Source organism: Myxine glutinosa, chromosome 2 (genome assembly GCF_964187855.1).
Source record: "Myxine glutinosa chromosome 2, kmMyxGlut1.1, whole genome shotgun sequence".
NCBI lineage: Eukaryota > Metazoa > Chordata > Myxini > Myxiniformes > Myxinidae > Myxine > Myxine glutinosa.
In genome coordinates this window covers 152,734,046-152,878,224 of record NC_136262.1, presented here as the reverse complement: position 1 = coordinate 152,878,224, position 144,179 = coordinate 152,734,046, and the positions used below count along the sequence as shown (strand labels likewise).

Sequence of the window (144,179 nt, the reverse complement as noted above, 5' to 3'; positions counted from 1 at the left end):
TAGTGAAAACTTTCTTTTCATGCAAAAACCCGCTTTAACAAACACAAGTAAAACTCACACCCAAACACTACCAATCAACCTATGGCTGACCAACTCACGTGAGCAGCAATAACTAATATTCCTCAGAAGAAAGCAACAAAACTTCCAAACAACCTACAGGAATTTTTTAAGTTAGTTCACTCTGGATAAAGCATCGGCAATGACATTGTCCTTGCCCTTTACATGCTCAATTTCCAAGTTGAACTGCAAAGACAAACTCAATCTCATAAACCTCTGATTTTTATTTTTCATTTTTTGAATGAAGGTTAAGGCGTTGTGATCAGTGAAGACTTTTATAGGAAAGGTAGTAGTTCCCAGATACAACTCAGAATGCTGAAGCGCTAGCAGGAGAGCAAGGGTCTCTTTTTCCACAGTGGCATAATTTGCCTGATGTTTGTGAAACTTTTTCGAATAGTAGCACACCGGGTGATCCACGCCATCATCATCTTCCTGTAATCGAACTGCCCCAGCCCCCACATCACTTGCATCAATGGCCAACTTGAAAGGTTCTTGAAAATCCAGTGCTGCTAGGACAGGAGAGCTCATTAATATCGCTTTGACGTGGACAAAGGCAGCCTGGCATTTGTCATCCCAAACAAACTTGGTCTCTTTCCTCAGCAAATTCATTAAAGGGGCTACCATATCATAAAAATTCCTGCAGAACTGCCGGTACCAACCAGCCATACCCAATAATCTCATAAGCTCCTTCTTCCCTTTTGGAACTTGGAAGCGATCAATGGCTTCTAACTTGGCTGTCACCGGTTGCACCTGACCCTGACCTACTACATGGCCGAGGAACACCACCTGGGCTTTTACAAACTCACTCTTAGATAAGTTGATGGTCAACCCTGCCTCGGTCAGTTTCTTGAAAAATGCCTGAATTTGTTTAAGATGATCTTCCATGGTCATGGTGTGGATGATATCATCCAGATAAGCCTCCACCCCCTCAAGGTCTGCAATAAGCTTATTAATCAGCCGTTGAAATGTAGCAGGCCCGTTTTTCAATCCAAAGGGAAGAACCTTGTACTGATACAACCCATTTGGTGTGACTAAAGCAGAGATTTCCTTGGCTCGATCAGCAAGAGGAATCTGCCAATACCCTTTCAGCAAGTCAAATTTAGTTACAAATTTAGCTGGGCCTATTCTATCAATACAGTCATCAATCCTCGGGATGGGATATGAGTCGGTCTTGGTCACTGCATTAACCCGTTTTAAATCCGTACAACAGCGAAAACTGCCATCGGGTTTTGGAACCAACACACATGGTGAGCTCCATTCTCTGCTGCTTGGTTCGATGATGTCATTCTCCAACATATACTGAACCTCCTTCCAAAGATAATCCATCTTCACAGGGTTCATCCGATAGGGGTACAGGAATTTTTCACAGGAGTGGCTTCCCCCACCTCAATATCATGATATACCAAGTCAGTACGACCAGGTACATCTGCGAACAAATGTGCAAACTCAAAAATTAGGCTGGATAGTTGTCCTTGTTGTTCCCTCGTCAAATGACCTAATTTCTCGTCTAAACTACTCAACACTTCCGTGTTCGTCAATCTGGGACAAGCCTGGTCATCAATGTTATCAAACTTCACACCGGCCTCAACCTCTGGATTCTCTTGCACCCCGACTACAGGCACGACAGGTGAGACAAAAACCATTTTTCCCACAGGCTTCCTCTCATAATATTTCTTCAGTCGGTTGACGTGACACAGCTCCCGCTTTTTCCGTCGGTCGGGAGTTGTCACCACGTAATCTGTTTCATTAACCCTCCTTTCGATTGCATAGGGACCAAAATACCTAGCCTGTAGTGGCTGACCTGAAACAGGAAGCAACACTAACACCCGGTCCTCAGGACTGAAATTTCTTATCTGAGATTTCTTGTCATGTCTCACTTTCATTTTATCCTGTGTCACTTTCAAGTTTCCTCTCGCAACTTCACAAGCCTTTGCCAATCTGTGCCTATCCGTTGACACATACTCTCCCACTGTCGACTGCGACTCCTCCTGTAGCCACTGTTCTTTCACCAATTTCAATGGTCCTCGAACGGTGTGTCCAAACACAAGTTCAAAAGGACTGAATCCCAATGACTCCTGAACAGATTCACTCGTAGCAAACAACAATAAGGGTATTCCCTCATCCCAATCCTTGTCACATTCAAAACAGTACGTTCTGATCATATTCTTCATTGTCTGGTGAAACCTTTCCAAGGCCCCTTGGCTCTCGGGATGGTAAGTACTTGATCTTACTTGCTCCACTCCCAACAGGTGTACCACTTGCTGAAAAAGCATTGACATGAAATTGGAACTCTGATCAGACTGGACGACCTTAGGTAAGCCAACCAAAGTGAAAAATGTAATCAAGGCCTTCGCAATAACTGCCGCAGTAATTTTCCTAAGAGGCACTGCTTCTGGGAACCTTGTGGAAGCGCACATGATGGTCAGCAGATACTGATGTCCAGCCTTAGTTTTAGGTCAAGGGCCTACACAGTCAATAATGACACAGCTGAATGGCTCTTCAAAAGCTGGAATTGGTTTTAAATGTGCAGAAGGGACTTTCTGATTAGGTTTTCCCACCAGCTGGCAAGAATGGCAAGATTTACAGAACTCCGCCACATCACGTCACAATCCTGGCCAGAAAAAATGTACCAAAATTCGGTCACATGTCTTGTTCACTCCAAGGTGCCCGGCCAAAGGTGTCTCAATATCTCCTTCCGGTACGGCGGTGGCACCACAATTTGGTAATGAAGTTTCCACTCGTCATTTGCTGGCACCTCCGGTGGTCTCCATTTTCTCATGAGTATTTCCCCTTTCATGAGTAACCAACAGGTACCTTCATAGCCTCTTCCTCTGTAATGGCTTTACCAATCAAACTCCGGAGCTCCGAATCTCTGTGTTGTTCTTCAACAAGTCTCTTTCGGACAAGCACCGTTTGTTCAGCCTCGTTCCCAGATGTCTCCGACGGACACTCCATTTTCTCTTTTGGTCCAGATGGCACCTTTTCCTTAAGTTCCTTGATGTCACTCCCTTTCCTATTACCTCTTCCAGACTTTTCCTCCAATATCTCTATGGAACCCATATCCGCATCACCTTCCGTCTCCTTCTCTTCAGAGCACTTCCTACCCATAGCACGAGTCACTGCACAGGATGGAAAGATACCCGGAATCTCCTGCTCTAACTGTGCTGTGTTATTTTCCATACTGGGCTTTTCAACCAACATCGGATTTTCCAGAAACTCTACCCCTGGCCAAATCATTCCCGATAATAAGATATTCCCTCTATAGGAAGAGTGGCTTGTAACCCCACAGTGACCGGTCTTGACACCAACTCAGACTTTAAATGGATGACATGAAGAGGAGCTTTAACATAGCCACCAACCCCCTGAAAGAGAACACTAACCCCCGTTGCCGTCTTCTCCGACAATGGCAAAATGCCCTCAAGCATCAAAGATTGATGTGCTCCTGTGTCCCTCAATACCCTAACCCTCTTGGACAAGGTCGTTCTGTGATGCCGTAACTTTGGCACGGGAACCTTCACAAGGCACTGTCCTCCAAGGACGATTTCTCGCATTGGCCAACGCATTCGGAGTTGCACTAGTCCGACTCCGCTCCTGATTTTTCCTTTTCAGGGCGTAACATTGGGGCATCAAATGCCCAGGTTTCTTGCAAAAAGTGCAAGTAGGCCCGGAGGAAAAACTCGTGGTCTGCCTCGGGCCCCCCGGAAGATAGGTCTGCCATGGAACTGCAGTCTTCTGATCCCTAAAAGTCACGGTATCAGATTTTTCCCCATAGTCCTCTCCAGGCCGCCTCCATGAAAATTTGTTCTCTGAACGTGATTTACCGTAACTCCCCTGGCTAACTCTAGGCGGGAAGTTAGGTTTGTGGAACCCCATCCGGTGTGTCAAGGCATAGTCATCTGCCACTGTTGCTGCCTCATACAACTCCGGTACCTTTTTTTCATCCAGATGCACTTTAATGTCCATGTGGACACACTGTTTGAATTCCTCCACCAATACAAATTGTCGAAAACGGTTGAAGTCTTTCCCAATATCCTTCGAGTCACACCACCTATCAAACATAGTTTCCTTCATTCTGGCAAACTCCACATGGGTCTCACTCTCCCTCTTCCTGGCATTCCTACATTTTTGTCGGTAAGCTTCAGGGACCAATTCATAGGCCTTGAGAATGGCTTTCTTCACTATCTCATAATCTGCACATTGGTCAATCGGTTAGGCCGAATAGATATCTTGAGCTTTACCCACCAGAACACTTTGTACTAACATAGTCCATGACCCCACAGGCCATTTTAACATTTGAGCCACCTTCTCAAAGTGTAAAAAGAACTTGGCTACCTCCTTTTCATTAAAGGGTGGAACCAGCCTCACATGCCTACCAACATCCCAAGAGTTCTGACTGGTTGTCGAACTAGCCGGCATGGATAATACTTCTCTCCGTTCCCCCAGTAATTCAAGCTCCTTGAGTTTCAGTTCCCTCTGATACTCCATGTCTCGTTCCCTTAACTCCCTTTCGGCTCTCCTTTCCTCTGCTCTTTCCTCTGCTCTTCTCTCCTCGAGTTCGAGTTCCTGTTCTGCTCTTTCCTTTTCGGCTCTCCTTTCCTCTGCTCTTTCCTTTGCTCTTTCCTTTTCTGCTTTCCATTCCAACTCTTTTAACCTTTCCTGGCTCTGCAGTTGCATCTCCATTTTCCAGAGCTCCATATTTCCTTTTTCCTCTGGTAACCAATCCAAGGCTACCTCTTCCCATGCTCCTTGTCCCACTAGAGATTCTACCACCAATGTCTGAATCTCTGCTTTCTTCATACTAACTCGGACCTCCAAGTTACAATATTTGGCCAATATCATGAGTTCCGATATTTTTAACGCCTGGAACTGTGCCTCGTTAGGGACGTCGCAAACTTTTCTACTTGAAACACCATGGTGACTATTAGTTAACACCTGTTAACCTTCACACAAAAAATTCCAAATTTTCAGAAATACAAATTTGGGAATGTTAGAAAATTCCAATTTTGGGAATGTGAGGGAATTCTATCCCGGACGAGCCCCCAATTTCTGTTACGTGCTCCTCCCCAAACCCCGGTCACGGTGTACCTCCGAGCCCCGAAAGGAGTCACGGCAGAAAGATGTGCTATTATGTGTGCCAATGACCAATGGTGAAACCACACCAATCAGTTGTTACAAAACCCACGTATTGTATTAACATCACACAATAATAACAACTTGCGCAAGTACAAGAACCTCAATTGCACAGCAAACACCATATAATTCCTATGATGGTACCACCAGTTTCTTAACTCAATAACTCACGGTACTCCACGTGAGCGAACTGTAACACCCCCAAAGTCACTGTCACGACACCAGGTCAAAGTCAATCCACGCTCTGGGGATCACAAGAAAAAAGGTCGCACTGAGACCTGAACCCAGGACGGCCGACAGTCGACGCTGCAGAAGAGCCGCTGGGTGCGGTGTCGGGCCGACATCGGTCAGGCAAAAGTTCACCCAAAAGGCGACTGGGAATTCACACCTTCGGTTCACCAGACAATGACGCTGACATGAACGAACAGCAGTTCCCAAGCGGAGAACCGTGAATTCCCAAGCGAAATCCACGACACACACGAGCACCAGGCTAACGGCTGGTGCGAGGTGAAATGGCTGGTGCGAGGTGAAATGACGTACCGGCTCTCCCGCGATGATTCACTTTCGGAACCAACAGCAAAACCCATCACGCAGGTTTATCTGCCCCAGCAATAACGACACTGTCACAGGAATCCCTTTCCTGGGGAAACCAATATTCGCTCGTGACCAGCGTCCGCTCGACACCTCAAAGCAGATCGGCCTTTCTTTCCTGATCTCACTTGATCCGCTCCAGCCTCTTCTTCCTCCTCTTCCGGTTTCTCCCGATCCATTTCGTTTTTCTTTTGAAACACTAATTTTACCTTTGAAGACAGTTATCTCCATTTCACACCGAAACTGTAACAATAATAATACATGAAACTAAAAATGCTTCAAGTGGATGACAACCACAAAGATGGAAGTGACGAATCCGTAACAATATATATATATATATACTATTATACGAGTGGGGTCACCCGTGGGAATTCCATGGGCATGGGCGTGTGTGACATTTGGACGTCTTGATTTAGATGCTGCACATTAAATTTTACAAAATGGTTACTGGCAATTCATCAGATCCAGAAATGGTGCAATGAACACAATTTATTTATTTCACATCATATGTGATCCCCTCACTCCTCTCCACCTGACACTCTCCTCTCTCCACCCTCACGCCTCTCCAATCCCTCTCCTCCTCACACTCCCCTCCCATACCTCCTCACACTCCTCTCCAATCCCTCACACTCCTCTCCAGTCCCTCACTCTTCTCCAATCGCTCCTCACTCTCCTCTCCAATCGCTCCTCACTCTCCTCTCCAAACGCTCCTCACTCTCCTCTCCAAACGCTCCTCACTCTCCTCTCCAAACGCTCCTCACTCTCCTCTCCAAACGCTCCTCACTCTCCTCTCCAAACGCTCCTCACTCTCCATCTCCTTGCTCCTCACTCTCCAACCCCTAGCCCCTCGCCCTCCAACCCCTCGCTCCTCGCTCTCCAACCCCTAGCTCCTCGCTCTCCAACCCCTAGATCCTCGCTCTCCAACCCCTCGCTCTCCAATCCCTCACTCCTCACTCTCCAACCCCTCACTCCTCTCCAATTTCTCACTCCTCTCCAACCCCTAGCTCCTCACTCTCCAACCCCTAGCTCATCACTCTCCAACCCCTAGCTCCTCGCTCTCCAACCCCTAGCTCCTCACTCTCCAACCCCTAGCTCCTCGCTCTAAAACCCCGAGCTCCTCGCTGTCCAACCCCTAGCTTCTCGCTGTCCAACCCCGAGCACCTTGCTCTCCAACCCCTCGCTCCTCGCTCTCCAACCCCTAGCTCCTCGCTCTCCAACCCCTCACTCCTCGCTCTCCAACCCCTCGCTCCTCGCTCTCCAACCCCTAGCTCCTCGCTCTCCAACCCCTCGCTCCTCGCTCTCCATCCCCTCGCTCCTCGCTCTCCAACCCCTCGCTCCTCTCCCGTCTCATTCATTTTGGAAATGGAAGTTTCCACACAATGCATGAATTGTCACAATCCTCAAGAGGAAGTGTCTCGTAATCATCAAATGGCAAGTAAATTACATTGTGAAAATTAAAGATTTAAAATAAGCCTATTTAAAGTGTATGCGCACAAAACTAATTTAAAAAACGAAGAAATATCTCTCGGTAATTTCCTGAAGCATATTTTAGTTTGTACTTCCAGATAGTAATGTTGAATGAAATAAGAACGAAGAAATATATGTCGTTTTGTGACGACTGTCATCAAAAGTAAAAGTAATATATCTTAATGGAAAAGAAAAAGCGAATTTTTAATATTTGTCGACATTTTCCCCGACTGTTATTTTAGGCGGTGTATTATCGTGTATAATGGTGGCGCGATTTTAAAAAATATATCTCGGCAATTTCCCGTGTGTGCGTGAATGTTCTCAATTATTTTTGACACCGAGTCTAAAACCATCGATAAAAATTAAAGCAGATGATGAATTCGAGATAAAATCGTGAGGGTGACTCAATGAATGGGCTTTATTTTACAGGCCTTTGAGAAATCATTTCGTTCTATAAACGGAAACTTTCATGGGATTCTCTTCCCGTTTTTTTTCAACCGAGTCTAAAACTATGTTAGCGACTGTTAAAAATGAAATGATATATCGAATTAGAGTTGAAATAAACCTGTGTGAGAGAGAAAGACAGCACGGGCCTAACTAAACAGGCCTCAAAGCTATTTGAGGTAATAAAATGGTGGATATTTGTTTACATGAAGCCTCTCCAAGAATGGGTGGAGCTACTGTCTAAACGGAGTAAGCCACACCCCCGGACAGACAGACAGAATCACCTTCGCCTAATATATATATGTATGTATGTATGTATGTATATATATATATATATATATATATATATATATATATATATATATATATATATATATATATATATATATATATATATCGATATATATACAGTGGTACCTCGGCTTACGAGTGCCCCAACGTACGAGTTTTTCGGGATACGAGCCGTCGCTCGGGCGGTTTGTTGCTTTGGGATACGAGCCGAGATCCGATGTACGAGCTCAAAAAATTTATTTTTTTGAATTTTCCGGTTGTGGCTTCCGGTTCCGGTCACGTGGTTATCTTGCCGTGAAAGCATCTCTGCTTGGATATAAAACACGCAATCGTCGAAATACATTAGCGAGGAATCTCCTTGCTCCAGCCGGTGACGTCATCGGCGGGGATCCCCGCCTCCAGAGTGGCTGGTCACGTGACCGCCAAAGCGTGTCGCGCGTGCGGGTATAATGAGCTACACCTGTGGATCACGTGACCACGGAAGCACGCCTCGCTTGAGAGGCATGGCTTTCGGTTTGCGTTTTGCTTTATAAGGCGCGATAAATGGGCTTTTGAGTGTTAGCGGTTCATGGCGTTGACGGTTCATGACGGTTCATGGCGTTGACGGTCAAAAACCCATTACATCAATTTTACCAGGCACTGTACAGTAAGTACAGTGGACACCAAATGCACGGTGGAAGGCTAGAAGTAGAAGATCGTCCAAGACAAGTGAGAATAAGCCATACTTTGGAGATGACGTCATTCGCTGGTCCGATAACCAAAGATGTGGTATAAAAAACCAGGTGAGCTAACAATGCAGCAATGAAGGAATTCGGCCAAGGCACCGGCACACAACGACCTACCTACATCGAAAGACTCAATGCCAATGGTGACAGAAGCCAAGACGGCCGGCTTAAACACCGCCGAAAGACCACGGTGTACCAACTTACGATGCAGAACATCTTGCACTTAATATGATGACAACAGGTGCCATCCTCTGACGTACCATTACAGGTACAGGTACAGTACACGTGAGCACAGAGCAAAAGTTCACTGAAACCGAGATTAAGAAAAAAGAAAAAACACCTCGTGGTCCGTGCTCGATATCCGAGTTTCAATCTTTTCAAACACATGATGCTCTCGGTCACGGTATCTCCTGCGAGCTGCTTCTCCTTCAACCACACAAACAACAACTTCTCCATATCTTCATGGATAGAGGTCCAGTTTATTTCTTTACATTCTCTTGTATTATGTACAGTATATACGAGGTCGTGCTTGTTTATACATTATTTGTTATTTATAAAGTACATTTTTGTTATTTAAAAGCGCCTAACAAAAAAAATTGGTGTTTTTTTTTTGAGGCTGGAACGGATTAATAGCATTTCAATGCATTTGAATGGGAAAATTTGCTTTGACTTACGAGCGATTTGGCTTACGAGCTCCGTCACGGAACGGATTAAACTCGTAAGCCGAGGTACCACTGTATATATATATATATATATATATATATATATATATCGATATATATATATATATATATATATATATATATATATATATATATATATATATAGCGATATATCGATATATCGATATATATATATATATATATATATATATATATATATATATATATATATATATATATATATATATATATATATATATATATATCGATATATATATCGATATATATATATATATATATATATATATATATATATATATATATATATATATATTATAGTTAACAAATCGGTCATAGAACGAATTAAACTCGTAAGTCAAGGTTTCACTGTATATATATATACAGTGAAACCTTGACTTACGAGTTTAATTCGTTCTGTGACCGAGCTTGTAACTCAATTTGCTCGTTTCTCAAATTAAATTTCCCCATTAAAATGAATTGAAATGCTATTAATCCGTTCCAGCCCGCCAAAAACCACACCAATTTTTTTTTAAATATACAGTATATATAAAAATAGCTCGCGCTTTATATTTCACCTGTATGCAGCATACAAGTTGGCAGGATGGCCTGGACTGGAGGTACGCACACTTGACTCTAAACTGTCCAGCCTGGGTTTGAATCCCGACCCAGCTATAACCTGTCATGGGTGAATCACAGGCAGGGTGATTCATCAATGTGTGTACCGCTAAACTGGGCGCCCCGTTTGCGTCCCATTAGTTGTTGGATGTTAAGGATCTCACCGTGTTTTCCACAAAGAGAAGGCGAGCTATCGCCGGCACTCTGAACAAGTTGTGGCCTGGCATGCTCTTCTCCTCTGCCGTTATATACGTCCTCCTCGGCATCTTTTTCCAGAAGAGCCCTGTCTCGTCACAGTTGAAGATTTGCTGGGGGATGTATCGTTCGGCTTCTATCAGTTCGGCAAAAGTTATAATAAAATCTTCAGCTGCCTTCACATCCGCCTCACCAAGTCGACAACACGCACACCTCACTCATGTTTTTCGACGATTGCGTGTTTTATATCCAAGCACATCATCCTCTTCTTCTTCTCAGTACTGCCCTTGGCATTCAATTTCTTAGAACCCATGGTTAAAACTAAGAAATTTTCCAAAATAACCAAAATGCGAAAACAAAGCAGCAGCTATATACGGCAGAGCTGCTTGCACGGCAAGATAACCACGTGACCGGAACCCACCTGGTGGCGGGTGACGTAAGCTCCAAAATAACCAAAATGCGAAAACAAAGCAGCAGCTATATATGGCAGAGCTGCTTGCACGGCAAGATAACCACGTGACCGGAACCCACCTGGTGGCGGTGACGTAAGCTCCAAAATAACCAAAATGCGAAAACAAAGCAGCAGCGATATACGGCAGAGCTGCTTGCACGGCAAGATAACCACGTGACCGGAACCCACTTGGTGGCAGGTGGCGTAAGCTCGTAACTCAGATCTCGGCTCGCATCTCAAAGCAATAAACCGCCCGAGCGACGGCTCGTATCTCGGAAAACTCGTAAGTTGGTGCACTCGTAAGTCAAGGTTTCACTGTATATATATATGTATATATATATATATATATATATATATATATATATATATATATATATATATGTATGTATGTATGTATGTATGTATGTATATATATATTGTTGCGGATTTGGGGGTCGGCACTCCCCTTATCAAGGGGGGGGGGGTTAATCCCCTTGTCCGTGACTGACCGACCCGAGTCCTTTGAAGTTATAACGCTCCTTCCGGTCGGTATTAGCTAGGGTCATTGGTCAAGGAAGTCCCAAATACCTACTTACTAACCCGACGTAAAGCAGGAATATAACTCCTGCTCGAACCACGGACGTGATGGTAAATGCCGAGCGGTTAGCAATCCGCGGTCCGAGCCGTTAACAAATGACTAAACCCGATTCTGAGCGGTTTCCAAATCATGCCACAGGTACTCAATTGAGAAAAGACGAAATCGATCAGCTAAGAAGAAACCAGAGTATAGGAAGAACAGGTGAATTTATTTACAATCAAGAAGAAGAGGAAACGAAAGGAATATACAGGAGGAAGAAGAAGAAGAAGGACACAGGGCAATCTTATCTATGCAATCTTAACTTAACGACCCCAGGACAAACAGACACACTCACACGGGATGGTAGCTGGTAGGGGAGGAAGGTCCAAGCAGATGTCCAGGCTCCTCGTCCAGTCCCGACTCGTGCAGTGGTGGTGATGGAAGCAGGCCGGCAGCGCGTCGTTGTCGTTGACCGCGAGCGGACCTTACGTATATCGGGGGGACTGGGAGGCTACGGACGTTATACGTATTTCATGCCAACACTCTCTCTCTCCCGATTAATGTTTGTCAAAAAGGGCAGTTCGTATCAGAGGCAGTTCGTATCAAACGCAGTTCGTATCACAGGCAGTTCGTATCAAACGAGCTCCCTCACGCAGTTCCTCAAGTCCCCAAGTTCGTGCAAAAGGAGCCCGCCGAATGAGGTCCGTGGAAAGAAGTCCGTCAAAGGGCTTTGCGCGCGCGCTTATATAATGCGCTCACAGATCAATGCGCGCTTCATCAAACCACGCCTGCCAGTGAGCTCACCTCAGCCCTGGTTGGTTGGCGAGGGCTCACCAACTCCACCCTTGACGGCGAGTTGACAGGGCCTCGCCTCGTTCTTGTGTCCCGCCCCCTTTTTCCTCGGCCTGAGACCCCATGTTCAATGGCGTTTGGAGCGAGCGCTAAGGCGACGAAGGCTCAATGCAGCGAACGCTGCTAATCAAACCACGTGACAATTTGGGGAGAGACAAGCCCCGACTGTAGGGGCGCATAATGGCGTAGCTTGGAGAGAGCAGCTACAAAATGAACGGAAGGGCCTATTCTTATTTAATTGACACAATGCAGATTCTACTATTGGGAACACGGCCTTATCTGACACATAATAAGGAAATAACTAAAGTTCCTATGGTGGCCTTCGTGTTGCATATGGACTAATTAAGGGTGCAACCTTTAACCTTTTAAATGATGGAATATTTACAAGAATTATTTACAAGTGAGGGTTCTAAAAACTGCAACACTGCACCCTCCTTTCCTCCAGGCCCGGCCCGGGCCGAAACAACTTTAACTTAGTGTGACACTTAGGTGTGGTTACCCTCTACTTTTAACCTCACCCTGAGTGCGACAGTTTTAACACTAAATATGTCCCACCTGCTGCATTGCATCCTATCTAACTGACTCATGCCCACAGACTAACCGAATTGCGGAATTATATCGAAACTACACATTTAGCCGGTGGGGAGCATTATTTACAAAAACACTAATTATTTACAAACTGTCACCCAGGACCTGTCTTTTGTGGGAAACAAGAACAAGATGTTTTGAGAAGAGGAAAATCATTGCACTGCACTGCACTGCACTGATACACCATACCATATGCACCAAAAATAATGAATGCACCAAAAGCACCATAAATGAAAAAGGCACAAAAACAAACATTTTTAAAATAATAAATGATGCCTTGTGATGTCTTCTCTGCTGGGCCGCTGCTTCTGGTTGTCTTCTTGCTTGATGTTGTTTATTAAAAGGGCACACACCGCGTCCGCTTTTTATTACTCAGGGCTAGCAGGGCCACCTCCGGAGGTCCACCTGCATGGCATGGAGGCCACTTTGAAAACAGTGGTCCGCAACCAGATACCGCTGGCAACAATGGTTGGTCCCAGCAGAGGTGCCAGGCCACAGTACGCGTGGTCCATAAGGTGGTGCTAGGCCACAGAACGTGTGGTCCATAAGGTGGTGCTAGGCCACAGAACGTGTGGTCCATATGGTGCATCAGTGCAGGCCGGAGGCAGCAAAGGTGCGGGCACACAACTGTGGTCACCTGCACACTCCCCCCCCCCCACCCACGCCCCCCCCCCCCCCCCGCCGGGCTCAAAATAACAATGGTCCGTGAGTGGGGAAGGAAGGACAAGCAGATCAGCGGGCAGGGGCGCAAGGGTACACATCAATACAAAGCAATGCAACATGAAGGGCGCGGGAGAGCGAGCCGAGAAAGCCCGTCCCTATCCGTTCGTCACCCCCCATGTCACCTACTCTACCCTTGCCCCTACCCCGTATTTACACAATTTACAAATTACAAATTCGTCTCTAACGTCTTGTCTTTCCCATCCCCTCTATACCGAATCCGTCATCAATCCCTCCTAAGGAGGAAGAGATGGAATATCGAACAATGTCTCACCCACGTCGAGATGCGTCTTTCATTCCAAATGCTTGCAAAAACATGGTGTGGAGTCTCATCACCTTAGTTGAGTGGATGCGGATGGTGCGAAGAGATTTTCTCCTATCTACCTTCTAAATGACATTAACACTTTATACTACCCGGGGTCTTGCCCTGCCAAACCATTGGCCACTTTACACTATGTGGTTCTAAAAATCAATTCCCATTGACCAAACTGTGGTGCCTCCCAATTTGGGGTCTCACTCCCCCGATTTTCTACCTGTGCCCTCGCACAATTTCTGGGCTGGGTCGTGTGGCTCACCAGCAGGTCCGCTCACCTGCACACCTCTGCCACTGCAGTTGCCACCCGAGCTTACCTGCTCCTCACCCTAACCTGGGGAAGGCCCTCTGGCTCTCTCACCCCGCTACCGCCTTCTCTGGCGTCGGGCTACCCGGGTCCTTCTCTGGATCCTCGGGCCCCATTGAACTCTAGCTGGCTCCCAGAGCCTACCTGCGGCCTCACCTGGCCGACAGACTACCAGTGGCGGAGTGCTCAACCAATCACACACACTAACAGGCCACACGCCCAGCCATTCCATACACTCCTGCACCCATTCAAGCAGTACTCTGCTACTTCCGCACTACAGATGTCAATATCCAACCACAATTTACCTACTGCCTCTACCTACCTTTACACTACCCTCCCCGGGTACTCATGAAGGGGTCCATCCTTCCCCCATCCACTCCTTCGCACCATACACTCCACTCCACTCATTCCACAATACTCACTCCACACCATTCATTCCACACACCTGTACTGCACTTGCACACCAAGCAAGCCAATGCACTCAATGTCATCAATACACACACATCTTTCATAAGCATTGCCTCTCAATTCCTCATGTCATCCAAAACTTAAAGCTCATACACACCGCATCATCTGGCTATCTATTGCCCTTCTAAGATTAGTGCTTCCCTGTCACCCCTTATACTATTGCACATCCCTCGTCGTTATCAACCATCTAACCTGGCTACGTCCCCACTACCTATACAATGTTACTATTTAAATCTTGGTCACCTATAGTCATCTCTAGTTCCCTATACATTATCCTAACCCTCCCGAGCTAGTTTGGTACTGCCAATCCCCATAAATCTATAGCTCCTTTGCCCAAATTAGTGGAGGTGAGGGATGGTAGAGCCACCATCCCTCTACCTCGGGCATCTCCCACTATCACCCCCCAGTCCTCTCACACTACGAGCCTCCTTCGTTGGAGGTACTGGGTCCCACCTCGGCATCTAAAGCCAAGGCGATCCATGAGGGCGCCTGCTCGCCGGTGTAGGGTCTTATCTGATCAGCATGGACGATCCGAGGGAGGGCTCATGGCCCCATCTTGATCTTAACGACCACGTCACAGACTTGCGACAGGACGACCCCCGGGCCTTGCCAGGGAGAGGTGAGTTTGGGGCACCTACCCTTCCACCTCCGGGGATTGAAGAACCAAATCTTCATCCCCGGAGCGTACTGACTCCCCTGGCTCCGGTGGTCGTACTTGTGCCTCATCCTGGCCCCCACCAGCTGGAGCTGGCGGCGGGCGAAGGCATGGACCCTCTCCATGCCTTCCTCTTAAGTGACGTGCATAGCCCTCCCTCGGCGGGATATCCGTGGTGTCTGGCACGGGACCGCAGTGCAAGTCGGCGGGAGCCCCAACTCCCGCCCATACATAAGCAACGCCGGACTGCATGCGGTGGCCCCATGCTGGCTGGTTCGGTAGGCCATTAACAAATACGGGAGATGTTCGTCCCAGTCATCCTGACGGGTGGTGGTGAACAATGCCAGTTGTTGGATCAATGTTCGATTAAACCGATCCACCATCCCATCAGATTGTGGTATTGAGGGCGTTGTTCGTCTTTCTAATTGACAGGAGTCTGCACACATCTTTTAGCAATTGGCTCTCAAAATTTCGACCCTGATCGGTGTGCAGCTCCTGTGGAATCCCATGCCGGCATACAAATCCTTCCACGAAGGCCTGTGCCACCACCCTGGCTTCTTGGTTGGGGAGGGCGTAGGCCTCCGGCCACTTGGTGAAATAGTCCATTACAACGAGGATGTACTTATTACCTTGGCGGGTGTGGGGTAGCCTTCCTAGAATATCCATGGCCACCCGCTCAAGGGGGACCCCCACCTGGTGTAATTGAAGGGGGGCCCTCATCCTCCGTGCTGGTCCATTTTTAGCAGTACAGGCGTCGCATCTCCGACACCAGTCCTGTATGTCGCGCCCTATATTTACCCAATAGAACCTCCGGCGGACCCGAGATGTTGTCTTTGTCCTGCCCAAATGGCCGCCGGAGCGGGTACCATGCACCTGCTGTAATATTGTGTTCTTAAATTTGTCAGGGACTATTACCAACCAGGAAGTTCTCTCAGAGGGAACCTCCATCCATTTGCGATACAAGATGTTGCCTTTCAATTCCAGGGTCTGCCACTGAGCCCAATTTGCCTTTGTTGGCGCCCCGAGGGGGGTGACCTCTTCCCCATTAGGTCTTTGTCCCAATCGAACCCATTCGTACACCGGGTCCAGGACGGGATCCTCCCGCTGGGCCGTGCTCCAAGCCATTGTTCCAAATTCTTCATCTGCGGTTAGTGGCAAAATTGGCCCTCTCACCCGGGTTGCACGGACGACGAGGATAGGGGTGGAATCGCCCAATTGTTCCTTCTCCTCGTGTCTCACACAAAATTTGCAGTTTTCCCCCAAACAAGGACGCCGAGAGAGTGCATCAGCATTCCCATGGGCCCTCCCGGCCCTATGGGTCACACTAAAATCGTACTGCTGCAACTTTTCCAACCACCTTGCAATTTGGCCCTCCGGTTCCTTGAACCGAAGGAGCCATTGCAAAGAGGAATGGTCAGTTCGAACCAAAAATTTCCGCCCGTACAAGTCAGGGTGGAAATGGCTCACAGCAGCCAGCATAGCCAATAACTCTTTGCGAGTGACGCAATAATTTCGCTTGGGCCTACTCGTGGCCCGACTATAATATGCGATCACTCTCTCCACGCCCTCCTGTGTCTGAGACAAAACTGCGCCCAATCCTTCCTGGCTTGCATCCGTGTGCAGGGTAAATGTCCCGTCACTAGTGGGGTAATCTAAAACGGGTGCGGTATCAAACACCCTTTCAATGCTAGGAAGGCCTCTTGGCACTCCCTTGTCCAATTAAATCTCGTCCCCTTCTCCGTAAGCCGGTGAAGGGGCCGGGCCAACTCTGCAAATTTCGCCACAAAACGCCGGTAATAGGAGCAGAGTCCCAAAAATCCCCGCACGTCCTTGATGGTACGTGGTGCGGGCCACTCCTCCACCGCTGTAATTTTGCCTGGGTCTGTTTTTACCCCCTCGCGACCGATAACGTGACCTAGATAGGCCACCTCTCTTGCAAACAAAGTGCACTTACTCGGGCTAAACTTCAACCCTGTCTGTCTGAGGCACCCAAACACCTGGTCCAAATTAGCTATGGCTTGGGGAAATGTTTTAGCATGCACCAGGACGTCATCCCGGTACACCCGGCATGACTGCCATGGCATGCCGCCCAGTACATGCTCCATCAATCGTTCAAAGGTGGCGGGGGAGTTACACAAACCAAACGGCATCACAGTGAACTGATACAGCCCCTTACCTGTGGAAAATGCCGTTTTCTCCTTCCCTGCCCTATCCATCTCCACCTGCCAATACCCACTCTTGAGGTCCAAGGTTGAGAACCAATTTGAGCCCGCAACGGCATCGAGGGTATCGTCAATTCTTGGCAGGGGATATGAGTCCTTGAGTGTCACGTTGTTTAGCTGGCGATAGTCCACACAGAAACGCGTGGTCCCATTCTTCTTTTTGACCAGCACAACAGGTGACATCCAAGGACTTCCCGAGGGCTCGATGACACCTGCATCGAACATTTTTTCTACCTGCTCGTCAGCTTCCTCCCTCTTGCTCCAAGGGAGCCGTCAGGTGGGCTGACGAATAGGCCGGGCCTCACCGGTGTGGATCTGATGTTTCACCAGGCCCGTACGTCCAATATCCTCGGAGGACAAGGAGAAGATATCCAAATGGGATTCAATTAATTTGTGTAACGCCTCCCTCTGGGTACCTCCAACTCTACACTACTACGATTTACCATCTCACAAATGCGATCGGGCCAATTCCTAATACTTTTTGAAGGTTCCCTCTGGGGCCGACTCGGCTGGACGTTCTCGCCCCTCACTGGCACGACTTCGTTAACTGGGGTGCAGCCGGCTGTATTCGTGCCCCTTACGATGGTGCATGGTTCTGTACTAATATTAATTACCCGGACGGCCACCACCGGCCCGTCCGTTTTTACGAGGGTGTGGCCCACGATTAAACCAGGTATGGATTGCGCTGCCACCGGTTCGACTAGGCCGCAGGACTCCTGCCATGTTGGGCGAGCTGACCACCGGGCCGGCACTATGGCCTCGGCCCTCGGAGGGATGGTCACGGCCTCAGGAGCCTCCAGCTCCGCCCTTTCGGCCGTGCTCACCCCTCCAATGGTAGCTCCTCGACTCCCACTTGCAGGGTCCCCGGCACAAATCGATTTTACAACCGCTAGCAGTCAACAAATCCAACCCTATTAGGCATGGGTCGCACACCTCCGCCACCCAAACCTCTATCTCGCTCTTTACTGACCCCAACTTGAGGGTCACAAAACCACGCCCTATGATCGGAGCCGTTACCCCGGTAGCCAGCTGCAAACTATGATTTTCCAGACGCTGGATTTTATCCCAGCCGTCTGCACTCGAATTAAGGATCACAGGGCTGATGATCGTGGCGCCAGCTCCTGTGTCCACGACGGCGTCACATGGCGAGCTGTTGTCGGAGCTTCGGATCCGGAAAAGCCTGGATAAAGTGATCCAGCGCCAGGCTTTCCTGGGAACGCGCTGCCATGTCAGCGTGTGCGATTCCTACTGTGCGGCGAATTCCATGGGCAAGTTCCCCGATGGTCTCCTGGGGCTTGCATTTTCGCTGAGCAAGCTGAGCTTTAACAAGCTCGCTTTGCTGTTCAATGCCGAAACGATTAATTAAGGCTGCGCGGAGGGCTGACAGGGTGAGAGCACCCCGTGGTAAAGCTGTCAGCACCTCCGCCGCCGCGCCGCGCAGTGCCCCCACAAGGTGTACTCCACCTTCGTCTGGATTCCAACCGTTGCCTCCACATACATATTCGAACTGCGCCAGGTACGCCCTCAGATCACTCTTGCTGTCATATGGCGCGAGTAGGACCTTGTGGGTGCCCGAAGGCAGGACCCCGTGCGTCGCTCCTTGCGGGGTTAGCGCGGGGCCGAACCGTTCGGGCCCCCACAGTACACTATTCCCGGGGGGCTCTCGTGCATCCCCCGTCCCTCTGAACACTACCCCTGTCGGTGTCGATGCCTGGGTCGCCCCTCCGCAACCTGCTACCCACTCCATACCCGCACACCCTTGCTCACCAATACCTCTCGCACTCCCCATGGTCGGACATCCTTGCACACACCCTCTTTCCACGCACTCTGCACCAGTCGCACAACTCACCAGCGGCCCCTCACGAACGCCCGGGTCTAGACCAACACCCAAGCTCGCTGAATCTCCCCTCACACCATATACATTGCCGAGCATATCGCCACTCACCTCGGCACCTCTTCTCCTTCGCTTCTCCTCCGCCACCTGCAAACTCTTTATTTGGTCAGTAAGCACATCATCACTCTGTGAGCACAGACCTTGCACCAATTCCATCACCTCCTCCTTTATCGCTTTCTTAGTCTCCCTCCATCTCTTCTTAATTTCACTTACCCCCTCTTCCACTTCCTCTAGCTTCTGCTTCACCTCCTTTATTTCCCGGTGCGCCCCCTCAATTTCTTCCTCTAAGGCCACCTTGGTCGTTTCTATGTGCATCCTGACTTCCCGTTCTTTTGTCTCCATTGCCTCTACCACCCCCTCTAACCTCTTCGTCAGTCCCTCATGTACCATCTGACATTCCCTCTTCGTCGCTATTAATTCTTTCTTTATTTCCTTCTGGGTCGCTTTCAACCCTCCTATCACCGCCGTGTTCTTTTCCACCTTCTCCCCAAGCTCCTTCTGTCCCACTGTCAGCTGCCCTACTCCCTGCGTCAACTCCTCGATACCCCCCTGTAACCTAGCCATGCTGTTCCTCACCTCTCTCTCCATGCGCTCCTCACCCCGCTTCACCTCGTCGCGTACTCCCGCGACCTCTTCGCTCACTCCGCACCTTATATCCTCTCCCATCTCTTTGGTAGATGCCGCCCTCATCTGCTCCAAATCATTCGTTTGGGCATCCAATTTACTTTCCAACCCATTTTTTACCTACTCTATCTGATTCCCCATCTGTTTAATTTCCCGGGTGGATTGCTCCCCTATTTCCCTCAATTTGCCTTCCATATTGTTTTCTAGCCCCTCTAACCCATTCTTCACCCTTTCCATTTGGTTCTCCTGGGTGGCCATTCTATTTTCCAACCCCGTTAACCCATCCTTCATTTCCCCAATTTGATTACCCACGTCCTCCAATTGGCCCCCTAATTTGCCTTCGAGCCCCCCTATTTGGCTTCCCATGTCATTTCTCAATTCCCCGATTTGGCTTCCCATCTCATTTCTCAATTGCCCGATTTGGTTTCCCACTCGTTCCAATTGTTCTCCCACCTTATCCATACTGTCGTTCTTTTTCTGCATTTCCGCCATGAATTGGGCCATGAAGGCTTGCATTTCGCCCACCCCCATTGGTGCAGCGGGTGCGGCCCTCGTCGCCGCCATGTGCGAGGCGCCACCATCTTGTGCGCCTGCAACCCCCGCTACCGCCTACTCATTGCTCTTCTCCTCCCTGGGGTCCTGGATTGCCTCTAACTCCTCATTCTCCCCTACCGGCACCCGATCACCTTGACTATCCATGGCACGATTTTAATTTAGGACATTAAATAAAATTTCGGCCGCTCAAAATTTCGACCAAATTTTTAGATGGTTTTTTTGGGGGGGGGGGGGGGGGGGTTCGGGTCCAAATCCACTCCACGACACCAATTGTTACGGATCTCAGAGACGGCACTCCCCTTAGCAAGGGGGGGGGTTAATCCCCTTGGCCTGTTAAGCTGGCCGTCTCTAGTCCTGGTACTTATAACGCTCTTTTGCGGGTGAAATTGGTCAGGGTTATTGGTCAAGGTGTTCTCCCGAATACCTTTACCAATCCCTCCGCAAAACAGGGAGACAAGTACCGCTCGAACCACGGACAAGATGGTATTTGCCGAGTGGTTTAGCAATCCGCGATTCGAGCCGTTAGCAATTGACTAACCCGATTCCGAGCGTTGGCCAAATCGTGCCACAGGTACTCAATTGGAGACAGGACGAAAGCGATCGGGGGAAAGAAGAAACCAAAGGTAAGAAATAACAGACATTTATTTACTATAAACAAAACCAGAACCAAAGAAGAAACGAAAGTAATATACAGAAGAAGAAGAAGAAGATACACAGGGCAGCCTTAAACAGTCTTATATTATCAACGCCCAAGACAGACAGACAGACAAACAGACTTACATGAAAGGGGAATAGCAGGCAGGAATGACTGGAAGAAGGAGAAGGGTCCAGGTGGGACAGCAGGGCTGGAAGGTTTGGCAGAGGCACAGCAAGGAGGTCCGCTCCAGGTCCATGCTCCGGGCTGGAAGCGAACAGCCAGCGGCAGCTTCATGTATTCGTTCACGCGGTAGGGCTTTCCAAAGCAGCTTGGCAAAGGGCTCCGCGCAGCTTCGTCTCTCTCAGCCAGACCTCACCACGTGCCGTCTCCAACCCAAGTCGACTCTCGTTCATCTCCGTTCATCTCCGTAAAAAGGCTTCGCGCTGGCGCTTATATTACGTGCTTCTAAATCAATGTGCGCTTCATAGAGCCACGCCCGTGATGGTCTTTCGTCAGCCCTGGTTGGCTGGTGGGGGCTCGCTGGCCCTGCCTCTGGTGGTGCGTCGGCGTGCCACGCCCGTGACCTGGCGGCTCCGCCCCCTTCCTCCTCGGCTTGACCGCATGGCTAATGGCGGTTTGGGGCCCACAACCGAATCAAGGCAAGGAGCAGCGAACGCCGCCCGACTGTTACTTTGCGGAGACGATTGGGGGAATTGAAAGGGACCTATCTTATTTGATTAATGCAACGCAGATTCAACTATTGGGAACAGGTCCTTAACTGAAACACATAATAATGAAATAACCACGGAGAGGTCCTATGGTTCGCTGCGTGTTGTACATGGACTAACTCGGGTGCGATCTTTAACAAGCCAATTGATGGGGATATTTACAGGGGAACATTTATAAGGGAAACATTTACTAAAATTTACTACTCGTGAAGGTTCTAAAAACTGTAACAGTGTGTGTGTGTGTGTGTGTGTGTGTGTGTGTGTGTGTGTGTGTGTGTGTGTGTGTGTGTGTGTGTGTGTGTGACTGTGTGTGTGTGTGTGTGTGTGTGTGTGTGTGTGTGTGTGTGTGTGTGTGTGTGTGTGTGTGTGTGTCGTTCTGCTTGATTCATGTTCTCACTCTACCAGCATGACATGCTAACAAATATTAAATTTTGTCCTTTTTTGACACATTTAGATGTCCTTGCCTTGCGTGTACCAGAAGAAGGCAGTGGCTGAAGCTGAGGAGCCACAGACAGAGACACTTGAGCACCACTGGATCGTAGAGGACATGTATACATTTGAAAATGTGGGTTTCACAAAAGCCGCAAATGGAGCTGCAGTTGGTTCGGAAACCATGCTCCGCTACTTGGCTTGTGGAGATTGTGGGACCGGGCCCATTGGCTGGCATTCCCCCTCCATTGTACCACACGAATTTTTCGTGGCCCTGAGTCGAGTCAAGCACGAATGAGGGCTTTAAGATATATTGTGGGTCATTAAATGTGTACACAATGGAGCCAACTAACCCTTATAACAGCCCGAGGATTAATGTTCCAATGTGAGAGCCTGGTGTTTCACTGACCACCGCTAGATTTGTACTCGACGTGGAACTCGGACTTGTATACTTTGCAACTTTAATAACATTTGAGCATTGTCGGTCCATTGAGCGTGGCAAAGCCGTGTGGCCACGATCTCATCACACCATTACCGAGTCATCTTCCGCCATTTGTAAAAGACCTGTACGTGACACCCTCTGCTTAACTCTGCATAATAATTTGATGGCATGCACACAAAGTTGATAAATGTTTTGTTTTTTAATCATATGAAAATAATAAATGTGCACACATTTATATAATTGTCAGACAAATGTCAATGCTCTTCAAAAGAATGCAACTATTTGACACAAGTCACTCAGGGAAAAAAGGAATCCATTTTTGAGAAGAACAAAGATTGGAGGTCTTAGGTCGGGTCGGGAGAAATAGGTTTAAGGGAGGAAATATTGCCAAGGCAGCGTTGGGGACTGTCCAGTATTTTTGTGGTACCAACTAGGCCATCAAAACACTTACACACGCTATTTGTACTGAGTCCACTATGCCCCACTTGAATACGACTGCCATTGGCTAGTTTTCTCGAATTGCGTGGGACGTTGTTACTGCATCGAGAATGAGTTTAAAAATCAAGACCGTTACCTCCTAATGTAAGAAAAGTGCACTGTGACATGTTTAAATTCGTACAACGTTACGCATACCTGCTCGGTCCATCAACAGAGGAGGGTGCAGATTGTGGTATTCAATTTGAAGCGAAGAAATAAACGATCGATTTATTGTCCCCGTCGCACCGCGGAGCGAAAGGGGGACTATGGTTTTCCCCTCCGTCCGTGCGTGCGTGCGTGCGTGCGGGCATGTGTGCGTGCGTAAGTGAAGGACCGAATTCTAATTTTGTGTGTGGGTGCAACCCACGTCAAAATCCAAGATGGCCGCCGCCATGTATGTCTGAACCTTGTGAGCGGAATATCTTGAAAAATAAGCGAAGTACCAACTTCTAATCTGGTGTGTGGGTGTATCTAGGCATAAGGAAGAACGCTATTGAAAATTGGGTCGCCACGTCAAAATCCAAGATGGCCGCCACAATATATATGTCTGAACCTTGTGAGCGAAATATCTTGAAAAATAAACGATCGACTAACTTCTAATCTGGTGTGTGGGTGTATCTACGCATAAGTGAACGCTATTGAAAATTGGGTCGCCACGTCAAAATCCAAGAAGGCCGCCTTGCGTCTTCCACTTTGTCAACACATCACTTCACCGACGGGGGACCTAGGCGTAACGCTTGTTTGTTTGAATCTGGGGAGCCTCCGCCAAGACCCTACGAATATCCACGCAAGCCCTGGTCTTCTCTGCAGCCGAATACTGCACCCCAGCTTGGAGCAGAAGCCCACACGTGAGAAAGGTTGATGTTGCCATGAACAACACCCTCCGCATTGTAGCTGGTTGCTTGAAGCCTGCCCCGGCATTCCACCTGCCAGTCCTAGCGGGACTCGCCCTGGCCGGCCTCCGACGGGAGGCTGCTACCCTCGCCCTGGCAAGGAATGCCCAGAAACACGACTGGCACATCCTGCACAACACCACAACGATAGTGGCGCCTCCAAGCAGACTCAAGTCCCGCCATTCCTACAACAAGGCGGCACAAGAGATGCTCAGTTCTATCCCCGAGGACCTGTCTAGAAGCGCATGGCTTGCGGCATCTTGGAAGCAGGTGTGGGAAACGGCCGGGCCCACCCGCATCCACCGCTACATCTGGGACCCAGGGAGGTGGTGTCATAGGAGAAGACCTACCACGCCTGCAATGGACCTTGCTGAACCGTCTACGTACGGGGGTCGGCCGCTTCAAATCATCGCTGAAGATGTGGGGCCTGGCAGACAGCGCCGCGTGCGAGTGCGGCGAGCCTGAGCAGACTGCCGAACACATAATTACCACCTGCCCCCTATACAGACCACATTCAGAAGCCGGCCTCTTCGACGTAGGACCAGAGACGAGGGCATGGCTGCACGACACTGAGCTGGCCATCTGATGATACACGAAAGAAGAAGAAGTTTGAATCTGCTTCCCTTGCCGGAACGGTCGACTCATCCAAAGGAAACCATTTTTTTTTTTTTGGTTTGTTTAATGTCCTGGAACCAGCTAACGAATCACTGGAAATTCCAAACAAGAATGTCTGATGACGTTTTAAAGCTAGCGAATTCTCTCAAAGGATAAAAGTTTTACGGACGGCGCGACGCTGGGCTTCACAATTTGTCGGTGGTCGTGGCTTCAATGGCAGGAGGATCAGAGGATCCTCGCCGAGCTGGAGACACTTTAAAGCAGTTAATATCAAATCAAACAAAATGCAAATTTTTTTTTAAAAACTCAACAACTTACGGTCTGACACCACTATGCCTGCATTAGCTGCATCACCAAACAATTGCCTGTTCTCATTCACGAGTAACTGTTTCCTGGAAGCTGGACTAGTCTGGAGCAAGTGTCTAAAATTACAGTGCGGAGGACGGGTTCTGATCTGAAATTAGCACGGACGATCAATTTGTTCATTAAAATAATGTTGCCAAAACAACATTTGTAAATCCAGTACCATAACCCCAGCTGCACATGTCGCGGCGACAACAGAGGTGCATCCTCACTATCACGTGGCTGAAACAAGCTGCTTATAAAAGGAAAACAACCTAACAGTACTAGTACCCCACTGCAAAGCCGCAATGAGCCGGCGAAGCCAAAGCCTCTTGCCACTATTTTACCCATCACTATGGCTTACGTAGGTTAGGTAGTAGGTAGGTGTAGTAGGTACCGTACCTTGTTCAAAATTACACCATTTGCATTCTGGGTGAGATTAAAATTTATAAAATTTCCTTCTTGATTAATTCGGTGAATTCCGTCTCAACTTCGGATATTTCTGGCCGTGAAAAATTACCCCCTACGGCCGCGAGATTTCGAAAAAATATTTCTTCGTCAATTTTAGAATATTTGACGCCGTTTTCAGCCTCCGAAACGTGGTACCGGTAAGCTTTTTTGAAATGTTTTTTCAAATGCTCGAATCTCATTTGTTCCGGTGTTTGGTGACGATTTTCGTTGAAAATAACCAGGGCCCATGCGGGCCAGTGGAACTAGGTTGGTCTTAAAGTATTTTAATTACAAATTAGAGGTGCATAAGATTGTGAATCAAAAAAAGATGGGTGAAACAAACTCCTATTGAACTTTTTCTCAATTTTTATGCATAATTCTGCATCCGCAAGATGGCGTCCTCCATGGAGTGATTTGGTTTTTGAAATATTTTTTCAAATGCTCGAATCTCATTGGTTCCTGTGATGGGTGACGATTTTCGTTGAAGATAACCAGGGCCCATGCGGGCCCGGGAACGAGGTTGGTCTTAAAGTATTTTAATTACAAATTAGAGGTGCATAAGATGGTGAATCAAACAAAGACGGGTGAAACTGAAACAAACTCCTATTGAATTTTTTCGCAATTTTTTATGCACACTTCCGCATCCGCAAGATGGCGGCCTCCATCGAGTGATTTGGTGCGTCAAAGCTTGGAATTCTCAAAGGATCCAGCAAAATCTGGCTTTTCAACATAATACGTACGCGTTCATTCACAACACCGGCTTAGCCGGCTACAAACCCAAACGGTATTCAAACAATTTGCTGAAGGTAAGTGTTAGAGATACCCAGACAGCACTACTTTAAGATTGCACGCGGTCACTCAATGGGTGAGGAAGAGTCGTGTTGGAACATCGGCCCGGCTCCACTCCTGGGCTGCTGGGGAAAAACAGTCTGTTAGCTGCTGCACAAACGAACCCGATGAAGAGCGAAGTTACATGCACAGGGCGACGATTTAAAAGTTCACGTGATGGAGGAAAATCGAAAAAGGGTCATGCGGGTTTTTGTCCCCCGTCGCACCGTGGAGCGAAAGGGGGACTATGGTTTTTCCGTCTGTGTGTGCGTCCGTGCGTAAGCGAAGGACCGAATTCTAATTTGGTGTGTGGGTGAAACCCACATCAAAATCCAAGATGGCCACCGCCATGTATGTCTGACGCCATCCATGTATGTCTGAACATTGTGAGCGGAATATCTTGAAAAATAAGCGAAGTACCAACTTCTAATCTGGTGTGTGGGTGTATCTACGCATAAGTGAGAACGCTATGGAAAATTGGGTCGCCACGTCAAAATCCAAGATGGCCACCACCATATATATGTCTGAACCTTGTGAGCGAAATATCTTGAAAAATAAACGAACTACTAACGTCTAATCTGGTGTTTGGGTGTATCTACGCATAAGTGAGAACGCTATGGAAAATTGGGTCGTCACGTCAAAATCCAAGATGGCCGCCTTGCGTCTTCCACTTTGTCAACTCATCATTTCACCGACGGGGGACCTCGGCGTAACGCTTGTCCCTAGTCCTCGTGGATAATCGTCTGCCTCCATTTCCTGTACTACTACAACTAATGATCCTCCACACCCCCCAAAAAATACCAAAAATCATTTTGTTTTGCAAATCATGCTTGAATAAATCTAACGGTCAACCTGGACAGGTGCAATATAGGTAATCTCTACATTGTTGACTTCCTGTGGCAGAGTGGACCGAGAGGTGCAAAAGGTAAATACTCAAAACGAGGCCAGTTTCGAGTCAAAAGGTCACGTAGTCATTTGACTTCTGATATTCAAAACAAACGGTATAATGCTCTCCAAATGTAAAACCAGGAAGTAGAACATCGTCCGGTGAAGGTGAACGATGAGAGGCCATGCCAGAATGGGGAGCAGTTGGGTGGAGTACGAGGGGAAGCACATCCTGCGGTGAAAGCACAAGTCAATGGGCATCTTACACGGCAAGGCCTGTCAACTTCACTTTCATTTAGCAACCGCATTCACCCAATAAATAAATAGATATGGATATACAAACAAACATTCTTCGACAGACGAAATTGGGTGCGAGCATTCACCTCCACAACATTCGTTAAATACAAGGACGCTACTTACCATTAAACTACCCTTCACATTGTAAGTAGTCTTCCTCGTCCAATACCATGTCGAGACTCCAGGGTAGACGAGAGTCACACAGCAATGAGAAACTGCTGCACACGATCATTCGCGCATCCAGGTGTGATGGAACATCCGCACGTCTCATGAAAAGACGGACTACACTTGCAGTGTCACAACGCATTTCAAAATGGCGTGCCTACCCGACGGAGCGGCAGGTCAGGAAAACGATCCTCTTCAACTTTTTGTTGTAAAAAAAAGTAGTTGAAGGACCAGAGGCTACCCTCTTCACCATAGCGGTCAGAAGCCAAGTCAGGATTGTAGCTGGATGGGGTGGGAGCACAGGTGATGCAAGCCAAATCACGACCGACAATCAGTCCAAAGCACAGGGGAAGATGTCATCAGTTCCAAAAAGAACATCCTCCATGAACCTCTAAACTTGGAGGCAGAGGGTTAAAAAAAAATTGCTCTCACCTGTAGATGTCACACTCAGACAGCACAATCTCATCGTCGATAGCCTTCCAAAGCGCAGGTCCGAGCTCGGTGAAGCGGGAGCCAGCAGCAGAGCCAAGGGGACTATTCACTGCATTCTCCACCTGCAGACACGGCCCACAAGCGCCGACACATTACCTTTCACTACTTTGTCCCATCTTACTAGTGATGCCCAAAAATCAAACTGCACACAAACCCAGGACAGCGACGGTTCACGGCTGAACACGTGCGAGCGGGCATGGCTGAAGTCGTGCGAGCGGGCATGGCTGAACTCGTGCGAGCGGGCATGGCTGAACTCGTGTGAGCGGGCATGGCTGAACTCGTGCGAGCGGGCATGGCTGAACTCGTGCGAGCGGGCATGGCTGAACTCGTGCGAGCGGGCATGGCTGAACTCGTGCGAGCGGGCATGGCTGAACTCGTGCGAGCGGGCATGGCTGAACTCGTGTGAGCGGGCATGGCTGAACTCGTGCGAGCGGGCATGGCTGAACTCGTGCGAGCGGGTATGGCTGAACTCGTGCGATAGGGCATGGCTGAACTCGTGCGATAGGGCATGGCTGAACTCGTGCGAGCGGGCATGGCTGAACTCGTGCGAGCGGGCATGGCTGAACTCGTGCGAGCGGGCATGGCTGAACTCGTGCGAGCGGGCATGGCTGAAGTCGTAATGTGGTCGAAAGGCGGAATTCAGAGTCGACATCAGGTAGTACAACGTCTTTCGACTGCAAGTGTCACACAAGGGGCCGTCTCCACCTTCCTCTGCACTCTGACACGCGACAAAAAGTGGGGAATATTTTTGTGTCGAGCGAACAAAAGCTTGAATACGCATCAAAGGAAGCAGGACATTGCATTATGGGAACATTTTAGCTCTGATTGTGCACAATAATTAGGTATAACTCCTTCCTGGGCTCACGGCCAGAGCCTGTGGTGGAGACAAGGCCTGCATGAGGTGAGGTTCTCCTTCCAGACAAAATTGCTTGAACATCTGCTTGTCATCTCCAGCCATCTTGCAAGAGTAGCTTTCAATCCTGTTAACAGAGACAGACCGTTGGCAGCAATAGCATCCCAGCAGCTTCCGAACAATGTCCATTTCTAAAATGCCGCACAGAACGTGAACCCACGAGCAGATCAGTGCACCGTTTCAAACCCTCCTTTATTACCCTTATTATTATCAAACTTAGTACATAGAAAATGAATTATGGCTTACATATGCACGCCATTGTTTTTCGAGATCAAATCCACGATGGCCGACTGGCGGCCATTTTGTTACTTAAGCATGTCTCCAACAATTTCTCGAACATGCATGGTCCAATTTTGTTCAAACTTGGCACAATCACAGCACATGATGACAAACACGTGCACCTCACTTTATTTTGCAATCTGATGAAAGATGGCTGACTGGTAGACTGGCGGCCATTTTGTTACTTAAGCATGTCTCCAACAATTTCTCGGACATGCATTGTCCAATTTTGTTCAAACTTGGCACAATCACAGCACATGATGACAAACACGTGAACCTCACTTTATTTTGCGATCTGATGAAAGATGGCCGACTGGTAGACTGGCGGCCATTTTGTTACTTAAGCATGTCTCCAGCAATTTCTCGGACATGCATTGTCCAATTTTGTTCAAACTTGGCACAATCACAGCACATGATGACAAACACGTGAACCTCACTTTATTTTGCGATCTGATGAAAGATGGCCGACTGGTAGACTGGCGGCCATTTTGTTACTTAAGCATGTCTCCAGCAATTTCTCGGACATGCATGGTCCAATTTTGTTCAAACTTGGCACAATCACAGCACACGATGACAAACACGTGCACCTCACTTTATTTTGCGATCTGATGAAAGATGGCCGACTGGTAGACTGGTGGCCATTTTGTTACTTAAGCATGTCTCCAACAATTTCTCGGACATGCATGGTCCAATTTTGTTCAAACTTGGCACAATCACAGCACATGATGACAAACACGTGCACCTCACTTTATTTTGCGATCTGATGAAAGATGGCCGACTGGTAGACTGGCGGCCACTTTAGTTGTAAAAAGCCTGATATTGAAGAAGTCCTCAACCATTTCTCGGACATGGATTCACCGATCTTGTTCAAATTTGGCACAGATATTGAATGATGGATTACATATGCGCGGTGGGTTAGAAAGGCTCTTCTTCATATTTGATGGGTGAATGGCAGGAAGGACAAAGCCAAATATTGAAGCGGTTTATCCGCTTAAATAAATTTAAGGATTTAGACAAAAGAGAGGAAATTTTAAAACAGTTAACCATAATTGTTCTGTTCCTGAATGCAAATCAGACTCACGGAAATAGAGGAAATACAAGAAATATCCATGGATGAGAGGAGTCAATTTCCTATTGGCTAGTTAATACTATTGGTACAATTAGATTCGTAAACAGGATTATAAATGAAATTGACATATGTGGGAAAATTATGTGCCAGGACCAGGAATCAACCCAAGGACCTCTGGTGAACCGTACCAGTGCTCTGCCATCTGAGCTATCTGAGCGACCCTGACTGAGCATGTCATTTTCCCCACACATATTTCTCACGTATATCAATTTAATTATTTAATTATGTTCATTAATCAAATAATTGCTTCACTACGCCCCCAGTGGTGTTTACAATAGAGGACATGGATTTCTCGCCCCCCCCCCCCCCCCCCATTGAGGAAGACCCTCTCTTGTTCATCTTGCACGTTGGTTTGCCTGATTCCAGGTATGGATGACGGATTATGCAGAGTTGTGGGTTCAAATCGACATGAAGGTGACAATAATAAATAAATAAATATATATATGTACTAATCTTTTGGAAACCATGCTGGAATCACCTTTACCCGGATTGTTGATGAACACCCACCTGGCTCACCAATGACTAATGTAATACCTGCCCAATTCAAACCACTTACTCAGACTGCAATTCCACCTTTTGTGGTCGACGCTAATGTCACCATCACACGGATCATCGTGTTTAATATTGAACACGTTTCTGAAGATTGCCATTGTTAGATAAAGTTGTGATATGGATGGAGAATTAGCACCGGCTACGTTTATATTTACGGTCGTAGTTTTTCGCCTATTTTTATGTTATTCAGTTTCATTATTTTTTGTGTTTAATTTCATAATCGTAAACATCAGGTGAATTCTCGTTCGTAAACGCAAAGCCATGGACAGCTCCGCATCGCACGGTGACGGATGCTTGTCGATTACAGAATCGTCGTCACAACCCAAGTCATCAATGTGGGTCACATGGTTTACTGTTAGTAAAATGACTAGTGAAACGACATCAGGTGTTAACTTCGTTATGATTATTTTGTTAACAATGTCCTTCTCCAAATTTGGAATTGTTACATCATAAGAACCACACAGAATTCCACGCAGCCAGTTAGTTCATGATAAGGCCAAGATCCAGAAGGATAGGAAACGTGACTTGGCGTATGGCATCGGATGTGGAGACCCATCACACACTGAGCCCTCCGCATGGGAGAACGTTGGCAAAGTCTTCAGGCCCGTATGAATCACCATCGTCGTCCGGCTTATGAAAAGGCTCTGCTGTGAATACGCATTTGAACCTGCACGGTCACAGTTTCGACAACAGTCAAGTCGTCTTCTTGGGTAGAGAAGAAAAGTGCTTTGCTCGTGGTGTAAAAGAATCAATTTGAGAAAGAGTTGAATCACCATCTCTCAACAAAAGGGGCGGTTTGCGATGTAACCTGTCACGGACGTGGGACAAGGCTATTACATCTGTCCCACGTCGTCTACAATCATCACGGGACGCTGGATTGGTCAACAGACCACGTGGCAATGACTTGGAAATTTCCGAGGTTCCTCTTCACTTGAACGTCTGCTGTGAACAAGACGAGTGGATTCTTGCTGAAACGTCGGCTCCTCCAACTTGCAAGTCCAGCTTTTTCAATTATAAACTTTTACTGATTTATTTCGACCGGATGAATCACAACAACGTGCAAGCATTTCCATGCTGTTTCTGCAATTTCCATAATTGGAACGTTTCCATCTTGTCCACCCCATGCCCATTTTCCCCACATCCCTAATTTCCTCCAAGTCCCCCTCGATTTTGTCCCCCAACCCTGTTGTTGGTGTTTCCCCTCTCTCCTTCTCCTGTTCCTTTTGCTCCGTTTCGTCCCGATCCATTCTACGTTCGAGCTCCTTCACGAACCTCGTCATTATACACAAAAAAGCATTTGTAACTCGACTCCAAGAAAATAAGTTGATTATATTTTATTATTTTCCAGTTTGTAAAAAGGTTTGGCTTCAGTTTGAAAAATCCCATAGGAAGGTCGCCCTTCCTTTAATTGTCAAATCATTCCTTTCCATTCGATTCAATTCCCTCCCCTCATTCTTTAGCTTCCCCTGCTGGCCCACAGCAGTGGAGTTAGTGATTGGCCTTTTGTATTTTCTGTGTTTCGTTTTCTGTTTGGATGTCTATAATAAGTTATTCATTTATAATCAAGGTGGAGTGACGTGTTCACTTCCATGGTGAAATTAGACTCTAAAGCAAATAAGTTTTGAGGTTAAGAGAACAGGTATCCACCAGACCAGTTTGGCAGGCCAAGCTTGCTGTGCCCTCTGGGTGTTGCAAGAGTTGCTTAATTAACAATAATGTGACGGATCCTGGAACCAACCTCACACAAAATGACCTGCATTCGTCATGGGCGCAAACACCATACGCAGCTTCTCCCACAGCGGGTGGACACATGGAGAAAGTGAGACGGTTACATTCCCCCCCCCCCACGCCTCCCCCCACCCCCCCCCCCACGCCCCCCCCCAGCCCCCCCCCCCCAGCCAGTGAGCATCACCATCGATGCTGCGTGGTCCAACTACCTTGAAATATCCGAAGCCCTGGAGCAGCTTCGTGGCAGCAACACCGAGACACAGGACACACAGTCAGATGCAGCTATTTGGTTGAATGGCATGATCACCTGACCGACATTTTCACTGTATACCTATTCTTTTGGAAGCCCTTTCTAACTGAGATGAATGACACCCACAAAAAATTCTTTTATAAATGCACAATAGTCATTGTTGATAATTGCTTTATCTGTGTGTAAACCACGTGATACTAAATTGATAAATAATCATTCTCAGCACTCTTTTGAAGGCTGATTATGAAAAGAACATCAGTGAGTGAAAATATGGAGCAGGCAATTTAACAGAGAGGATATCCTGGTCGTGGTCGTGGTCGTCGTAGTCGTGGTCATGCTCGTAGTGGTCGTCGGGGTCATGCTCGTAGTGGTCGTTGTGATCGTGGTCATGGTCGTGGTCGTGGTCGTGGTCGTCGTAGTCGTAGTCGTGGTCGTGCTCGCTGTGGTCGTCGTGGTCATGCTCGTAGTGGTCGTTGTGATCGTGGTCATGGTCGTAGTGGTCGTCGAGGGCATGGTCATGGTGGAGGCAGGGGTCAAGTCAATATGTAACAAGAACAAGAAAGAGCAATCAGAGATAGCAAACCTTCACCAGGATGTGTCAGTGGTTTTCAAGGCTTTTGTGTTAAAACAAATATGACGGCCGAACCACGTGACCGATGACGTCATCATTATATTTTTTCTCCACCAATTTATCCCAAGATCATGCTCAAGAAATTTCATCTTGATCGGATGAAGTTTTGTACTTGTCGAATTATGACGTCATAATGGAGGCACCTATGACATCATCATTAACAGATGTTCTTCCAAATGCAGAGTTCTTTACAATGAGTCGTCAATTTTTTTTCTTTTCAGCGCTTTCGGAGATATGGAGGTGCAAAGTTTTTCGGTGTTTCCAAGATGACGGCCGACCCACGTGACCTATGACGTCATAATTATCATTAAAAAATACTACAGGTGGAGTTGCACCTATGGTGTAAATTTCCTGCCAATCGGACCAACGGTTGTAGAGAAAATCATATTTATTCTGTGCGGACAAACAGACAGACAAACAGACAGACAGACAAACAAACTCAAATGCAACGAGAACGCCACTCAGTAGAGCGCATACTCCCGCCGTGAGTCAAGTTGGAATAGTACAATTTCACAACAGTTTGAGGGAGTAGTTCAGTGACAACACAAGACAGACACTGCACAGATATATATATCGATATAATATATCTATCTATAATTCCAGTAATCTCTGTGTGTATGTTTGTATGTTTGTATGTTTGTATGTATGTATGTATGTTTGTCTGTGACCGCTGTTTCTCGACAACTACCGGTCCGATATACTTTAAACTTGCCAGGTATATTGCTGGGGACCCGAGGATGTGCCTTTTCAAGGTTTGAAATTAATCAGACAAGTAGTTACCGAGCTATGGCGATTTAGCCGTTCGCCGTTCGCTTTGGCGTTGCGAATGGACCAAACCATTTCATGTAAATAGAGGGGGGGGGGGGGGGGGTTCTGTGGTCGTTGCGAATGGACCAAACCATTTCATGTAAATAGAGGTGGGGGGATTGTCACCGTACTCGCAAGCCGTTCGCCGTTCGCTTTGGCGTTGCGAATGGACCAAACCATTTCATGAACCAAACCATTTCATGTAAATAGAGGGGGGGGGGATTGTCACCGTACTCGCACCCACGTACCCACGTACCCACGTACGGGCATTGCACCCACGTACGGGCATGCCCTAGTAGAAGATAATGTTAAAAAAAACAAGGCAATTTCACTTACATTTTCGGATTCAGCGTTCAATTCTACATAAGTGAGTGTATGTTGAGGCATGTGTGACTTCAAATAAAATTGTAAGCCAGGAAAACGTGCGTTTCATTCCTTAGGGATACAATTTAGCGGCTACCGCTGGGTATACACAATCGCCTTGCACCTACCGAGGACGCGGAGCGATCACCATGCCGGGCTCGCCCAGGACGCCCGGGCACGCCCGGTCTCGCCTTTCCAGGGCTCGCCCAGGACGCCCGGGCATGCCCGCTCTCGACTTGCCAGGCCTCGTCCAGGACGCCTTGGCATGTCCAGACTCGCCTTTCCAGGGTTCGCCCAGGACGGCCGGGCACGCCCAGCCTCGCCTTTCCAGGGCTCGTCCAGGACGCCCGGGCATGCCCGCTCTCGACTTGCCAGGCCTCGTCCAGGACGCCCGGGCATGTCCAGACTCGCCTTTCCAGGTTTCGCCCAGGATGCCCGGGCACGCCCGGTCTCGCCTTTCCAGGGTTCACCCAGGACGCCCGGGCACGCCCAGCCTCGCCTTTCCAGGGCTCGTCCAGGACACCCGGGCATGCCCGCTCTCGACTTGCCAGGCCTCGTCCAGGACGCCCGGGCATGTCCAGACTCGCCTTTCCAGGGTTCGCCCAGGACGCCCAGGCACGCCCAGCCTCGCCTTTCCAGGGCTCGTCCAGGACGCCCGGGCATGCCCGCTCTCGACTTGCCAGGCCTCGTCCAGGACGCCCGGGCATGTCCAGACTCGCCTTTCCAGGTTTCGCCCAAGACGCCCGGGCACGCCCGGTCTCGCCTTTCCCGGGCAAACGCTCCGGGATAATGTGTATATATATTGCTGCCCGATAAACGGGCTTTTCAGAGTACCCGAGTTGATTTGACACAATAAAGAAACTCGGACGAATTCCAGCTTTTTGTCGCGTCCATTCTTCCGATTTACGTTGGAGCCCAGCTCCTACAACAACATGTAAAACTGGCCCAAACGTGAAAACAAAACTCGCTTATTTTAAGTCGTACGAGCTAATGCGACCACTCATTCTTCTGGGAAGAATCCCGTGCACATGCAGGTCACACTTATAACTCACCTAAGTCTTTATAAGTTCATCAAATACTGACACCGCGATTGACATTCGCTGAGGTAAATGTTGATATCTCTTCTGATGTAAAAAAAAAAAAAACAGTTTTAAAGCATTATACGTATCAAACGATACATTTTCTGAAACGGGGAAACCTAATACACACTTTGGTGGTTTCAAAATGACAGAATATGTCTTCATTAGAAAAAAAAAAAGAACCTTGAAGATGACGCTGCTAACACAATACACCACTCTAATGCATAACCACGAGTTTAAACTACATTTACAACAAATTTGAAAACTATTTTCATAACACAATGTTATATATAGAACACATAGAAGATAATGTTTAAAAAAATGAGCCCTGTCTTCCAATGGTAAAAAAATCCTTCAACAAATTCCTGGATCCGGAATAATATCCTGAGCTTCACCAAAAACTAATCAATTCTTCCTTATCCCAAGGGCAATCATCCCACCAACTTTCATCCAAATCCGTTCAGAACTTTTCCAGATATCCTGTTCACAAACACACGAACACACACGCATGGACACGATCGTATGCATCACTCCCTGCGGGAGTAATAACCTCTCAGGCGAGGGTAACTAGACCGAGGCTGTCTGCTGTCACTAATGAAATATTAAAGGGCAACAATAGTTATCAGAGGTTTGACCATGAGATAAGCAGGTTGTCATGTATGAAGCTGCAAATATTCATCGTTGTATCCCTACACCGTGACCGCATTGTATCCCTACGCCCATGCTCGGATGGCGCTGAGGTGAATCGGGCCTGTATTGGCAGAGTGAATAAACGTGCATGACAATCGATCGTAGTTTGTCGAGATACCTTCCATAGCGACGAGGATAAACATCTGGACCATGACTTCTTTCGGCCATATCGATGAATTCGCCCCTCATGAGGGGGAGTATTCTGAGCGGTTGTCTTTTTACTTCGAGACGAACGGCATCGCGACCGAAGCCCGGATGAAGGCCGTCTTCCTGTCCGTTTGCGGAGGTGAGACGTTCACACTCGTTAAAAACCTGATTTGGCCTCGGACAATCCAGGAGCTCACGTATGCAGAGCTCAAGGCCGCTTTGAAGGAACATTGTAATCCATCTCCTTCAGTCATCCTGTGTCGGTTTAATTTTTACATGTGCAGACAACAGCAAGGTCAGTCGATCGCAGACTTCATTGCACACCTCAAAAAACTGTCACATCTGTGTGAGTTTGGGGACACGATTGATGACATGCTCCGTGATTTGCTGGTGGTTGGCATGTCCGATGACCGCACTCGTAGACGCCTGCTTGCTGAGAGAAGACTGACGTTCCAAAATGCCAGAGACACCGCCATTTCCATGGAGAGTGCTGAACGCAACGCTACAAGCATCGGTGCCACTCGCTCATCTGGTACCAGCCCTGCTGTGAATCGGTTGGATCATGTTCAGCCAAAACGTTGGAACAAAGCTCCTCGTCAGAAGCCAGTGCAGTCTCAAACACACAACAAATGTTTTCAGTGCAACGGAAAGCACCCTCCGGAGACGTGTCGGTTCAAAGATGCAACCTGCCATTTCTGTTCGAAAACTGGCCATATTGCTCCAGCTTGCATCACTCGCAAATCGGGAAAAGGGAAAGCTGCTGACAAGATTCATCAGTTTATCGATTCGGAGGAACCTGAGCTTGACCAGGTGAGCTCTGTTTCTGACAACTCAGAATCGTATGACCTGCTTCATATTGATTCTCACCATAGGCGGGACCCTCTTCTTGCCACTGTTGTCGTCAACAATCGACCATTGCAAATGGAGGTCGACACTGGTGCGGCCATCTCGCTCATCAGCCATGCTGTTTTCACAAACCTGTGGAGTGATGCTGACCGACCCCATCTGAAACCTACTACCTATGGACTCTCCACCTATACAGGTGAGAAGATTGTTCCCTGCGGTACATGTGACGTCACGGTGGGCTACGATAACCGTGACTTTCACCTACCCCTGATCGCCATTCCTGGAAAGGGCCCTTCCTTACTCAGCAGGAGCTGGTTGAGCATAATTCGACTGAAGTGGAAAAGCATTCATCAACTCCGGGCAGTCAACGTTTCTGCTACCGCAGCATACACAATCAAAAATGTGCTGGATACGTACCCGGATGTCTTCAAGGATGAGCTTGGAACCTTGAAAGGACATACGGCTAAACTCAGGGTTGACCGGGATGCCAATACTGTATTTTGCAGAGCTCGCCCAGTCCCTTTTGCCCTGCGTGAGCGGATTGACAAGGAACTGGATCATCTTGAAAATCTCCTTTTCTTCTCAATTTCCCCCCTCTCACTCCCTCTCCTCAAAGCGTCCTCCCCGCTTCTTCCCCCTTCCAACTCTCACCTCCATCTCCCCCAACCTTCTGCCTCGCTCTTCTCCCTCCTCAAATAACACCTCATTGTGCCTCACCCAATCACCATCAAACCTTTTGTCCGCCCCATCCTTCCCTTTCTCCGAGCTATTCTGAAATCTCTGACACACCTTCAACAGCTCTCCCTACCTCTTCCACCTCTTCCACATCTTACCCTACCCCTCCTCCACCCTGTTCTGTATCCGATGCTCCCCCTTCCTCTTCATTAACGGTATGGACCTCAAACATCCGGGCCTTCGTTCAAACTTAACTGATCTCTCCATACAGGTTGCTTCTGTCAAACCAGACGTGATCTGCTTAACAGAAACTTTCCTCCTTCATGATGTCTCTGATTCCTTAGTATCTCTCCCGGGTTACTCCCTCTTCCGGTATGATAGACCTGAGCCTCGTCCTGGAGGTGGGGTTGCTATCTTTATCAAAAACTCTCTTCCTCACTCGCCCTGCACTGCACTCTCTCCACCTCACCCCCAGGAATACCTCTGGCTACGGCTTCCCCTTCGCTCCCACCTCTGGTTCATATGTGTGTTGTACCGTCCACCAAACAGTGATGACTCCATCTACATCTCACTGTCTGATAATATGGACCAACTTCTATCTACTCATCCCAACTCTCTCTTCCTCATATGTGGTGATTTCAACTGTCATCATGCCAGTTGGCTGGGTGTGGGTACCTCTCTCACCAGCCATGGCTCCTCAGCAAAGGACTTCTGCGACTCACTGGGACTGACACAATCTGTCAATTTCCCGACCCGGATCTCAGTCAACGGAGCATCTTCTCTTCTGGACTTGGTTATGACTAACTTCCCTAAAAATGTCTGCTGCTCTTCTTCTGCTCCAATCGGCTCATCTGATCATGTCCTTGTTAAAGTGGATGTCTCTCTGACCATTCTCAGGGAGCCTGCTCAGCGTCGACGAGCCTGGCATTTCACTCAGGCCAACTGGCACGGTCTTCAAGCAGCCATCAATCATCTGGACTGGTCTCCCATCTCTACCACCTCTGACATCAACTCATCCTGGGAATTCTTCCAAAGTAAATTGCTCTCTCTCATGCACAGATTTATCCCATCTCGTCTTCAGTTGTCATACCCTTCCTCAAGTCCATGGTACACGGAATCTTGTGGTGAGGCTGTTGCCCAGAAACAACTTGCCTTCGTCTCCTGGAAATCAAATCCAACGGAAGGAAATCTCATTTCCTTTCACAAAGCCCGAAACAAGTGTGTGTCCACCCTCAGGAGAGCCAGGAAACAATATCTCTCCGTTCTCAAGACCGAACTCTCTTATCTGTCTCCCTCTTCCAAATCCTGGTGGCGTCTGGTCAAATCCGTTTCTGGTGTTTGTTCCCCCTCCATCCCCTCCCTTACCTCAAACGGCTACACAGCTGACTCCGCACGTGAAAAAGCTGAATGCCTCAACTCTGTGTTTGCCTCTAAATCTTGTGTCCCAAACCCATCCCTCTCTGTACCCACCATACCCAGTCGTACCCAGCTGCTCCTGGACTCCGTGTCCTTTCCTCCTGACAAGGTGGAAAAGTTTCTGTCAACCCTCGACTCTGATTCTGCAACTGGACCCGACGGCATCAGCCCACCGGTCCTAAAATCCAGCTCTGCCGCTCTATCTCACCCTCTCTCTGTTCTCTTCACCCTCTCTTTTGCTCAAGGTCAACTGCCATCTGCTTGGAAATCAGCCAACATCACCGCTTTGCACAAAAAAGGTGCAAAAACAGATCCTAGCAACTACAGACCAATCAGCCTTCTCCCAATTATCAGCAAAGTCATGGAATCCATCATTGCTTCGGATATGAAATCTTTCCTCTTCTCCAATGGCTTGATCTCTGATCATCAATTTGGTTTCAGACCAGGTCACTCTACTCTGGACATGCTGCTTCTGCTGTCTCCACAATGGATGGAGGTCCTCAATGCCAAACAGGATATTAGAGCTGTCTCCCTCGACATATTAGACTGGTTCAATTTCCAGCAAATGTGATTGCATGAGGCATTTTTGAGGAAAAGCAAACAAATAGGTTTTTCTTAAAGGGGATTTTGTGCTGAATATGAATATCTTGTTTGTGTTTCCCAAAATTGCCTAATTAGGTCATTAATTAAGGTCAAAGGTCAATAATCCTCCCCGAATATGAATATCCTCCCCGCTTCTTCCCCCTTCCAACTTTCACCTTCATCTTCCTCAACCTTCTGCCTCACTCTTCCCCCTCCTCAAATAACACCTCACAGCGCCTCACCCAAACACCATCAAACCTTTTGTCCGCCCCATTCTTCCCTTTCTCCAAGCTATTCTGTAATCTCTGACACACCTGCAACAGCTCTCCCTACCTCTTCCTCCTCTTCCGCATCCTGCCCTACCGCTCCCCCCCCCCCCCCCCTGTTCTGTATCCGATGCTCCCCCTTCCTCTTCCTTAACAGTATGGACCTCAAACATCCGGGGCCTTCGCTCAAACTTAACTGATCTCTCCATACAGGTTGCTTCTGACAAACCAGACGTGATCTGCTTAACAGAAACCTTCCTCCTTCATGATGTCTCTGATTCCTTGGTATCTCTCCCAGGTTACTCCCTCCTCTGGTATGATAGACCTGAGCCTCGTCCTGGAGGTGGGGTTGCTATCTTTATAAAAAACTCTCTTCCTCACTCGCCCTGCACTGCCCTCTCTCCACCTCACCCCCAGGAATACCTTTGGCTACGGCTTCCCCTTCGCTCCCACCTTTTGTTCATATGCGTGTTGTACCGTCCACCAAACAGTGATGACTCCATCTACATCTCGCTGTCTGATAATATGGACCAACTTCTATCTACCCATCCCAACTCTCTCTTCCTCATATGTGGTGATTTCAACTGTCACCATGCCAGTTGGCTGGGTGTGGGTACCTCTCTCACCAGCCATGGCTCTTCAGCAAAGGACTTCTGTGACTCACTGGGACTGACACAATCTGTCAATTTCCCAACCTGGATCTCAGTCAATGGAGAATCTTCTCTTCTGGACTTGGTTATGACTAACTTCCCTGAAAATGTCTGCTGCTCTTCTTCTGCTCCAATCGGCTCTTCTGATCATGTGCTTGTTAAAGTGGACATCTCTCTGACCATTTTCAGAGAGCCTCCTCAGCGTCGACGAGTCTGGCATTTCACTCAGGCCAAGTGGCACGGTATTCAAGCAGCCATCAATCATCTGGACTGGTCTCCCATCTCTACTGCCTCTGACATCAACTCATCCTGGGAATTCTTCCAAAGTAAATTGCTTTCTCTCATGCACAGATTTATCCCTTCTCGTCTTCAGTTGTCATACCCTTCCTCCCGTCCATGGTACACGGAATCTTGTGGTGAGGCTATTGCCCAGAAACAACTTGCTTTCGTCTCCTGGAAAGCAAATCCAATGGAAGGAAATCTCATTTCCTTTCACAAAGCCCGAAACAAGTGTGTGTCCACCCTCAGGAGAGCCAGGAAACAATATCTCTCCGTCCTCAGGACCGAACTCTCTTGACTGTCTCCCTCTTCCAAATCCTGGTGGCGTCTGGTGAAATCTGTTTCTGGTGTTTGTTCCCCCTCCATCCCCTCCCTCACCTTAAATGGCCACACGGCTGACTCCGCACGTGAAAAAGCTGAATGCCTCAACTCTGTGTTTGCCTCTAAATCTTGTGTCCCAAACCCATCCCTCTCTGTACCCACCGTAGCCAGTCGTACCCAGCTGCTCCTGGACTCTGTGTCCTTTCCTCCTGACAAGGTGGAAAAGTTTCTGTCAACCCTCGACTCTGATTCTGCAACTGGACCTGACGGCATCAGCCCACGGGTCCTAAAATCATGTTCTTCCGCTCTTTCACTCCCCCTCTCTGTTCTCTTCACCCTCTCTTTTGCTCAAGGTCATCTTCCATCTGCTTGGAAATCTGCCAACATCACCGCTTTGCACAAAAAAGGTGCAAAAACAGATCCCAGCAACTACAGACCAATCAGCCTTCTCCCAATTATCAGCAAAGTCATGGAATCCATCATTGCTTCAGATATGAAATCTTTCCTCTTCTCCAATGGCTTTATTTCTGATCATCAATTTGGTTTCAGACCTGGACACTCCACTCTGGACATGCTGCTTCTGCTTTCTCAACAATGGATGGAGGTCCTCAATGCCAAACAGGAAATTAGAGCAGTCTCCCTTGACATATCACGTGCCTTCGATACGGTCTGGCACCCCGCTCTGCTCACCAAACTCTCCTCTTTTGGTATCCATGGAAATCTCCACGCATGGCTGGCGCACTTCCTCTCTAGTCGTCGTCAACATGTGGCCCTGAATGGGTTTCTCTCATCTCCTCTTCCTGTTCAGGCTGGAGTTCCACAAGTTAGTGTTCTGGGCCCTGTGCTTTTTCTGGTCTTCATCAATGATCTCTCTGACTCTCTTGAAAATCCTCTCTATCTCTTTGCTGACGACTCTACTCTCTGTCGCTCCATTCTTCATCCCTCAGATCGGCAGTCTGCAGCCTCCTCACTCTCTGCAGACCTTGACAAAATCACAGACTGGGCAAACAAGTGGAACATGTCTTTCAATCCTGACAAATCTCACACTCTTACGATGCCTCTCCGAAAAGACCGACTGGACAACCCTCCCATCCACTTTCTGAATAATCCTCTCCAAGAAGTTCTGTCACTCAAGCTTTTGGGTCTCACTATCTGCCATGATCTTTCCTGGAAAACCCACATTTCAAATCTGGCCTCCAAAGCCAGTCGCCGACTGGGCATCCTCCGTCGTGCGAAGTCCTTCCTTGGCACACCTGAGCTCCTCACCACATACAAGGCTTTCATCCGCAGCTCAATGGAATACTGCTCTCCCCTCTGGGCTGGTGCTCCTGCCTCACACCTAGCTCGCCTTCACGCTGTTGAAACCAAAGCATTCAGAATCATTGGAATCTCCCACGATGAAGCTAACTCCAAGGGCCTCTCACTCACTCACCGCAGGCAGGTTGGTGGTCTTTCCGTCTTCTACCGACTCCTCTCTGGCCTTGCCCCCCCAGCTCTCTCTGTGCTCTGTCCCGCAAATATTCCTACAGGTCGCACAAGATCTGCCTGCAACCCTCTTTTGGTTAAACTGCCAAAATCAAGACTCTCTGCTCACCTTCACTCCTTCAATTCCTCTTTTCTCCTGCCTCTGGAACAAACTCCCTCACTCTCTTCAATCCCACTCCACCCTCCAAGTCTTTAAAACAGCTGTTCACCACCATATCTTATCTTCCCCCATCCAAAACCTTGATCTTTTCTACCCCCGCTAATTCACCCCAGATCCACCTTGTTTGGAATTCCAAGTTCTTTCCTGGAAGTCCTGGCAGTGTCCATATGTTTTATACCTCTCCCACCTTCCCATGCCCCCCCCCCCCCCCACAAAGCCCTCGCCCTCTCTCAGATCTCTCGATGTCTCCACGTCTCTCGGTCCCTGCTCTCAAATGTTGTGTTCGTGTCCTTCCCCCTCTCTCCCCATCTTGTCTACCGCTCCCGATGTTATATGTTTTATGTGTCGGTTTGTCTTTCTGTGTGATTAATGTTCGCTCTTTCACGAGCCTCGATCTTGTATACAAGGAAAAAAAAAAAATCCGGGGATCATCAAGCAAATCCAGCATGCCGAATGGGCGGCGCCCATCGTTCCGGTCATAAAATCGGACCAGTCCATCCGCATATGTGGAGATTATAAAATGACCGTGAACAAGTGTTCTTCATTGGATAAATATCCAATCCCGAGGATCGAAGACCTCTATGCTCGTCTCACGGGAGGCAAGACTTTTACGAAACTCGATCTCAAATCCGCCTATCTACAGCTCCGCTTGGACGAGAATTCGAAACAGTATCTTACCATCAACACGCATCGTGGGTTGTACAGGTACCACCGACTCAGTTTTGGAGTGAAATCTGCACCTGGAATTTATCAGCGTGTCATGGACAGTTTGTTTGCCGCCGAACGCAACGTCGTTTGTTACCAGGATGATATTCTGGTTACTGGTCATACGGACATGGAACATCTACAAAACCTGGATAGAGTTCTGAAGTAGATTTCGGACTCCGGCCTACGTTTGCGTCGAGACAAGTGCAAGTTTATGGTGCCATCAGTCACGTACCTGGGTCATACGATTGATGCCGAGGGTCTACACCCGACAGATGAGAAAGTCCGAGCTATCAAGGATGCTCCTGCTCCACGAGACGTGACCGAATTGAAGTCATACCTCGGTTTGCTTCAGTTCTATGGTCGTTACATCCCGAATGTGACCGGCGTTTTGGGCCCCCTTTATCGGCTTTTGAGGTAAGGAGTCTCCCGGAGCTGGGGGTCTACTGAACAATCAGCATTCCAGACCTCTATGGATCTGCTCAAATCGTCCAATGTTCTCGTTCATTTTGATCCAGAGAAGGATATTGTGCTGACATGCGATGCCTGTCGGTATGGAGTGGGGAGTGTATTATCACACGTGATGCCTGATGGTACGGAAAGACCTGTTGCATTTTCATCCAGAACGTTGTCCCTGGCAGAGAAGAACTATTCCCAACTTGACAAGGAAGGATTGGGAATCGTTTTCGGCGTCAGCAAATTTTGCCAGTACCTTCTTGGACATCATTTCACGATTCGCACTGATCACAAGCCGCTGATCAGTCTGTTTGGTCCAACTAAGGCGACATCTGACACACTACCGCCCAGGATCATCCGCTGGTCCCTGTTTCTCGCTGCTTATGACTACACCATATGTTATAAGCCCGGTTCGTCTATCACAAATGCAGATGCCATGAGTCGGTAACCCCTTCCAGAATCCGTTGATGATTCGCCTACACCAGGATCCATTATCGCACTGATGGATCATCTGGAAGATTGTGCTCTCGATTCCAGCCAGATCCGCACTCATACTCGACGAGACCCCGTTCTGTCCAGAACTGTCCAGGCTGTACAGCTTGGATGGAATTTGCTACCTGAGGGTGACCCAGCTTTTGCGGCTTTTAAAGCACGTAAAAACGAACTCAGCGTGGAAAATGGTTGCCTACTCTGGGGATGTCGTGTCGTGATCCCGGGAAATCTGCGTTCCAGGGTCATGGATGAAATCCATGACTGTCACCCCGGGATTGTGAAGATGAAGTCACTCGCTAGAAACTTTGTGTGGTGGCCGAATCTTGATGCTGATATCGAACATCATGTTCGACATTGTTACCCCTGCCAGAGCACCCGGAATACACCTGCGAAAGCACCACTGCATCCCTGGGAATGGCCCAGCGAATCGTGGCATCGCCTTCATCTCGATTATGCCGGGCCTATTAACGGCAGCATGATTCTAATAATTACGGACACGCACACAAAATGGATTGATGCCTATGTGACGCGTGGTACTACGTCAGCCATTGTCATCGAAAGATTCAGATGCTGTTTCGCCACTCATGGTCTGCCCAGGATGATCGTGAGTGATAACGGTTCGTGTTTTTCCAGTCCCAAGTTTGCCGAGGTCACACGTCGGAACGGCATCAAACATAAGTTTGTCAGCCCAGATCACCAGGCTTCAAATGGCTTGGCCGAACGATCCGTGGGAATCATCAAACCCGGATTGCGGAAACTTCAGGAGGGAATCCTGGAAAGAAAGCTTTCTCGGCTCCTGTTCAAATACCGCATCACGCCACAATCGACAACCAGTGCAGCTCCGTCTGAGTTATTGATGAAATGACACTTGAGATCGACACTTGACAATCTCAAACCAGACATATCATCAAATGTTTATCAGAGCCAGCTTAATCAAAAGTTGGTGCACGATAAGACGTCCAACAGTCGATGTATCAACATCGTAGATCCAGTGTTTGCCCGAAATTTTGGTGCAGGTGCAACGTGGCTACCGGGGGACATCATCGAGAAGCCAGGTCCACTGTCCTGTGTGATTCGCCTGCAGGACGGCCGCGAAATTCGTCGACATCAGGACCACATAACCTACCATCACTGTGAGTCGATAGAGCCTGCAGCATCGTCACAGTCAGGACAACAGTTCGACCCACCACTGCCGGAGATCGTCGTGGCCGCTCCAGCCGGCTCGGATGCCCCGAAAACCTCTGCGAACGCTATACCCTTCGTGGAGACCAAAGGAATCACCTCGGACTCTGTATCCACTGGTATACCGCGACCCAAAGGGATCACCTCGGACTCTGTATCCACTGGTACACCGCGACCAAAAGGGATCACCTCGGACTCTGTATCCACTGGTACACCGCGACCCAAAGGGATCACCTCGGACTCTGTATCCACTGGTACACCGCCACCCAAAGGGATCACCTCGGACTCTGTATCCACTGGTACACCGCGACCCAAAGGGATCACCTCGGACTCTGTATCCACTGGTACACCGCGACCCAAAGGAATCACCTCGGACTCTGTATCCACTGGTACACCGCCACCCAAAGGGATCACCTCGGACTCTGTATCCACTGGTACACCGCCACCCAAAGGGATCACCTCGGACTCTGTATCCACTGGTACACCGCCACCCAAAGGAATCACCTCGGATTCTGTATCCACTGGTATACCGCCACCCAAAGGGATCACCTCGGACTCTGTATCCACTGGTACACCGCGACCCAAAGGAATCACCTCGGACTCTGTATCCACTGCTACACCGCGACGCTCAATGCGTGAGAGAAAAGCACCCGACCGGTTGAATCTTTGAAGATGTTTTTTTTCACGGTGACACATGTTCTATTTTCACGGTGACACACGTTCTATTTTCACGTTGACACATGTTCTATTTTCACGGTGACACATGTTCTATTTTCATGGTGACACATGTTCTATTTTCACGATGACACATGTTCTATTTTCACATTGACACACGTTCTATTTTCATAGTGACACATGTTCTATTTTCACCATGACACACGTTCTATTTTCACGTTGACACATGTTCTATTTTCACGGTGACACATGTTCTATTTTCACGGTGACACATGTTCTATTTTCACGGTGACACATGTTCTATTTTCACGTATTTTCATGATTCTCATAATCGTTTGCACACATATTTTCACATGTTTTGGAAATGTTGCTTTTGAAATGTCAATTCTTGAAATCTAGCACGTATTGCTCTTGGTAATTTTGGACTTAAAGGGGAGGATGTCATGTATGAAGCTGCAAATATTCACGATCCCACACCCCCTCTCGCACATTTCCATCCCTCCTCCTCGCACGATCCCACACCCCCTCTCGCACATTTCCATCCCTCCCCCTCGCACATCCTCATCCTCTTGCACATCTCCATTCCCCTCCCCCCTCGCACGATCCCACAATCCCCTCTCGCACATTTCCATCCCTCCTCCTCGCACGATCCCACACCTTCTCTCGCACATTTGCACCTCCTTCCCTTCGCACGATCCCACACCACCTCTCGCACAATTCCATTCCCCTCTCATCCCCCCCCCCCCTCGCACGATCCCACACCCCATCTCGCACATTTCCATTCCCCTCCCCCCTTCCTCGCACGATCCCACACATCCTCTCGCACATTTCCACACCTCTCCTCGCACGATCCCACACATCCTCTCGCACATTTCAATCCCTCCACTCGCACGATCCCACACCCCTCTCGCACATTCACACCCCCTCCTCCGTCCTCGCATGACCCCACGCCTCCTCTCGCACATTCCCACCGCCTCCCCCTCGCACGATCCCACACCTCCTTGCACATTTCCATTCCCCTCCTCCTCTTCGCACGATCCCACACCCCCCTCGCACGATCCCACACCCTCCTCGCACATTCCCACACCCCCCGTCGCACATTCCCACACCTCCCCTCGCACGATCCCACAACCCCTCTCGCACATTCCCACACCCTCCTCGCACGATCCCACACCCTCCTCGCACGATCCCACACCCTCCTCGCATGATCCCACACCCTCCTCGCACGATCCCACACCCTCCTCGCACGATCCCACACCCTCCTCGCATTTCAATTATCCTGACGATTCGCCGACTACGTTAATTAGCAACGTTAGTTTTAGTGAGATATATTGAACAACACGTTTGTTACCTCCCGCCACCAAAGGTGGATGGATGGAGGTTTTGTCTTCTACCTGTCTGTTTGTCTGTTTGTCTGACAGTTTGTGAACAAAATATCTCAAAAAGTTGTGATTCGGCCGAAATTTGGTAGAGATGCAGCGTAAGTGACAAGGACGAAATGATTCGATTTTGGTGAAGATCCGGATCCGGATCCGGCTAGTAGAATGTTTTTAGATGATTCTTCACCATTGGGAGATCGGGCCCAAACGATACATCGCAAGATATCACAATAAAAATATGGATGGATTTGGACGAAACTTATTGGACAGGTTGTGTCTGTGATGAGGATGAATCGATTCTATTTTGGTGAAGATCCGGATCCGGCTACTACAATTTTAATAGTGATTCTTCACCATTGTGTGACAGGGCCAAAAACGATAAATAGCAGGATATCACAAAAAGTTGTGGACGGATGATTTTGATTAAATGTGATTCTGTTTTGTGATTTTCTGGTCTACTCTGGGATATAAAACCTAAACTGTTCATCTGGCTGAGGTATGCTCTCCACTGAGGGACGTTCGACTTTCCTGATTGGGGCTTTCTTTCACCATCATTGACACTTTCATTTTGCAATTTATCATTTATTTTCCTTTCAACGTCTGATCTCTGGGAACATAAAACAATTTCATAACATTATTTTTGGCAATAAGTGTGCGGATGACGAAAATTGACACTGAATTGTTGGCAGTAAACATAAACTTCTGGGAGCATGCGAGACAGCACTTTGTTGCCTATACACTGCCCAAACAAAGGGAGGGTTTTCTGTGGAACCCTGTTCTTCGGGTCCCTGCTAGTTTCAACAAAAGTAGAAACGATGATACAATCCACGTGGTTTCGTTTAGTTTGCTGTCCCTGGTAATCAATTATCCTCACGATGTCGCTGGTAAGATGGATCCAACATGGCGGATCGCAAGAATAGTCGGGGGAGGGGTGTTCGGACGGGAAGGTTGAACTTGATGAGGTTAAATGGAAATAACACCTTCTATTAAAGGAATTATCATGTATTAATTCAAGAAAGGATTTTAAAATCGACATTACGATCATCATCCTGATGATCATGTTTAACATCGAAATAGTCTCAACACCCTTCAAGTGCCCCAAGCGACCCTGAACGCAACTTCCCCAAAATAAATATATAACGATTGATTTATTTTAAAAACGTAATAAATAACGATGATGAAGATTTAAAATCTACCAATCGGATCGTGTTTAAGCGCCTCAATATTTAACGGCTAGGAAGGCTGACGTCACAAATGTATCACGTGGTAACCATGGAACAACAACATTAAAATCATCTTGATGCAGATATCTCGTGGTGTGGGACGTGTGTTCGGCATCTTGCGAATTGTTTCATAGATATTCTCTCTGCCCCCCCTCCCCCATACGTTTTTTTATTTCCCACGATGCCTCTTTTCAACAAGAGATCGCAACGAAGGTATCGCACACGGGTTTCACAGCATTAAGTGAATTTTATCTTTTCATATCGAGTTGCAGCAGGGGCATTGTCGTGTCAGTTGTTTAAATGGAGAATGTGTATATGTATATGTATATGTATATGTATATATATCCGGTTCAGCACATTTGCACTCATTTGTCGATTCAAGGGTTCTGTTGTTTTTCAGGGAACTAAATATGAACAAGTCGACTTGTTCGGACGATGACGGCATGAACCATCCTTCGCCGTCAAGTTCCCCGAAGAACACCAATTTATGGAAACGTCTGAAGTAAATAATTTTGTTTTCCTCCTCTCGACTTTTTTAAACTTGTTTTTGACTTCATCTACCACAAGAAATGTCGAAGAAGCTAACATTTGAATGTTTTTCAACCTAGGCAAAAGTTTACCACACAAAAGAAGACCAGGTGTGTTGGTGACATTGCACATGACGTGTAAGTATGAGAAAATATCCCTTTGGAATGCCCTGACATGACCCATGCGCGCAATGGAAATGGTATTCCTTTAAGGAAATTCAAGCTCTCCCTGTCGTATCTCCATCACATTTTGCTCTTGAAATATTTTCTGTGCCATTGTTTGGAAGTTTCAGGGCTGAGGGATTCCACTGAGTTCTTACCTCCACCACCAAAGGTGGATGGAGGTTATGTTTTCACCCCTGTCTGTCTGTCCGTTTGTTTGTGAACAAGATATCTCAAAAGGTTGTGGACAGATTCGGACGAAATTTGGCAGAGATGTAGCGTATGTGACAAGGACAAAATGATGAGATTTTGCTGAAGATCCGGATTCGGATCCGGCTACTAGAATTTTTTTGTTATGTTAAGTTATGGACGGATTTGGAATAAACTTTGTGGACAGTTTGTGTTTGTGACGAGGAAGAATCGATTCAATTTGGGTGAAGATTCGAATCCAGATCGTATAATTTTTGATGTGATTCTTCACCATTGAGTGATGGAGCGAAAACCGATACATCGCACGATATCTCAAAACGTTATGGACGGATTTGGACGAAACCTGATGGACCGGTTGTGTGTGTGACGAGGACGAATCGATTTGATTTTGGTGAAGATCTGAATGTGGATTTGGATTTGACAATTATTTGATTATCAAGTGATTCTTCACCATTGAGAGATCGGGTGAAAAGCGATATAAAACATGATGTTTAAAAAAAGTTATAGACGAGTGATGACGAAACATGGGGGATGAGTTCGTTGGGTGACAAAAAAGGCGATTAGATTTTGGTTCAGGTCCGAATCCAGATCCGGCCCATCGGTGGGATACAAAACGTAACTGGCGGAGGGATGCTCTCTACTGAGTGCAGTTGTAGTTTAACCGGGTTGGCATGTCTCTTGTAAAGAGTTCACAAATTATTGCCGGTACCCTGAACAAATGATGAATTCCTGCCAGTCAACAAAACGATTGGTCAACCGATTCGTGAAAACCTTGTGCTACACCTGTTCCCACTGCCACAACTGTTCCCACAGCCAGACTCCAAAATAAGGGAGAGGTATCTGATGAAGAAGAGAAAGTGTAAGGTGGGGATACGAATGTCTATCGAGAAGTGCAAATGAGAAGCGTCATGAGGTACCTGATCTGAGGAGACGGATGTGACACACGGAATACCACTTAAACCAGACGTATCAAAATATTAATATTCGATTGCAAATATTTCATTAACAACGAAGAACGCAACAACTGCTTTGCGCAATATTATATCAGAATAATACCAGCAATACTGTCAACCAATACAAGGGACTTTGAGGAGGCCATTTCTCCCGTAATGCCTGCTCTCGATGAACACCGTATTAATTAAATTGATCAGTTCATGTACTTATCACTGAGATGGTGTTGAGGTGGTGTTGGAGTTTATGGATATGAGAAGGTGGTGGAGGAGCTGCAGAAATATCACCTGGCGATGAACAAGCATATGTTATGGGTACATCACCTGGTAACTAGTGGCCTCTCTCGGACCTGCTTCCTGACGTTGGATCCTGAAGCCAATGAGTCGTGGATAAATCCGCGACCCGACGGGTTGCGAAACAACCACGGACGCCGTCTAAGGTGATTAAAATCTGGCAGAGTCCCTGCGGCCAACTTTCACTTTACTTTCCCGGTGACGAACTAGTTACATCAGATCGGACTATGCTCTCGGCTCCCACCTTTATCTTTTTATTACATAAGGCCGAGCAAAACCGTAGGCGGGATTCCGGCTAGACTTGCGTGGTGAATCAGTGGGGTACAACCTCCCTTCTATTTATTGTTTGCTACGTCTAACCAATGAAGGAAAGAGACAATCAAGCAGGTTTGGAAACAACAAATCTCGCATGAAACAGGCACGTATTTACAAGAGAATGCAGTGTCACATGACAAACAGTCCTATCCCGAGCATTCAACGAAACCCCTTGTACAACTGGCTTTAAACAAAATACAGATAGGTTCCACGTTCATCCTGGGAAATTAGACAGAAAAGGGGACATAAAGTAAGAGGTCGGGGGCGTGTTGGCGACCCATTCCTCACCCTCATGTAAATAGGCTTGGCGCCGTCGGGCTCAACGAGGTGTCAATGCAGGAAGACGAGTGGTGCAAGCGAGAGGTGTGCTGTCGTGGAGTGTATCGTGGGTGTTTAGCGCTGACAATTATTGGAGGTCTTGTGTCGTTCAATGTTGCTCCACAACAGGTGAGCCCTGAGGTGTATGCGCTGAAAAATGTAAGGTTGTGCGGTGCGTGTGCGAAAGCCATGCAAGATGTCAGTCTTACCGGGATGAGGTCATTGCCTGTTCTGCTCGGCAGTTTGGGGAGCACCGTGTGTGGCGCCTTTTGCGTTACCAGGAAATGAGGAGCGAAAAACAGTTACCAGAATGTGAGGAGCTTTTGCGTTACCCAGACGTGAGGAGGTGGAAAGAATGGTGAGGTGATGTGATTTGAGAAGGTGTGTTTGAGAAGGGGGTTTCAAATCCGGGTGTCGGGAAATAACGGTTTGAGAATGGGTGCTTGAAAATGGCGGTCAGTTCAAGTACAGGTGTCGGTAAATACGAGTTTGGAAATGAGGTTCGAATAAAAAGAGGAAAAATGAAGGTTTGGGAAAAATACTGAAGGAAAATGAAGGTTTGGGAAAGAGGATTTAAGGAAAATGAAGGTTTGGGCATGAGGAAGAGAACAATGGGAAAGGCTCAAACCACAATCACAACGCATCTCCCTTTCCCCTGGTACGAGGACGGTAACCTGAAGAAGCAATCACTTTGGAAATATCTGAACTCCAGGCTCATCTTATGTGTTGGATGTTACTCTGCGAGGTCTTTTCCAAATCTGAAACGCATTGATTGCACATTCTCTCGTCTGTCCGCCCATCTTGCCAAAATTGTGGGGTTTTTTTGTTCTCTTTTATACACCGTTGCCCAAATTGTTTTATTTTACATGATGTTTCTGGAGGGGACATTATTATGTCAGTTGTTGAAATGAAGAATGTATGTGATACAGATTCACACATTTATTACCATTATTCACCATTATTACATACCAGCAGAAGTACCCGGCGTTGCTGGGCGGGGGAGGAGTGGGGGAGGGGAAGGGGAAGGAGGGGGGAAGGAAGGGGAGCAGTCAGAATTGGAAGCTCTTTTACAGAGTATTTATATCTTAAAGGGGAGGGGAGGAGAGGAAGGGAAGGGGTGGAGGAAGAGGATTGGGGGAAGGGGAGGGGGGGAAGGAGGGGGGAAGGGGAGTGGCTCACGTTTCTTAGTTGAGTGTGATGCCGATCAGGAAGAAGAAGAAGCCGTACTAATGAATTACTAATACTAATTACGTACTAATACTCATTCGTACACTTCCGGAATTGTTTGATTTATTTGTATTCAAATGTCTGGTAATTGTTTTGTATTTGTTGATGCGAATGTGTACTTGTATATAACTCTCATTCATTTTAAAAGGCTTCAGCACTATCGAGCGATGTTTTTAAAAAAAAATTATTTTATTTTTGTTAACTCCAAAAAAACGAACTTTATTTTTTCAATTTTTTTTTTTGCCTAAAACACTCCCAGGCACTCACTGATGAAAGTTTGATGAAAATGCGTTCAGCCATCTCTGAATAATACGCGGACACACACACACACACACAGACAACTCACGTTTATATACAGACTTGGCATTTAATATGGAATATTTTTTTTGTGGGGGTGAACATACTTTTCAAGATGACTTAGAACCAAAAGTTCATTGGAATTATGTTGAAATTATTCTAGATTTTGTTAATGTGACCTTTAAAAGAAACAAAAACCACATTTGACATTTCGAAACAAATAAATTGATCCTTGAAAGTGATGTAAACTGATATCGAACTCAATTCACGGACAGTACTGTACTGTGTTAAACTTCTGTACGTTTTCCAGAAGTATCTCTTTATTTTGCACATTAGCCAAAAAAAATTTCAACAAAAACAAAAGCGAAATTATGACTGGGATTACGGACAGTAAAATTACAGTTCAGTACTTCGTGTAACCCCCACGAGCATTCAGGAGAGCACGTACACGTCGAGGCATGCTGTTCACGAGATTTGCCAAGGTTTGGACAGGAATCGCTTGCCATGCAGTGACAATAGTCTGCTGCAATTCACGCACAGAGGTAGGCTGCTGGTCCAAGTTGTCGATTTGACGCGTTAATTCTGCCCACAAGTTCTCTATCGGATTCATATCTGGGGACATGGCAGGCCACTCCATATGCTCTACACCACGGTCAGCAAGAAAGTGTTGGATCATGCGAGCACGATGAGGCCGTGCATTGTCATCTTGGAAGACAAAGTCTCCTCGAAAGGCTGCACGAGCAAATGGAAGCAATGTTTCTTCCAGAATGACCCTGTACTTGAACTGGTTCAGGTTTCCATTCAGAACAACCAGGTCAGTTTTGCCCCCTGCATGAAAAGCAGCCCAAATGGTCACCCCACCACCTCCAGCTTGGACTCTTGGCACTATACAATCTTCGTTGTGGGCTTCATGCACTTGTCTCCGCACTCGGACACGGCCATCTTGACGAAAGACCAGAAATCTAGACTCGTCACTGAAGGTCACGTGAATTCCAGTTTCCTGGCTGCCATTGACGGTGCTCTCTGGCCCACTGCAATCGGTGCTGGCTGTGTTGTCTGGTCAGGTGTGGCTTTCTCAGGGGACGCCTGGCACGATAGCCTGCTTGAACCAGTCGTTGGTTGACTAGCCTTCTGGATACAGGCACATTTGTCAGTTGCTGCCACTCAGCCCGAAGCCGATTAGCTGACTTGGCCACGGCCATTGCAGACTAACCGGTGCAGCTGGCGATCATCTCTTTGTGGTTCTGCGTGGACGTCCTGGCCTCGGTATTGGAGTAGGGACATCCCTCTGAGCATTTCGTTTCAGGATCTTTGACACCTGACCTTGAGTGATGCCATACTGCCGAGCAATAGCACGCTGTTTCATGCCAGAATTTCGTAAAGCCACCACTCCATGACAAACAGCATTGTCAAGTTGACGGACCATCTCCAGAGGAAGCGGCAATAACTTTTGTAGACGTGCAGTAGTTGTTTTCCACTAATACAGAACGCAATAACCCATATATACCCGATTGTGAAGCCAATCGTCAAATGTACCTGTCCTTACATTTTGTCACGCCACCTGTGATATAATCTTGTTATTGACTTCTTGCTGCGAAAGACAATCGGTGACATGGTTCTTTCAGCAAAGACATCACCGAAGGGTAAAATAAACTCACCAGATTGATATACTGAGTTCAGAAAGTAAACTCAAGTTAAGAAAAAATATATATATATTCCATATTAAATGCCAAGTCTGTATATAGATTAGGAGCATTATTACCATTTATTATTATTTATTACCATTATTACATATTTATTTATTTGAATTCATTCATTTATTGATTATTCACCGGTTTAGCACATTTGAACTCGGTTTTGGATGAAGAGATCTGTTCTTTTGCAGGGAACCAAAGATTAACACGTCTTCGTCATCGAAGATGAAGAAAATGAGCTGTTGGAAGCGTCTGAAGTAAATAATTTTGTTTTCCTCCTCTTGACTTTTTAAACTTCTTTTTGACTATATCCACCACAACAAATGTACAAGAAGCTAACATTTCAATCTTTTTCAACCTAGGCAAAAGTTTACAACACATAAAAAGAACAAGTGCGGTGGTGACATTGCACATGACGTGTAAGTATGAGAAAATATCCCTTTGGAATGTCCCGACATGAAACTTGCGCGCAATGGAAATGGTATTCCTTTCAGGAAATTCAAGCTCTCCCTGTCGTATCTCCATCACATTTTGCTCTTGAAATATTTTCTGTACCATTGTTTGGAAGTTTCAGGGCTGAAGGATTCCACTGAGTTGTTTAAACTGAGCTGGCATGTCTCTTGTAAAGAGTTGACAAATTATTGCCAGTACCCTGAACAAATGATAAATTCCTGCCAGTCAACAAAACGATATTTTTTTTTTTTTTTTTTTTTTGTATACTGAATCGAAGCTCGTGAAAGAGCTAACATTTATTTCACAAACAAATCAACCAGACAAACAAGATATATAAAAAGAGGGAGCGGAAGACAAGATGGGGAGAGAAGGGGAAGCACACAAACATTACATTTGAGAGCAGGGAGATGTGTGGGAGGGAAGGGCTTGGGGGGAGGAGGCGTGGGAAGGGGGGTGCGGGGGGTGGGAGAAGCATAAAACACAAGGACACCAAGGACTTCCAGGACAGAAGTTGGTATTTCAAAAAAGTGGATTTGGGGTGAAATTAGCAGGGGTAGAAAAGATCAAGGTTTTGGATGGGGGAAGATAAGAGATGGTGGTGAACAGCTGTTTTAAAGACCTGGAGGGTGGAGTGGGATTGAAGAGAGTGAGGGAGTTTGTTCCAGAGGCGGGAGAAAAGAGGAAAGAAGGAGTGAAGGTGAGCAGAGTGTCTTGATTTTGGCAGTTTAACCATAAGAGGGTTGCAGGCAGATCTTGTGCGACCTGCAGGAATATTTGGGGGACAGAGCCCAGAGAGAGCTGGGGGGGGGGGGGGCAAGGCCAGAGAGGAGTCGGTAGAAGACGGAAAGACCACCAACCTGCCTGCGGTGAGTGAGTGAAAGGCCCTTGGAGTTAGCTTCATCGCGGGAGATTCCAATGATTCTGAACGCTTTGGTTTCAACAGCGTGAAGACGAGTTAGGTGTGAGGCAGGAGCACCAGCCCAGAGGGGAGAGCAGTATTCCATTGAGCTGCGGATGAAAGCCTTGTATGTGGTGAGGAGCTCAGGTGTGCGAAGGAAGGACTTCGCACGACTGAGGATGCCCAGTCGGCGACTGGCTTTGGAGGCCAGATTTGAAATGTGGTTTTCCCAGGAAAGATCATGGCAGATAGTGAGCCCCAAAAGCTTGAGTGACGGAACTTCTTGGAGAGGATTATTCAGAAAGTGGATGGGAGGGTTGTCCAGTCGGTCTTTTCGGAGAGACATCGTAAGAGTGTGAGATTTGTCAGGATTGAAGGACATGTTCCACTTGTTTGCCCAGTCTGTGATTTTGTCCAAGTCGAGGTTGATTGGTCAAGCGATTCGTGAAAATCTTGACCTACACCTGTTCCCACTGCTACAACTGTTCCCACAGCAAGACTCCAAAATAAGGGAGAGGTATCTGACGAAGAAGAGAAAGTTAAAAGTGACATGAATGTCTATCGAGAAGTGCAAATGAGAAGCATCAGGAGATACTTGATCTGAAGAGAGGGATGTGAATTATTATTATTATTATTATTATTATTATTATTATTATTATTATTATTATTATTATTATTATCATTTTGTATACAAGATCGAGGCTCGTGTAAGAGCCAACATTAATCACAAAGAAACATAAATGGACACATAAAACATAAAATAAAAGGAGTGGGAGACAAGATGGGGAGAGAGAGGGAAGCACACAAGTACAACAGTAGAGAACAGGGACATCGGGAGATCTGTGGGAGGGGGGGCAGGGGAAGGGGAGGGGGTGGGAGAGGTATGAAACAAATGTACACTGGTGGTGAACAGCTGTTTTAAAGACCTGGAGGGAGGAATGGGACTGAAGAGAGTGAGGGAGTTTGTTGCAGAGGTGGGAGAAAAGAGGAATGAAAGAGTGAAGGTGAGCAGAGAGTCTTTATTTATGGCAGTTTCACCAGAGAGGGATGCTAACAGATCTTGTGCGACCTGAAGGAATATTTGTGGGGACAGAGCACAGACATCTGGGGGAGCAAGGCCGGAGAGGAGTCTGAAGAAGACAGAAAGACCACCTACTTGCCTGTCGTGAGCGAGTGAAAGGCCCTCGGAGTTGGCTTCATCGTGGGAGATTCTAATGATTCTGAAAGCTTTGGTTTCAACAGTGTGAAGCCGAGCCAGGTGTGAGGCAGGAACACCAGCCCAGAGGGGAGAGCAGTGTTCCATTGATCTACGGATGAAAGCCTTTTATGTGGGGAGGAGCTCAGGTGTGCCAAGGAAGGACTTTGCACGACGGAGGATTCCCTGTTGGCAACTGGCTTTGGAGGCCAGCTTGGAAATGTGGTTTTCCCAGGAAAGATCATGGCAGATAGTGAGACCCAAAAGCTTGAGTGACAGAACTTCTTTGAGAGGATTGTTCAGAAAGTAGATGGGAGGGTTGTCCTGATGGTCTTTTTGGAGAGACATAGTGAGAGTGTGAGATTTGTCAGGATTGAAAGACGTGTTCCACTTGTTTGACCAGTCTGTGATTTTGTCCAGGTCTGCAGAGATTGACGAGGCTGCAGACTTCCGATCTGAGGGATGAGGTATGGAGCGGCAGAGAGTGGAGTCATCAGCAAATAGAAAGAGATAATTTCCCAGAGAGTCGGAGAGGTCATTGATGAAGACCAGAAAACAGCACAGGGACCAGAACACTGCCTTTGGGAACTCCAGCCTGAACAGGAAGAGGAGATGAGAGAATTCCATTCAGGGCCACACGTTGACTGCGACCAGAAAGGAAGTTTGCAAGCCATGCGTGGAGGTTTCAATGGATACCATAGGAGGAGAGTTTGGTAAGCAGAGCGGGGTGCCAGACCGTATCGAAGGCACGTGATATGTCAAGGGAGACAGCTCTAATTTCCTGTTTGGCATTGAGGACCTCCATCCATTGTTGAGACAGCAGAAGCAGCACGTCTAGAGTAGAGTGACCTGGTCTGAATCCAAATTGATGATCAGAGATCAAGCCATTGGAGAAGAGGAAGGATTTGATATCCGAAGCAATGATGGATTCCATGACTATGCTGATAATTGAGTGCAGGCTGATTGGTCTGTAGTTGCAAGGATCTGTTTTCGCACCTTTCTTATGTCTGCCTTACCTTGACCTGGTGGTGGGGTGGCTATCTTTATCAAAAATTATCTTCCTCACTCTCCCTGCACTGCCCTCTTTCGACCCCACCCCCAGGAGTACCTGTGGCTATGGCTTCCTCTCTGCTCCCACCTTTTGTTCATATGTGTTCTGTACCGTCCTCCAAACAGTGATGACTCCATTTACATTTCGCTGTCGGACAACATGGACCAACTTCTATCAACTCATCCAAACTCTCTCTTTCTCATATGTGGCGACGTAAACTGTCATCATGCCAGCTGGCTGGGTGTGGGTTCATCTCTCACCAGCCATGGCACCTCAGCAAAGGACTTCTGCGACTCATTTGGACTGACACAATCTGTCAATTTCCCGACCCGGATCTCAGTCAATGGAGTATCTTCTCTTCTGGACTTGGTTATGACTAACTTCCCTGCAAATGTCTGCTGCTCTTCTTCTGCTCCAATCGGTTCTTCTGATTATGTGCTTGTTAAAGTGGACATCTCTCTGGCCATTCTCAGAGAGCCCCCTCAGCACCGATGAGTCTGGCATTTCACTCAGGCCGACTGGCACGGTCTGCAAGCAGCCATCAATCATCTGGACTGGTCTCCCATCTCTACTGCCTCTGACATCAATTCTTCCTGGGAATTCTTCCAAAGCAAACTGCTCTCTCTCATGCACAGATTTATCACATCTCGTCTTCAGTTGTCTTACCCTTCCTCCCGTCCATGGTACACTGGAAGTTGTGGTGAGGCAGTTGCCCTGAAACAACTTGCCTTTGCCTCTTGGAAGGCAAATCCAACTGAAGGCAATGTCAGTTCCTTCCACGAAGCTCGAAACAAGTGTGTGTCTAACCTCAGGAGTGCCAGGAAGCACTATCTCTCCACTCTCAAGATTGAACTCTCAAACCTGTCTCCTTCCTCCAAATCCTGGTGGCGTCTGGTCAAATCCGTTTCTGGTGTTTGTTCCCAGACCTCAAATGGCTACACAGTTGACTCCGCACGTGACAAAGCCGAATGCCTCTCTCCGTTCCCACCTTTCCCAGTCGAACCCAAATGCTCCTGGACTCTGTGTCCTTCTCTCCTGACAATGTGGAGAAGTTTTTATCAAACCTCGACTCTGATTCTGCAACTGGACCAGACGGCATCAGCCCACGGGTCCTAAAATCCTGCTCTGCCACTCTATCTCACCCTCTCTCTCTGTTCTTTTCACCCTCTCTTTTGCTCAAGGTCATCTGCCAGCATCTTGGAAATCAGCAAACATTACCGCTTTCCACAAAAAGGTGCAAAAACAGATCCTTGCAACTACAGACCGATCAGCCTGCTTCCAATTATCAGCAAAGTCATGGAATCCATCATTACTTCGGATATCAAATCCTTCCTCTTCTGCAATGGCTTGATCTCCGATCATCAATTTGGATTCAGACCAGGTCATTCTACTCTGGACATGTTGCTTCTGCTGTCTCAACAATGGATGGAGGTCCTCAATGCCAAACAGGAAATCAGAGCTGTCTCACTTGACATATCATGTGCCTTCGATACGGTCTGGCGCCCAGCTCTGCTCACCAAACTCTCCTCCTATGGTATCCATGGAAGTCTCCACTCATGGCTTGCTGACTTCCTCTCTGGTCGTAGGCAACGTGTGGCCCTGAATGGATTTCTCTCATCTCCCCTTCCTGTTCTGGCTGGAGTTCCCCAAGGTAGTGTTTTGGCCCCTGTGCTATTTCTGGTCTTCATCAATGATCTCTCCGACTCTCTGGAAAATCCTCTCTATCTCTCTGCTGATGACTCCACTATCTGCCGCTCATTCCTCATCCCTCAGATCGGCAGTCTGCAGCCTCCTCACTGTCTGCAGACCTGGACAAAATCACAGACTGGTCAAAAAGTGGAACATGTCTTTCAATCCTGACAAATCTCACACTCTTACAATGTCTCTCCGAAAGGACCGACTGGAAAACCCTCCCATCTACTTTCTCAACAATCCTGTCCAAGAAGTTCTGTCGCTCAAGCTTTTGGGTCTCACTATCTGCCATGATCTTTCTTGGGAAAACCACATTTCCAAGCTGGCCTCCAAAGCCATTCGCCGACTGGGCATCCTCCGTCGTGCGAAGTCCTTCCTTGGCACACCTGAGCTCCTCACCACATACAAGGCTTTCATCCGCAGCTCAATGGAATACTGTTCTTCCCTCTGGGCTGGTGCTCCTGTCTCACACCTAGCTCGGCTTCATGCTGTTGAGGCCAAAGCTTTCAGAATCATTGGAATCTCCTGCGATGAAGTTAACTCCGAGGGCCTTTCGCTCACTCACCGCAGGCAGGTTGGTGGTCTTTCTGTCTTCTACCGACTCCTCTCCGGCCTTGCTCCCCCAGCTCTCTCTGTGCTCTGTCCCCCCAATATTCCTTCAGGTCGCACAAGATCTGCCTGCAACACTCTTATGGTTAAACTGCCAAAATAGAGGCTCTCTGCTCACCTTCACTCTTTCATTCCCCTTTCCTCCCGCCTCTGGAACAAACTCCCCCACTCCCTTCAATCCCACTCCTCCCTCCAGGTCTTTAAAACAGCTGTTCACCACCATCTCTTATCTTCCCCCATCCAAAACCTTGATCTTTTCTACTCCCGCTAATTCGCCCCAGATTCCTTGCAGTGTTCATATGTTTTATACCTCTCCCACCTCCCCCCAAGTCCTCCCGATGTCCCTGCTCTCAAATGTTTTGTATGTGTCCTTCCCCCTCTCTCCTCACCTTGTCTGCCGCTCCCCTTGTTTTTTGTGTTTTGTGTGTCGGTTTGACTCTTTGTGTGATTAATGTTAGCTCTTTCACGAGCCTCGATCTTGTATACAAAAAAAAAAAAAAAGTGAAGCGGTGATGTTGGCTGATTTCCAAGCTGATGCTGGCAAATGACCTTGAGCAAAAGAGAGGGTGAAGAGAACAGAGAGAGGGTGTGAAAGAGTGGCAGATCAGGATTTTAAGGCCCGCAGGCTGATGCCGTCTCGTCCAGTTGCAGAATCAGAGTCTCGGTTTGACAGAAACTTTTCCACCTTGTCAGGAGAGAACGACTGGGTAAGGTGGGTACAGAGAGAGATGGGTTTGGGACAATATTTTGAGGTAAACACAGAGTTGAGGCATTCAGCTTTTTATTGATACACGTGACACACTGAATACCACTTAAACTAGATGTATCAAAATATTAATCTTCGTTTGCAAATATTTGAACCATAACAAAGGACGCACCAAGTGCTTTGTACAATATTATATTCGAAAGATACCACCAATACTGTCAACCAATACAAGGAACTTTGAGGAAGCCATTTCTCCCATAATGCTTTCTCTCAATTAACGCCACATGAATTGAATTAATCAGTTCATGTACTTATCTTTGAGAAGGTGTTGGGTGTTGAGGTGGTGTGAGTAGTAGGAAAATGTTGGTTTTGGGACAATCACCAAAATAGCTCACTCGCTGCACTCATTTTACCATTTTGGCGCTTATCTCAAAACCAACATTTTCCTACGACAAGCGCCCCCTCTCCTTTCCCCTCCCCACCCTGCCGCTCACCCCTTACACCCAAATTTAATTTTTTCCCGTATCACACTGTCTAAATTTCGAATTGAAAAACTATTTGGCCAAAACCCCATATCCCTCAAATAATTTGTCTATTTCTCCCTTCCCCATCGAAGCCATCAACAAAGGTTAACTTCTCAATGGACCCCCATATTTCCTTTAAACTCACACAGAGAGCCAACAAATGTTTGTTTGTTCTATTTTAGGGAATAACTGAATTTTCTTTTTGAACTCATCACCATCGAGTATATTGACAATTAATATTGTTATGTTTGTGGGGTTAAGGATGAATCTCATCGGAAAGGTAGGAATGTATTAATTAACATGGACCTTGTGACGCGAAGATGCAGAACTTCAATGTACATAAGCAGGGTAAATGTTCAGGTTAAGAGTGTTTACGTGTCACCACACAGACGGTGGTGTTTTATGTTCGTCAGAAAGGGCACAACATTAATAATTCCCAGTATGTATTGCATCCTGCGATTTTTACCTCCGCTGCCAAAGGTGGATGGAGGTTATGTTTTTACCCCTGTCTGTTTGTCTTTCCGTTTATCTGTGAACAAAATATCTCAAAAAGTTGTGGACGGATTCAGACGAAATTTAGCAGAGATGTAGCATACAGTGCAACCAGAAAGTATTCAGACCCCTTCACGTTTTTCACATTTTGTTATGTTGCAGCCTTATGCTGAAATTGTTAAAATTCATTTTTACCCTCATCAATCTACACTCGATACCCCATAATGACAAATAGAAAACAGGATTTTATAAAGTTTTGCAAATTTATTAAAAAGAAAAAACTGAAATATCACATTGACATAAGTATTCATACCCTTTGCTGACACTTGAAATTTAGCTCAGGTGCCTCCCATTTCTCTTGATCATCTTTGAGATGTTTCTACACCTTGATTGGAGTCCACCTGTGGTAAATTTAATTGATTGGACATGATTTGGAAAGGCACACACCTGTCTATATAAGGTCTCACAGCTGACAATGCATATCAGAGCAAAAACCAAGCCATGAGGTCGAAGTAACTGCCTGCAGAGCTCAGAGACAGGATTGTGTCGAGGCACAGATCTGCGGAAGCCTACAAAAAAAAATTCTGCTGCATTGAACGTTCCCAGGAGCACAGCGGCCTCCATAATTCTTAATTGGAAGAAGTTTGGAACAACCAGGACTCTTTCTAGAGCTGGCCGCCCGGCCAAACTGAGCAGTCGGGGGAGAAGGGCCTTGGTAACAGAGGTGATCAAGAACCCGAAGGTCACTCTTGCTGAGCTCCAGAGATCCTGTGTGGAGATGGGAGAAACTTCCAGAAGGACAACCATCACTGCAACACTCCACCGATCTGGGCTTTATGGCAGAGTGGCTAGGCGGAAGCCAAACAGTTCAATCTTGATTTCATCAGACCACAGAATCATGTTTCTCGCAGTCTGAGAGTCCTTTAGGTGCTCTTTTGCAAACTCCAAGTGGGCTTTCATGTGTCTTTCACTGAGGAGAGGCTTCCCTCTGGCCACTCTGCCATTAAGCCCAGATCGGTGGAGTGTTGAAGTGATGGTTGTCCTTCTGGAAGTTTCTCCCATCTCTACACAGGATCTCTGGAGCTCAGCCAGAGTGACCATCGGGTTCTTGGTCACCTCCCTTACCAAGGCCCTTCTCCCCCGATTGCTCAGTTTGGCCGGACGGCCAGCTCTAGAAAGAGTCCTGGTTGTTCCAAACTTCTTCTATTTAAGAATTGTGGAGGCCACTGTGCTCTTGGGAACCTTCAATGCAGCAGAATTTTTTTTTGTAGGTTTCCTCAGATCTGTGCCTCGACACAATCCTGTCTCTGAGCTCTGCAGGCAGTTCCTTCCACCTCATGGCTTGGTTTTTGCTCTGACATGCATTGTCAGCTGTGAGACCTTATATAGACAGGTGTGTGCCTTTCCAAATCATGTCCAATCAATTAAATTTACCACAGGTGGACTCCAATCGAGGTGAAGAAACATCTCAAAGATGATCAAGAGAAATGGGAGGCACCTGAGCTAAATTTCAAGTGTCAAAGCAAAGGGTCTGAATACTTATGTAAATGTGATATTTCAGTTTTTTCTTTTTAATAAATTTGCAAAACTTTCTAAAATCCTGTTATCTCTTTGTCATTATGGGGTATTGAGTGCAGATTGATGAGGGAAAAAATGAATTTAAACGATTTCAGCATAAGGCTGCAACATAACAAAATGTGAAAAAAGTGAAGGGGTCTGAATACTTTCTGAATGTACTGTATGTGACAAGGACGAAATGTTAGATTTTGGTTAAGATCAGGATTCGGATCCGGCTACTCGAATTTTTAAAGTGATTCTTCACCACTGCATTGGGAGATCGGGCCAAAAAGAATATATAGCAGGATATCTCAAAAAGTTATGGATGGATTTGGACGAAACTTGTTGGACAGGTTGTGTGTGCGATCAGGAAGAATCAATTCAATTTTGGTGAAGATCCCGATCCGGCTCGTATTATGTTTAAGTGATTCATCACCATTGAGTGATATGGCCAACCAGGCGGAGGTTTGCTCTCTTCTGAGTGCCGTTGTCGTTCCCTTCGTTTTTATTTCATCAAAAAGGGCCGCCATTACAACAACCATAATAGCCGACAGTATACCGGACATTCCGATCGGCAAGGGAACCCCACCCAGCCAAACATTCCCGATTCCCGAAGGATGGCTGGACTCCACCCACCTCTCTGACTCGAGACGGAGAAACCACGCCCCGAGATTCGTGACTGGTTGAGGAGCCATGGGATGATGTAATGGGATGTCAGGATTGGTCAGGGAGTGACGTCAGCAAGGGGAAAAGGAGGATGCGTATGCGTCCCTTCCTGTTCCTGTCGCTGTCTCTCGAACTGGTGCTGCGGTCGCGTTGGTCGTGGATCGTGGAGGAGGAGGAAGAAGAAGCAGTTTCTAGTTCTCTGATGCTCGCTTTGTGGTCGACGGTCGCTCTCCTCGTGTGCGCTAAAAAGAGAGCATTCGTGGCTTTGTGGAGCCTTTGCCAAGTTGATGGAGCGGGGGAACGTTGGCCGCCTGCTGCACTGCTCGGTGCGCTGCGCCATCGACCAGCGCCATTGTTCGGGCGTTTTGACGTGTGGTCGTCTCAGCGACCGATCCCAACGAAGTACTCGTCGACACCGGAGCTCAGTGCCACGTCGAAGGGTGCATTTTATTTTTATTTTCTTCAATCATCCCGTTGTCTGTTTCGTGTATCTTAATAGTGCAGACATCTCAAATTAGGAATAATAGGTTATTTTTAACCTCAACATTAATTTTGCCTTTTTTTTTATTTTTATTTTTATACAATATGGAGGCTCTTGAAAGAGCTAAAACGTTTATAAACGTTTCCTGTTTATTTTAATAAATTCATTATTGTTGCATTTCACTTTTGTGTCGTATTCGTTTCCTCCTTTGTGGGTCGAGGAATAAAATCCCGTGGAGACCGTCTGACTAGATTAGGCCTTTAACGTTTCCCGCGCGCGCCAACGATAATCCCGCCAAGTTTCGAAATACACCTCGGAGTTAACTGGTCGGCTGGTTTGGTCCGGTCCAAGGCCAAGGTCAAGACTGCTCTGGTCCGGTCCAAGGCCAAGGTCAAGACTGCTCTGGTCCAAGGCCAAGGTCAAGACTGCTCTGGTCCAAGGCCAAGGTCAAGACTGCTCTGGTCCAAGGCCAAGGTCAAGACTGCTCTGGTCCAAGGCCAAGGTCAAGACTGCTCTGGTCCAAGGCTGGCCACGGACGTGACAGTATGTTTGAACTTGGTTCTTGGTTTAAGTATCTTTGTTAGGCAGAGATGAAATGATAAACCTCTCTTGTTGCTCTTGTCTGAGAACCCCCTGAGTTGTACGTTTTCCATTTTTATACCAAGGATGTGATTTTCTCCATTCTGTGGTTTGGTTATTGCTGGTTATACCATTTGTATGCCACTACAAAAGGTGGGGGGAGCCCGTTAACCCCCCCCCCCCCACCCCCATTTCCTTTTTAAACTAATTCATATTTATATCTTAACACTCATACTTATCTTTTAAATATCTTAACTCATGTTTATCTCAACACTTATACTTATCTTAACACTTATACTTATCTTAACACTTATAACCATTAGGGAGGCTGTCAATTCCATTGTCTAAAATAAACCTCTCATCAAAAGCCCCCAATACCTTCTTATTTACCTCCTCTGAAAATAATTGATGTTTATAACTTCTTATTGTATTCATTTTTCTGTACTCTTCTTTCTCAAAGGTTAAACATTTGTAATAATGTTCAAAGTTTATTGTTTCTTTGATTACATTTTTCTTTTCCCCCTTTAACTTTTTATCACTATTTTTGGTTCACGAGTTGTCAAACAGAGTGACCACTATATTCGTCATGGGTGTGTGTCTGTGTGTCTGTCTGTCCGCAGCATAACTACCCGATGATATCATCCGATCTTGATGAAATTTGGGTGGGAGGTCGATATCATGATCTAGTTGTGTCATGCCGAGAGTGGGCGTATTGCGCCATTGTGGGCGGAGCCATGCCCGAAAAAGATGTCTTTTTCGGGGGTAACCGATTTCAAGCTACATCTTCTCAGAGGGAGTTGGTGGAATCTGACAGGGGTTTCGATATTTGGTTAGGCCAATGTCACGTGTCTAGCCCCACGGAGCTCGATTTTTCATTTTCGCCCCAAGGTCAAGGTCACAAGGTCACAAAATTTAGAAAAGTCGATTTTTGATGGTTTTATTACATTCTTCGCTTCCTGATAGGGTGAAATGTCATACATGTTTTTATATTATCACATACATCATGAAATACAAGTTTTCCAACAAATTTCAGAATCTTCGACCTTTGACCTTTGAAGGTCACAAAGGTCAAATTTTCAAAGTTGTCAGAATCGAACCCAATTTTTGGTATTGTGTAGCTAACTAACGTCATAACTGATTATACATTATATTCTATCATTTCAAGGTCAGGAACCTTCGTTTTGACATTTCCAGGCCAAAACCCGACACAATTACGTACAGCTGGCTCTTAAAGGCCTGCGCATGCAGCGCATTGCGGCCCTTTGTAAATAGGCATGTACACCGCAATCCAGGGGCCGACACCTGCCACGTGGGCCCCCGACCCCCCCAGTCCGGGCCTGTTTCGCTTATAGTCCGTCCTTTGTCATTGAATACCGCTCGCTCGTGAACCATCGTCGTCTCCTGACTTGTCAATATTATTATCAATATATTTATAAGCATAAGCCTTTGCTCTCAATCCTACAAATTCACTCATTATCTTTCCACCCAATTCATCTTTAAACTTTCCAATAACCTTTTTATTCTTTGTCGAGAATAGTTTGTTATCTGATTTATAATTGCTTGTATCATAATATCAACATCCTGAGACATATCCTCATAAATATCTTCCGTATTGATTTTCAAAATAAAACTCTGTATCCATAAAAGTAGATTAATATCATCCACATATCTCCTCTTTAAGTTGTTGTAAAAGTAGTGATACATTAACAACTTTGACAAGTCAATAATTGATGTTCCCATATAAATAGGTTTATCCATTTCAATGCTCTCTTTATTCAAATGAAAAGCACAATAAGTTCTCTGAAAACACCTCCAACCTTTGAAAACTTGGTTTATTAATTAATTTAGATGCCTGTTTCCGGTATGTAACAAGTCTTATGTTTTGTCCATTCCTAACATTTTCCATAGTTTTTCCAAATACAGCATTATTGATTAATTTGTAAAAGTCCTTCTCAAAATATGTTTTTGCTTCCGTTCTCCTTTTTGTATTAACATCAATATAGGTCTTTTAACAATGACTTTATTTACATTCTAAAATTCTATTAACTTTCTTTACTCTAAACCCAGCAGATAAATATTGTCTTAAATTCCTTTTTTTATTATTATTTTTTATTCAAGATCGAGGCTCGTGAAAGAGCTAACAATCACACAAAAAGTCAAACTGACACATAAAACATATAATAAGGGGAGCGGCAGACAAGATGGGGAGAGAGGGGGAAGGACACAAACACAACATTTGAGAGCAGGGACATTGAGAGATCTGTGGGAAGGAGAGTGCTGTGGGAGAGGTATTAACCATATGGACACTGCAAGGACTTCTAGGAAAGAAGTTGGAATTTCAAAAAAAGTAGATCTGGGGTGAATTAGCGGGGGCAGAAAAGATCAAGGTTTTGGATGGGGGAAGATAAGAGATGGTGGTGAACAGCTGTTTTGAAGACCTGGAGGGAGGAGTGGGATTGAAGGGAGTGGGGGAGTTTGTTCCAGAGGCAAGAGAAAAGAGGAATGAAAGAGTGAAGGTTAGTAGAGATATCAGGTATGAAGATACTTGGTAGGGTAGCACAGTGTAGTGGTGGTGTTTTCTGTCTGAATGTAGAAAACACAAAGAACCGATGCAGCTGATTTTCTCCTGCCTGACGGCATTTTTATTCTGCTATTGTTTCTTATTTGTGACATTTATTTAACGACAGCTTTACAAAATCTGTTTTCTGCAGGAATGCGGAGCATAAAGTGTCGAATGGTTCTGTTGATGAAGAGCTGCTTCCTGGTGAGTTTTGAGAATTTATCTTTTCACAAAATATACACTTATTTACAAGTCCAAGAAGAGAGACCTGAAAATGTTTTGTTGTTGTTTTCTTTATTTTCCAATTTGCCGGTGGTGGCTGCTTGTTCCTCACGACAGTGACGCAAACAACTTCCTCTCATCACAGCAATCTTTCCCGTGAATGCTCCAAACTTTTTGTTTTGATTCTCCAGTCATGCCATGGCAGTGTTTTAGCAGCTTCACTCGGTCACAGGTGTAACTATCGTTCAGAGGGACCCAATGTGTAATATTTGGCCACGCTGAGAATCACCTCAACCAATACAAAACAATACTGATTGGAAATGTTGATGGAAGAGGAGGAAGGCAAGGATTAAAATGGACAGACAAGATGATGGAATAGATGAGGAAGTTAAAGATCGAGCTGCTGGATAGACATTTGAATGGTGTTCCTGAAGAAGCAACCTCTGAATCGTAGACGGTACCAGATGATGGTGAGAGTGCAAATCAATTTCAATGAAAATGTAAAACGACGTGATCATTGAGGTGGAGGAAACGCTGAAAGGAAGCAAGTGATTGGTTTGGGTTGGGAAGGGTTAATGCGGTTCATATAGATCATGGTCATGAGGATGGATGACGTGAGATGGTGCTTAAACTGGGTATCCCGTGTGCCGGCATGAGGTGGTGAGCGTTAAAGATCACATGGTGACCTTCACCAAGAGTAGTGGAGCTATCACTGGCACTCTGGACAAATTCCAAATTCCTGCCTTTATCCACGACGATGATGTCAGGCCTAGCCAAACAGTTGCTCAAGGACTTGGGCCAATTCTGCATGTTCTGAGCCCTTGATCTCTTACTAGGGGATATGGTATGTGAACACCTGGCTGGCAAAGAAGAAGACGAAGACTAATTTATGAAATTGATGTCTTATTTCCACAATGCACACACACCTGAACTTCGTGATATTCTGTCCATTGATCTTTTTCTGTCACAATATCTGTTTCATGTCCATTTTGCTTCTTCTTTCCAGGATCTTCTCTCCGTCACGGTGAAGACGATGAGAGCACTTCCAGTGATGGTCGTTATTGCAGACCTGATTTTGAAGAGTACGAGCTGCCGGAGGTGGTGGTAAGCAAGACATTAGATTTACTTTTTGTGCCTCCGTTATCGAAGTCGCGGGAGGCATTATGGTTTCAGGTTGTCCGTCCGTCCGTCCGTGATAGGCTTTCATTACTGCGATAACTTGAGAACTGCTGAAGGGATCTTAGTCAAACTTGGTGCAGGTATGTATAATGATGTAAAGATTAACTGATTAGATTTTGGGGTCACGGGGTGAAAGGTCAGAGGTCATGTTTGGTAAAAATCCTGTTACCGCAATAACTTGTGAACCAGTGATGTCATTCTGCCCAAAGTTTATGCAACAATGTATTATGATGCAAAGATGAAATTATTTGATTTTGGCGTCAAGAGGTCAAAGGTTAAAGTCTGGGATAGGTCTATAACTTGAGAATGACTGAAGCTATCTAATTCAAACTTGGCACAGGTATGTATAATGATGTAAAGATTAACTGTTTAATTTCAGGATCAAGACGTCAAAGGTCACAGGTCATGTTAAGTAAAAATTATGTTGCTGCGCCAACTCGTGAACCAGTAACGGGATTTTGAACAAACACTGGTATTCGTGTTTATGATACAAACATGAACTGATTGGCTTGTGGCATCAACAGATCAAAGTTCAGAGGTCATGTCAGGTAAAAATATGATAACTTGAGAACAGCTGATGGGATTTAAATCAAACTTGGTACAGGTATTACAATGATGTAAACGTGAACTGATTACATTTTTGGATGAAGAGGTCAGAGGTCACATTAAGGAAAACATCTGTTGCTGTTCTAACTTGTGAACCGTCGATGGGATTTTGCCCAAACTTGGTATAAGTATATATTATGATGCAAAGATGAACTGATTATTATTATTATTATTTTGTTTTTGTATCCAAGATCAAGGCTCGTGTAAGAGCTAACATCAATCACAAAAAAACAAACAAAAAAACCGGACACAAAACATACAATAAAGGGAGCGGGAGACACGATGAGGAGGGAGAGGGAAGCGCACAAGCACAACAGCAGAGAACAGGGACATCGGGAGATTTGTGGGAGGGAGGCATGGGAAGGGGTCGGGGGTGGGGTGGGGGGGTATAAAAGATCAAGGTTTTGGACGGGCGAAGATAAGAGATGGTGGTGAACAGCTGTTTTAAAGACCTGGAGGGAGGAGTGGGATTGAAGAGAGTGGGGGAGTTTGTTCCAGAAGTGGGAGTAAAGAGGAATGAAAGAGAAGGTGAGCAGAGAGTCTTGATTTTGGCAATTTAACCATAAGACGGTTGCTGGCAGATCTTGTGCGACCTGTAGGAATATTTGGAGGACAGAGCACAGAGAGAGCTGGCGTATTCATTTGAGCTGTATTCCATTTGAGTATTCTATTGAGCTGCGGATGAAAGCCTTGCATGTGATGAGGAGCTCAGGTGTGCCAAGGAAAGACTTTGCATGACGGAGGATGCCCAGTCGGCGACTGGCTTTGGAGGCCAGCTTGGAAATGTGGTTTTCCCAGGAAAGATCATGGCAGATAGTGAGACCAGATGGCAGAAGTGAGGTTGTCCAGTTGGTCTTTTCGGAGAGACATTGTAAGAGTGAGAGATTTGTCAGGATTGAAAGACATGTTCCACCTGTTTAACCAGTCTGTGATTTTGTCCATGTGTCCAGAGAGTGAGGAGGCTGCAGACTGCCGATCTGATGGATGAGGAATAGAGTGGCAGAGAGTGGAGTCATCAGCAAAGAGATAGAGAGGATTTTCTAAAATCTTCTAAAACCATCATAAAAATAAAAACATCATAAAACCATCATAAAAACTTCCCCATCCAAAACCTTGATCTTTTCTACCCCCGCTAATTCACCCCAGATGCACTTTTATTGAAATTCCAACTTCTTTCCTGGAAGTCCTTGCAGTGTTGATGTGTTTTATACCTCTCCCACCTCTCCCCAAGCCCTCCCCCTCCCACATTTCTCTCGATGTCCTTGCTCTCAAATGTTGTGTTTGTGTCCTTCCCCCTTTCTCCCCATCTTGTGGTCCGCTCCCCTTATTTTGTGTGTTGTGTTGGTTGCCTTTTTGTGTGATTAATGTTAGCTCTTTCACTCGATATTGTATTGCAAAAAAAAAATAAAAGTTGGAGATATTCGTGTTAAAATGGTAACGTGACTTTCTGAATGTTATCTGAATGGGTAATATGACTGACGTGCATCCACGTGTGTCTGGTATCAATGGATTAGCGTTCACATTTGTGCCCATAGCTTAAATATATGTTGTGCTCCTTGAGAATCTACTATAAAGTCGATGAAAGGTAACTGTCGACATTCTTTGAGCATTTCAACACCATTCACAATTTTGTTGAAAGCTCATGGTTGATTAACATTATTGTGAAAGGCCTGTTACACGTTGACTGCTCAAAATATGGCCATCACTCCTTCTGTCATCGCCATCAGCACCTGCTCATCTGGTATCTTTTCTCTTGTTAATCCTGCTCAAATCGGAGCTGTATACTTTCATCTATTCCTTTGTGGTTTTTTTTCACTTGTATATTGATTTGCTTCCTTGTCTTTGTCCAATGCCGTTACCTTCTCCATTCCTTCAAAATGGTGACTCATCACCATCTCAATTGATCCACCCTCCCCTCCCCTGTACATCTCTTTAATGACCTACAAACTCTGTGTAAAAGGACTATACTTTAAAAAAAAAATCTTTCCAGATGAATAAGAGTTACCAGTGGTTTTTATAACTGGTTATTTGTCTTTTAATGCATCTCAGATACAGCTTTGCGAATGCTACCACAATTAAACAAGTGCTTCTGTCTGTGAGGGACAGCAACATTGCCCCGTACAGTCTAAAACTGAGTTGATGTCCTCAGGCTGCACAGTTACAGATTGGAGCCATGTTGGCAATAACAACAGGAAAGCACATAAAGGCAAAACGCTGGTGGCATTGTGGAAACTAGGGCATGCCCGTACTATATATATATCTAAAATTATATCCCCCCCCTCTATTTACATGAAATGGTTTGGTCCAAAGCGAACGGCTTGCGAGTACGGTGACAATCCCCCCCCTCTATTTACATGAAATGGTTTGGTCCATTCGCAAAGCCAAAGCGAACGGCAGTTACGAATCGCAGTTACGATGAATCGCAAAGTAGTTTTAATTAGTTTTAAAACATAGTTTAACGCCAACATAGTTTGCCAACGTGAAATAAATGAATACGCTCTCAAATGTGCCGTCCGAGGCAGAGTGTGTTCGCCACGTTCGGCACACGCGATATCTCGCTGCTCTCTGATTGGTCGAATCGTTTTTTGGACATAGCTCGGTAAGTAATTGTCCGATTAATATGAAACCTTGAAAAGGCACATCCTCGGGTCCCCAGCAATATACCTGGCAAGTTTCAAGTATATCGGACCGGTAGTTGTCGAGAAACAGCGGTCGCATACACACACACACACACACACACACACAGACAGAGATTAGTGGAATTATATGGTGAAGGTTGTAGGATGTGGACCTGACATGTGTGTGTGTGTGTGTGTGTGTGTGTGCGTGTGTGTGTGTGTGTGTGTGTGTGTGTGTGTCTCCGTGTGTGAAATATACATCGGGGTTCGACCTCAACTCCGAAGGTGTGCTGTGATGAGTGTCCGTAGATGTCCCGAGGAGCTGTATTTTTCAATATCACAAGCGGCGAATGACCTTTACGGTGTGGAAGGTCACCGATGATTTAGCCCCTTATAAATGTCTGTGAAGGAACCAAGCTCTTTGTCATCGTGACATGTGTTGGCGTTGTATTTTAGTGGCACAGCATCCATATTTGCATGCCACACTGGCCAGAGTTAATTTTTCGTGATGACGATGCATCTATGAGCTGCACTAATAAGGAACTTTCTCCGAATAAATTGAATCAAAATCCTTCAACGACGACCTGCATTGGGTTTGGAACTACAAGTGTGCAGCTGCACTTCCTCGTCACCAAACAAACCTTCATTGAAATATGCCCTCTACGATGAATGAATGGTATCAAATCCCTTGTCAAACCATCAGAAGACTCATTTGCTCCTCAAGATATTGTTGTTTGTTCATGTATCGATTCCAATGGTGGGCCCTCATGAAATCCAAGCAGCTGCCTACTTTACGCTCGGGTAATGCTGGAGATTTATTGGCAAAGCAAGCTGCCTCCATTGGCTGTTTCTTATGGCACAATAGCCTGAGTTTTACGCCATGCCGGTGTCAATCTACCGTTTACCTCCCATCGTCAGTATGTTTGTCTGCGACATATGCTCACCAATTGTGTCCGACTGAAGAAGCGATGGCGTTCGAGCCATCGGGGATGTCTCCCCCATCTTTGATGTTCCTCACCTTATTTTAAATCCATCATTTTACTTTCACTACCAAGCACTTTAAATGCTTTATGCTCATCTCCAATTCTATTGAACTCCCATAAGCAATCCGTTTTCACGTGGTAATGTTTTCTGGATATGTCGTGTCTCGTGTATTTTTGTAAAACGGGGGGAATTCACGTAAAATCCGGAAAATCGTGGGGAAAAAATCCTCCAGTGTACCAGCACAGCCTTACTTGAAAGTTGGCCTCCTATTATTGTTCGGGTGGGATATAATATGTTTTTCTTGTGCAATTCTTGCCGTAGTCGTTGCTTTGACACATCTTGGAATGTCGCTCATTGTGTTTCACGACAAGTGTTCAGAAAGTTTAAATTCCGTAACTTGGACACATCATCCAACCAGGCAGCAAAATTGGCCAAGCATCCATTTTGGCCTTGTCTTGAGCGTGCTGCATGTAAACGACATCAATAATTCAGGCAGCGCACAGTAATTGGAGCCGAGCCATCAGGCGAGACGTCCACAAACCTCTCCCTCGTCTCCACCTGCAGCCGGCTTCCCACTGCGTCCCTGTCGCTCCACTGCCTTGCAGGCAAACAGGAGGGACCAAGACAAAGTGTGTACGGCTCTGGGTTCTGTGTTTTTAATGAAACGTGGCATAAAATGAGGCTCATTGCTGGTGATATGTATATCCGACAATTGCTTATCAATTTATCGAATAATAACAACGGAGAGGTGAACAAAATGATTGAATCCACAAAGACCACTATCGATAAACCCACAGTGCATACCTCGAAATATTGCTCACGCCACCGAGCATAAAGTCGCCAAGTTTAAGAATTTCCATGTGGACATGTTTGATTCTCACGGTCTGTACACGATCTTCTTTTTCCGATTGGCGTTTAGCATTCTGAGTTGGCAGGTGGGCCATTTGGAATCGGCAACCTCGGTGACTTAAAGCGGTTGCAGTCGAGGATGCTTTATACAAAATGGATTCAGGACTTCTTCATCTTTGATATCATTTTTCGAGTTATACCCAAATTTAAGCTGCACAGGTAAACATGCAAAGATTGCAACGGTGTGGATTGCTCCGAAGGATGTTCCAAGCCATGACCTTTTTGTCCAATTCCACCGGCCGCCTGACAGGACAACACTCGGCGTGTGGAGAATTCCCTTCGGGTGTGGGTGATCGAAGCGAGAGACCTTCCACCGAAACGCCGCTACTTCTGTGAGGTGTGTGTGGATGACGCCCTGTGTGCACGAACCACGAGCAAGGCGCGGCGTGAGAACCTCTTTTGGGGAGAGCAGTTTGAGTTTGCAGCTTTACCGTCTTCCGCTCGACACTTGACCATACACTTGTACAAGGTACGTAACAAACGGCTAATTGGCCAAATAGCAAATCAAATCGTTGGACAATTTGGGAAACAGGAATGCCTTATACCGACGGTAAAAAGCTAACAAAAATGTGGAATCGACAAAGTGAAAACACTCATGCCATTGCAAAAGCAGTCGGCAACCGACTGACCAAGTTGTCGGCAGGTACTGCCATAATGACCTCCGAATAGAGTGCGCATATAGCCAGCTCGCCAAAGGCATATTACCATAGTTCATTTGAAAAGGCATCCCTGAAAGGTATTTGTGGATTACCAGCGATGTGTGAAAACATATAGGCTACAGGGGATCCGTACACAAGAATCCATCCAGAAAATAATGCACCATCATCTCCTGGGTCTATCACCTGGTTAGGGCAAGAGCAACGGCCTAAAAGTTTTGCGGAGCTGGCTTAGCAGCTATGCACGGACATTGCTCATTGTCACACGGGGTTTGCTAGCCCCAGTGGCCTGAGGTAGAGCCCGGAAGGATTGAATTTGAATCCAAGTCTTGTCAGTGCAGGGGGTTTTCGCTCTGAAGCTTTAAAGGTGATCACGGGCGATGCTCCTTTGTGAACATTGCAACAACATAGGTAAACGGGCTCCTGTAACAATTAAAGGATTCATTCCTCCCGAGTGCTGGATCCGTACAGCTGATCGGACAGTTGGCGGTTAAACACAGCAAACTTGGTACAGCTACGCTGCTGATGCATTGCGTCCACACTCTATACCAGCCCAAGAATGCAGAATTTGGCCAGGGCACCGGCGTACATCGGCATGCTCTTTTTGAAAGACCGCGAGATATTTAACGTCCGTAAGTCACAAGAGCAGGTGGAACAACAAGCGTAACATCTCCCATGAAGGGAGGCGTCCTCCTTGATGCAGCATTCTGATCACAACACAAGAGATAACATGCAGCGAGGTAGCATAATGAGATCTACAATGACTTGTGATGACGATAACTACACCGTATTGATGATGCAACCAGCTGATCGTATCTGTGATCTAATCCTAATCCACAATTTGTTCCTTAAATAATTACAATCCCATATTGCACTCAGCGCCTGCTTACCTGAACTCGCTATTTATTTTTATCTCTCTTGTTTGTCGCTTATTCACCATTTTTTTCCACTGTTCTTTGTTCTTTTCTTCTTATGTCCATTGTTTTTTTGTTTTTTTTTCCAGAGAACCCATCCATTTTTTTTGGTCTTCATCATGCCCTCTTTCACCTCTTCCACAGGAACAAGAGAAAAGCAAGAAGAAGAAAGACAAGGCGAGTGGTTATGTGGGGCTGGTCATGATACCGATGATGGCGGTACGGGGCCGCCAGTTTGTTGAGAAATGGTACGCCATTTCAACTCCCGGTGGCAGCGGGCCCGGTGGTGGCGGGGGTGGTGTGAGTGGGGCCGCCACTAAGCTGAGTGGTGCGGGTAAGGCTGCATCCCCACCTGCAGCCCTACGCATAAAGGCACGTTTTTTGAGCATCGCGGTGCTCCCCATGGAGTGCTACAAGGAGTTTGCGGAGCACATAACAACACGGCACGGAGCACTATGTGCTGCTCTCGAGCCCCTACTGTCAGTAAAGAGCAAGGAGGAGGTGGCACGTGCCCTCGTTCACATTTTACAGAGCACCGGGAATGCCAAGGTGAGACACAGCTGGCCCGACGAATGGACCTTCCTTGTAATATTTTGTGGACTTTGGGATCCTCTACCTATCTCTCCACCTAGATCCCTTGTCTTTTCTTCCTGCTATATTCTTTCCATCCTCTTCTTGATCGCTAGTTTCCCACTTTTTACCTCCGCCACCAAAGGTGGATGGAGGTTGTATTTTCACCCGTCTGTCTGTCTGTGAGCAGGATATCTCAAAAATTTATGAATGGATTCGGATGAAATTTGGTGGACAGGTTGGTTGTGTGACAATGACGAATTGATTCGATCTTGGTGAAGATCCCTGGTGTTGGGCTAGCGGCTAGGGTGCCGGCTTAGGATCCTAGGATCCTGGGTTCGAATCCCGGTCAATCGCTGAATTAACGCCAGGGGGGTTGACTCAGCCTGTCATCCTTCCGAGGTCGGCAAATTGAGTACCAGTTCACTGGTAATTCCCTGCTTGTCGTTAAAGGCGGCAAAAAGGGTTGGCGTCAGGAAGGGCATCCGGCCGTAAAACATTGCTTCAAAAAGGGGACCGAAAAACAACAACAACCACAGTTCCCGAAAAAGGCCAACCCCCGCTTGCGGGGAAAAATGGCCTCTAAAGGTGGTTTTTTTTTTTGGTGAAGATGCGGATCCAGATACGAGACTTTTTAAAGTGATTCTTCACCATTGAGAGATAGGGCCAAAAAGTATATATAGCACAATATTTCAAAATGTTATTGGCAGATTTGGCCGAAACTTGGTCGATAGATTGGGTGTGTGATAAGGGCACATTAATTAAATTTTGGTGAAGATCCGGATCCGGATACAAGGATTTTTAAAGTGATTCCTCAGCATTGAGAGATGGGACCGAAAACGATATATAGCACGATATTTCCAAAAGTTGTGGACGGATTATGACAAAACCTGGTGGATGAATTGGGTAGGTGACAAGAACAAATCGATTCGATTTTGGTTCAGGTCCGGATACAGATCCGGCCTATCAGTGGGATACAAAACGTAAACTGCTCAGCCTGGCAGAGGTATGCTCTCTACCGAGTACTACCATCGCTATTCGTCTCAATGATGAACATTATTTGAGATTAATCAAAGGAAATTTGGAAACCACACTGAAATGTAAAAACACACAATAGCTTCATTTCATTGCCATATAATTTGCCACTTCCCATTATTGTATGAAAACTTCCACATTAAGCAAAAAATGCAACTTCATTGAACTCCCCATCTGTTTCTGTGCAGCCAGCCATGCGTTCCTATCTGACGTCTCTGATTGGCTCTGAAAGCCGCATGAAGGTATGTCTTTCGCATCCAATCAGGAACCAACAAAGGAAATGCGTGGCCACATGCACAGACATTGCCAGCAGATTCATGAAGTTACATTTGCTGCTTAATAGTGCTTCTGCCTTTTTGTTCTCATACAAGGGTGTAAGGCAGAAAATTTCAAATGATCACATCTTGCAATTCTCAGTTTTTGAAACGAGTGTGGTTACCCTTTAATAACTTCCTTTACTTACTGCAGCGATAAGAAACTTGCACACGTACTTACTTTTATCATTATTTTTTGCTTTTATGCTCGCGTTATTGCCACACAGTGTGACGTCATAGTCTAGAAATTTGAAATGGATCACGTGTCGATAGGCTTTGTGATCATCACGCGAGTGAAAGCTTGTATTCTTGTACCGTCCTCCAAACAGTGATGACTCTATTTACATTTCACTGTCTGACAACATGGAACAACTTCTATCCACTCATCCCAACTCTCTCTTCCTCATTTGTGGCGACTTCAACTGTCATCATGCCAGCTGGCTGGGTGTGGGTTCATCTCTCACCAGCCATAGCACCTCAGCAAAGGACTTCTGCGACTCACTGGGATTGACACAATCTGTCAATTTCCCGACCCGGATCTCAGCCAATGGTGTATCTTCCCTTCTAGACTTGGTTATGACAAACTTCCCTGCTAATGTCTGCTGCTCTTCTTCTGCCCCAATCGGTTCTTCTGATCATGTGCTTGTTAAAGTGGACATCTCTCTGGCCATTCTCAGAGAGCCTCCTCAGCGTCGCCGAGTCTGGCATTTCACTCAGGCCAACTGGCACGGTCTTCAAGCAGCCATCAATCATCTCATCTGGACTGGTCTCCCATCTCCACTGCCTCTGACATCAATTCTTCCTGGGAATTCTTCCAAAGCAAACTGCTCTCTCTCATGCACAGATTTATCCCATCTCGTCTTCAGTTGTCTTACCCTTCCTCCCATCCATGGTACACTGAATCTTGTGGTGAGGCAGTTGCCCTGAAACAACTTGCCTTTGCCTCTTGGAAGGCTAATCCAACTGAAGGCAATCTCAGTTCCTTCCACCAAGCTCGGAACAAGAGAATGAACTCTCAAACCTGTCTCCTTCCTCCAAATTCTAGTGGCGTCTGGTCAAATCCGTTTCTGGTGTTTGTTCCCCCTCCATCCCCTCCCTTACCTCAAATGGCCACACAGTTGACACCGCACGTGACAAAGCCGAATGCCTCAACTCTGTGTTTGCCTCAAAATCTTTTGTCCCAAACCCATCTCTCTCTGTTCCCACCTTACCCAATCGAACCCAACTGCTCCTGGACTCTGTGTCCTTCTCTTCTGACAAGGTGGAGGAGTTTTTGTCAAACCTCGACTCTGATTCTGCAACTGGACCAGACGGCATCAGCCCACGAGTCCTACAATCCTGCTCTGCCGCTCTATCTCACCCTCTCTCTGTTCTTTTCACCCTCTCTTTTGCTCAAGGTCATCTGCCAGCATCCTGGAAATCAGCAAACATTACCGCTTTACACAAAAAAGGTGCAAAAACTGATCCTTGCAACTACAGACCTATCAGCCTCCTCCCAATTATCAGCAAAGTCATGGAATCCATCATTGCTTTGGATATCAAATCCTTCCTCTTCTCCAATGGCTTGATCTCCGATCATCAATTTGGATTCAGACCAGGTCATTCTACTCTGGACATGCTGCTTCTGCTGTCTCAACAATGGATGGAGGTCCTAAATGCCAAACAGGAAATCAGAGCCGTCTCCCTTGACATATCACGTGCCTTCGATACAGTCTGGCACCCAGCTCTGCTCACCAAACTCTCCTCCTATGGTATCCATGGAAATCTCCATGCATGGCTTGTGGACTTCCTCTCTTGTCGTAGTCAACGTGTGGCTCCAAATGGAATTCTCTCATCTCCTCTTCCTGTCCAGTCTGGAGCTCATCAAGGCAGTTTTCTGGGCCCTATGCTTTTTCTGGTATTCATTACTGATCTCTCCAACTCTCTGGAAAATCCTCTCTATCGCTTTGCTGATGACCCCACTCTCTGCCGCTCCATATCTCAACCCTCAGATTGGCAGGCAACAGCCTCTTCACTCTCTGCAGATCTGGACAATATCACAAACTGGTCACACAAGTGGAACATGTCTTTCAATCCTGACAAATCTCACACTCTCACTTTGTCTCTCCGAAATGACCGTCTGGAAAACCCTCCCATCTACTTTCTCAACAATCTTCTCGAAGAAGCCCTGCCACTCAAGCTTTTGGGTCTCACTATCTGCCATGATCTTTCCTGGGAAAACCACATTTCCACGCTGGCCTCCAAAGCCAGTTGGCACTGGGCATCCTCTGTCATGCGAAGTTCTTCCACGGTACTACTGAGCGTCTCACCACATACAAAGCTTTCAGCCTCAGTTTGATGGAATACTGCTCTCCCCCCGCCCCCACCCCCCCCCCCCTCCCCAAGCCCTCTCCCTTCCACATCTCCCGATGTCCCTATTCTCTATTGTTGTGCTTCCCTCTCCCTTCCCTTCTCGTCTCCCGCTCCCTTTATTGTATGTTCTATGTGTTAGCTCTTACACAAGCCTCAACTTCGTATCCAACAAAAGAAAAAAGAAGAAGCAGATCCATTAACCTTATCTTGGCCCCGAATTCACCGAAATGATCACTCGATCACCGCAGAATGTGTTGTGAACAGCCAAGCCCACTTTTAACACACAACGACAATAATTATACAATTGTTTTGATCTGTTGTGTTGTGATTATATATCCCGTCATTATGGCCAGTGCCTGTGGAAAAATGCATCGTCCAAGTGTGCATGGATTAAAGCATAAAACCCAACAGCAGGCGATAAAAATGTTTTACTATTTATAAACATAAGATTTATCTTTCGTAACTTGTATTTAATTCAAGCAACAAGTTCATTGTGTTCACCCGTTAATTTTGTCACGGATATTATTGATAGTTCAACTGAAATGGGTGTCTTCATTTTGTCTGCTCCTTTAAACATTATAAATTGGTATCAATGACATTATATTTCTCTGCTCACCCCATCCCGCTCCCCACACCTTCCATTGTGCAGGAATTTCTTTGTGAGATGGTGCTGTCAGAGATTGAAAGGTGCGGCGAGAACGAACACCTACTCTTTCGAGAAAACACGTTGGGTACCAAAGCCATTGAGGAGTTCCTGAAGCTCGTTGGGCACAAGTATCTCCAGGATGCACTTGGTGCGTATGTTGAGTAGTGAGAACTTGAGTGTATTTTATGTGTGTTTGCTTTGTGTGTGTACATTTATCTGTTTTGTGTTTAAGGCTCATGAAGGAGCTTGTTTCTTATGGAGGAATATGGGTAGCAGAGTAGCTGTTTTTATGAACGGCACATTCACAGCTTTTTTTTTTTTTTTTTTTTTTTTTTTTTGTTGTATACTGAATCGAGGCTCGTGAAAGAGCTAACATTTACTTCACAAACAAATCAACCAGACAAACAAAATATATAAAAAGAGGGAGCGGAAAATAAGATAGGGAGAGAAGGGGAAGCGCACAAACACAACATTTGAGAGCAGGGAGATGTGTGGAAGGGAGAGGGCTTGGGGGGAGGAGGCGTGGGAAGGGGGGGGGAGGGAGAAGTATAAAACACAAGGACACCAAGGACTTCCAGGACAGAAGTTGGTATTTCAAAAAAGTGGAACGAGGGTGAAATTAGCGGGGGTAGAAAATATCAAGGTTTTGGATGGGGGAAGATAAGAGATTGTGGTGAACAGCTGTTTTAAAGACCTGGAGGGTGGAGTGGGATTGAAGAGAGTGAGGGACTTTGTTCCAGAGGCGGGAGAAAAGAGGAATGAAGGAGTGAAGGTGAGCAGAGTGTCTTGATTTTGGCAGTTTGACCATAAGAGGGTTGCCAGGCAGATCTTGTGCGACCTGTAGGAATATTTGCGGGACAGAGCCCAGAGAGAGCTGGGGGGGCAAGGCCAGAGAGGAGTCGGTAGAAGACGGAAAGACCACCAACCTGCCTGCGGTGAGTGAGTGAGAGGCCCTTGGAGTTAGCTTCATCGCGGGAGATTCCAATGATTCTGAATGCTTTGGTTTCAACAGCGTGAAGACGAGCTAGGTGTGAGGCAGGAGCACCAGCCCAAAGGGGAGAGCAGTATTCCATTGAGCTGCGGATGAAAGCCTTGTATGTGGTGAGGAGCTCAGGTGTACCGTGGAAGAACTTCGCATGACAGAGGATGCCCAGTGCCAACTGGCTTTGGAGGCCAGCGTGGAAATGTGGTTTTCCCAGGAAAGATCATGGCAGATAGTGAGACCCAAAAGCTTGAGTGACAGAACTTCTTGGAGAGGATTATTCAGAAAGTGGATGGGAGGGTTGTCCAGTCGGTCTTTTCGGAGAGACATCGTAAGAGTGTGAGATTTGTCAGGATTGAAAGACATGTTCCACTTGTTTGCCCAGTCTGTGATTTTGTCCAGTTCTGCAGAGAGTGAGGAGGCTGCAGACTGCCGATCTGAGGGATGAAGAATGGAGCGACAGAGAGTAGAGTCATCAGCAAAGAGATACAGAGGATTTTCAAGAGAGTCAGAGAGATCATTGATGAAGACCAGAAAAAGCACAGGGCCCAGAACACTGCTTTGTGGAACTCCAGCCTGAACAGGAAGAGGAGATGAGAGAAACCCATTCAGGGCCACACGTTGATTACGACTAGAGAGGAAGTCCGCCAGCCATGCGTGGAGATTTCCATGGATACCAAAAGAGGAGAGTTTGGTGAGCAGAGCGGGGTGCCAGACCGTATCGAAGGCACGTGATATGTCAAGGGAGACTGCTCTAATTTCCTGTTTGGCATTGAGGACCTCCATCCATTGTTGAGAAAGCAGAAGCAGCATGTCCAGAGTAGAGTGTCCAGGTCTGAAACCAAATTGATGATCAGAGATCAAGCCATTGGAGAAGAGGAAAGATTTCATATCTGAAGCAATGATGGATTCCATGACTTTGCTGATAATTGGGAGAAGGCTGATTGGTCTGTAGTTGCTGGGATCTGTTTTTGCACCTTTTTTGTGCAAAGCGGTGATGTTGGCAGATTTCCAAGCAGATGGAAGATGACCTTGAGCAAAAGAGAGGGTGAAGAGAACAGAGAGAGGGAGTGAAAGAGCGGAAGAACAGGATTTTAGGACCCGTGGGCTGATGCCGTCAGGTCCAGTTGCAGAATCCGAGTCAAGGGTTGACAGAAACTTTTCCACCTTGTCAGGAGGAAAGGACACAGAGTCCAGGAGCAGCTGGGTACGACTGGGTACGGTGGGTACAGAGAGGGATGGGTTTGGGACACAAGATTTAGAGGCAAACACAGAGTTGAGGCATTCAGCTTTTTCACGTGCGGAGTCAGCCGTGTGGCCATTTGAGGTGAGGGAGGGGATGGAGGGGGAACAAACACCAGAAACAGATTTGACCAGATGCCACCAGGATTTGGAAGAGGGAGACAGATAAGAGAGTTCGGTCCTGAGAATGGAGAGATATTGTTTCCTGGCTCTCCTGAGGGTGGACACACACTTGTTTCGGGCTTTGTGAAAGGAAATGAGATTTCCTTCCGTTGGATTTGCTTTCCAGGAGACGAAAGCAAGTTGTTTCTGGGCAATAGCCTCACCACAAGATTCCGTGTACCATGGACGGGAGGAAGGGTATGACAACAGAAGACGAGATGGGATAAATCTGTGCATGAGAGAGAGCAGTTTGCTTTGGAAGAATTCCCAGGAAGAATTTATGTCAGAGGCAGTAGAGATGGGAGACCAGTCCAGATGATTGATGGCTGCTTGAAGACCGTGCCAGTTGGCCTGAGTGAAATGCCAGACTCGTCGACGCTGAGGAGGCTCTCTGAGAATGGTCAGAGAGATGTCCACTTTAACAAGCACATGATCAGAAGAGCCGATTGGAGCAGAAGAAGAGCAGCAGACATTTTCAGGGAAGTTAGTCATAACCAAGTCCAGAAGAGAAGATGCTCGGTTGACTGAAATCCGGGTCGGGAAATTGACAGATTGTGTCAGTCCCAGTGAGTCACAGAAGTCCTTTGCTGAAGAGCCATATCTGGTGAGAGAGGTACCCACACCCAGCCAACTGGCATGGTGACAGTTGAAATCACTACATATGAGGAAGAGAGAGTTGGGATGGGTAGATAGAAGTTGGTCCATATTCTCAGACAGCAAGATGTAGATGGAGTCACCACTGTTTGGTGGACTGTACAACACACATCTATCTATAATTCCAGCAATCTCTGTGTGTGTGTGTGTGTGTGTGTGTGTGTGTGTGTGTGTGTGTGTGTGTGTGTGTGTGTGTGTGTGTGTGTGTGTGTGTGTGTGTGTGTGTCTGTGTGTGTGTTTGTCTGTGACCGCTGTTTCTCGACAACCACGGGTCCGATATACTTGAAACTTGCCAGGTATATTGCTGGGGACCCGAGGATGTGCCTTTTCAAGGTTTCATATTAATCGGACAAGTACTTACCGAGCTATGGCGATTTCTTTACCAAACACTGCAAGCCGTTCGCTTTGGACCAAACCATTGCATGTAAATAGAGGGGGGGGGTTCTGTGGTCGTTGCGAATGGACCAAACCATTCATGTAAATAGAGGGGGGGGGGGGGTTCTGTGGTCGTTACTGCCACGTGGTTTCAAAGTTTTTTTTTGTTGTTGTTGTTTGCACGCATGTTTTTTTGCACCCACGTACGGGCACGCCCTAGTATGAACAAAAGGTGGGAGCGAAGGGGAAGCCGTAGCCAAAGGTATTCCTGGGGGTGAGGTGGAGAGAGGGCAGTGCAGGGCGAGTGAGGAAGAGAGTTTTTTATAAAGATAGCAACCCCACCTCCAGGACGAGGCTCAGGTCTATCATACCGGAGGAGGGAGTAACCTGGGAGAGATACCAAGGAATCAGAGACGTCATGAAGGAGTAAAGTTTCTGTTAAGCAGATCACGTCTGTTTGAGTGAAGGCCCCGGATGTTTGAGGTCCATACCATTAAGGAAGAGGAAGAGGAAGGGGGAGCTGTTGAAGGTGTGTCGGAGATTACAGAATAGCTTGGAGAAAGGGAAGAATGGGGCGGACAAAAGGTTTGATGGTGATTGGGAGAGGCGCAGTGAGGTGTTTGACGAGGGGGAAGAGCGAGGCAGAATGTTGAGGGAGATGAAGGTGAAAGTTGGAAGGGGGAACAAGCGGGGAGGACGCTCAGGGAGTGACCTCCCTGCCCCATGCGAGTCCCGTGCTCAGCTGGTTCTGGCTAACAGTACCTGGTATGGGCCCCTCCCTTGTCCAGGGTAACGGATCCCCACTGCCTTGTGGGGGAAGCCTCTTTCGGCTAAGGCTATGAGAAGGACACTCAAATATCAAACCGCACTGGTAGGTCAGCCTGGGCAGCACAACATCGTGGATAAATGTGCCCATGAAAGTCAGTGGTGGCACAAATTAAGGCTTCACTGCGCAGCATCTGCAGACAGCTGTGTCAACTTCATGCTGGTTTTTCCCTTCATTGGCACCAGCTCACCTGCTCACCATCCATTTTTACCTATTCAGCCATCGCACAACGCACAATGCTTTGTGAGCATGCCAACAAAGTGAAGAGAGTCGTAGAAAGCGACGACTCACACCATCGTCATCACATACATTACATGTTGACAATGACGTCCGGGTCACAGTGAACAAATCAACACGTTGTATTGTATTTGAGCCGAGAATCTCAATATCGTAAGCCAAGTGCTCACATCGGAGTGCCAGAGAGGTCAAGCAGAATATAATTTTCTGAAATAAATCACAACCATCCTTGCTGTTCTACAGAGTTTTCAAAGACCCGAAAGCTCATCCATGTTAATGGTTGTTTACATTTTGGTGTCACAATCCTTTTGTCCTTTGTGTTCTTCATATATATACAATTATACATGCTATGTCCCCTATGTCACTGATGATGTCATTGATGGTTGTTGGTATTTCGCTAAGTTTATATTTATGAAATTTGACCTTTTATCAAGATACTTGGTATTCTGAACTTGTCTCCATTATTGAGAGATCGAAAGATCCTCCTTCATCACACGATGCGAAGCAGATGATGCTGATTAACAGTGCGTTTTGTTTACACCGTTCAGGGGAATTCATCAAGGCTCTATACGAGTCAGATGAGAATTGCGAGGTGGACCCAAGCCGCTGCACACCCGGTGACCTGCAGATGAACCAGGATAACCTGCGCATGTGTTGCGAGTTGGCGTTCTGCAAAATAATCAATTCCTATTGGTGGGTGATTAAATGTGACTCACCCATAAAGGTCTTGCTTCCTCCTTCTTCTTCCTCCTCTTCCTCTTCTGCTTCTACTTCTTCTTCTTCTTCTTCTTCTTCTTCGTCGTCGTTGTTTTACGGCCATTTGCATGCTTGAATGTGTAAGCCGTGTTTCACCTAATGGCTGCTTTCCAGGCAGCGCAATCCGTTGCTAGCCCTCTTGTTAGGCTTTTAACTCTGAGATCATCTCTCAGCAACTCATTCCATGATTTCCTCGGACAGCCTGGAGCTCTTCTTCCATTCACATTCATATTTATACACTTCTTCACACAGCTGCCCTTCCCCATCTTTTCCATGTGTCCGAACCACCTCAACCTACCCCTATGCATAACCTCACTCATGCTCTCTATACCTAACCTACCTCTTAATTCCACATTTGGTTTCCTATCCTTCAGTGTCACATTACACATCCATCTCACCATTCATATTTCATCGTTTTTGATCGCCCAGGTTTCACTGCCATACATCATCGCACTTCGAACGCAAGCTGCATTAAGTTTTCCCTTTAGTTGGAGAGAGATATCCCCCTTGATGTCAACAGGGGTAACAACTCCCTAAACTTCCGCCAACCACTTCTATTTCTTGCAGTCACTGCTGCCACTGCACCGCCACCTGCAGCAATCATAACACCATGGTAACAAAATCTATCTACACATTCCAGGGATATGTCCCCATCAACTAATCTTTCCACTCTGACTGGTACCAGTTGTTTACCTGCACAGACAGCACACCTAAAGTCAGGAACCACCTGCAGTCTACCCCTGATGTCACTACACCTCTTGTGCACCCAGCAGTTACAATATTTACACAATATTGAGTTGCTACCTGCACCCTTTTTACAGACAACACAAGGCCACCTCCCACTTTTTTTCCACAGTTCATTCTCCCACCGCAGTAATCAGTGCTTTTGTTTTTGTTCTCTTCACTTTCAATCTTCTGGCCTCCAAACGCTCCTTCAATACTGTATATTTACCCATGACCTCTTCCACACTCTCGACTATCAGCACTAAGTCATCAGCGTACATGAGCTCGCAAGGTAAGTCTCCTCTACGTTCCTGTGATATGGCTTCAAGAACCATGATGAACAAGATTGGGCTGAAGACTGACCCCTGGTGAACCCCCACTTTCACTTCAAAGTCCTCACTCTGCACTCCATTTACCCTCACAGAAGTTTTTGGTCCATCATACATCACCATGACTACCCTGACTAACCAATCCTCCACACATAACTTTCTCATTGACCATTGCACCACTTCCCGAGGCACCTGAGGCACTGTCGAATGCGTTCTCTAAATCCACAAATATAAAGTACAGCTGTCTCTTCTTCCCCAGATATTTTTCCTGTATTTGCCTAATTATAAAAATAGCATCGAACATGCCCCATCCTGGCATAAAGCCAATTTGAATTTGATGTATATTAACACTCCGTCTTATCAATTTATCCACGACTCTCTCGAACACTTTCATTCCATGGTCCAGCAGCTTCAAACCCCTATAATTATCCCTAACTCAGGCATCACCCTTCCCTTTATAAATATTCACTCATTCCTTACAGGAGTGGTCAGAGAATAGGGGTGAGTGTGGAGGGTCATCCTGTCACCCTTATTATTATTACTATTATTAATATTATTCCTTAGTAATAATGTGAAAGGGCCAGCAGGATGGCCTAGAGGTATGCACACTCGCCTTTAAGCTGTCGAGCTTGAGTTTGAATCCAGACCCAGCTATAAACTATCATCCTGGTGTTTCATTGGGAGGATGATTCATCAATGTGTGTGTCGTCCCTCGGATGGACACGGTAATCTGGACGTCTTGTCTGTTTGCATTAGTTGTTGACGTTACAGATCCCACATTGTCCTTCACGAAGAGTTGGCAAGTTATTGCCGGCACCATGAACACATTACAAATTCCTGCCCAAATTACTCCTGAAAAGGCAATGGCAAACCACCTAGTCCTTGCCAGGAAACTGCTTTGGCAACACTGACACTCTGAAACATAGCATGGTGCATCAGAATCAGAATAATGTTAATATTATTATGCTATTATTGTTATTGTTGTTATCACTTTTGTTCTTGGGTGCGCCATGTTATGGCCTTGGAAAAATGCCACAACATGAAATGACACTCAAGCTGCTATCTATACACGTTAACATGGCATTTTCCAAGGTGGAAAAGCTGATAAAAAATGGAAATTCCTCCAGATTTTGTTGAGGTCGAGTCAAATTATTATTACGATTATTTTTGTCAATATTATTATTATTAATATTAATATTGCAGCCTTGCCAGCGGCCTACTTAGAAGGCTCACTCACTCTCCTCAATGCGACTCAGGTACGTTAGTCTTTGGGGGACGTGCTCGATGCTTGATGTTCTTCTTCTTCGTGTGATGTATGGATGGCAGCTTGTTAATATTATCATTATTTTTTATTATGCCATTATCAATGGACAGAATTAACTGAATAGTTTGTGGTTATAATATTTTTAAACTTCTGGTACGTGAGCCCCACAAAATGCCACAGTAAGCTGTACAGTCATGTGAAAAAGTAAGTACACCCCATGTAAAGTTTTGACTTTTTCAACATATTTCAACATACAGCTATTTGATCTTCATTTCAACAATATTGATAGATAAAAGTGATATAATATGACAAATATCATGAAACATTTACATTTTGTAGTCCATTGTATAATTTAAATAAACATAAATGCAAATACCGCATGTAGAAAAAGTAAGTACACCCCTACGTTTATCACTACTTCAAATACCTAAAATTAGAATCAGGTGCACCAGCTCAGGTGCAAATGATTAGAACATTGTTAGAGAGGATCTTGCAGGAACCTGTCTTGTTTAAACCTCAGACATTTAGTTGGGTTTGCTCTTTGTTGTTGAAGTATGCAGCGTCACCATGCCTAGATCAAAAGAGCTCTCTGAGGCCTTCAGAAAGAAGGTTATAGATGCCTACAAGGCGGGGAAGGGATTTAAAAAGATCTCCAAACAATTTGAAATCAATCATTTGACTGTCCGGAAGATCATCTACAAGTGGAGAAGATTCCAAACAACTGCCAACTTGTTCAGGCCAGCCCGCCCCAGCAAATTCAGCCCGAGAGCAGACCGCAAGATGCTGAAAGAAGTCTGTAAGAACCCCAGAATGTCATCATGGGACCGACGTAGCTCTTGCCACTGTTGATGTCAAAGTGCACGAGTCTACCATTAGAAAGAGGCTGCACAAATTTGATCTCCATGGGAGGTGTGCCAGGAGGAAACCTTTGCTCTCCAAAAAGAACATTTTAAAAAAGAACGAGCAGGGACCCGTGGAACAGAGTTCTGTGGAAAAGCCTCGCTTTATTTGGGTGGTGTATAAGCAACGAAGCGGTGCCTCGCATGCTTTCAGAAGTTTATGTTTACTGCTAAGCCAGCGTTAATGTTCGTCGTCTGCACACTTATTACCAAAAGATAATGTCATGAATTTGTTTTATGTTCCCAGAGATCAGATGTTGAAGTGGAGATAAATGATGAATTGCAAAATGAAAGTGACAATCAGGAAAAACAAACGTGTTGTTTTATACATCTGACCAAAACAAACGTTGCAAATTAGCCTTATAGGGGCATCGCGTTTGTTTCCATTGGCATCATTTATGCTTTGTGACGGTGAACAATAGTTAGGTATAGTCAGTTGTAATGAACAAAAAAAAGTTTTATTTACTGAGCCAAATTAGTCCATTTTTTTTTAAAGCATCATTTTCTTGGGAACTATTATCCCTCAAACTTTCACTCTGTATCTGCCCCTGAGTTCGTAGATGATCTCCCCATAAACAACGTTGCGGGTTAGTCGGCCTGCAGTAAGCTCAGTCTCTCTCCTTATCCGCAATTAATTCTGGTTGGCAAAGACACGCAGATAATGTGGGTCTCCTACTCTACTCGGTGCAACGTAAAAACACTGGTGGGAAGCAGCACTCCAGCAAGCTCTGACCCTGGCTTTTGTTGATTGTCATCGCAAAGACCGGCCTGACCGGAAACTGTCCTCCGCGGAGTTGTAAAGGATGATCCGTGTCAGATGGAGAAAGAAAAATTCTAGGAATAAGGAGAATAGACCCGGAACGATCACCAGCGAGCTTCCGCGCCTGAAGAACACGTTCAGTGGGTCATACGAAGCACCGCCCGGAGACACCTTTTTAACAGTCGGAACTGCTGCTAAGCTCAAATCCACAGTTAAAATTTTGAAATTTGGTGCAGGTTAGAAAATTTTACAGCGTGTCACTCTATTGTAGAGCGGAGCGGAGCGGTGCTTTGTATGATTGGCTGTCCCATATATGTTTAGGTCCTGGACATTAAATATCCCATTGTGTATTTTAAAAAGAGCAGACCGTTGTGGCCTTGGGATGTGAATATGACAGGCTTGATGGGCCAAGTGGTCCTTTCCTGTGCTTTAATACCTCCACCACCGAAGGTGGACGGAGGTTATGTTTTCACACCTGTCTGTCTGACTGTTTGTCTGTGAGCAGGATATCTCAGAAAGTTGTAGACAGATTCGGATGAAACTTAGTTGACAGGTTGGGTGTGTTTCAAGAACAAGACGATTCGATTTTGGTTCAGGTCTGGATCCAGATCCGGCCTATCAATGGGATACAAAAGGTAAACCGTTCAGCCTTGCGGAGGTATGCGCTCTACCGAGTGTTCTAGTCGTGTGTGCGTATGTATGTGTGTGTGTGTCTTTGGCTGTCCGGGCGGTAACCTTTTAACATTTGAACTTTTGTCATCAGATTTTCTTAAAGTTATATTTATAATATGGAGAAAACAAATTAATTATTTGGTCAAAAAGTTAAAGGTCAGTGTCATAAAATCGTCAATTTTCATCCAATTTACCTGAAGTTTTAAGAATTTGCATATTGGGTCATTGAAGCCTATTGCTTTTGAGGTCAAGAGGTCAAGATCACCTAAAATGGGTTTTTGGGGGTGGGGGTTTGTTATCCGTTTTCATCATATTTACCATCCGGAAGAAGAAGTCTGAATACAAAGCAGACGCGGACGGGCTTTGCCTTTTCAGATGCTTCTAGTTTAATTTGTGGAGCATTGTGGGTTTATCAGTTGAGATAAACACTCAGCTTAGAAAACGCACCTTTTTCTTTTCAAGTGCAAGTACTGTATAGTAAAAGAAATAGGGTGGTAATACTCCTGTGGACCTTATGAAGCTCGTCAGGCCACCATAGTGGTTTTTCTTTGCACAGATATACCCAGTGGTGCCCATCTCCTCCGGTCGAGGTTTTTTTCTGAGCAGCCTTGAGAATTGAAGCTGGACCAGTGATGACAATGCAACAAAGTTTCAGGAAATGCAACCACCACAAACTTTACACTTTAGCTATACTTACCCTGTAACAAGAGAAATACTGTTTGAGAGGCCTTGCATACTTTGTTTGGTTTAGATGAGCCCATGGTACTTTAATTACAAACTTATAATCTTGTGCATTTCCTTCACAGCGTGTTTCCTCGAGAGCTCCGTGAAGTGTTTGCATCTTGTCGGCAGCAATGTGGCGGCCGTGGGCGCCACGATTTGAGTGAGCGCCTCGTAGTTGCCTCCCTCTTCCTGCGTTTCCTGTGTCCCGCCATCATGTCCCCAAGTCTGTTTGGTTTGACCCAGGAGTACCCAGATGAGCGCACCGCTCGAACACTCACACTCATTGCCAAAGTCATCCAGAACCTCGCTAACTTCACAAAGTGAGTGCTGGGTATCCGGCCTTCAGATATACTTAACCATCATGCTTGCAATTATTAGCTTATTGTCTTCAGTCTAGATCTGTTTACTCCTGGACATAATTCCACCTTGTCTTACTTTTGCCATCCATAATTCCTTGACTTTCAACTTCTTTTTACCTGTGCATTTTGTTGTGCTCTCATACCCTGCACCAAAGCCCCTATCTTCCCCTCATTTCGTATTTCCTCAACCCATGCCACATTTTCTCATTCCATGTCAGGTTTGGAAACAAGGAAGACTACATGGCCTTCATGAATGACTTTTTGGAAAACGAGTGGGGAAAGATGAAGCGGTATCTGCTGGAAATGACCAACCCAGATTCAGGGCCTCACTCTGAGAGCTTTGATGGCTACATAGACCTAGGCCGTGAACTCTCCTTCCTCCACATCCTCCTTTCAGAACTCCTCGCTCAAGGAGATGCGGTACGTAGCCAAGAACATGGGGATACAGTACATTACAATTCAATCATTCCGGAGTTACGGTGACTATATAATCGGTGTTGAATTCTTCAAAGCAGGTGCACAGCCTCATTTCTTCTGCCAGTCCAGACATTGTGGAGGAAGAATTATGGTTACTCCAAGTAATAAACCTTCCACACTGTTAAGTATGAAATATCTAGGATTTTAAATCTGCAACATGTACCAACTAGAACGCCACTCAGTAGAGTGCATACTCCCGCCGTGGGTTTAGTTGGAATAATACGTTTTGTTTGACATCCCCTCTCCCCAAAACAATAAATGAAAAAGGAAGTAAGCCCTAACTGTCAGAATTTATTTTGATATATCTCGGAATTAGAGGAGAAAAACATCATTTAAGAATAAGAATAAAAGCTTTAATGCTGTAAAACAGAAAAAATCTTTCCCAAAAAAATTTCCAAAAACATTCCTGGATCCGGAATAATATCCTGAGCTTCACCAAAAACTAAACAATTCTTCCTTATCCCAAGAGCAATCATCCCACCAACTTTCATCCAAATCCATTCAGAACTTTTCCAGATAACTTGTTCACAAACACACGAACACACACACACACACACACACACACACACACACACACACACACACACACACACACACACACGGACGGACAGGATCGAATGCGTTACTCCCTAGCGGGAGTAATAAACCTGAAAATCGCAGAGCCAGAACCAGAATTATTTATTTGGTCGGGGAAGCCCATGCGAGGTTTCTTCTTCTTCAGCCTCTCGCAACCCTGAGTGAATGTGCGATCTTTTTTTAAAAAGGTGAAATTTTGCCAAATCTGTTTTAATTCGTTTGTTAATATACCTCAGCCATTGACAAATCTGGAACTAAGTCTTTATAAGTTCATCAAATACTGACACCGCGAATGACATTCGCTGAGCTAAATGTTGATATCTCTTCTGAGGTAAAGATTAAAAAAAAAAAAGTTTTAAAGCATTATACGTATCAAACGATACATTTTATGAAACGGGGAAACCTAATACACACTTTGGTGGTTTTAAAATGACAGAATATGTCTTTATTAGAAAAAAAAAAAGAATATTGAAGACGACGCTGCTAAAAGAAAATACACCGCTCCAACGCATAACCACGAGTTTAAACTACATTTACAACAAATATGAAAACTATTTTCATATCACAATGTTAAATATAGAATATATAGAAGATAATGTTAAAAAAAACGAGCCCTATCTTCCAATGGTAAAAAAAATCCTTCAAAAAATTCCTGGATCGGGAATAATATCCTGAGCTTCACCAAAAACTAATCAATTCTTCCTTATCCCAAGGGCAATCATCCCACCAACTTTCATCCAAATCCGTTCAGAACTTTTCCAGATATCTTGTTCGCAAACACACGAACACACCACACACACACGGACGGACACGATCGAATGCATTACTCCCTGGCGGAGTAATCATGTCAACAAATCACGAGTGTTACCTTCGACCTGTTTCAGCTGAGCAGGAGGTGTGCGTAGCTTGCCAATCATTGTCATGGTGAATTAATAGGGTCTCGACGAGTTTGCAAAGGACATTGCAATAGGTGCTTTTGCAGCATCTTTTCTTGAAGATGCAAAAGCAGATATACATCTACCATGTTTTTCAGATCCCTTTTTAGAAAACCACTATAGATTTGAGCAAGTTTAGTGCAATGCAACCATTTGCACACATGCTTAGTTTAGTGCATACATGTGCAAAATACGACAAGTAACAGACATGTCACAGTTATTTTGACTCGTTAACATACCGTATTTGACCTTTGGTGGCAGGCCTGCTCAAAACAGATCAGACCAAAGGCAAGCAGAATGCCAACAAAACTACCACAGTGACGTGGCGAGTGAAACAGATGTGCTTTGGTGGTGTTTCGTTATATGTATGAGTCGGAACGTTTACCAAAGGCCTTGTGTTGATTGCTCGCCATTAAACATCGCCCATACATTAGTAGTTACATAGGTTCTGTGAAAAGGACAGTGTGCTTAGACTTTAGAGCAACAACAACAAAAAAAAACTCCAATTTATGTAAGCTGAAGAGGAAGCCTTTGTTCTTTCTGAAATGTTTATCTAATTACTGGCGTTTTCAAACAGCCCTTGTCGACCCAATTTCAGGCCATCGAGGCTTGGTCTTCCAAAATGCTTTTATGAGAACGAATGCAAATTACCACGAAATGCACGTTGTAGAATCCCCACCAAATTGTGTAGAATCTGGCATTTGGATTAAACGCTGCTCTTGTACCCGCTGTTTAAGGGATTCACTTTGTGGCCAAGTGCTATATTAATTGTGGCCTTCTCTTTGGTTGTTTTTTTTTGTTTTTTTTTCCCAAATACACAGAAGGAAAGAAGTGCAAAAGGCTTTTTCATCCTACGTTACAAAATTTTACTCGCAGTGTGTGGTGGCTCCATTCCATGCGCTGCGTTGCGTATTTCTGAAAGCCCACACCATAGCTGCAGTTTCATTACTGTTGCCATTTTCATGAATGCACCCATCGTAACTATACAGTGATCCAAGACAGCTGGCATACCATTTCTGTTAGTGACATGGGACATCCTTTGGGAAGAAGAGATGGTCAAATAATTGGCTCATTTGCGCACGCACTGCCACAGTGGCAGAACTAGCCTCAACTCAGAATTCTGCTGGTACTGCGATACCACAAAGCTGAGCTGCATCCTTCGATGGTGATCGGACCTGTTAATGAGGCATGGTCACCTCTCTCTCTCTCTCACTCCCCCCTTTCCCCTCCCCTCTCCCTCCACTCCCCCTCTCATCCCCCTCTCTCTTTTCTCCATCTCTTTCCCCATTCTCTCTTCACCCCCTTTCCCTTTCTCATTCCTCCTCCTTCCCCCCTGTCCTTCTTCCCCTTTGCTTCCTCCCCTCTGCTTTCTCCCTCTCCTTCCCCTCTCCTCCTCCCTATCCCCACTCTCCTCCCCCAACCTCCCTCTTCTTCCTCCTCTCCGCCCCCCTGCCACCACCTCTCTTCTTACCCCTCTCATTCCCCCCTGCTTGCCTCCTCTCTCCTTCCTCCCTTTCTCCCTCCCCCTTCTTCCCTTCTATCCCCCTCTCCTTCCCGAACCTCTCCTTGCCAACCTCCCTCTCCTTCGTTCCTCTCTTCCCCCATCTCCTTCTAGCTTACTCTTCTCCCATTTACTTCCCCTCATACTCTCCTTCCCGTCCCTCATCTCCTCCCACATCTCCTTTCCCTCACCATCTCTTTGCTTCCTTTCGTTACTCCCTCGTCCACCTTTCTATTGATTGGTTACTTCATTTAATCATTCATGGTGACATTGCTGAGGATCTGTTGGTATATGCAAATTAGTATACAGGTTGACTTGAAAGCTCTGCATTTTAAGCCAAGTTTTACATGTTGCTGGTGCCTGTAGCTTGCTGTAATTTGTCGTGGGGTACCACGTGAATTGATATCTCCTGAGAGGAAAACACAAAATTGAGCTTGGTGGTGGAGATTTGGTGATTTAATAGCCACTGAAGTTTCCCAACCACTTGCAAAGAGGATGAAACACGGATATGAAAAACTTATAAACCCAATTGCACTTCGCACCCTGGGAAAATTATTTAAAAGCCTAAAATCTGCCCAAAACGTCATGTTGATTTGAGTTTTGGCAATACCGTCTGATCACTGTACATTCGTGATAATTGTCTGTGAAAGACTCCGTTTTCTTCCCTAACCTTCTCCCACCCCCAACCCCTTGCCTTAGACTCTTGCAGCCAAACTCGGTCCTTTGCCACGGATCCTGGGTGACATCAGTGCAGCGCTCGCTTCAACGAGCCCCCCAGCCCCACCTGCGCCCTTGGTATCTATGCACGGACCCGGCACGGCATGCCCGGGCCTGTTGATAACGGGTGTTGCAGGAGATCGGCTTGCGAGTGGGCCCGCCATCAGCAGCATGAGCTTGGCTTCAGGCCTCCATCGTATAGTTGAAGATGGAGATATGGCCGGGTGAGAGATTGGTGGCATAAATGGGATTGATGGGATCTATTTTGGTTGGCACCAGGAAACCGAATCAATGTAATGTGGATTAGGCAAGCATTGATCTCCTTCGTGCATACCTGGCAGTCCCATTGTGGCCCCAAAGCTGAACAAGTCAGGATTCATCGTAACTATTTTAACACGAGCACATCCAAGCCATTAAAACACTTAATTCCCAATGTCGATGGTAATAACATGTTCTTCTGCTCATGAGTAATTTACAATATTAATGACATGATACTGTCAAATGTTACTCACTGGTCAGAAGAGTAGATTTTGAGCACCAAGTATAAATTATTGTACTATTCCCAATTGTGAATTTTATTTTTTCGATTGTGCTCAGGAGGCACATTTGTGATGGAGGAGCGACTGCTGCCAAATATGTATGTTAATTTAGAGATAATATGGTTCGAGAATGGAACTACTCAAAGATAGCAAAGGAATATGCACATGAATCATATGTACAAGTTACGTAGTCTCCGAGCCTCAGATACAGGATAACTGATAACACAACAATGGCTCTTTGTCACCGCCCTCTGTAGTACGGTGTCCAATTAACATTCCTATTGTGTCCTGCTGGATGATTGTTATTGTTCATTTTGACTCGATATTAGCCATACTACAATGGCCGTTGCCCGGAACATAATTGTAGGGGACGTTGGCGGCGTAGTGGGTCAAGACATTGTAATGGGATGCCGAAGCCAGCAGCATGAAGGATTTGGATTCAAATGCAGTGTTCGCACAGATTCATCTGCAGAAGCTTGTCAGTATTTATTACTGGCAATTCTGATCCACAGTAAGTAGTCCAGGAATAATAGATTTAACCCGGAACAAATTCAAACAAAGCTGTAAATTTCAGGATATGTTCAGAAAACTGTCCTGAATAACATACTAAAAGTCCCCAGACATCCGCCTTGTGCTTCAACGGAAATTCAAGATGGCGTCCAAAATGGCGGCAATTTTGGCATTTTATCATATTACCACCTAAAAACATGATAGAAATGCAAACAGGGTGTCAAAATACATGTTTTCAAGCACGAGGATTGTTTTAAAGATTACATTATGAGTTTATATGACATATGTGTCATTCGATCGATTATGAACAATTTCAAACTACCTTTTATGAACATTATGAACAAAATGATTATGAACAAACAATATTTTGAATGACTACCTTTCGTTAACGACTATCTTTCACCTCTATCCTTTCTCAGGGGAGTCACTCGCTTACCATCACCGACACAAGAGAACCGTGAAGCTTTCTTCGTAACGCGTCCCGAACCGCCACCATTATCCTCTCCACCCGCACCGCACAGCCACCCTCCCTCTGATCGTGATGGTGATGTGGGTGGTGGAAGCAGCAGCAGCCTCCACAGTGGTGGCGTTGACCTTGGTTCGGCCGATGAGAGCACGGGGCCAGGTGGGAAGCTGTGGCCTAAAGGAGGCTGGTCGCAAACTTCTGGTGGTGTTTTGGCTCGCAGACCCGAACAGCTAGCGTTGACCATGGCAGAGGTTGGCAGGTATGGAACCAATGGTTCGCTCTGGTCCAACAACCCTTCCTTAATTTTTTCCCATCTTACATGTGTAATTTTACTTCCCCTTCCCCAGGGATATTGGCCACTCAGTTGCACCACCACCCCTGCTTCCGTTGTCTTTTCACAATCCGCTGTTCCATCTCGGCGTGCCGCCCGACTGCACCCGCGGCTCTACGTCCGGGTCGGTCACCGAGGGGACGTCTGGCCTCCGAGCCCCAATGCTCGATTTTCCTGCTGGCGATGGTGTCGGGTGAGCTTCTAATAATAATAATAATAATTCATTTATTTTGTATAGCACTTTTCATGAAGCCCAAAGGTGCTTTGACAGAGTGCAAAACATAATGCATAACAAAACATGAAAACAACAATTGCAAAAAGACAAGAATCAATAGGGAAATATTTAAAGCAAAAGGAGGGAGAAGGAGAAGTGATAGTCAGGGGTTAAATGCTGTGGGTTGAATGTTGAATGCAGTGCTGAACAGGTGGGTCTTGAGTGATGTTTTGAATGTGGTGAGTGAGGAGGAGTCTCTGATGGTGTGAGGTAGTGAGTTCCAGAGGGTGGGAGCAGCGATGGAGAAGGCCCTGTCCCCCCAGGATCTGAATTTGGTCCGGATGGGGGGGGTCAGGAGGTTGGTACCAGCAGAGCGGAGGTTGCGGGTGGGAGTGTGTCTGGAGAGGAGGTCAGCCAGGTAGGATGGGGCCAGGTTATGGAGGGCTTTGTAGGTCAAGAGGAGGATTTTGTACTGGATTCTCTGGGAGATGGGGAGCCAGTGAAGCTTGTAAAGGACGGGGGTGATGTGGTCACGGGTCCGGGAATGGGTGAGTAGACGGGCAGCGGAGTTCTGAATATATTGGAGTTTATTGGTGATTGTTGAGGGTGAACCATAGAGGAGGCTATTGCAGTAGTCCAGACGGGAAGTGATGAAGGCGTGGATGAGGGTTTCTGCAGCCGTGGAGGAGAGGGATGAGCGGAGACGGGCGATGTTTTTCAGGTGAAAGAAGGCTGTCTTTGTGATCTGTTTAGTGTATTTGTCGAAGGAGAGGGTTTGGTCAAAGATGACGCCAAGATTCCGGATGAGAGGGGAGGTGGATACTGGGATACCGTCGATGTTGAGGGCAAAATTATGGGTGGATTTTGTGAGCGTTTTTGGGCCAATGATGATTATTTCAGATTTATCACAGTTAAGTTTGAGGAAGTTGATTTGAAGCCAGGATTTTATTTCAGAGATGCAGTTTGTCAGGACGGTGGGGAGCATTCTAGCTCAACCCATCCGGAAAACTTCACAATAACTACTAACTTAGCCGTTTTTCCTTGGCTTACTGCCAAGTAAATGGAAGCAACTTGTATACCACATAGGTGGTACATATTTTTATACATTTTACAATAGTCTCCTTCTCAAGCCACCATATGTTGGCTGTGACATCCTCCCTCTTGCTGTTCTCTCTCTAGCACGGGGTTCACAGCTGGCGATGAAGCTAACCGCGGTGGAGAGTATGCACGCCGGCAGACATTGCCCGACAAAAACCCCCCACTTGTCGCAGCTCGTCCGCGCCGCTCTGAGCCACCGTCACTTTGCCTGGGCCCAGGCAGCACTTTAGCGTCGAATGCTGCATCCGGCCGTGTGCAGTGGGATGGGCCCAGTGTCGCTGAGGTGAGAAAGATTGAGGGAAATACAAATGTGGGAGAAACGGAGAAAGGGAAGGAAGCGATTGAATAGCTGTTACTTCATTATTTTTTTGTGGTTTTGATACGATTCTCATTGTTTGTTACAACCCATTGGCATTATATACACATGGGAAAAAGTTAAGCTCTAATTTTCTTCAAACATCGAAGAAAGAGCCGTCCATGTGCAGGCTGTGTTTTCCATTCATCACTAGGCCAAGGCAATTTTCACACCCAGCACGTACCGCACAGTTATAGAAGTGTCAACTAAAAAAAAAAAACACCTGATCAAGATTTGGAGAAGGTAACATTGCGTAATTCCTTTGGTGGACTGTGTTACGATGGCAAGTAGAATACTTAGTGAAGCCTAAAGATGACAAATCATTGGGACTAGAACTGACTCGAGCTCTCCATGCAGACGAGATAATAGTAATAATTGTATTTATATAGCGCCTTTTACCTATAGTGGAGCGGATAAGTGCAAAAGTTGTGCACTTCTGGCAGAAAGCATGAAATTTAGCACATGGGGGTTTTCGAGTATGCTAAATTCAATAAGAAGAGGCAAGTCGTAAAATGATTGCTTCCGGTTCAAAATGGCTGTTTTCAAAATGGCCGCCAAGTAAACCGATAAAAACGTTTATCTCATATATTGGTTACATAGCGATGTGTTTGCAAAGCCAAAAAAGTAACATATCATGATGCCAACTCTACATTGCTTCTGCACACTAAGATTTACATTTAGTGCTGCCCGAAAGAGCATGAAGGCATATGGATAATGCTTATGTCTGTGCGCCGAAAAATTGAAACAATTGGTACAATATCGACACAATTTTTTAAATTAAACATGATTGATTTTACATAGAATTATGTTGAATAATATCACTTGAACTGTGAAAATACATTGCAACCTTAACGCTTATCTAATATCATTAAAATATACAAATTGTCCACAACAAATATGGTAGCTTAAGGAGAAATACATTATATACACGTAAACGTCCAGTGTTCTCAGTCCCTGGAACATTGGCCTGCACATAAACACAACTGGGTACACGGAAGGCTTGCTTTAGAACATTTGCACCTCCTAGAGCAGCTCTTTTTGCACTGACAAGTGTAAGTTGAATAGTGGTAAGTGGTAACAATTGTTACCACGAATAGTGGTAACAATTGAATAGTGGTAAGTTGTTTTTGGTGATGGTGTCATAGAAAGGAGTACGCGTGCTTGCAATTCGCAATTCGATCGTCGACAAAGCTCTTGTACTGGGTTTTGCCAAGTTCTTCTACAGTTCGTACACCGTTAACCACTTCTTCCGACATGATTACTTTCGTGTCCAAGGAATACAATTCGTCACTATCATCTGTAAAGGGATTACCCATTCCATCAATCACGTGCACCACATTTGTCACATCAGAAGCAAATGATTTCTGTGTACTGGGTATCTGTTCATGTTGATGACTGTCTGTACTCCTCGACAATTGACTGTCCTCATACTCGTTTAGAATTATTGATACCTCCGGCCCAGCTACCATCCAACGTCACAAAGCTCCTTCGCAAAGCTCCTTCGATACCAATCGCTCCTCCTTCACCTTTGACCATAGCATTGAGCTGTTCATGAACGTGGTCATGGGCCATCGCAGAAAATTTGTGACAGGTCTTCTGAGTCACGAAATGTCCTTTGTAAAATTGAGATAAAGCATTCGGGCATTGTTCCTGGAGCTGTACGAGATCACAACCATGTACAGTGAGCCATCGGGAATAGTGGTAGTGGTCCAAACCGAACATCCATGGAATGATTTTACCAAGTGCTTCCACATACAATTTGAAGTTCCCCTCGCGTTGTGATCGAAGAAACTGCAGGAAGAGGAGCTCTAGTTGGAGAGTTTTACTCCAGTAACAGAACTGTGGATGGTTGAGTTCCATCTGGTTACACCATTCACGAAAAGGCAAAATATCATCTGGTGCAGTAGTCTTTATTGCAGCGCTATATGATTTCATCTGCAGCATGAAGAGAGCAGCGGCTGTTACCTGGTGTGCCCACTGTGCGCTAGCTGTATCAATCCCTCTGCAAATTATCAGCTCGGCCTTTGGGAGTAACGTTTGCACTTGACAAAACAGCCGTCCAACCACTTCCTTCTAACCAGTCTCCCATGAGGTTGAGCATTGCCATCTCTCTATGAAGGCCCCCTAGTAATACAACGTACTTGTCCTCTCCATACAATGAAGGCCAAGACCACTGAACCTTCTTTGCAAGAGCATATAGTGGTTGGTCCAGTGTGATAACAGGAATTTGTCCTCGATTGACGTGTTCTGTAGATTTTTTTGATGAGATCCATGCCATGTTTTACCATGGTCAACGTGTGGGCACAGTCACGGAACAAGGGCATCAGTCCTATGACGGCTGGAGGACGTGGAACCGAATCTTGTAGACTTGCAAAATATGCCGACCAAGATATATTGCCATGACTATCCAGGTCTTCTTTATGAATGAGTTCACGAACTTTGGATAGCCATTGATGCTGGGTCTCATCTGCCTCCAGTAGTGTGGTATCTGGTATACGGCTGTGATATATTTGACATGTAGGCTCAGGCTTGGCCACTGGGAACTGTGCTGGTGGGACATATGTATAAGCATCTGGTAATGGTTTAATCGTTCTGGATTTACACACAGAAGTTTCACTTTGAACAACTTGCTCATTCCGCTCACAAGCAATACCAGGATTGTCATGTGTCACATGTTGCGTTAGAGATAATGCAGTGCCATGAAAGGAATCTTGAGCTGATGATGACGAGGGATTGTGGTCTATATTGTCGAGGTTCCCGGTAGTATAGAGTCCGGTTCTGATTAAAGTAGGGCAAACAACACCATCTCGCTCAAATTGATCAATCACTTTATTAGCTTCGTCAGTGGATACTTGTAGTACCCTATCGTACGACACTGATATACCTTTCTCAAACATGATGTCTACCAAATCACGCTTTCTGGTCTTGTTATGGACCAGAAGACCCAAGTATAGTGGAAGTTGTCTCACGATCGGGATTGTGCCTTACAAGTTTAGTTTCCTTGCGAAATCGTTTCACAGCATTGTAGCATAACAACTGGGACTACGATGATACGGTGCTCTGTATCTGTAGCTCTGTATAGCTCTGTCCTGTGTTGCTGGCAGTTTGACTCTTGATATTTGTACCACAGAGTATCATCTGGACCAAGGCTAGCAAGGATGACGGAAGGTTGCTCTAGTGAGTATCCAGTAAAGACCCTGAGAAGGACTGTTTTACCTCAAACAACTTTCTGCGTACAATTTGTGCGGCCCTCATGAGTGTGACAGCATCACTATCTGGGTCTGTCTGACTAGCAGTAAGTATTGCATCACCTATATCATCTTTGAATGAAAGGATCACATCATTTGATTTGGTCTTGTTTGCCTCTAAGCCTGGTAATATAGCGAGGAGCTTTTCCTTGAGTCTAGTGGCATGAATATACCCTAGTTTATCAGCTGTGAGCTGATGTAGGCGATCCTTGTACAAAACAAAAAGATCTGCCAGTTTAAAAATCTTGTTTCGTTTCTCATCGCTCTGGTGTGCATCTTCTATGTACGAGACCAATTCTGCTCGAGCCATCGAGTCTGGCGTAATATCGCGAGCTTTGTTTGTAGTGTCTTGGTGTCGTTGATATGATCTGTACCTCGTATACAAATCAGTCATACAGATCTTGTGATATGTAGCGTCTTTAGCTGGCATGTCGCCAGAACTAAGTTTAGCTAGCAACTTTGTATCATTCAGTGCTGTCGCCATTAGCCGAACATTCTGATCGACATTCATTGTCTCTCCACAGTGATATTTGTGTTCAGTTTGTATAGGTTGATCGCAGAAGAAACATACGGTGGCGTCATCTGACTGACCGAAGGATAAGTTGCACCGAAGTTTATTTTTAACAGGCGTTGATGCTTTTGACGAAGTACCTGTGTCCTGTTTGGCATTTCGTTTCCGAACCCTGTCAATTTGTTGTTTGTTACAGGATAGATAACATGTTTTGTGCCATTTAGCGTTATTTCTAGTAAGCGTTTCTTCAATACCAGATCCATCGTCCAATTTGGCAATATTCATGGAGAATGGAACAGCGTCTAAATCCTTCAATGCGTGGAGATTCTCTGATAAAGTCTGGTATCCTATAGATCTGTAGGACACATTGCGGTTCCTCTTTGGATCTACCAATACTTCGGTGCTGGCTTCTTGACATAGAACACACAGTGACCAGTCTGTGCCTTGACCTGGTGTGTCTGGTAACACGAGCTTGATTTTCTTTGACATCACTGCAGTGTAGCGTGGAGACTACCACCAAACACCAAACCCTGGAAAGATAGAACACACCTCAATCAGTGCAGATGAATACTATTCATAGACTTCAACATCATTTATCATTTATGTTATGCAAATATAAGATAATAACCAGTGGACTGTTCAAACCATATATCGACTGTACCAAACTGTAGAGAAAAACAACAACACAAGTTATTTTTACCACATTTTAATGACCATGGCACTTTCACTAAACATACCAACGGCGCTGTTAGCTCACCAACGTTGTGTCAAAATTAACGTGATGACAAAATTAAAACCTCACAAAAATTCATGGTGTGATATTAATGAAAAATATTGTGTCAATATGGTGTCAGTTGTCAATTTTATAGGCGCGCAGGGTTGAACGTTATTAATATGCCTTCAGGCCCTCACTGGTACCAAATGTACATCTTGACATGAAGAAGCAATGTACAGTTAATAATAATGATATTCTAGCTATTTTGGTTATGCAAACACATTGCTATATGCCCGATATATGAGATACACGTTTTTTATCGGTTTACTTGGAGGCCATTTTGAAATCCGCCATTTTTAACCGGAAGTAATCATTTTGCGACTTGCCTCTTCTTATTGAATTCAGCATACTCGAAAACCCCCGTGTGCCAAATGTCATGCTTTCTGCCAGAAGTGCACTACTCTGGTGTTTTTTGGCACATATCCACTCCACTATGAGGGAAAAAATGAATTTAAACGATTTTAGCATGAGGCTGCAACATAACAAAATGTGAAAAAAGTGAAGGGGTCTGAATACTTTCTGAATGCACTGTGTATATATATACAGACTTGGCATTTAATATGGAATATTTTTTTTGTGGGGGTGAACTTACTTTTCAAGATGACTTAGAACCAAAAGTTCATTGGAATTATGTTGACATTATTCTAGATTTTGTTAATGTGACCTTTAAAAGAAACAAAAACCACATTTGACATTTCGAAGCAAATAAATTGATCCTTGAAAGTGATGTAAACTGATATCGAACTCAATTCACGGACAGTACTGTGTAAAACTTCTGTACGTTTTCCAGAAGTATCTCTTTATTTTGCACATTAGCCAAAAAAAATTTCAACAAAAACAAAAGCTAAATAATGACTGGGATTACGGACAGTAAAATTACAGTTCAGTACTTCGTGTAACCCCCACGAGCATTCAGGAGAGCACGTACACGTCGAGGCATGCTGTTCACGAGATTTGCCAAGGTTTGGACAGGAATCGCTTGCCATGCAGTGACAATAGTCTGCTGCAATTCACACACAGAGGTAGGCTGCGGGTCCAAGTTGTCGATTTGACGCGTTAATTCTGCCCACAAGTTCTCTATCGGATTCATATCCGGGGACATGGCAGGCCACTCCATATGCTCTACACCACGGTCAGCAAGAAAGTGTTGGATCATGTGAGCAGGATGAGGCCGTGCATTGTCATCCTGGAAGACAAAGTTTCCTCGAAAGGCTGCACGAGCAAATGGAAGCAATGTTTCTTCCAGAATGACCCTGTACTTGAACTGGTTCAGGTTTCCATTCAGAACAACCAGGTCAGTTTTGCCCCCTGCATGAAAAGCAGCCCAAACGGTCACCCCGCCACCTCCAGCTTGGACTCTTGGCACTATACAATCTTCGTTGTGGGCTTCATGCACTTGTCTGCGCACTCGGACGTGGCCATCTTGATGATAGACCAGAAATCTAGACTCGTCACTGAAGGTCACGTGATTCCAGTGTCCTGGCTGCCATTGACGGTGCTCTCTGGCCCACTGTAATCGGCGCTGGCTGTGTTGTCTGGTCAGGCGTGGCTTTCTCAGGGGACGCCTGGCACGATAGCCTGCTTGAACCAGTCGTTGGTCGACTAGCCTTCTGGATACAGGCACATTTGTCAGTTGCTGCCACTCAGCCCTAAGCCGATTAGCTGACTTGGTACGGCCATTGCAGACTAACCGGTGCAGCTGTTGATCATCTCTCCTTGTGGTTCTGCGTGGACGTCCTGGCCTCGGTGTTGGAGTAGGGACACCCCTATGAGCATTTCGTTTCAGGTTCTTTGACTCCTGACCTTGAGTGATGCCATACTGCCGAGCAACAGCACGCTGTTTCATGCTAGAATTTCGTAAAGCCACCACTCCATGACAAACAGCATTGTAAAGTTGACGGACCATCTCCAGAGGAAGCGGCAATAACTTTTGTAGACGTGCAGCAGTTGTTTTCCACTAATACAGAATGCAACAACCCTTATATACCCGATTGTGAAGCCAATCGTCAAATGTACCTGTCCTTGCATTTTGTCACGCCACCTGTGATATAATCCTGTTATTGACTTCTTGCTGCGAAAGACAATCAGTGACATGGTTCTTTCAACAAAGACATCACCGAAGGGTAAAAGAAACTCACCAGATTGATATACTGAGTTCAGAAAGTAAACCCAAGTCAAGAAAAAAAATATATTCCATATTAAATGCCAAGTCTGTATATATATATATGTATGTATGTATGTATGTATGTATGTATGTATGTATGTATGTATGTATGTATATATATATATAATTATATAATTTTATATATATATATATATAATTATATAAATAAATAAATAAATAATAAAAAAAAAAATTATATATATATATATCACAATGAATAGATTGATGCAAGATTTTATGACTTGACCTGGTGATTTATATGTTTGGAGAGTTTTTTTTTCTCAAACCATCCAGGTTATCCCCATTTCTTGTGTAACTTCTGATCTCAATGGCTACATGGACTTTACAGCACCAGTCTTTGTGTGCATGAAAAATGGATATACTGTGACGTTTCATTCAGTTTTGTTCTGAATTAAACAGGCTTGATGATAGTGAGTAAATGTACAAATGTGATGTTGAAATGACTAAGATTCTGCAACTGGACCAGAAGGCATCAGCCCATGGGTCCTAAAATCCTGCTTTGCCGCTCTATCTCACCCTCTCTCTGTTCTCTTCACCCTCTCTTTTGCTCAAGGTCATCTGCCATCAGCTTGGAAATCAACAAACATTGCCACTTTACCCAAAAAGGGGGCAGGAAAGAACAAAATTCATATTGTTGGGTGAAACCTACAATGGAGGGAAAGAGGGCGGGATCTGTCACATATGGACCCTTTTTGTGTTCATTATAGAATGATTTAAACTTCAAATAAAATATAAATAGAAAGTAAGAAATCAAAATTAAATACCCATTCCAGCTCGGTTGTAGTCTGTGAAAAAGACTGCCACCCACTGTTGGAATTTGTGTGTAATTTTGATATATATTGGATATCTATTGGTGTGTAAATTTGATATCTATTACGAGTCTACACACACTATCTTGTGGTCTCTTGTCCATAAATGCTGCGTCAGGCCTGGTGAACGGGGGGGGGGGGGGGGGGGGGGGTGGGGCACCTCCGGTCCGTGTATTTGAAGTGAGGTATGGGGCCGTCCCGATTTGGAACATTTATCTTTTGTCGCGTTTCATTGTTCTCAGTTCCGTTTAATAAATATTTCTTTTTGTGCCATAAATTCCGTATTGGTCGGAAGAAGAGTGGACATATGTTGTGTGCAGAAGACGAGATGGAAGGGAAGTGGTGTGAGAATGGTGAAGGGTAGGCAGGGACAGAAATACAAGTTTGTGTGGCAAGGGTGCCCGGAGGGCGTGAATGGTGTTGGTGTCCTGTTTTCTGAGGAGTTTGTAGACAGTGTGGTGAGTGTGACTAGAGTGAGTGAAAGGTTGATGATGATTGGAAAGCTCTTGGTGAACATCATCTCGGGATATGCTCCACCGGAGCGATGAAGAGAAGGACAAGTTCTGGTGTGCTATAGAGAAGCTGATGGAAAATGTGAAAGATGAGGAAGTTGTTGTGGTAGGAGGAGACCTAAATGGACTTGTGGGAAGGAGTATGGATGGTTTTGAGGGAGTTCATGGGGGTTACGGATATGGTGTGAGAAATGGAGAAGGTGAAAGGATTTTGGAGTTTGCTGATGGAGCTGATTTGTTCATTTGCAATACTCAGTTCCAGAAAGAGGATAATAAGCTTGTTACATACACGTCAGGTGGGTCGATGACAACCGTTGACTACCTGCTGATGCGTAGGCGAGATAGGGGGCACCTCCAGGACACAAAGGTGATCCCGGGGGAGGAGGCTGTTTCACAGCACCACTTGGTTGTCTGCGACATAAGGGTGAAAGGTGCGAGGAGAGCTCGGCGGGTGAAGTACCAACCAAGAATGAAGGTGTGGAGGTTGAAAGAGGTGACAGTGAGGGAGGCATTAAAAGAGAGGCTGAGTATGGTGGAGGATGATGTGGTTGAGCTTGAAAGTGGTTGGATGTCAATGAAAGATAGTCTGTTGGGAGCCGTTGGTGAGGTATGTGGATGACAAAAGGACCACTGAGGCACTCGGAAACATGGTGGTGGCGAGATGAAGTTGGAAAGAAGATTGCCGAGAAGAGGAAGAAGTTCAAGGAGTGGCAGAAGGCGAAGGGTATGGGGGCAGAAAAGGCAGAGCATGAAAGTTATAAGGCAGCCAAGAAGGCTGCAAAGAAAGAGGTAGCAAAGGCACAGGAGGCATGTAGGAAAATGTTCGGAGAACGCTTGGATTTGGAAGAGGGTCAGAGAGCGCTATGCAGGATTGCAAAGCAGATAGCGACAGAGAGGTGTGATGTGATGGGGGTGAGTTGCTTGAAGGATGAAGTGGGACAAATCGTTGTGGACCCAGATGGAATTAAAGGAAGATGGAAGAGATATATGGAAATGCTGTTGAATGCAGAGAATGAATGGGATGGCAACATAGAGAGTAACCCAGTTTTAGGACCGGCAGAGAAGATAACCAAGAAGAAAGTTGAGGAAGCGATAAAAGCAATGAAGAGTAGAAAAGAGGAAGGGCCGACGGGAGTTGTGGGAGATATGTTGAAGGCAGCGGGAAATTGGGGTGTGAAGAGAATGACAGAGATCTGCAATCTGGTGGTGAAAGAAGGCCGCATTCCAGTGGATTGGGAACTGAGTACCCTCGTCCCTCTATACAAGGGGAAAGGTGACCCTCCGGACTGTGGCTCGTATCGAGCGATAAAGTTATTGGAGCATGGAATGAAGGTATTGGAAAGGGTGTTGGAGAGGAGGATAAGGAAGAAAGTGAAGATTGACGAAATGCAGTTTGGATTTATGCCAGGAAGAGGAACGACAGACGCGCTTTTTATTGTGAGGCAGTTGCAGGAGAAGTATATGGAGAAGAGGAAGAAGTTGTTTCTTGGGTTTGTTGATCTGGAGAAAGCATTCGATAGGGTTCCACGTGAAGTAGTGACGGGCATTGAGGAAGTTAGGAGTGGAGGAATGGTTGATCAGAGTAGTGATGGCAATGTACAAAAGAACGCGAACAGCTGTAAGGACGAAGGACGGGAACAGTGGTGAGTTTGAGTTGAAGGTGGGAGTGCATCAGGGGTTGGCACTAAGTCCACTACTATTTGTAGCTGTGATGGAGGTGCTGGCTCAGAACGTAAAGGAGGGTTTATCATGGGAGTTGTTGTTTGCAGATGATCTGGTGTTGATTGCAGAAAGTATGGATGGACTGAAGGAGAAGATGAACAAGTGGAAGGAATGTATGGAGACAAAAGGTCTGAAGGTGAATATCGGAAAAACGAAGGTGATGGCAAGTGGTAAAGCATGTGGTGAGGTGGAAAGAACTGGGAAGTGGCCGTGTACTGTGTGCAGGAAGGGTGTCGGAGTGAATTCCATTCAATGTACAATGTGCGCTAAGTGGGTTCATCAAAAATGTAGTGGTTTGAGAGGGTCATTAACCAGTGTGGCAGCTACATTCAAGTGTAAGGTGTGCACAGAGGGAGCTGCAGATGGAGGAAATGTTGAGTAGGATCTTGGAGATGGCGTGAAGCTGGAAGGTGTGAAAACATTTTGTTACCTTGGAGACATGCTGAATGGAGAAGGTGGATCAGACTCGGCAACGGTTGCTGGAGTGAGATGTGCATGGAAGAAGTTTCGGGAACTGAGTGGCGTGCTGATGAGGAGGGGAGTTTCATTGAAGCTGAAGGGAAAGGTGTATGCTGCATGTGTGAGAAGTGTTATGATTTATGGGAGTGAGACATGGGTAATGAACGTAGAGCAGCAACGAAGGCTGGAAAGGGTGGAAATGCGAATGGTTCGGGGGATGTGTGGAGTATCGTTGAGAGAGAGGAAGACAAATGATGAATTGTGAAAGATGATGGGAATAGAGCCTGTGATGGATGCTGTGAAGAGAAACAGTTTGAGCTGGTTTGGTCATGTGTTGAGGAAGGATGAAAGTGACTGGTTGAAAAGAGTGATGGGAATGAATGTAGAAGGAAGTAGAGGAAGGGGAAGACCGAGAAAGACTTGGCTGAAGATGGTCGAAGAAGAAATGCGGGCAAGGGGGTTAACAAGGGGAGATGCAGAAAATAGGGCAAAATGGAGAACATTGTCATGGGGACCGCAAGGCTAACCCCTTCTCTTGCAGGGAAAATGGCCTTAAAATGCCTGTTGTTGTTGTTTGTTTGTGCCATAAATTCCGTGTTCGTTCGTGAGTTAATTTCCACAGGGAGAAGACATCGGACCGTGAAGGTAATCGGCATAATCCCCCAATCCCCATCTCATGTATGATCCGCCATCAATTGGGAAACGCCTCGTTCGTTAAGCTCGATTATATCCATCCGTGGCATGCTCTCGGTGTTCACTGAGCCAGCCACACGACAATACTTTTTGAATTCTTCATGAATCTTTCAATATTACTCTTCCGTCACACCAGGAGCCTGATTATACGTGACTAACTACTCTTCCATCCCTAATCTCTATCCACACAGAACACTCTTCATTAATTCCATGCTTCAGATCGCCTTTTTCTCTTGATATAATATTGTCCCTTACCGAGATTGCGAAATTTATTTTGAGTTTCTCTTTCCTTTCACACCTCCACAACTTGTGGCCTTCGATTCCTGTCATTTAGCTCAACAAAGTCTCACTTCCTGTGACTTTGTACTCCTCATTTGGATATCGTTTGTAAACCTCGCTTTCTACTCTCACTTCAGCTGCCTCCATATTATGTAAACTCCTGACAGAAATTGATAGAGGATGTTTTTATAAAACCTTTCCCTTTCTGGAATTTTTTTCCTGCCTTCCCTTCACATTTACATTTACATCTTTCCTTCAGTGTAATATATCACCAAAGGTTTCATGTTTTTTCACATATTGACTTCTGTTTATTCTCTAGCTACAAAACGTGCTCTTCAGCAATGAGGGGATCGTGAAGGTCATCGACTTCAACATGGCCACACCTTTCATACATCGTAAATTTTTTTACGATGACTGGGGCACACCTGGCTATATGGCACCAGAGCTCACAGAGCATGGATACGAAGGTCCCCCAGTCGATGTGTGGGCACTTGGCATCCTCTTCACAAAATTATTTGATGGACTTCGATTTGATGGACATAATATTATTGAAGTGAGTATTCTTACCTCCGCCACCAAAGGTGAATGGAGGTTATGTTTTCACCCCTGTCTGTCTGTTTGTTTGTGAACAAAATATCTCAAAAAGTTTTGGACGGCTTCTGACGAAATTTGGCAGAAAGGTAGCGTATGTGACGAGGACGAAATGATTAGATGTTGGTGAAGATCCGGATTTGGACCCGGCAAGTATAATTTTTTAAAACGATTCTTCACCATTGGGAGATAGGGCCAAAAACTACATACAGCAGAAGATCTCAAAAAGTTGTTGACGGATGATTTTGATGAAATGTGATTCTGTATTGTGATTTTCTGGTCTACTCTGGGATACAAAACGTAAACTGTTCACCTGGCGGTGGTATGCTCTCAACTGAGTGCCGTTCTAGTTTGTATTGGTGTCATGATTATGAATGTGGTGTGAAAGGAAATGCTGATACTATGAGTGTGTTGCGCGAAGGGAGTCTTGAGTGTTTCACACACAGTGCCTTGAGAGGGTATTGTCGCGTCCACCCTGTCGTGAACACCTCAGGGTGACAGATGGCCAAAAACGAGCTTCACACTCCGAGGCGAAGACTCCAATCTCTGGCGGAATTGTGTTTGGAGCTCGTGGGAAAGGCTTGAGGCCTTATCTGATCGGAAACACACGTGGTCATCCGATTACACAGACACAGTGAATAAAATGTACAAATAAATTTATTTACACTAATAATGAACAAAGGAAAACGTGAGGTAACTCATAAAACTAAACAGACGTCTCCACACTCTGACGCACACAACCAACAAGGGGGAATGATAAAGTAAAGAAAATAAATGTTTTATTATCGGCCAAACTCAGCTCTATGTCCAAACAAGGGCGTCAAATTCCAATCGGCGTTCACAGCGACCCAAAGCCATGCGCAGGGAGGTACCCAAGATGGCGCATATCACCTCAGCCCTTTTTCTCCTTCCTTAGCCGTTCCGAGCTCCAGCTGTTTTGAAACTAGCGTCTCAGCACATGACGTATCCAAACGCAATCGTCCTCGACCCACAAATCACTCCAAACACGAGCGTAAGCGACCTCCGTGGCCCACTCAGCAGGAGAGAAGCAAGAATGCGACCGCTCACTATCTAGCACCGAGAAGATGACAAGATGGCGTGGCCTCTCAGCTACAGGCCATCGAGGGGGCAGAGCCCAGTCTTTTGGGAATGTTCGCATGACGTTCCCTTGCCAATTGGCGAATGTGCTAGGTTTGTCGGACCTAGTTGCGTTGTGAGTGAACTGATCCATTTACCGTGCTTATTGCAGTTTGCTTGTCAAGTGCCTTTTTTGATTCAATAAAAACGAAGGGAAAAATCACAGGGCAATTACACACTGGGTTTATCCTTATGGACCCTATCTTGTCAGCATAGCTCCACACATGGAGAGACATACAATCTACCCCGAACATTCGGCCTACTTAGATACAGAAGTGGTTCTACACGACATTCGGAGAACGCTAGCTGACACAATTTATATATCAAATAAGATATGTCATGCCTACACCCACACACGTAACACAGCCCCCCCCCCCACCCCCCCAGGTTCAATGCAGGCATTACCGTTCCAGCCTTAACACTTACCGACTCACACTTAATTAGCCTTTGAAATAAATTAGGAGGGGCTGTGGGAAACGAGCAGTAGCTGACTTACCTGTTCTCCTTTCCGCTCTACACCCCTTAGCAACCATTCAAAGATTTGAGTTGAGTTGAGTCCTCGCTCCTAACTCTTGGGCGGGAAGAAAAATGTCACCACACAAAACCACTCTTTCTTACTCACACACTTTAATGAAAGACCATGAACATTTGTACAACCCCTGTATCTCTCTAAAGACCACGTTCCACAATGCCCAACAAAGATGCCACAATGCCCAACATTACCTGCGGAGCCATCCCAATGTACGCAAATTTCTGTGGGCCCTGTCCTGGTAGTACAGGTGAGTGACATGATGCGCTGGATCTTCCCCCATTCACTCACATAAACCCACAATAATTAATCATACACATTTCAATAATCACAACACTTCTTCCAACCCCCCTGCAAAACCATGCTTCCGTGTCATTACCCACAAGTGTGAACCTCAATTACGTAGATTGGAGGTACCGTACACGCAAGATGGTGGGGGCACTTCAGGCTTTGGTGCCCGCAGTCCAAAAGGCGTACATTTTGGCTGACTTCTTCACCCCCCTCCCCCTCTTTCAGCTATAGGCCCCTGACACCCAAACAGCTCCTTATCTGTCATCCTGCCAGGAAGGGTATCCACACCAGACTCCCTTGACCTCAGGCTGTCATAGCCTCTGGGTCGCCAGGGGTCTCAATACCCGCTGGTGGCCCAACCAGACCCCCCTCTGACGGGTTTCCAATTTCCGACACCACCGGCTGCCAGGGACCAATTACCTCGGGGGGGGGGGGGGGGGAGAGGGGGGAGGCGCAGTCACTTCTCATCCAGAGTTTGATCCATTCTTACAGACACACGCACCTTTCCCACCCACAAAATCCAAAATGATATTCATTCCCCTGCTGCCATACAATTCTCAACACAGTCACGCAATAAAGATGTTGGTATTTGTTGGTGTACTGCCATGGCCTGCTTACATGTTGTATTTCCCATATTCACTCTTCCAAACACAATTCAATCTCTATTCTCACGACAATACAAAAACACCAAAACGTTTACACATATACAATCACCACCCAAAAGACACTTTGTGGCGCTCAAACCGATTCCCTCAACGACCATGTCGTCACTCTAGTCCTCCCCATTCCAAATGACTCATTTTCCAATTTGTGAGCAAGTACCAAATACTTGGGACAGTAAACATGAAGGCCTTACCTTAAGTGCAGGTAGTCACAGGTTGGTTGGGTCCAAGAGTGTCATCCACCCTGCCGAATTTCCAAATTTACCCATGGGGCCAACCAATTTCCTACAAATTTCCTTTTATCCAACTGTACTGGCAAACATGTGGACCCGCCTCCTCCGGTGACCTTTATTACGCGACTAAACTTGGCTACGACAGCTCTGCCCCTCTACCGTGCGAGGGCTATCGGGACAAGTTGAACAGCCAGACCGCCAACATGGTCAACAAGTGTCCACAAGGGCGTGACCCACCATCCATCCTTCAGCCTCCTGTGAGGACCACAGCTCCACTAGCCCAAGCTGGCCAACGTGGTGAGCACCTGCCGCCAACTCCGCCATTACCAAGGCCTCAGACATGAGGAGCACTGTCGTAGTGCATGGCATCCCCATTATGTCCCCTGCACCTCCTCACATCCCCCAGTTCGACCAAATGCGCAGCCCCCCGTGTCAAACCACATTTGACCTCACCAAAGGTGTAGTTGACAGTCGTATTCAACCAAGAAACTCAATCCCAGAAGACATGGTCGCACACCTCGGCCACCCATACCACCACATTGACCTCCAGACTGCCCAACTCTGTTTTTACAACTCCGCATCCCAATATTGGTGCCGTCACCACCATAGCCATTTGAAGGCTGTGTCCTGAATACCTATCAATTCTTTTCCCAGTCTCCAACACTTTGGTCTAACGAGGATTAATTGCGATCATTCGTATTAGGTCAACACAATTGTAATGAAATAATCGATTGTCCTCTGCATGGGATTACAATGAAGAATATTTTAAATTCTCGGTGTGGTAGAATTTTAAATCCACAACCTCTCTCAAGATATAGAGCTTTATGGAAATCAATCTCCACATCATCTACAACATGGAATAAGCAATACATTAGAACTCTAAACATAATTCCCGAGCACTTCTCAAGCAAGCCCATAAGCAACATTAGTCAACTTACCAACTCAAGTCCAGTCACATTTAATAGCGCAGTAATCCCTCACTCCCAAAGCCGTCCTTCTTATAGGGAAGCCCCTCCACAAGAGAGGGAATTACAATGAGGATCTCCTCCTTCATTTCATCACACTCGGGAGAGGGGGTCTGGCACAAAGAACATACCAAAGATACAGAGGTACGTGGAGTACCTTCAAAAGTACATTAAAATAACATCAAATACAGAACATTAACAATATTTAGGCCAGGACCTCTCTCACCCTCCCTCTCTCAGTGGTCTCAATTTTATACTCTCGAACATGGCCGATTATCTCATCATCAAGGCCACAGCAGATGTAATGTTTTAAATTATGCCGCAGTAGACCAAAGGTTGTGTCACGTACAAGCGATAGGGATTGCAGACATCTTGGAGCCCAGGGCGTCTTGACCTTTGTATGGACATTCATATATTTAGTTATAAGAACATTTTTATTAACCACAATACAATTAACTAGTTTGCCAACATTTTAATTCGAATTCACAACCATGTAAAACGCCACACTATTTCGTTTAGCATTTAAGATGTAACATATAAATTGCATATGAATAGGGCAAATGTTTCCTTTTGTGAGATGTTCGTACAAAGGTGTTTGCATTTATCAGTTCAAAACAGGCCGCTGTGCTCCAGACATCTCCTGCAAACACCAAGTGAGGAGTTGGCTGGCCTTCACTCCACCCTGCCATCTCACCAACAGCACTGCTGGGGCACAACACTCTTAGAGGAGATTTCATGAACTAAATAGTCTCCAATATAATCAATCACCTTTATAATTATCCAATTAAAATACGTTTCGCCTTTGTAACATCCTTACTGAGTTAAACAATGTCAGTGTGTCTGTTGGTGTGTGTCTGCCTGTACATGTGGATTAAAATCTTCGACACACCTGGATCAATAATGGTGTCACTGGCCCCATTGTCCACCATGGCTTCACAAAATTCTCCCTCAATTTTGCATCTCACCCTCAAATTATCCAATTATTGAGTTGACAGGGTTTTTTTTTCAGCGAAAAAAAAAACTTTTGTGTTGTACACCATAACTTATTTGATGAATGAAAATGTATTTTATTAGTTTCGAGTCAAACCTTGGTTATTGCATCAGTTAGTGCTTGTTTGGAATGTTCTTATTATGCAAATGTTCGTATTCGATTGCGACGATTGTTTGGGATTCAGTCATGAATACATTTGTTTTACTTCTTTGCAGATGTCACATGACAAGACTGACTTAAATGTGGGAAACAGTCCACCAACCTTTGCAAGGGAAACATTGGTTTCCCTTCTGGCTGCGATGCTTCGGGAGGATCCAATGGAGAGGCTCACTATGACGGTGAGGGATTGATGCAGTTTTCATCTGCAGTGTTTTATTTGCATAAACATGAATGTTCACACATGCTGGGGTAACTGACCACCTGTTATTGTGGATCAAAATGCAATTGCTCACCAGTGGAGGTGTTTCATGATCGTGTTCATATTTGATTCCAACACATCCATTGTTTTGCAGGAGATTGTGAACCACACTTGGTTCAAGGAAAATGACCCTCTGACATATTTAAGGTAACCGGCACTCCTTTTGTTCTGTTTTTACATCTTCCATTGTTATTGTTTCTCTGCAACATGGAGTCTCATGGAAGAGCATGGTGAGAGAGAGCGTGAACTGATGATAGGGCAGCAGGTCAAGTCTTGAACAAAATTAACATGTACTTCCGTCCAGCTCACGCATCACCACACTCTTAATGGCTTGAATCGTGCCATGTGTCCTTCAAGTTTATCAAAGCTAAGTGTTCGGACCAGATCCGTTGTCTCTCCATGTTTGTAGCTCTGCCACCATCGGTGGGCACAGGTTATGGAATTTCACTCCTGCCTGTCTATTTGTTTGTTTGTCTGTGAACAGGATATCTCAAAGAGTTGTGGATGGATTCGGAGAAATTTGGTGGAGGGTTTGAGTGTGTGACAAGGATGAAATTTTGGTGAAGATTCAGATCTGAGAGTTTAAAAAGTGATTCCCACAATTGAGTGATAAGCTCATGCTAAATCAGATATATTGCAGAATTGATTCAAATTTGATGAATATCCGAATACCAATATGAGAATTTTTTAAGTTTAAGTGATTCTTTACCATTGAGTGATAATGGCAAAAACGATTTTTAGCATGATATTGTGGACGAGTTATAGCCAAACTGGGTGCATGATTTGCATAAGTGTCAAATACAAGCCAATTCAATTTTGGTTCACATCCGGAATCGGATCTGGCCTGTTGGTGGGGTACAAAACATAAACTGCTGAACCTTGCAGAGGTATTGGCTCTACCGAATGCCCTTTCTAGTCTATTTATCTGTTCTCCGCCAGTCTGTTTGTCTGTCCGTTTAGGAAGGGGCTTCAAAATCAAGTCACCACTGTTTTTAAGCGGTGAACCCGCTTCAATATGGATGGCTATGTTCGTAAGCCTAAATGAAGAAGAAGAACCTCTTTTTCATTCTGAAGGTTCCAAAGGGTAATTTTAATTGGTTCTAAGGTGCAATTCTAAAGGTATCTAAAGGATAATTCTAGCAGGTTCGAAAGTGTAATTCTAAAGGGTTTGAAAGGCTGGTTCTATCGGTTTATAAAGGGCAATTTTAACGGATTTTGTGCGTTTCTCGGCTTTGCCAATTTCATATGAAAAATGCCAAACTGAACCGCTTTCTACGGACTGGTGCGATATATATATATATATATATATATATATATATATATATATATATATATATATATATATATATATATATATATATATATATATATATATTTCTGTTTAAAAAGTCAAATGTTTTCCGAATTCTCGGGATTTGTTTGAGTCGAGTCTTAAACTTTGTCAGCAGCAGTGAAAAATGATATCACAAAACGAGGACATCATAAGAATAAATCGTAGAAGAGCCCAAAATGCTTTAGCTTTGTGAGGCCTCAAAGCATGGAACTTTTAAACATTGATAAAATCAAAACCTGAGTCCCCACAAACACACCAGTTTTTACGGCGTCGGGCAAAGCCGTCTGGAACAGTGTTTGAATGTCCGTATGTATGTATGTCCTTCACAAAAGTACACCAATCAGAGCTGAGGATCTGGTCACATGACAGGGATGATGTGATGTGATTATGTCTGTGATGTCATTGTGGTGTACGATGGCTGACTCCACACACCACCATTTTGATTTAAATTGCCATTCAGGACAAACATATTGTTGAACCTGTCATATATCAGAATCGCTATGCTCTACCTTTAGATTTTTATTTCTGTGTGAAACACAAACAAACCGATTGTTTAAACGACCATCAAATATTGAAAGCATATGTGTTATGGGTCTTCCAACGATAGTTCGTATAAGCCTTTGGCTTCATCCCTTCATGGCTCGCCTTCAGGCCGTTTCGGACAAATTAGCCCAGGTTTCTTCATAAAGTAGTATCGTTTTCGTAATAATAATAATAACATAAATAAAAATGATACAGTAAATATAATTGTAACACTGCAATCCCTTTGTCGTGACTGCAAAGTTACTGGATTGAAGCGCTGTATCGTTCACTGATGACTCAAAACATATGGAATAAACCACTGTATCAGTGCAGTCTCTTTACTTCTATGGTAACAGACAGCTTAAAGACTTACAGTACTTCAAAAATTTTTTAACACTTACATTATTTGCTAACTGGTATCCCTATGCAGGTCATACTATCCTTTTCACCTGAAGTATCAAACAAGTCCAGCTACGCCGCTGGTAGACTTTCAATCTTGTTTTCTTCTTCTCAGAAAATACTCGCCTCTCCAAATATCCACACATGCACCCAATCACGTAACCACAGCACCGATGCTGGTAACCTGCAGCGGTTCATGTACACCAGAGGCCTTTGAGGCCTGAGAACCAACACGGAGAGAAAAAACAAAACCCATAAGAATTACCCTTTGGAACCCTGTATAATTATCCTTTTTCAGCCTGTAGAATGACCCTTTAGATCTTTAGAACTCTCTAGGATTCAATTCCAGGCAAGACAGCTCGGAGGTGAGTGTGGGAGCTTGGGACATGAAAGGGGAAAGAAAAAAGTGTGGTTAAAAATAATACTCTTTGGTTATGTTCCCCCCCCCACCCCCTCTTTACCATGTGTCATTTCTTGGCTTCATTGTCAACTGTGTTTGAAAATACTTGGGAGGGTAGCCCAGTGCAGGGTGTGGTTTGCTGTCTGAATGTAGAAAACACAATGAACCGATGCAGTCTGATTATCACCTTCCTGATTGCATTTTTATTGTGACATTGTTTCTTATTTATGACATTTATTTAACGACAGCTTTACAAAATCTTTATTTTCTGCAGGAATGCTGAGCCTAAGGTGACAAATGTATCGGTTGAGGAAGAGCATGCTGAACCCCAAGTGACAAATGTATTTGTTGAGGAAGAGAATGCTGAACCCCAAGTGACAAATGAATCCGTTGATGAAGAGTATGCTGAACCCCAAGTTACAAATGAATCTGTTGAGGAAGAGAATGCTGAACCCCAAGTGACAAATGAATCTGTTGATGAGGAGAATGCTGCACCCAAAGTGACAAATGTATCTGCTGAGGAAGAGACGCTAACTGGTGAGTTTTGAGAATTAATCTTTTCACAAAATAAATTATCTCATTTACAAGTGCAAGAAGAGACACCTGAAAATGTTTGTTGTTGATTTGTTTATTTTTCAATTTGCTGGTGGTGGCTGCTTGTTCATCATGACACTGACACAAACAACTTCCTCTCATCACAGTAACCTTTCCCATGAATGCTCCAAACTTGTTGTTTTGATCCTCCAGTAATGCCATGGTGGTGTTTTAGCAGCTTCACTTGGTCACAGGTGTAACTATAGTGCAGAGGGACCCACACTGAGCATCACCTGAACCAATACAAAACAATACTGATTGGTAATATTGATGGAAGAGGAGGAAGGCAAGGATTAAAATCGAGAGACAACATGATGGAATAGATGAGGAAGTTAAAGATTGGTTCATAAAGGTCATGGTCATGAGGTTGGATGACATGAGATGGTGCTTAAACTGGGTGTCCCGTGTGCCGGCATGAGGTGGTGATCGTTAAAGATCACATGGTGACTGACCTTCGCCAAGAGTCGAGGAGCCTTTGGCATGAGGTGGTGAGCGTTAAAGATCACATGGTGACCTTTCGCCAAGAGTCGGGGGGCCTTTGGCATGAGGTGGTGAGCGTTAAAAATCACATGGTGACCGTCGCCAAGTGTATCATTGGCACCCTGGACAAATTCCAAATTCCTGCCATAACCAGCAGACGGCACTGCATCAGCGGGACATCCGCCTTCTCAGCCGATGGTACTTGCTCCTCCACAGTCTTTTGCTAAGTATGAACATGGAAGAAGACTTCTTTGTCTAATTCTAAAATATAAATCCCTTTCATATCCATCTATAAACCTAAATTTGCCTTCATTATTGATGTCCAACACTGTTTCAGATGCATTTCTGTGTGTTTTTTGTGGGAGAGGTTAAAAAAACATATGAACACTGCAAGGACTTCCAGGAAAGAAGTTGTAATTAAAAAAAAAAAAAAGGTGTATCTGGGGTGAATTAGCGGGGGTAGAAAAGATCAAGGTTTTGCATGGGTGAAGATAAGAGATGGTGGTGAACAGCTGTTTGAAAGACCTGGAGGGATAAGTGGGATTGAATAGAGTGTGGGAGTTTGTTGCAGAGGTGAGAGAAAAAAGGAATGAAAGAGTGAAGGTGAGCAGAGAGCATAGAATTTGGTAGTTTCACCAGAAGAGGGTTGCCTGCAGATCTTTTTCCTCCTGCAGGAATATTTGGGGTGCAGAGCACAGAGAGAGCTGGGGGAGCAAGGCCGGAGAGGAGTCGGTAGAAGACAGAAAGAGCACCTCCCTGCCTGCAGTGAGTGAGTGAAAGGCCCTCGGAGTTCGAGTCATCACGGGAGATTCCAATGATTCTGAAAGCTTTGGTTTCAACAGCGTGAAGCCGAGCTAGGTGTGAGGCAGGAGCACCGGCCCATAGGGGAGAACAGTATTCCATTGAGCTGCGGATGAAAGCCTTGTATGTGGTGAGGAGCTCAGGTGTGCCACAGAAGGACTTCACACGACGGAGGATGCCCAGTCAGCGACTGGCTTTGGAGGCCAGCTTGGAAATGTGGTTTTCCCAGGAAAGATCATGGCAGATAGTGAGACCCAAAAGCTTGAGCGACAGAACTTCTTGGAGAGGATTGTTGAGAAAGTAGATGGGAGGGTTGTCCAGTTGGTCTTTTTGGAGAGACATAGTAAGAGTGTGAGATTTGTCAGGATTGAAAGACATGTTCCACTTGTTTGACCAGTGCATGATTTTGTCCAATCTGTAGAGAGTGAGGAAGCTGCACACTGCCAATCTGAGGGATGAGGAATGGAGCGGCAGAGAGTGGAGTCATCAGCAAAGAGATAGAGAGGATTTTCCAGAGAGTCATTTCCAGAGAGATTTTCCAGAGAGTCATTTCCAGAGAGATTTTCCAGAGAGATCATTGATGAAGACCAGAAAAAGCACAGGGCCCAGAACACTGCCTTGGGGAACTCCAGCCTGAACAGGAAGAGTAGATGAGAGAAATCCATTCAGGGCCATACTTTTACGGCGACCAGAGAGGAAGTCTGCATACCAAGCGTGGAGATTTCCATGGATACCATAGGAGGAGAGTTTGGTGAGCAGAGCTGGGTGCCAGACCGTATCGAAGGCAGGTGATTTGTCAAGGGAGACGGCTCTGATTTCCTGTTTGGCATTGAGGACCTCCATCCATTGTTGAGACAGCAGAAGCAGCATGTCCAGGGTGGAATGACCTGGTCTAAATCCAAATTGATGATCGGAGCTCAAGCCATTGGAGAAGAGGAAGGATTTGATATCCGAAGCAATGATGGATTCCATGACTTTGCTGATAATTGGGAGCAGGCTGATCGGTCTGTAGTTGCAAGGATATGTTTTTGCACCTTTTTGTGCAAAGCAGTAATGTTTGCTGATTTCCAAGATGCTGGCAGAAGACCTTGAACAAAAGAGAGGGTGAAAATAACAGAGAAAGGGTAAGATAGAACGGCAGAGCAGGATTTTAGGACCCGTGGGCTGATGCCGTGTGGTCCAGTTGCAGAATCAAAGTCGAGGTTTGACAAAAACTTCTCCACGTTGTCAGGAAAGAAGGACACAGAGTCCAGGAGCAGTTGGGTTTGAGTGGGTAAGGTGGGAACAGAGAGAGATGGGTTTGGGACCCAAGATTTTGAGGCAAACACAGACTTGAGTCATTTGGCTTTGTTACAGCGGTGTCAACTGTATAGCCATTTGAGGTAAGGGGGGGGGGGGGGGCGGTTGGAGGGGGAACAAACACCTGAAACAGATTTGACCAGACGCCACCAGGATTTGGAGGAAGGATACAGGTTTGAGAGTTCATTCTTGAGTGTGGAGAGATAGTGCTTCCTGGCACTCCTGAGGGTAGACACACACTTGTTCTGAGCTTGGTGGAAGGAACTGAGATTGCCTTCAGTTGGTTTTGCCTTCCAAGAGGCGAAGGCAAGTTGTTTCAGGGCAACTGCCTCACCACAAGATTCATTGTACCATGGATGGGAGGAAAGGTAAGACAACTGAAGACGAGATGGGATAAATCTGTGCATTAGAGAGAGCAGTTTGCTTTGGAAGAATTCCCAGGAAGAATTTCTTTCAGAGGCAGTAGAGATGGGAGACCAGTCCAGATGATTGATGGCTGCTTGAAGACCATGCCAGTCGGCCTGAGTGAAATGCCAGACTCGGCGATGCTCAGGACGCTCTCTGAGAATGACCAGAGAGATGTCCACTTGAACAAGCACATGATCAGTAGAACCGATTGGAGCAGAAGAAGAGCAGCAGACATTTGCAGGGAAGTTTGTCATAACCAAGTCTAGAAGAGAATATACTCCATTGACTGAGATCCGGGTCGGCAAATTGACAGATTGTGTCAGTCCCAATGAGTCGCAGATGTCCTTTGCTGAGGTGCCATTTCTGGTGAGAGAGGAACCCACACCCAGCCAGCTGGCATGATGACAGTTGAAGTCACCACATATGAGGAAGAGAGAGTTGGGATGAGTGGCTAGAAGTTGGTCCATGTCGTCAGACAGCGAAATGTAAATGGGGTCATCACTGTTTGGAGGACGGTACAGAACACATATGAACAAAAGGTGGGAGTGGAGAGGAAGCCATAGCCAGAAATACTCCTGGGGGTGAGGTGGAGAGAGGGCAGTGCAAGGAGAGTGAGGAGATAGAATTCTGCAATTGTAAGAGAAAAAATTCTTTTTTTTTTTTGAAGTGGAATGAGTTGAAGAAGAAATTGAAAGGAGCCTTTTAAATAGGAAGAAAAACAGCGTGTTGCAATATACCACTGAATAAAACACTGCAGGGGAAAGTTTAAACATATTTAAATAATATTTAAACAGAACCGTGAAGAACAATCTTATATTCACAAAATACCAACGGGGAGAGGACCTAGTGGGACAACCACGAGTCACATGAACAGGGCAAAAGGTGGAAGACAAGGAGATAATGGGGGCGGCACGAGACAGCGCACGTGGACAGAAGCACACGAAACAGCACACGTGGAGAAAAGGAAATAAATGTTTGTTTTTTTGTTTGTTTTTGGGGGGGGGGGGGGGGGGTTCAAACCGTTAGACAAAGAGTAGATGTTCGGGGGAGAAGGGAAAAATCTAAGAGCCAAGCAAAACACGAAGTAAGGAACTTAAGTTAACAACCACTGACGGGGGTAGCCTCAGGGTACAAGGCCGCACACGCGGAGCAAACAGAACACGATTAATGAATTACGAGTCACAGGAAATTCAAACCAAAACGAACTGGAAACAAACAATAATGCATAGACGATGAAATAACGAGTGGAAATTTGACAAACGCACGAATGGAAAAATAACTTCACTTTTGATGTCCAGAGAGAGCAAAAGTCGCCACCTCGATCGAGAAACCGGAAGCGGAAGTCAAAGGGTTGAGGTCACAGGTGTAACACAGGTCACAGGTGCCCTGGTCACAGGTCACAGGTGCCACTTGGTCACAGGTGTAACCATAGTGCAGAAGCACCCACACTGAGCATCACCTGAACCAATACAAAACAATACTGATTGGTAATATTGATGGAAGAGGAGGAAGGCAAGGATTAAAATGGACAGACAAGATGATGGAACAGATGAGGAAGTTAAAGATTGGTTTACAAAGATCATGGTCATGAGGATGGATGGCATGAGATGGTGCTTAAACTGGGTGTCCCGTGTACCGGCATGAGGTGGTGAGCGTTAAAGATCACATGGTGACCTTCGCCAAGAGTAGGTGACCTTCGCCAAGAGTAGGTGACCTTCGCCAAGAGTGTCACTGGCACCCTGGACAAATTCCAAATTCCTGCCATAACCAGCAGAGGGCACTGCATCAGTGGTACATCCGCCTTCTCAGCCAATGGTGCTTGCTCCTCCACAGTCTTTTGCTAAGTATGAACATGGAAGAAGACTTCTTTGTCTAATTCTGAAATATAAATCCCTTTCATATCCATCTACAAACCTAAATTTGCCTTCATTATTGTTGTCCAACACTGTCTCCGATGCATTTCTGTGTGTTTTTTCCACCATTATTCCTTTATCCTTTTCCTGAAGGGAATCCCCCATTTATAAATTGTACTGTGTCCAACAGGGCTGGACAGACGTAGCGAATTTACCTCTGAACTGTCCAGTCTGCTTTGCTTCTCATCCTGACCATGCACTGTCGAATCAAGAGCTAGTCTTGCTCGTGAGGCCCTATGTCGGACTGTTTTGGCTTTTATGGTCCGACGAAGGGTTGATGCCAGGAATGTCAGCTTCCCCTCGCTTCTGTGGAAAGCATAGCCTGATCAATGTCTTTCCTGGTGATTCCATCCGTTTTATAAAATCAAATGGTGCTTCACAAGTCGTGTGTTTGGTCACAAATGTGTGGTCCCTCAGATGGACCTTGTGCTGGGTATTCTGTCTGGTAGCATTAGTTTGGAGACATGAAACATCTCTCAGTGTCTTTCATGAAGAAAGAGTTGGCAAGTCAATGCCAGCACCTTGAGCAAACTACAAATTCCTGCCTTTACCCACTACAATCATGTCAGGCCTAGCCAACCAGTTCCTGAAAGACTTGGGCCAATTCTGCATGTTCTCAGCCCTTGATCTCTCACTAGAGGATATGGTAGGTGAACACCTGGCTGGCAAAGAAGAAGACGAAGACGAATTTGTGAAATTGATGTCTAATTTGCACAATGCACACACATCTGAACACGTGATTTTCTGTCCATTGATCTTTTTCTGTCACAATATCTGTTTTATGTTAATTTTGCCTCTTCTTTCCAGGATCTTCTCTCCATCATGATGAAGATGATGAGAGTACTTACAGTGATGGGAGTCCTGACAGTGAGGAGCATGAAGAGTACAATTGCGGGGAGGTCGTGGTAAGCAATACATTATATTCCCTTTTTACAGTAATTGTTCGGTTTGCATTGGGGATGCGTTCTGAAAAGTGCGACGATTATCAAAACGACGTAAATCAAAACAGTTTTTATGCCTCCGCGGACAAAGTTGAGGGGGGCATTATGTTTTCATGTTTCTTATCCGGTCGTCCGTCCATCCGTCCGTATGACCATCCGTTCGTCCGTGCATTCGTCCAAGATATAATTTCGTCACCGCGTTAACTTGAGAACGTCTGAACGGATCTTAGTCAAACTTGGTGCAGGTATGTATAATGAGTTAAAGATGAATTGATTTGATTTTGGGGTCACGAGGTCAAAGACCAAAGGTCAGAGGGCATGTTGGTTAAAAATCCTTTACTGCGATAACTTGTGAACCAGTGATGGGATTCTGACCAAAGTTGGGACAAATATGTATTATGATGCACAGATGAAATTATTTGATTTTGACGTCAAGAGGTCAAAAGTCAAAGTCTGTGATATGTCTATAGCTTGAGAACGACTGAAGCGATCTAATTGAATCTTGGCACAGGTATGTTTAATGATTGAAAGATTTACTGATTCGATTTTCGAGTCGAGGTCAAAGGTCACAGGTCATGTTAAGTAAAAATTATGTTGCTGCACCAACTCGTGAACCAGCAATGGGATTTTGAACAAACTTGGTATTGGTAAATATGATGCTAACATGAACTGTTTGGATTGTGGCATCAATGTTCAATGTTCAGAGGGCATGTCAGGTAAAAATGTCATAACTTGAGAACAGCTGAAGGGATTTAAATCAAACTTGGTACAAGTATGTATTATGTTGTAATAATATGGGTGGAGGCATATCAGTCGATGTCATGACGTCGAAGAGTGTTGTTCTAGTTGTCATCAGCATTAATAAGATAAGCGTGGGACGCGTTCCTAACGTCGCCACTTCCCGTATTGTATTTCACTTTTTACCGGTGATATTCCTCTTATTATGATTAATGACAGCTGTAGTCAAGTACACAAACGTACAGTTGTTCTGTGTACGATTTTGCAATCTCCCAATTTTGTACTTTGCAATGTATTATGACGTTTCTATCAGTCTTGGCAGTTCTGAAACCGTTCGAGAATAAAAGATATGGTTTATAAATCGATGTAAGTGTGAGTTGAGGCGATGCAAGTCGGGTGGTGGTGTAATTACGTTACTGTGGGGGTTACCCCATTGAGACATAATCCACAGGCACAGGACCAGTGGGGCTATTGATGGTTTGGGCGTGGCGTGCGCTCGGTTGTTGGAGCCACGCCCCCTTAAGAGTGATTTTGTGTCATAAAATATGCGTGAGTTCCGGTATTAGTTCAGTTCTGTTGGAATAAAGGAGCTTTGATCAAGCCACGAAGTGTCTCGCTCTCTCGTTGTCCACAACTCCGACATTGGTGAGTCCGTCTTGCTCTCGAACGTTTTTGGTGCTTCAAACGAACATGGCGACGAGCGCAGTTTCGATCAAACTGCCGGAGTTTTGGGAACGACAAGCTGCCGTTTGGTTCGCACAAGCTGAGGCCCAATTCGCCATTCGGAGCATTTCTGCGGACGACACGAAGTATTATTATGTCGTGTCTGCGCTCAGTGGCTCCACTGCAACCAGAGTGGTGAGCCTTCTCCAAGATCCTCCGAAGGGCCGCAAGTACGAGACGCTAAAGGTGCTGCTACTCATAACCTTCGAGCTCACTGAGGCCGAGCGTGCCCGCCAGCTACTTTCTCTACCCGGGCTGGGCGGCTCCAAGCCGTCGGAGCTGATGGACCACATGTTGTCTCCTGGGCAGCCACCGGCCATGTTTCCTCTTCAAAGAACTGTTCCTGCAACAGCTGCCAGGTCAGGTACGGACAGCCCTGGCCAACTCGTCTGTTAAGGATTTCCACGCCCTGGCTAGGGAAGCAGACAAGTATTTCTCCGCCAGACAGCAATGTAGTGCTGCTGCATGGGACCCCGGCCCCGTCGAGCCTCCAGCGCTCGTGGACACCGTCGCGGCCGCCATTACGGCTCAGCGGCAGAAGGCCCCAGGCTTGTGCTTTTACCATGCAAGGTTTGGGCCCAAGGCCAAGGCATGCCGGCCACCCTGCAGCTTCAGTGAGTCGGGAAACGGGATGGCCGGCGCTCGTTAACTGCCATGAGTGTCGGCCGTTCGGGCAGTTTGTTCTTCATGTCGGACACAGACTCCGGACATTGTTTCCTCTGCGACACAGGGGCCCAGGTGAGTGTTCTACCTGCGTCGGCATCGGACCGGGAGGCCGGGAGTCACGGCCCCGCCCTGGAAGCCGCCAACGGCAGTGCTATTCAGACTTTTGGCAAACGGACCGTGGCACTGTGCTTGGGCGGGCAGCGGTTTACATGGGATTTTGTCACGGCGAGGGTGTCCACCCCCTTGCTGGGCACTGATTTCTTCTGCGCCAACGGCCTATTGGTGGATGTTAAAAATTGGCGGCTCATTAATGCTGAGACATTCAGTTCTCTTCCATGCTCGCTGAGCGGGTCCGCCTCGACGAGGCTTGCGTGCACGCTCTCGACCTCTGATGAGTTTGCCCGCCTCCTCACCGAGTTCCCGGGCCCTTACACGGCCCACCTTTTCGGCCGTTGCCGTCAAGCACGGGGTGGAGCATCACATTCCGACCACCGGCCCGCCTGTCTACGCCCGGGCTTGACGCCTCGACCCGGCGAAACTCGCTATCACAAAGGTGGAGTTCGACAAGTTGGAGCGTCTTGGCATCGTGCGACGGTCCGACAGCGCGTGGGCCTCGCCTCTCCACATTGCACCGAAGCCGGGTGGTGGTTGGCGCCCGTGTGGGGATTATTGCCGCCTTAACGGCGCCACTACCCCTGACCGCTACCCAATTCCGCACATCCAGGACTTTTCTGCCCGCTTGGCCGGTAAAGCTTTTTTTTCGAAGGTGGGCCTCATTCGTGGTTACCACCGGTCCCTGTCCGGCCGCAGGACGTTCCTAAGACCGCGGTTATTCCACCGTTCGGGCTTTTCAAATTCCTACGCATGCCTTTTGGGCTCAAGAACATGGCCCAGGCTTTCCAGCGCCTGATGGACAGCGTGTTGCTGGATTTGCCGTTTCTGTTCGTCTACCTGGACGATATCCTCATCGCCAGCGCTTCCAGAACGGAGCACATGCTTCACCTCCGAGCGCTCTTTGAACGCTTTAGTCAGCACGGCCTTATCATTAACCCACCCAAGTGCTTGTTCGGGGTGGCTTCAATTGACTTTCTCGGCCACCGCATCACGAGGGAGGGGGCCGTCCCACTGCCGTCTAAAGGGGAGGCTGTGAAGAGTTTTCCGTGCCCCATCACCGTCAAGGCCCTGCAGGAGTTTTTGGGCATGGTGAACTTTTACCATCGTTTCGTGCCCTGTGCGGCCCAGCTGATGAGGCCCTCAAGGGCAAGCCTACCAAACGCGCCATTGACGGGACCGAGGAGATGGCCAAGGCTTTCACGGACGCTAAACTGGCCTTCGCCATCGCAACCATGCTGGTGCATCCGTCGCCCGACGCACCGATTGCTCTCACCACGGATGCTTCGGACTACGCGGTTGGCGCCGTGCATGAGCAGTGGGTCAACGGGGCCTGGCAGCCGCTTGCCTTTTTTAGCCGGCAGCTCCGCCCTAACGAACGAAAGTACAGTACCTTCGATCGTGAGCTCCGAGGCGTCTACCGAGCGGTCCGACACTTCCGTTACCTGTTGGAAGCCCGCCCGTTCACGGCGTTTGTGGACCAAAAGCCCCTGGTTTTTTCCATGGCCAAGGTCTGGGAGCCATGGTCTGCCCATCAACAACGCCAGCTCTCCTTCGTTTCCGAGTTCACGACGGACATCCAACATGTTGCTGGGAAGGATAATACGGTCGCCGATTGTCTCTCCCGGTCCATAGTTGGCGCGGTTCACCTTGGCATCGACTACGCCCGCATGGCGGCCGACCAGATCGCCAACCCGGATGTCCAGGCCTGCAGGGCGGCGGTCACGGGGCTTCGACTGTCTGACATGCCGTTCAAGGACACGGGCACCACGCTACTGTGCGACGCATCTTTGGGACAGCCTCGCCCCGTCGTACCCACCAGCTGGAGATGGATGGTGTTCGATGCCGTCCACGGTCTTTCTCACCTGGGCAGGAAGGCGTCTCAAAAGTTGGTGGCGGCGAAGTTCGTTTGGCACGGGCTCAGGAAGGATGTGCGTGACTGGGCCAACACCTGTGTCGAGTGTCAACGCTCCAAGGTGCATCGCCATACCCAGGACCCATTGGCGCCATTCACAGTGCCCGAGCGACGGTTTGACCAGGTTAACGTGGACCTGGTGCCTTACGACGGGCCTTTCCGCATTCTGGAGGCCGGGGACAAGTCCTTTGTGGTCGACATCGGCGGCAAACCGGACCACCTTTCGGTGGACCGCCTCAAGCCGGCTCACTTGGACCGAGACCAGCCCCCTCGGTTGGCTCAACCCGCACGGCGGGGCCGTCCCCCGTCGGGTAACTCCCTGGTTGGCCCGCCTACCGCCAAGCCGCTAACAGTCCCTGCTCGGGTCATCAGGTGTCGTTTCGGCCGGGTGGTTAAGGCCCCCCGAAAACTGACATTGCCCGTGCGAGTGAATTCTGGGGGGGCGCATGTGGGGGTTACCCCATTGGGACATAATCCACAGGCACGGGACCAGTGGGGCTATTGATGGTATGGGCGTGGCGTGCGCTCGGTTGTTGGAGCCACGCCTCCTTAAGAGTGATTTTGTGTGATAAAAGATGCGTGAGTTGCGGTATTAGTTTTGTTCTGTTGGAATAAAGGAGCTTTGATCAAGCCACGAAGTGTCTCGCTCTCTCGTTGTCCGCAACTCCTACATTACGACATAATTGGTGGTATTGCTATATTTATTTATTATACCAATTATTTCCTCCTTTTTAGTTCCCATGAGATATCTTAGTCATTGATGTGAGCTGCCTTGCGTGGGTTTGAATCCAAACCCAGCTATGAACTGTCATTCTGGTGTTACATAGGCAGGGTGATTCATCAATGTGTGTGCCGTCACTCGGATGGACGTTACACTCGTCATCCTTATGCCGGAATTCGTTGGTGGACATAAAAGATCCCATGGTGTCCTTCACAAAGAGGAGGCAAACTATGGCTGGCACCATGAACACATTTCAAATTCGTGCCCTAGGTTCCTGAGCCGGAGCGGTGACGTGACCAGCATTGTGGCCAAGTATCTCCTCTGACGAGGCCATGGAACATGAATATGATGAATATGATGATGATGATGATGATGTTTATTATCGAGTTGATGTGAAATAATCTTTTAAACATGGCTTTGTTATTTCTATTTTATTTCAGAAGCACTGTTGTGAAGCTCTGTTTGTGCCTTTGTTTTCAGTTCGGGAAGTGGGAGGTTATCTCCAAAATTGGAGAAGGAAGTACTGGATTTGTTTACAAAGCAAAGAATGTCAACTCAGCAGAAGAGGTACGAGCTTGTGGTAAACTTCCTGTGTCTTCATTTCACCTTTTTGTCCCCCGTCGCACCGCGGAGCGAAAGGGGGACAATGGTTTTCCCCTCCGTCCGTGTGTCCGTCCGTCCGTGCATGCGGGTGGGCGTGTGTGTGCGTGCGTGCGGGCGTACGTAAGCGAAGGACCACATTCGAATTTGGTGTGTGGGTGCAACCCACGTCAAAATACAAGATGGCCGCCACCATGTATGTCTGATGCCATGTATGTCTGAACCTTGTGAGCTGAATATCTTGAAAAATAAGGGAAGTACCAACTTCTAATTTGGTGTGTGGGTGTATCTCGGCACAACGAAGAACGCTATTGAAAATTGGGTCGCCACGTCAAAATCCAAGATGGCCGCCGCCATGTATGTCTGAACCTTGTGAGATGAATATCTTGAAAAATAAGCGAAGTACCAACTTCTAATCTGGTGTGTGGGTGTATCTAGGCACAAGGAAGAACGCTATTGAAAATTGGGTCGCCACGTCAAAATCCAAGATGGCCACCGCCATGTATGTCTGAACCTTGTGAGATGAATATCTTGAAAAATAAGCGAAGTACCAACTTCTAATTTGGTGTGTGTGTGTGTATCTCGGCATAAGGAAGAAGGCTATTGAAAATTGGGTCGCCACGTCAAAATCCAAGATGGCCGCCACCACATATATGTCTGAACATTGTGAGCGAAATATGTTGAAAAATAAGCGAAGTGTACCAACTTCTAATCTGGTGTGTGGGTGTACCGAGGCACAAGGAAGAACGCTATTGAAAATTGGGTCGCCACGTCAAAATCCAAGATGGCCGCCGCCATGTATGTCTGAACCTTGTGAGATGAATATCTTGAAAAATATGCGAAGTACCAACTTCTAATCTGGTGTGTGGGTGTATCGCGGCATAAGGAAGAACGCTATTGAAAATTGGGTCGCCACGTCAAAATCCAAGATGGCCGCCTTGCGTCTTCCACTTTGTCAACTCGCATCACTTCACCGACGGGGGACCAAGGCGTAACGCTTGTTGGAGATGGAACAGCACACGGGAGAGCGAGATAGAAACAGAACAGAACATGGTGGAAAATACAGATAGCAGGGTAGAGGGATACAGCAGAGAACACATGGAGGAAGGATGAGAGTTAAGGGATCGGGAAATTGTCCTGCATCTGAATGTGTCTTCTCTCTTTCTGATGAGATGAACGATGCTTTTCATTTTGACTTGCAGGCCTCACATCACCTGTCGAAGATTACATCATAGATGTGATTACAATGAACAAATAATGTGTAATCTGTGACAGATGATGGTTGTGTGTCAGAAATCTCACCAAACATAATGGGGAAAACCACTTGATACAAAGTCGAGGGGGCTTCTTCATTCCTACCATTGCTTTTCTTTTCTTTTTTCCCCCAATTAACACTTTGATGTCCCTCACTGCCCCTCCCCCCCCCCCCCCCCCATTCCCTTCTACTCCCTCATTCCCTGTACCTCAATGTTTTGTCCTTCTACCAATTCTTACCACTGGACTAGATTCACTTGTGGTGTGTTCATGTAATTGTTTACCGATTCCCCTTTTTATAACCCGACTTTGTGAAGTTGTTCCTTTCTCTCATTTAGCTCCTACGTTGACTACAGTATAAACAGAAATAATAATTGTACATCACGACACACCAATATCATATGTTTTACTCATTTTCCCACATTGTAGCTGAGATGCTATAATACGATCTCTTGGCCCCTCTTCCAGGTTGCTTTGAAGAAGGCAAGATCTTTGGAAGATTCAACGGAAGTAAGTTTGTGTTTATGTGGAGATAGTGGTGTTTGAACTGCTGAAGTAAGAACACAGTTTAACCCCTGAACTGTCCTGGCAGAACTTTTGTCTGTGATACATCTTTGTCTCTTGACCCCTGAGGCTGTGCGTCTCTGTGTGTTTGAGTTACAATCTTGTGGTTATTGTGATGGTGTGACTTCACCTTAATCCACCTTATTGAAGCAATGTGTTGAATTTTCTCTTTCTCTTTTCTCCTTCTTTCTTTTAAAATGCATGTATTTTTTTTTTTTGCAGCTTTGGAATGAAGCTTCGATTATGAAGGTGCTAAATCACCCAAACATTAGTAAGTGTGGATTTCACTCAAACATGATGAAGTTTGAGTGTAATTTTATTAATAATATAATGATATAAATGCTGAGAATGAAATGCACCTCTTTCTCTCAACTTCATTGACTTCAAGAAGGAATTCGATTGTGTTCATCGAGCAAGCCTGTGGAAGATGCTGAGATCTTATGGAATTCCACAGAATATGATCACTATGATAAGCAAATTCTCTGATCACTTCTATGAACTCCATGTGCAAAATATTTATTTATATATAAATAGACTCAGCTGTAATTGCTGTCAAAGGTGTTTCCACCAAGTATTAGCTCAGTGGGGCAGACACTTATCCACACCTTTCGACACTTATCCACACCTTATCCACACCTCAGTGGGGCGGACACTTATCCACCACAAGGGTGGCACACGGGATGCTAGTTTTCCCTCCCTCCATGGGATGGCACAATTATTGAATCACCCTGTTTGGAATCAATCAATTATTGAATCACCCTGTTTGGAATCAATCAATTATTGAATCACCCTGTTTGGAATCAATCAATTATTGAATCACCCTGTTTGGAATCAATCAATTATTGAATCAAGCTTTTCTCTTTCATTCGCTTTTGTGTTCACAATAATGAGACTCCAACACACTGTAAATCAAATGTTATCCGCTAACCGAATCTGAGTTGTGTGTTTGCCAAATGTCATGTTATCGGAATAATTCTCATCAGTTGTTTGCCTGAACCTAAATCTGCTCGATATGAATTGTGATCCGTACACACACTACCCAGATAACCCCCCCCCCCCCCCCCCCCCGCTCTTCCAACCTCGTTTGAATCATTTGTATACTCGTCTCAACACTTCCTGCACTCACATGTGCTTATTTAATCGATGTACTTATGATTGGTGCGGTCTTGCCCAAATGTTTACAGACAAGATCATGAATGGTGATGGTGAAAGGACGATGTTGAGGCTCACCTATTCACTTCTTGTCATCACACAAAATGTGCATGTTTATCATGTTGTTTAAAGGTGTTTGACTTTGCATGAGTTTCTTATGCCAGATTAACTTGTGCTCCACCATGATGTTTCCTTTCAGTGAAGTTGATCGACATCCCGACAAAAGATCCACACAATGACTGCGTGGTCCACGTCATGGAGTATGTGGAAGCAGGTGAGGTTACTGACGTCATTTTGCTGATAATCCACTGTTTGTGTCTATAAAGTCCAATTTTACTTAAGCAGCTAAATGATTTAGTAATTAGAAAACATGAATTATGATGTCCTGATTGCTGGACCATCTCATTCAGTTCTGACAAATCTCAGTTACACCCTGTCACTCCCGCACGATTGTCAAAAACAACCAACTGATCTTTTTTCCTGGTCAGACACAGGAAGTGGTTCGGCTTCTGGACTTTATAGGCTTAACCATCACCCATGATGTGGATCACATATCACAGCTGACTTCCAAACTGAGCTGCGGTTTTTTTTTGGTTTTTTTTGGTTGTTTTTTTGTATACTGAATCGAGGCTCGTGAAAGAGCTAACATTTACTTCACAAACAAATCACCCAGACAAACAAAATATATAAAAAAGAGGGAGCAGAAGACAAGATGGGGAGAGAAGGGGAAGCACACAAACACAACATTTGAGAGCAGGGAGATGTGTGGAAGGGTGAGGGCTTGGGGGGGGGGGGGGAGGAGGCGTGGGAAGGGGGGGGGGGTGGGAGAAGTATAAAATACAAGGACACTGCAAGGACTTCCAGGAAAGAAGTTGGCATTTCAAAAAAGTGGATCTGGGGTGAAATTAGCGGGGGTAGAAAAGATAAAGGTTTTGGATGGGGGAAGATAGGGGATGGTGGTGAACAGCTGTTTTAAAGACCTGGAGGGAGGAGTGGGATTGAAGAGAGTGAGGGAGTTTGTTCCAGAGGCTGGAGAAAAGAGGAGTGAAGGTGAGCAGAGAGTCTTGATTTTGTCAGTTTAACCATAAGAGGGTTGCAGGCAGATCTTGTGCGACCTGCAGGAATATTTGGGGGACAAAGCCCAGAGAGAGCTGGGGGAGCAAGGCCGGAGAGGAGTCGGTGGAAGACAGAAAGACCACCAACCTGCCTGCTGTGAGTAAGTGAAAGGCCGTCGGAGTAAGCTTCATCGCGGGAGATTTCAATGATTCTGAAAGCTTTGGTTTCAACAGCGTGAATACGAGCGAGGTGTGAGGCAGGAGCACCACCCCATAGGGGAGAGCAGTATTCCATTGAGCTGCGGATGAAAGCCTTGTATGTGGTGAGGAGCTCAGGTGTGCTGAGGAAGGCATTCGCATGCCCAGCCCAGATGGAGGATGCCCAGTAGGCGACTGGCTTTGGAGGACAGATTTGAAATGTGGTTTTCCCAGGAAAGATCATGGCAGATAGTGAGACCCAAAAGCTTGAGTGACAGAACTTCTTGGAGAGGATTGTTGAGAAAGTAGATTGGAGGGTTGTCCAGTCGGTCTTTTCGGAGAGACATTGTGAGAGTGTGAGATTTGTCAGGTTTGAAAGACATGTTCCACTTGTTTAACCAGTTTGTGATTTTGTCGAGGTCTGCAGAGAGTGAGGAGGCTGCAGACTGCCGATCTCAGGGATGAGGAATGGAGCGGCAGAGAGTGGAGTCATCAGCAAAGAGATAGAGAGGATTTTCAAACGAGTCAGAGAGATCATTGATGAAGACCAGAAAAAGCACAGTGCCCAGAACACTGCCTTGGGGAACTACAACCTGAACAGGAAGGGGAGATGAGAGAAACCCATTCAGTGCCACACGTTGACTACGACTCGAGAGGAAGTCCGCCAGCCATGCATGGAGATTTCCATGGATACCATAGGAGGAGAGTTTGGTGAGCAGAGCCTGGTGCCAGCCCGTATGGAAGGCACGTGATATGTCAAGGGAGACAGCTCTAATTTGCTGTTTGGCATTGAGAACCTCCATCCATTGTTGAGACAGCAGAAGCAGCATGTCCAGAGTAGAGTGACCTGGTCTGAAACCAAATTGATGATCAGAGATCAAGCCATTGGAGAAGAGGAAAGATTTCATATCCGAAGCAATGATGGATTCCATGACTTTGCTGATAATTTGGAGAAGGCTGATTGGTCTGTAGTTGCAAGGATCTGTTTTTGCACCTTTTTGTGTAAAGTGGTGATGTTGGCTCATTTCCAAGCTGATGGCAGATGACCTTGAGCAAAAGAGAGGGTGAAGAGAACAGAGAGAGGGAGTGAAAGTGCGACAGAACAGGATTTTAGGACCCGTGGGCTGATGCCGCCATGTCCAGTTGCAGAATCAGAGTCGAGGGTTGACCGAAACTTTTCCACCTTGTCAGGAGGAAAGGACACAGAGTCCCGGAGCATCTGGCTATGACTGGGTATGGTGGGTACAGCTAGGGATGGGTTTGGGACACAAGATTTAGAGGCAAACACAGAGATGAGGCATTCAGCTTTTTCACGTGCGGAGTCAGCTGTGTAGCCGTTTGAGGTAAGGGAGGGGATGGAGAGGGAACAAACACCAGAAATTTGAGATTTGACCTGACGCCACCAGGATTTGGAAGAGGGAGACAGATTTGATATTTCGGTCTTGAGAATGGAGAGATATTGTTCCCTGGCTCTCCTAAGGGTGGACACACACTTGTTTCTGGCTTTGTGAAAGGAAATGAGATTTCCTTCCGTTGGATTTGCTTTCCAGGAGGTGAAGGCAAGTTATTTCTGGGCAACAGCCTCACCACAAGATTCCATGTACCATGGACGGGAGGAAGGGTATGACATCTGAAGACGAGATGGGATAAATCTGTGCAGGAGAGAGAGCAATTTATTTTGGAAGAATTCCCAGGATGAGTTGATGTCAGAAGCGGTTGAGATGGGAGACCAGTCCAGATGATTTATGGCTGCTTGAAGATCGTGCCAGTTGGCCTGAGTAAAATGCCAGACTCGTCGACGCTGAGGAGGCTCTCTCAGAATGATCAGAGATGTCCACTTTAACTGTTCATTTCCACTGTTCATTCATTCCCCTACTTGTATCCAGCTGTGGCCCTCTATCACCTTGCTCTTCAATGACCTTTGATTTTGCAAGCAAATTTTTATCTTTATCATTTTGTGTTTATTTTAGCAATGAAACATTCAAATCTTCAAAAACAAAAGAACGTTTCCTCTCCTCCTGTTTTCTCAGAAATGCAAAATTCTTCACTCTGCAGACCTGGATAAAACCACAAACTGGTCAAACAAGTGGAACATGTCTTTCAATCCTGACATATCTCACACTCTCACTTTGTCTCTCCAAAAATACCGCCACACAATCCTCCCATCTACTTGCTCAACAATCCTCTCAAATAAGTTATGTCACTCAAGCTTTTGGGTCTCACAATCTGCTAAGATCTTTCTTGGCAAAACCACATTTCCAAGCTGGCCTCCAAAGCCAGTCACCGACTGGGCATCCTCTGTCATAAGAGGTCCTTTTTGGACACCTCTGAGCTCTTCATCATGTACAAAGCTTTCATCCGCAGCTCAATGGAATACTGCTCTCCCCTCTGACCTGTGCTCCTGCCTCACACCTATCTCGGCTTCACGCTGTTGAATCCAAAGGTTTCAGCATCATTGGAATCTCCCGTGATGAAGCTGATTCTGAGGGCCTTTCATTCGCTCACCTCAGGCCGGTTGGTGGTCTTTCTGTCTTCTATTGACTCTTCTCCGGCCTTGCTCCCCTAGCTCTGTCTGTGTTCTGCACCCCAAATATTCCTGCAGGAGGCACAAGATCTGCAGGCAACCCTCTTCTGGTGAAACTACCAAAATCAATACTCTCTGCTCACCTTCTGTGCTCTGCACCCCAAATATTCCTGCAGGAGACACAAGATCTGCAGGCAACCCTTTTCTGGTGAAACTACCAAAATCAATACTCTGCTCGCCTTCACTCTTTCATTCCTTTTTTCTCTCACCACTGCAACAAACTCCCTCACTCTATTCAATTCCACTTATCCCTCCAGGTCTTCGAAACAGCTATTCATCACCATCTCTTATATAACCCCATCCAAAACCTTGATCTTTTCTACCCTCGATAAAACACTCCAAATCTGACTTTTTGAATCTCTAGCTTATTTCCTGTAATTCCGAGTCGTGTTCATTTGCGTTATACAGGGTACTCCCCCCCACTCCCTCCTCCCCAGTCCTCCACCTTCCAGAGATCGACCGCCGTCCCTGTTCTCTGCTGTTTTTGCACCTGTGTGCTTCCCTCTCACTCCCCTCTTGTCGCTCGCTCCCTTCATTGCATGTTTTATGTGTCTGTGCATGTTTTCATGTTTAATGTGTTCGCTCTACACGAGCCTCGATTCTGTACACACTTTTTTTTAAATCTCATTGCCTTGCCATTGTATGTTTCTGTCTGCTGTGTACAGGTTCACTCGCTTCCCAAATTCATTTTCTGAGGAAATTTTCAGAAAGAATGTTGTGGTTTCCCATGAAACAGGTGAGCAGAAGTTGGTGACCATTTAGAGCAGAGGTTGGAGTAGAAGTTGATAAAATACCCATTCCATTCCTCATTCCACCCTCGTTATGATGTTTATGTCATGGTTTGAAATATGACAGAAATAATTGAACTCAAAATTGTAAAATCTCAACAACCACAATCTGTGTCCATGTTTGACTATTTCATCTCCTCCTCCCTCCAGATGGCTGATGCTTTTGAGTACATGCACTCCCAGAACATTGTGCACAGAGATATAAAGGTAACCAAATACACCAGTGCAGACCGTGATACGTTCTTCGTAACACCACAATGAAAACCATTTTTGGTGCAGCAAAGGAAGGAATGGGAGTGGGAAGTGGAGGGGGCAGGAAAGAACAAAATTCATATTGTGGGTGAAACCTACAATGGAGGGAAAGAGGGCGGGATCTGTCACATATGGACCCTTTTTGTGTTCATTATAGAATGATTTAAACTTCAAATATAAATAGAAAGTAAGAAATCAAAATTAAATACCCATTCCAGCTCGGTTGTAGTCTGTGAAAAAGACTGCCACCCACTGTTGGAATTTGTGTGTCATTTTGATATATATTGGATATCTATTGGTGTGTAAATTTGATATCTATTACGAGTCTACACACACTATCTTGTGGTCTCTTGTCCATAAATGCTGCGTCAGGCCTGGTGAACGGGGGGGGGGGGGGGGGGGGTGGGGCACCTCTGGTCCGTGTATTTGAAGTGAGGTATGGGGCCGTCCCGATTTGGAACATTTATCTTTTGTCGCGTTTCATTGTTCTCGGTTCCGTTTAATAAATATTTCTTTTTGTGCCATAAATTCCGTATTGGTCGGAAGAAGAGTGGACATATGTTGTGTGCAGGAGACGAGATGGAAGGGAAGTGGTGTGAGAATGGTGAAGGGTAGGCAGGGACAGAAATACAAGTTTGTGTGGCAAGGGTGCCCGGAGGGCGTGAATGGTGTTGGTGTCCTGTTTTCTGAGGAGTTTGTAGACAGTGTGGTGAGTGTGACAAGAGTGAGTGAAAGGTTGATCATGATTGGAAAGCTCTTGGTGAACATCATCTCGGGATATGCTCCACCGAGTTGTACTGTGTGCAGGAAGGGTGTCGGAGTGAATTCCATTCAATGTACAATGTGCGCTAAGTGGGTTCATCAAAAATGTAGTGGTTTGAGAGGGTCATTAACCAGTGTGGCAGCTACATTCAAGTGTAAGGTGTGCACAGAGGGAGCTGCAGATGGAGGAAATGTTGAGTAGGATCTTGGAGATGGCGTGAAGCTGGAAGGTGTGAAAACATTTTGTTACCTTGGAGACATGCTGAATGGAGAAGGTGGATCAGACTCGGCAACGGTTGCTAGAGTGAGATGTGCATGGAAGAAGTTTCGGGAACTGAGTGGCGTGCTGATGAGGAGGGGAGTGTCATTGAAGCTGAAGGGAAAGGTGTATGCTGCATGTGTGAGAAGTGTTATGATTTATGGGAGTGAGACATGGGTAATGAACGTAGAGCAGCAACGAAGGCTGGAAAGGGTGGAAATGCGAATGGTTCGGGGGATGTGTGGAGTATCGTTGAGAGAGAGGAAGACAAATGATGAATTGTGAAAGATGATGGGAATAGAGCCTGTGATGGATGCTGTGAAGAGAAACAGTTTGAGCTGGTTTGGTCGTGTGTTGAGGAAGGATGAAAGTGACTGGTTGAAAAGAGTGATGGGAATGAATGTAGAAGGAAGTAGAGGAAGGGGAAGACCGAGAAAGACTTGGCTGAAGATGGTCGAAGAAGAAATGCGGGCAAGGGGGTTAACAAGGGGAGATGCAGAAAATAGGGCAAAATGGAGAACATTGTCATGGGGACCGCAAGGCTAACCCCTTCTCTTGCAGGGAAAATGGCCTTAAAATGCCTGTTGTTGTTGTTTGTTTGTGCCATAAATTCCGTGCTCGTTCGTGAGTTAATTTCCACAGGGAGAAGACATCGGACCGTGAAGGTAATCGGCATAATCCCCCAATCCCCATCTCATGTATGATCCGCCATCAATTGGGAAACGCCTCGTTCGTTAAGCTCGATTATATCCATCCGTGGCATGCTCTCGGTGTTCACTGAGCCAGCCACACGACAATACTTTTTGAATTCTTCATGAATCTTTCAATATTACTCTTCCGTCACACCAGGAGCCTGATTATACGTGACTAACTACTCTTCCATCCCTAATCTCTATCCACACAGAACACTCTTCATTAATTCCATGCTTCAGATCGCCTTTTTCTCTTGATATAATATTGTCCCTTACCGAGATTGCGAAACTTATTTTGAGTTTCTCTTTCCTTTCACACCTCCACAACTTGTGGCCTTCGATTCCTGTCATTTAGCTCAACAAAGTCTCACTTCCTGTGACTTTGTACTCCTCATTTGGATATCGTTTGTAAACCTCGCTTTCTACTCTCACTTCAGCTGCCTCCATATTATGTAAACTCCTGACAGAAATTGATAGAGGATGTTTTTATAAAACCTTTCCCTTTCTGGAATTTTTTTCCTGCCTTCCCTTCACATTTACATTTACATCTTTCCTTCAGTGTAATATATCACCAAAGGTTTCATGTTTTTTCACATATTGACTTCTGTTTATTCTCTAGCTACAAAACGTGCTCTTCAGCAATGAGGGGATCGTGAAGGTCATCGACTTCAACATGGCCACACCTTTCATACATCGTAAATTTTTTTACGATGACTGGGGCACACCTGGCTATATGGCACCAGAGCTCACAGAGCATGGATACGAAGGTCCCCCAGTTGATGTGTGGGCACTTGGCATACTCTTCACAAAATTATTTGATGGACTTCGATTTGATGGACATAATATTATTGAAGTGAGTATTCTTACCTCCGCCACCAAAGGTGGATGGAGGTTATGTTTTCACCCCTGTCTGTCTGTTTGTTTGTGAACAAAATATCTCAAAAAGTTTTGGACGGCTTCTGACGAAATTTGGCAGAAAGGTAGCGTATGTGACGAGGACGAAATGATTAGATGTTGGTGAAGATCCGGATTTGGACCCGGCAAGTATAATTTTTTAAAACGATTCTTCACCATTGGGAGATAGGGCCAAAAACTACATACAGCAGAAGATCTCAAAAAGTTGTTGACGGATGATTTTGATGAAATGTGATTCTGTATTGTGATTTTCTGGTCTACTCTGGGATACAAAACGTAAACTGTTCACCTGGCGGTGGTATGCTCTCAACTGAGTGCCGTTCTAGTTTGTATTGGTGTCATGATTATGAATGTGGTGTGAAAGGAAATGCTGATACTATGAGTGTGTTGCGCGAAGGGAGTCTTGAGTGTTTCACACACAGTGCCTTGAGAGGGTATTGTCGTGTCCACCCTGTCGTGAACACCTCAGGGTGACAGATGGCCAAAAACGAGCTTCGCACTCCGAGGCGAAGACTCCAATCTCTGGCGGAATTGTGTTTGGAGCTCGTGGGAAAGGCTTGAGGCCTTATCTGATCGGAAACACACGTGGTCATCCGATTACACAGACACAGTGAATAAAATGTACAAATAAATTTATTTACACTAATAATGAACAAAGGAAAACGTGAGGTAACTCATAAAACTAAACAGACGTCTCCACACTCTGACGCACACAACCAACAAGGGGGAATGATAAAGTAAAGAAAATAAATGTTTTATTATCGGCCAAACTCAGCTCTATGTCCAAACAAGGGCGTCAAATTCCAATCGGCGTTCACAGCGACCCAAAGCCATGCGCAGGGAGGTACCCAAGATGGCGCATATCACCTCAGCCCTTTTTCTCCTTCCTTAGCCGTTCCGAGCTCCAGCTGTTTTGAAACTAGCGTCTCAGCACATGACGTATCCAAACGCAATCGTCCTCGACCCACAAATCACTCCAACCACGAGCGTAAGCGACCTCCGTGGCCCACTCAGCAGGAGAGAAGCAAGAATGCGACCGCTCACTATCTAGCACCGAGAAGATGACAAGATGGCGTGGCCTCTCAGCTACAGGCCATCGAGGGGGCAGAGCCCAGTCTTTTGGGAATGTTCGCATGACGTTCCCTTGCCAATTGGCGAATGTGCTAGGTTTGTCGGACCTAGTTGCGTTGTGAGTGAACTGATCCATTTACCGTGCTTGTTGCAGTTTGCTTGTCAAGTGCCTTTTTTGATTCAATAAAAACGAAGGGAAAAATCACAGGGCAATTACACACTGGGTTTATCCTTATGGACCCTATCTTGTCAGCATAGCTCCACACATGGAGAGACATACAATCTACCCCGAACATTCGGCCTACTTAGATGCAGAAGTGGTTCTACACGACATTCGGAGAACGCTAGCTGACACAATTTATATATCAAATAAGATATGTCATGCCTACACCCACACACGTAACACAGCCCCCCCCCCCCCCCCCCACCCCAGGTTCAATGCAGGCATTACCGTTCCAGCCTTAACACTTAC

General features: G+C 46.0%; 1 protein-coding gene and 1 pseudogene across 1 annotated transcript; one reads left to right on the top strand and one right to left on the bottom strand.

The window, feature by feature from the left end:
* Positions 1-27,312: 27,312 nt before the first annotated feature.
* LOC137418120 (repressor of RNA polymerase III transcription MAF1 homolog) lies at positions 27,313-29,125 on the bottom strand (annotated as a pseudogene).
* Positions 29,126-33,268: 4,143 nt separating this feature from the next.
* LOC144890808 (disabled homolog 2-interacting protein-like) lies at positions 33,269-98,735 on the top strand (the record flags this gene model as incomplete). Its single annotated transcript, XM_078772647.1, has 12 exons — positions 33,269-33,531; positions 69,052-69,104; positions 70,129-70,226; positions 75,307-75,444; positions 75,669-75,887; positions 77,133-77,537; positions 81,909-82,053; positions 86,932-87,076; positions 92,593-92,829; positions 93,087-93,288; positions 97,057-97,298; positions 98,543-98,735. Coding segments are annotated over exons 1-12 (2,340 nt in total), but the record flags the coding sequence as incomplete, so codon positions are not given.
* Positions 98,736-144,179: the final 45,444 nt, after the last annotated feature.